The 144,179-nt window shown below is 40.1% G+C and overlaps 4 protein-coding genes and 1 long non-coding RNA gene across 8 annotated transcripts; 2 read left to right on the top strand and 3 right to left on the bottom strand.

The window, feature by feature from the left end:
- Window positions 1–5,314: 5,314 nt before the first annotated feature.
- On the top strand, window positions 5,315–6,949 carry LOC126381626 (uncharacterized). Of its 2 annotated transcripts, XR_007568907.1 has the most exons (3): window positions 5,315–5,462; window positions 5,607–5,750; window positions 6,408–6,949. It is a non-coding gene; the product is annotated as an uncharacterized LOC126381626 (long non-coding RNA). The 2 variants fall into 2 exon arrangements; XR_007568906.1 differs by lacking the exon at window positions 5,315–5,462 and having other exon boundaries at window positions 5,552–5,750.
- Window positions 6,950–46,746: 39,797 nt separating this feature from the next.
- LOC126381628 (uncharacterized) lies at window positions 46,747–47,988 on the bottom strand. Its single transcript, XM_050031081.1, has one exon. It carries the CDS (start codon window positions 47,986–47,988, stop codon window positions 46,747–46,749), a length of 1,242 nt encoding a protein of 413 aa, XP_049887038.1.
- Window positions 47,989–49,773: 1,785 nt separating this feature from the next.
- LOC126381625 (uncharacterized) lies at window positions 49,774–107,666 on the bottom strand. Of its 3 annotated transcripts, none has more exons than XM_050031079.1 (3): window positions 107,627–107,666; window positions 50,519–50,919; window positions 49,774–50,009 (listed from the first exon to the last, which is right to left on the bottom strand). In XM_050031079.1, the coding sequence occupies exons 2-3, from the start codon at window positions 50,841–50,843 to the stop codon at window positions 49,870–49,872; spliced, it is 465 nt and encodes a 154-aa protein (XP_049887036.1). In that variant the 5' UTR covers window positions 50,844–50,919; window positions 107,627–107,666; the 3' UTR covers window positions 49,774–49,869. The 3 variants fall into 3 exon arrangements, with proteins under 3 accessions (XP_049887036.1, XP_049887035.1, XP_049887034.1); XM_050031078.1 differs by lacking the exon at window positions 107,627–107,666 and adding an exon at window positions 59,931–60,127; XM_050031077.1 differs by lacking the exon at window positions 107,627–107,666 and having other exon boundaries at window positions 50,519–51,285.
- LOC126381627 (uncharacterized) lies at window positions 67,703–70,114 on the bottom strand. Its single transcript, XM_050031080.1, has 2 exons — window positions 68,603–70,114; window positions 67,703–67,798 (listed from the first exon to the last, which is right to left on the bottom strand). The coding sequence occupies exons 1-2, from the start codon at window positions 70,112–70,114 to the stop codon at window positions 67,703–67,705; spliced, it is 1,608 nt and encodes a 535-aa protein (XP_049887037.1).
- An 11,199-nt stretch (window positions 107,667–118,865) lies between the features above and the next one.
- Window positions 118,866–120,215, top strand: LOC126381624 (uncharacterized). Its single transcript, XM_050031076.1, has 2 exons — window positions 118,866–119,359; window positions 120,005–120,215. The coding sequence occupies exons 1-2, from the start codon at window positions 118,866–118,868 to the stop codon at window positions 120,213–120,215; spliced, it is 705 nt and encodes a 234-aa protein (XP_049887033.1).
- Window positions 120,216–144,179: the final 23,964 nt, after the last annotated feature.

Below are 144,179 nucleotides of genomic sequence, written 5' to 3'. Positions count from 1 at the left end.
AACTCGAGTGGGATTGCTCGAGGGTGTGTGAGAGTGAGTTTTGCCTCTTTGGTTGGGGTTAACAAAGAGGATGTGTGCTTATGGTGTGCCCTAAGCTGGTATCCCTTTGCCGATCTTATTGTGCAAGAGGGTTCCTATGCTCTAAGTGCGGAGGGTTTTTACACCCCGAAACACGAAGAGAAAAGAATAAGGGGTAGAGATTGGTCACTCTACCCCGGGTGACAGCTAGAGTCGACTAGGGTAGACCCCAAGGCCGGTGGTTCTAGCCCCGTCCGGGTAATATGCCTGCCTCAAAGTGAGGCAAGCGGACGCCCCAGGGCCACGTCCCACTCAGCTTAGTTAACACCGCAAGGTATCCACTGAGGACCACGAAACTGTGGTTTTAAATTAAGATCGATGCAACTGTAAAATAACAGTCGTTATTTTAACCTTGAAACTTAGATAAGCCAGCAAGTTCTGAGAAGAACTATTGTTGGCTCAATGTATGGCGGCAGGGTCACGCCAGCAGGTAGCCGGCAGACAATGGCGGCACGGGGCGCGGGGCGCGCGGCGGGGGGCTGCGGGGCGCAGCGCGGGGAGCTGCGGGGCGCAGCTCGGGACCTCTGAACAAACGACCGTTCGGGACGGCCGCTCGACGCAGAGTAGTAGACGGGAGCAACGACTTAACGTACCTTCCGAAGCACGGATCATTTTACTTTCGGACAATCAGGTGATCAGCCTGTAACGTCCCAACCAAAGGCCTTATAAACAGATTTTTGTGATATGTCCCCACCGGAATACGAACCCGGACCCTCCGCATCCCATCGCTCAACCACTGGACCACATAGGCCAAGAAGGTTCTAAGACATAATTAAAGGATCCTGGGACGCAAGACCTCCAAGTTAGGGCTTGTTTGATCTGTCTTGACTCGGACGTGAATAGCCTCACGGATCAAGGGCAACGCGCGCCAATAAAGTAGGCATTACGAACAGATACTAGGTATTTCTTTGAGTTGATAGGTATCAAGTGAAGTTTCCTGTCGCCAAATTCATAAAAATAATAGATTTTTTTCAGTCCCATATTGTGTTTTAAGCTGCATAGAACGCACATTTAAAATAAACAAATAAAAATTACTAATTATTAAATTTTATCAATGTCATCAATAATAATAATAACGTATCTACAACTTCAGCTATGCGCAGGTGAATAGCCGGCGCACGGGTCAAGGGCAACGCTCGCCAATAAAGTAGGCATACGAACAGATACTATTTCTTTCTCTGTCACTTGCACCATAAACATACTTCTCTCTCTCTCTCTAGTCGTCGGCTCGACGCGGCCGCGGCCGGTGCGTCGTCGGCGCCCTTAGTCGGCGCCTTTGATGCTTTGCGCTAACGCCGCCGCGCGCTTCCGCTCAGTCGAATACTAAGCTTGACCCGAATCGCGTGATGTTTTTCGAGGATATTTTTTTCGTGTTTGTGAGTGTTTGTTTCATTCTGTAAATGAGTAGTGTCGACTATGATGATAGATCATAGACCATTTACTGCGCAAAAGTATGGAAGATTGTTGATGTTTATTAAAGAGCAAGGTGTTGTGTTTGTGAGTGCGTGTGATACCTACCTACCGCGGAGGAAACGCGATGTTGCATACCTACGTGACGTGACATGTTCTAGGGTACCTACCTAGGTACTTCATCCGAAGGAATAACAATTAAGGTAAGGCAAGAGTAGGGTTTTTATTGTTAATAAGTTAGGAACGTTTTAATAACTGGTAGGTAGGTACCGTGCGTGAAAAATCGTGGCAGTAGGTGTTCTACTTCAACAAACAACATTTTTAAACGTTGAACCAATACTAAGCATCTAAATACAAGAGAATGAAAACTTCTACCTAGATATCAACATCGTATCTCACACGCGTAACGTAGCCGCGCGTAAGTTTAGCGTCTGTGTGGCGCGTTGTTCGACTTACATTGCGGCACAGTAAAAATTGAAAATCTTAATTAAACATTTGCGACAAGAAAAACACCCACCATCGTTTTTAGTACAATAAAATAGGCGTTCCATTTTTTTTTCGTTACGATGTCACTAACACCCTGTATACCCATAACCATAACCAAATTCAAAATATAGACAAACCTACATACACTCTTTGACAGTAATTTAAAAAAGTTTCTTGTAGACAACTGTTATTATAGCACTCAAACTTTATTTTTCAGATAAACTAAATACTTCAAAGCTTCGATATCTCTATATACTTACTTACTTGTTTGATATAATTTTGTAATTATAAATAGCTCTGTTATAATTAAGTAGATAACTTTATAATAATTTTGTTACCTAATTACTAATTTCTATAATTCTTAGTTACATAGTTAAAATATCTTATGATATTATTATAACATTGGTTATAGTTGTATTTAACCATCTGTAGTAACTTGTCACCTTGGATAAAATACACTACTTCTTCTACGCATAAAACAGACATACTTAGTTGGCTTTTTCACGATTTTAGAGAAAGGTTTAACTTCTCACACAGAATATTAAGATAGTGACTGCTATAGCACAGAATAAGTAATAATACTATGGTCATAGGTTAACTTGTGTGTGTATTATAATTTGTTACAGACCTACTTATTACAGGTCATCTAATGAGTGATGTTACTGTTGTGCTACAACATGGGTTGCTGTCAAACCAGAATTACACTCGGATTGTTAGGATTCAAAAAGGATTCAATTTTATTATTATTATCTATAGTGTTATGATCTCCATCTAAATTTATCATAGGTTAACTAACTTACTTCATACACCTACCAACCTACTTATTTAAATATTCAAAAAATTATTAATAGTAATTAACTACCTATCGCCTATTCTAGTCACACAGCATAAGTAGGGGCAATGATCTCTATCTAAATTTATCATAGGTTAACTAACTTACTTCATATACTTACCAACCTACTTAATTCTAAAAAAATATTAATAGTAATTAACTACCTATCGCCTATTCTAGTCAGCATAAGTAGGGGCAATGCAATTGATTTAAGTAGATAGGTACCTAATGCCTGATATTAAGTAGTTTTTTTCCATGGCTGATATCAAGCGGCTATTTTAGACATTATAATCATCATAAAATCAATCGATCGTTTCTTAAAATGGATGTAACATAAAAAAATGTGCATTAGGCATTAAGTTCCTTAAAATTTAAATAGGTACTTACCGGCACCGATGCAGGTAACAGCATTCGCCTGCTGCTCGTCGTCGACGCGACGGCGAAGCATTGTAGAGCACAATGGAATTTCAACGCTTGAACGCTTCATCTGTAAACAAACCACTTCTGTATTATATGTGTTTATCTAATAGATAGACAGTAAAATAAGAATTACTTATAGCAACCCGCAGTGGAGCAGCGTGGTGGAGTATGCTCCATACCCTCTCCGGTTGATTGAGAGGAGGCCTGTGCCCAGCAGTGGGACGTATATAGGCTATTTATGTTATGTTATGTATAGCTTTTAAGTAGGTAGGTACTTACCTTTTAATGTTTTCACTTTCATTATGTGAAAAAGAGAAAATCAGTACCTACAGAAAGTTAAATATCTTACAATTATAATTGTTTATTTGGCTTACTTTTTTACGATTTTAAAGATTATTACCTTATTATATACCTACATAATATATAAAAATAATTGTTAAATTATTAATAACAAAATCGACTTACCTTTGGAAATCTTGAAATACAAGTGAAAAAACGCTTGTCACTTTTTCGCGCCAACGGTTTTGGTACGAATTTACTTTTTTTTTCCATGAGACTAACAAAGAAATTCTGCCAAAACAGATTCAAACAGCCAATACCGAAAAATATTGAGGTACTTTTTTACGTCACTTGGACGCATAGATATCGATGGAATTAATAAATAAGCAATATAAAATCTAATTGTTTTTTTGTCACATCAGTACCATTTAACTTTTATAAATAAGCAACAATGATTGAGTATTTTCATTCATTTTTCCGTGGGTTTTTGGCGGGAAAGTTGCTTTCTTCATTGAATAATCTTTTTTCTTTCTTATTTTGTCACCACTTGCAAGTGGTCCGAGGACGATAAGCAGGTCTGGGGGGCTGCGGTTCCTTCATTTCATCAGTCGGGCGTTTTGAATAATCTAAATATTTAATATGATGAAGCTGTTGGTATGACATAAATAATACGTTTGCGTAACCTGTGGATAAGACATAACAACTGTAGAAACTATATGGCTGTGTACCATTGCCTTCCGATTTAAGAAAAGTAAAAAATACGTTTACCTATTTTTCACGAATTTAACGTAGTACATTTGGCTGTATGGGTTATGTTCCCTTTGCCTGTTCCATGGATAAAATAACTAAAAAAAGTTATCTTTGGTTTACATCTTTGGGTTTATATATTTTATTTTATTTTTTTAGACTTTTTGGCTGGAACGGGACAGTTGTTTTCTTCATTGAATAATCTTAAATATAAATAATTAATACGAAGTGGTGTTTTGTGGTTAATGACCGCATTAAGTTAGTCGGAAAACATTCGCGACAGTGTTATTATATCGGAATATTCAATAAACAAAGTGTATCTATCTATTTTCGCTTCGTGCCAACAAGCCGCTTCATAACTCCAAAGATTTGCGGACTTTTGAGTTAATTCGTTTAGGGTTCCTGAGTAGGAGTCTGCTCCAAGGGTGGGGGCTTAGGTTTCATCATTCATCGTCATCACCTTTTATAATTTCATTTATCATCAAGAAAAAAAATATGTAATACATGGCTGTATGGGCATGGTTTCCTTTGCCTTACCCTTCGGGGAAAACAAAAAATTATATTTTTTTCTGTCTCGTTGGTGAACCTTTGTTGGTGAACAATTGATGAAGTTCTGGCTTTTCGGCGGGAAACGGAAACGGGACAGTTGCTTTCTTCATTGAGTAATCTAAATAATTAATACGAAGTGGTGTTTTGTGGTTAATGATCGCATTAAGTTAGTCGGAAGACATTCGCGAGTGTTATTATATTGGAGTATTCAATGAACAAAGTGTATCTGCCTATTTTCGCTTCGTGCCGGGAAGCCGCTTCATAACTCAAAAGTTTATGCGGACTTTTGAGTTAATTCGTTTGGGGTTCGGAGTAGGAGTCTACTCCGAGTGTGGGGGCTTAGGTTTCATCATCATCACCTTTCATCATTTCATTAATCACCAAGAAAAAAAAATACGTCAGACATGGCTGTATGGGCATAGTTCCCTTTGCCTTACCCTTCGGGGAAAACAAAAACAAAAAAAAAAATGATGAAGTTCTATTGTATTGATATTTTCCTGTGCTAGGTAGGTACTTTTTTCCTACTTACTTTGTTAGAATTTGTAACTTACAAGTTCATCGAGTCGAGCCCTACTTCCCCGTTTTTGCGTGGATATTCAACTGGTAAAACTTCCAGAACCATTATGTGTTTTGGATAAAGCCGAAATGATAAAAAGTTTGTGTAAGTACTGTAGTGTAACCAAACGCAACGTATAGTGGATACAGTACAGTTTGTGGATAATGTTCGTTGATAAATTGCAATGTAAGTAATATACAATCATACTGAATGACACTGTTATTATAAAGTTACTGATGAATGTTCCAGTCCGAAAGTTGGAAGCAATGTGTCTGTATAAGTTGTGGAATATCTTTGGGAAGGCATACAAGAAGACAAAATCACAGGCCATAAGCTTAGGGAAAGAAATGAAGAGTGACATTATATAGAAAAACAAAAATATCTCCGAGACAGGTAATAGGGTGAATATCAAAATGTGCCAAGTTTGGTGGCGAACTTTCATATTATTTTTTCGTGATAAATTGTCCAAAAGGAGGAGGAGGATCCTTTTTCATCTTGGAACCCAATTATTCACGAAAAACAAAATATGAAAGTTTGCCACCAAACATGGCACATTTTGATATTCACCCAATAAAGTATTAAGGATTATAATTTACATTGTGTAAGAGCTATTTAAAAGGTTTTGTGTTTCAATCATAATGGGGGACTTTCCAATCGGTGTTCCCCAAAAACACAATAGGTAAATGGCATTGTTAAGTTTTTTCTTCGTTTAAACTTCTAACTTCATGGATAATAGACATATGCATCTTTTATCTTTGTTTTTGGGTATAAATGATGATGGTATATTATGATGATACAACTTCCACCTATTATTATTCTGAACAAAATAAAGAGAAGCAATATAGGTAGCAATGTCATTCTATACATAATGTGATCCTAATATCAAGAAACAATTAGTTTTATATTATATGATGATTCCATCATTACATTACATTTTTGAATAATTATGTACCCCAGCAATGAGAAAATAGGTAATTTATCAGGTTAAAAGTGAACAAGAGACATCAAAACTACAATTATTCTTTTAAGAACATTCATATTTGCTTTCAGATTCCTGATGGATGCTCATGTATGCGTTGTTTGCAGGATGAGCTCACCTCAAAAGTATTAATATCTAGTGAACATAAGAGCTGTGTTAAGTGTGCCGTTCCGTTGCATTGTATGTAGTTAGTAGCTATTTATGTTCATAAATGTTGTTAAACTACGAGCTTAAATCACTTTATAATTTATATTATCATATCATTAAATAGTTAAATAAGCTAGTTAGGCACATAACCCATATATTTTAATGTTATTGTCAAGTTTATTCTATACCTACTTACTAATATGTTACCATATTAAGTTCCTTGACATGATTTATGTAATGACTATGTACTAACATCATGAAGGCAAAAGGCGAAGAGGGAGGCCAATCAAAAGATGGGAGGATGACCTACCTAAGGGGTGGAAACGATACACACAAAGTAGAGCAGATTGGCGCTTGATGGAGGAGGCCTATGTCTCAGGACAGCCTGATTAGAATAAGTACTACATATAATAAACCTATGTAAAGTAGAACTGTACATCGGTGAATAAAGGCTATTTTTATTTTATTTATTTATTTATATGTACTAACATCAGTAAGTAGTAACTGGGACCAGCAGCTTAACATGCCATTCGAAGCATAGATTATCTTACTTCAGGCAATCGGTTGATCAGCCAGCCATCTCCTAACCAAACTGGGGATCACAAAGTAATTTTTGTGGATTAAAACCTAGGACCTCCAGATGTGTTGAACCAACAGTCAGCCACTGGACCATGGAGGCCGAGAGTACTTGGTTAAGTTGCTGTTTTATTTCAACTATTTAATTAAATGTAGAAATATTTTGTGTGGTTGCACCTACTTATGATATTTTAAATATATAATAAAACAACTTATTTCTAAAAATATATCTTTCATTGTCTTTTAATAAAATTGTTTCATTTTAAAATTATTTTGAAAAATATAAATAGTAATCACGTCGTTTATCACCACTTCAACTGATAAGATCTCACAATCAGTGTTTTTGTTGTATCAAAATTGTTAGTTGCACTTTAATGTAGGTACCTATTTACCTACCTACTGACAGTGAACTTATGACCTTTTGAGACCAGATTTCCACATCAAACATCCTTTGGTAGTCTTTATTGGCTTAAATACAAGACAAATATTATTACAAAATCTATAGGTACCTACCAATGAGGGACTTTCCAGACTACTTTTCCCAAACAAAGATAGATGGCTCTGTATAGATGTGCGTGCGATCGTTTAACCTTCTAATTTTACGGATAATTTATATACTGCCATTGCATTATAATATATTCGAATAATTATTTATTCGAGTAATGAGAAAATAAGTATTTACGTATTTATCACGTTAAATCTGGACAGCTCCATCTGTATTTCTTTTTTTGAGAATATAGCCTGGAAAGTCATCTATTAGTATTTTATAAAATATTTCTATTACCTACCTACCTACTTAGTTACTAAATATGCAAGAATAACATGTGGTGTTGGTGCTGATTCCAGTACACACTATCGAAATTTATTTGAAGTTATACCTGTCATTTTCTTATCAACCGAAAAGGAAATGGACGTATGATTGAAAACTGTAACTGGGTACCTTCACACGACTTATAACTATGATAATCGCTAATTACAGTAGGTACCCAATGCACCTAGAGCGAGGCGTCAAAGCACATCGAAATTGTGATAATCGACGCTATTACAGTAGCTCGTGATTGCTCGTGAAAACAAAAAAGTTCCAGGTGCGATAGGTTTGCGAGGCCGTAGGGTGTCTCCCTGATGCAGAGCAGTTTTCGAAGATCGAGCAGTCAATACTCAACATCACGTTCCGATCAAATCCCTCATACATACGTTTTACCCCTGAGGAATTTTCTGGAAAAACAACAATTTTCTGGAATTTTGTATGGCGACCGTTTTGTTTTTCCACCATTTTGTTTTTTTTACCGGCGATAGAATTTGACCAAGATTCAAATAAGTTTCGTGAAAAAAGAATCGTTCCAGGTGCGATAGTTTCACCAGACTGTAGGGTGTCTCCCTGATGCGGAGCAGTTTTTCAAGATCGAAAAAGATTTCCATACTCAACATGATGATCCGATCTAACCCCTCATACATCATATTCACCCCCGAGGCATTTTCGGGAAAAACGAAAATTTTATATGGCAACCATCTTGTTTTTCCGCCATTTTGTTTTATTTGTCCTCTAACATGATGGACTAATGAATTACGTAGGCTGCTGCCGGAGGATCGAAAAAAAACCGAAATGATTTATAAAACTATTTAATTTCAGTAATTGAAATTACAATATTTAAACTTATATTAATTAAAACTAAAAGAACCTAACTTGTTCGATACAAGAATAAGTAGTGACAATCTAAAATTATACATCAAAAAGTAAATGTCGAAATAGTGGGGAAATAATATTGAGTCTGCGGAACGTGTCGTCGCTTGTCCTCAATCTAGATGTTAACGCTAACGAAGGGTTTGCTGCGTCGGCAATAGTCTTATAGTAGGCATATGTAACACCTCCCCCCTAAGATGAGCAACTATTTTAGTACGTTCAGTGAAAATGTTGCGGGGACGTTCTCCAGGGTTTGAAGTTGTTTCTTATTTCCAGGTTTTTCATAAATATGTCGTCCAGGGGCTGGCGATGCTGGATCCTCAATCGTCTTATGATGCCATAGCCGGTAGCGACGTAACACGATGTAGAGGGTGAGTGCGCCTGCACTTAATATCACGATGTAGAAGGGTATGGTGGTGTGATACAGGGCGTTTGGTTGCGCTCGTTCCAGTTGAAGAGGAGCCTCCATCATGATCCTATCTTCTATCTCATGCAATCCCTTGAGATTAATAGAGTGGAGATTAATATGAGATGTAGTGGTAGGGCGTTTTTCTTCATCATATGGTATCTTCATAAGTTTCAGAGGCTGGCCTTTTATCTCATCGTTATCATTGGTAATAGTGAACTCCGGTGTTCGCAGGTAGCAGTTGACGGGGATAGTAGCGAGATAACTTCCCTGCAGTGAGTTGATGTCTTCTCTTCCGCAGGTTAGGCGTACTTTCGTGGGTTGTGGGAAGGACACGACGTAGTGCTGGTCATCGAGCTTCTCCATGGCTTCTCTGGATAGTGATACCTCTGTAAAGTGGCAGGAATTCTCCAGAGCTTGATTAGTAATGAGATGTTGTATACAGTCAGACTTGGTGCGAATCTGGTGGTTAATGTTCTCCTCGCAGAGATACCAGTTATTTAACTTCGGGCATTCTGCCTCTATGTACACGAACTTATTCTCAGTATTGATTGCTATGAAAGGATAAGAGGGGATGAGAGCTAAGTGCTTTTTATTAGGCACTATAGAGAGTCTATACAAGTCATAAGTACTTTTTGAAACTATAGGGAATCTAAAAATGATAACTATTTGCCTATCTATGTAATAAAACCCAGGTTTAATCATATCGTAATATTCTCTCAATTCTAAGTTTAAAATTTGATCTTTATTATAAATTAATTTTAATTTACGTATCATAGTTTCTAACACTTCTACATCTATCATAGAATGATGCGTGCTAGAGGCACGAATAAAAGCTAACGTATTTTCCAACCTAATTATTTCTGACATAAGGTCCTCTACATTTTCAGTGACTATTTCTAAAATTTGGGCAAATTTCGCATATTTAATTAAACTACTTTCTCTATAGGTTTCCTTGTCCAAGAGTAACTCTAAAGTGGCATTAATTTTATTTTGATTCTCAATCAGCTGGGCTAATGCACTGCTGTGTCGTGACATCCATTCTTTACTCAAACTAACGTGATTATTTAACTCGGATACAACTTTATCTTGATTTTTCTGTAAGTAATTGATAGCGTTATTATATTTCAAAGCGTCAGTGTAGTCTAAGTTACCAGATATACTTTTTATTACAGAGCCCAGGCTGTCTACAAGACCTCTTTTAGCGCGGTTTGGTTCTAATGATCTTAACTGACTTAATACTTTGCCAAGCTTACTCGTAAGATAAGTTATTTGTAACTCGTATAGAAGGTAAGTGTCGTTACTAAGTCGCGAATTGTAGGTAAGTAATTGAGCCTGTAACAGATTAATTTTGTTTTCAATCTCGTCCAGTTGTACGTATTGAAGGAAAGTATGGTAATGGGTTGTCAGTCTAGTAGCTCCAAGTTTGTAAGGTAAAAGTCCAGGTCCATCGTCAAGGCTTTCAAGTCTTATCTCTTGAGGTCGAGTCAGACGGATCACCAGTAACAGCGGAATTCTGTAACAATTTAGGAACACGTTTCAGGCGCGATTTAGCCACGGGGCCACGTTTCTTCGAGGTATAAATATGTATGGGTAAGTCGGCGAGAACAGTGTCCTGGGTATAACGCGGTGCGGTTTTTTGTCGGCTCGCGAAAGGATTTTTAATAAAAACTTGTTGTTGCGGTGAATATTCTACTTCGGGCTCGCGGTCTTTATTGCGGCTCTCTATTAACGCGGTACGATTAGCAAGTGAAGATTCGTTAACTATTTCATACACTTTTTCCATTTGCTCTTTATGATTTTGCGTGTACTGTTGCAATAAGTGTTGCGTAAGATCCATGTCGAGGGTATCACGTGCGTCAAAATGTCCAGTCAGCAAGTCAAACGGTCTGCATTTAGTAAAAGAGTGTATAGAGCTATTGTAAGCGATAATTGCATATGGCATAAGATTGACAATTGGCTCGTCCTTATGTTGCAATTTTAATATTCTGAGGTGTTCAAGTACAGTCAAGTGGAAACGCTCTATGTTACCATTGTCATTTGGGGAGTGGGCAAGAACTTTATGATGATTTATCTTATGAAGTCGGGTAAATTCAGAGAAAAGTTGGTTGGTGAATTCAGTTCCATTGTCAGTTATTATAGTCATAGGGAGACCGTGATGAGTACAGTATAACAGTAACGCTTGCAAGATACTAACAGCTGTGCCGTCACGTAAATGGTACGCTTGCCCGTACTTCGTGAAAACATCGATGAAAGTTACGTATTTTTCACTTTGCACAGTGAATAAATCCATGTGAATTATCTCAAACGGTTTTGTAGCTGGAGGTACCAGATTAAATTGTGGTCTAATGGGATTCCTATCGTATTTAGCTTGTCCACATATTGTACATTCGTTAATAAATTTAGTTATGTGCTCCTTCATTTTAGGCCAGAAATATCTTCGTGATAGAGCGAGATAACACTCGTGAATGCCACGGTGGTTAGTCTTACCGTCATGGTAATGGCGAATTATGTCTTGTTGGCGAAGATATTCCTTGACGTTCTCCAGTTCAACCTTGGATAAAACAAGGTTCATAGAAGAACTTTTGAACTTGTCCTGGATGATCGGGATGATAGAGTACATGGCTAAGGGTGGATTTATTAAGATTGCGGTTTTGACTTTAGGGTTGACATATTCTTTTATAGCGTTAACTACATCGTTCTCTAGATTTGATTCGGACAATTGAACAGCTACACTCGTGTGAGTGTCGAATGGCTTAGTCATTACCGGTTTACGTTTAACGTCACTAACTACAGTGAAACGGATTTGTCGGTGAAACTTATTAAGGGGTTCGTCTGTAATTGGGACTTCTAAGATGGGATGTTCGTTAGCAGTATGTACGGTGTTAGTCGATGAGTCAGCTAGAGTCGGTGGTTTTTCAGAAGGGTTGCCTAGGAGTGAACTGAGCTCCTCAATTTCCTTAATTAAGGACTCAACCTCCTCATTATGGATCTCAATACGAGAAAGGGCGTCGGCATTAGTATTGTGCTTGCCTTTCTTGTATACAACTGTGAAGTCGTACTCACTAAGTCTTAGTCGCCATCTAGTTAGACGTGAATTTGGTTCTTTTAAATTCATCATCCACTGGAGTGGTTTGTGGTCAGTCAGTATCCTAAACTTACGTCCAAAGAGATATGGTCGGAAGTACTTTGTAGCCCAAACTATGGCAAGAAGTTCTTTCTCGATGGTACTATAATTCATTTCGCTCTCGTTAAGAGTGCGAGAAGCGTAGCACACGGGCTTGTCCGATCCTATAGGCCCTTGGGATAATATAGCTCCAATAGCTACGTTTGAAGCATCTGTGGTCAGTATAAACTCCTTATTGAAGTCAGGGTACTGAAGTATGGGGTCATTAGTGAGAAGAGTTCTACATCTCTCGAAGCAGTTAACATAGTCGGAGTCTAACGTGATTTTTCTACCTTTTTTTAAACATTGGGTAAAAGGTTTTGTTATGCGAGCAAAGTCGGGGATGAATTTACGGTAATAACCGAGAAGACCTAGGAACTGCTTAATTTCCTTGGGGGTTTTTGGGATTGGATACCTCTGTATGGCTGAAATCTTGTCCGGGTTAGGTTTTATGCCATCACTACTGATGATATGACCTAAATAAGCCGTTTCAAGTTTAAGGAATTCCGATTTATCCATTTGGATCTTAAAATTGGATTCTCGAAGGCGTTGGAAAACCTTTTCCAGGTTAATCATGTGTTCCTGAAGGGATGTGCTGAACACAATGATGTCGTCAAGGTAGACAAGGCATATCTCGTTTTGAAGACCTCTAAGGACATTATCCATAACTCGTTGGAAGGTGGAAGGCGAGTTTTTAAGTCCCATAGGCATTCGAAGAAATTCGAAATGACCATGCTCGACGTTAAAGGCTGTCTTGGGGATGTCCTGCGGGTCCATTTCTACCTGATAGAAACCACTTGCCAAGTCTAAGGTAGTAAAGTACTGGCATTTCCCTAGCTTGTCAAGGACATCGGCAATGTTGGGTATCGGGTACTTATCATCTATAGTCTTTTCGTTAAGTTTACGAAAATCGACTACTAGACGCCATTTTTGCTTACCAGAAGCATCCGCTTTCTTGGGTACTACCCAGATGGGTGAGCTCCAGGCAGAGTCCGATGGTCGTATAATACCCTGGTCTAACATCTTAGCTATCTGATCTCTAACTTCCTGTCGGTGAACGAATGGGTAGCGATAGCTTTTCGTGTACACGGGGACCTCGTCAGTTGTTCTAATGCGATGTTTAATTTTATTGGTGAAAGTTAGGGCTTCACCATCGATATAAAAAACGTCTGCGTAACGGGAACAAAGAGTAGTGAGATTAGCTTTTTCCTCTTCGTTAAGATGGTCCGTACGCAATCGCGATACCACGTCCTGCTCGCGCAACATAGCTTGTGTGGTGCGCGTGCACTCTACGTTGAACAACTCGGCTCGGGCGGGGTGATCGAGTGAAAATATAATGTCGTTTGACGTTGTATTTTCGACTTCTAAATAGCCACGGTTATTAGATACAGTAGTTAGACACTCGTAAATCATACAGTTACAAATTACCTGCTGTGGGATGATGACGTCACCGTCGGGTGCATCAATGGGGATTCGAATCAATTTGGAAGTACCGGCGGGGATGATATCCTCATAAAGGTTAACATTATGTGAATTGTACATTCTTATTGGATTTATAGCAGATCGCGTAACTAAATTACCGTGCTTTAAGTCAATTTTTGCTTCCCAAGTCGTCAGTAAGTCCAATCCTATAAGTCCATCAAAGTAGTCATGAAAACGGTATACAAATAACTTGATACTATCGTTGTCATTGAATTCGGTGAAACAAGGTAACGTGATAGAATAGTCGTTCCTACTTGTGGCGTGAACATTCGTAACTTCAAAGGGATCGTAGTTGAGAGGAAACTGCGAAAAGTATTTTTCAACAGCTTCGGGACTAATAAAAGATTGATTTGCACCGGTATCTATTAAAAGTTTAAGTGGTGGATTTGAAATTTTTATGTACGGCAGTTGACGTTGAGTTTGCAAGTTTAATTCTATTTTGGCTTTTTTAATATCGAAGCCGTCTGAAAATCCTGCTCAACCTGGCTGGTGCCTGGCTGTGGTTGACCTTCATCGCTCAGCTGATTGTCTGTCGTATCGCAACGATATGCACTGGTGTCATATTCAACGGGATAAGTATTATCGTAATCCGCGTAGTAAACGTACTCAGGTTCGCAGTAGTACTCGGAATTGTAATATGAATCGTCGGGACTTGCACACTCATTCATGTTCATTTCGCGGGTTTTAAAATAACTTGTTGGTGGTGGATTGCCTGATTTACGCCAATCATGTCCTGTCATCATAGTATGGGGTAACTGTTTAGGGACGAAATGCTGTACACCACTCATGGGTTTAGGAAAGTTTTGCGGTGAATGATTTTTGGGTGGTAACCGGAACACGTTACTATTGGGGTTGTAATTAGGTGGTAGAGCGCGGAACATTTGTTGCGTACGAGTAGGCATACGAAGTTGCGGCTGATTTGGTGGAACGTGGAATTTAAACGGCTGAGGCGCGGGTAGCATAGCGCGTTGTGCCATAGGGGCTGGCCAGTTGAATGGTATTGGCGGCGCTTGGTAATTCTGATTAGACGGGGTGGACTGCTTGTATTGGGACCTTGGTACATCACTACGCTGTTGCAAATACATAGCGTTAAGTTCGTCCTGCACATACTCGAGAGCTTTCTCGATGGTCTCGGGACGCATACACCGTATTCGGGACCCTAAGGGTTCTTTCAACCCTCGAACAAATGCCTGCATAGCGACCTTCTTATATAAAGTTCGCTTTGCCTCAATAGTCGTCTGTATAGAGTCATGTAATGTCACGTAAGTCATTATCGTGCTGAATAAGGTTTGGCATTCCGCGTAAAATTCCTGCGGTGTTCTATTACCCTGCGTTGCTAATGAGAGGTCATTGTACAGTGCTGTCTCGTCACGTTGATCCGAAAAATTATTAACTAACGCCGTACGAATACCCAACCAATTATCAGGAATCCCATTGGAGTTGATAATGCTTGCTGCGGAACCGGTGATTTTATTAAGTATTCCGTTTAATACACACGAGTTAGTTAATTCACTACCTGGATCATTGCTCATATATTCGATTACTATCTGATCACAGATTCTAATGAATCTTGTGAGCACATTCGGGTTCCCATCAAACTCCGGGACCATGCGCAGTGCTTTGTAGACATTATCTCTATCGACTGCCATTTTTATATCTTTACCTAATGAATTTAGATTTATTATCCTATTACTATCTACTACGTGGCGGCGAGCCTGTCGAGATGCAGGTTCCCGCGGGAGGGAATTTTTCGATGGATGAAAAATTGTGTAAAACTAAAGAGAACTAGGGGGTAAAAATAGCAAGCAACACGAGAACAGTTCAAGTGTACTCACATATATCTCATCTCTGGTTCCTCTCTTGAATCGAAGTCTGGATTCTCCTCTTGGCGGCAGCTGGTTCGTAGATTCAGGATACTCAGGAACGGAGCTCAATAGCTACCCGAGAGATTTGCGGCGATCACTCTTGATGTGCGAAGAGTTATGGTGCCCACGGATCTACTCGTGAGTATCCTACCGACTGCGCCAATTACGTAGGCTGCTGCCGGAGGATCGAAAAAAAACCGAAATGATTTATAAAACTATTTAATTTCAGTAATTGAAATTACAATATTTAAACTTATATTAATTAAAACTAAAAGAACCTAACTTGTTCGATACAAGAATAAGTAGTGACAATCTAAAATTATACATCAAAAAGTAAATGTCGAAATAGTGGGGAAATAATATTGAGTCTGCGGAACGTGTCGTCGCTTGTCCTCAATCTAGATGTTAACGCTAACGAAGGGTTTGCTGCGTCGGCAATAGTCTTATAGTAGGCATATGTAACAAATGTTATGGGCGATAGGCTGATCCCTTATCACCATAAGGTTCATCATATCCATCTTAGGACTTCGTATCAACAGTGGCTGCAAGTTGTCTTTGATTACTTGTGGCTCTGCCCACCCCATTTGGGATTACGGGCGTGAGTTTATGTATGTATGTTGTTTTTTTTTTAACGGTGATTGGATTTGACCAAGATTTAAGTACGTATAGTGGAAAAATAAATGTCACAAGTGCGATAGTTATGCCAGGCCGTAGAGTGTTGCCCTGATGCGGAGCAGTTTTCAAAGATCGAGTAGCATTTCCATAAACATCTTGACGTCCCGATCACACACCTGTACATCATTTTTAACCCCGAGACATTTTCTGGTAAAACAATTTTTTGTATGGCGGCCATCTTGTGTTTCCGCCATTTTGTTTTTTTTTCACCCACGATTGATTTTGACTAAGACTTTAATAGGTTTGGTGGAAAAAAAATTGTTCCAGGTGCGATAGATTTGCCAGGCCGTAGGGTGTCTCCCTGATGCAGAGCAGTTTTCGAAAACCTTGAAGTATACCCGTACTCTACATGACGTTCCGATCAAAACCTTCATACATAATTTTTATCCCTGAGGCATTTTCAGGAAAAATGAAAAATTTGTATGGCGGCCATCTTGATTTTCGGCCATTTTGTTTTTTTTTGACCGGCGATAAAATTTTACCAAGATTTAAATAGGTATCGTGAAAACTAAAAAGTTCCACGTGCGATAGTTTTGCCAGGCCGTAGGGTGTCTCCCTGATGCGGAGCAGTTTTTCAAGATCGAACAGTTTTTCCATACTCAGCTTGACGTTTCGATCACACCTCCCATACATCATTTTTACCTCCGAGACATTTTCTGGAAAAACGAAATTTTGTATGGCGGCCATCTTGTTTTCCCGCCATTTTTTTACCGCGATAGAATTTGACCAAGACTTGAATAGGTCTCGTGAAATCAAAAAAGTTCTAGGTGCTATAGTTTTGCCAGGCCGTAGGGTGACCCCTGATGCGGAGCAGTCTTCCAAGATGACGTTCCGATCACACCCCAATACATCATTTTTACCTCTTGAGACATTTTCTGGAAAAACAAAAATTTTTATGGCGGCCATCTTGTTTTTCGGCCATTTTGTTTTTTTTTCACTGGCGATAAAATTTGACCAAGACTTTAATAGGCTTCGTGAAAACAAAAAAGTTCTAGGTGCGATAGTTTCGCCAGGCTGTAGGGTGTCTCCCTGATGCGGAGCAGCTTTTGAAGATCGAAAAGTATTTCCATACTCAACATGATGTGTCGATCACATTCCTCATACATCATTTTTACCCCCGAGGCATTTTCGGGAAAAACGAAAATTTTGTATGGCGGCCATCTTATTTTTCCGCCATTTTGGTTTTTTTTCAGCGGGGATTGGATTTGACCAAGATTTAAATATGTTTCGCGAAAGAAAAATTGCTCCAGGTTTTATAGTTTTGCCAGGCCGTAGGGTGTCTCCCTGATGCGGAGCAGTTTTTCAAGATCGAACAGTTTTTCCATACTCGGCTTGACGTTTCGATCACACCTCCCATACATCATTTTTACCTCCGAGACATTTTCTGGAAAAACAAAAATTTGTATGGCGGCCATCTTGTTTTTCGGCCATTTTGTTTTTTTTTTCACTGGCGATAAAATTTGACCAAGACTTTAATAGGCTTCGTGAAAACAAAAAAGTTCTAGGTGCGATAGTTTCGCCAGGCTGTAGGGTGTCTCCCTGATGCGGAGCAGCTTTTGAAGATCGAAAAGTATTTCCATACTCAACATGATGTGTCGATCACATTCCTCATACATCATTTTTACCCCCGAGGCATTTTCGGGAAAAACGAAAATTTTGTATGGCGGCCATCTTATTTTTCCGCCATTTTGGTTTTTTTTCAGCGGGGATTGGATTTGACCAAGATTTAAATATGTTTCGCGAAAGAAAAATTGCTCCAGGTTTTATAGTTTTGCCAGGCCGTAGGGTGTCTCCCTGATGCGGAGCAGTTTTTCAAGATCGAACAGTTTTTCCATACTCGGCTTGACGTTTCGATCACACCTCCCATACATCATTTTTACCTCCGAGACATTTTCTGGAAAAACAAAAATTTGTATGGCGGCCATCTTGTTTTTCGGCCATTTTGTTTTTTTTTTTCACTGGCGATAAAATTTGACCAAGACTTTAATAGGCTTCGTGAAAACAAAAAAGTTCTAGGTGCGATAGTTTCGCCAGGCTGTAGGGTGTCTCCCTGATGCGGAGCAGCTTTTGAAGATCGAAAAGTATTTCCATACTCAACATGATGTGTCGATCACATTCCTCATACATCATTTTTACCCCCGAGGCATTTTCGGGAAAAACGAAAATTTTGTATGGCGGCCATCTTATTTTTCCGCCATTTTGGTTTTTTTTCAGCGGGGATTGGATTTGACCAAGATTTAAATATGTTTCGCGAAAGAAAAATTGCTCCAGGTTTTATAGTTTTGCCAGGCCGTAGGGTGTCTCCCTGATGCGGAGCAGTTTTTCAAGATCGAACAGTTTTTCCATACTCGGCTTGACGTTTCGATCACACCTCCCATACATCATTTTTACCTCCGAGACATTTTCTGGAAAAACGAAATTTTGTATGGCGGCCATCTTGTTTTTCAGCCATTTTGTTTTTTTTTTACTGGCGATAAAATTTGACCAAGACTTTAATAGGCCTCGTGAAAACAAAAAAGTTCCAAGTGCGATAGTTTCGCCAGGCTGTAGGGTGTCTCCCTGATGCGGAGCAGCTTTCGAAGATCGAAAAGTATTTCCATACTCAACATGATGTTTCGATCACATTCCCCATACACAGTTTTTACCCCCGAGGCATTTTCGGGAAAAACGAAAATTTTGTATGGCGGCCATCTTGTTTTTCCGCCATTTTGGTTTTTTTTCAGCGGGGATTGGATTTGACCACGATTTAAATATGTTTCGCGAAAGAAAAATTGCTCCAAGTTTTATAGTTTTGCCAGGCCGTAGGGTGCCTCCCTGATGCGGAGCAGTTTCTGAAGATCAAGAAGTATTTACATACTCAACATGACCTTCCGATTACGCCCCCCTATTGTTTTTGCCCCCGAGTCATTTTCTGAAAAAACAAAATTTTGTATGGCGGCCATCTTGTTTTTCCGCCATTTTGATTTTTTTTCACCGACAATAGAATTTGACCAAGATTTAAATAGGTTCTGTGAAAAAAGAATCGATCGAGGTGCGATAGTTTTGCCAGGCCGTAGGGTGTCTCCCTGATGCGGAGCAGTTTTCCAGGATCTGGAAGTTTTCCCATACTCACCGGGAGGTCCCGATCACTTTTCTCATACATTATTTTTACCCCCCGACGCTCCTTCTGGGAGAACAATTATGTCAGTGAGTGAGTCAGTCAGTCAGTCAGTCAGTCAGTCAGTACATGGGTTTGTAGCTTTATATAATATAATATATATAAATAATAATAACTAGATGTCGCGTGGTTCGCTCGCAGCAAGCTGCTCGCGTGTCTTTTATTAGTTCGAAGCTTTGTATGGCGGCCATCTTGTTTTCCCACCATTTTTTTACCGCGATAGAATTTGACCAAGACTTGAATAGGTCTCGTGAAATCAAAAAAGTTCTAGGTGCTATAGTTTTGCGAGGCCGTGGGGTGTCTCCCTGATGCGGAGCAGTTTTCCAAGATGACGTTTCGATCACACCCCTATACATCATTTTTACACCCGAGACATTTTCTGGAAAAACAAAAATGTATATGGCGGCCATCTTGTTTTTCGGCCATTTTGTTTTTTTATCACCCGCGATTGGATTTGACCAAGATTTAAATATGTTTCGCGAAAGAAAAATTGCTCCAGGTTTTATAGTTTTGCCAGGCCGTAGGGTGTCTTCCTGATGCGGAGCAGTTTTTGAAGGTCGGGAAGTATTTCCATACTCAACATGACATTTTGATCACATCCCTCTTACATCATATTCACCCCCGAGGCATTTTCGAGAAAAACGAATATTTTGTATGGCGGCCATCTTGTTTTTCCGCCATTTTGATATTTTTTCAACTACGATAGAATTTGACTAAGAAATAAATAGGTTTTGTGAAAAAAGAATCGTTCCAGGTGCGACAGTTTTGCCAGGCCGTGGGATGTCTCCCTGATGCGGAGCAGTTTTTGAAGATTAAAAACATTTTCCGTTCTTGACAAGACACTCCGATTACATCCCCATACACAGTTTTTACCCCCGAGACATTTTCTAGAAAAACAAAATTTTGTATGGCGGCCATCTTGTTTTTCCGCCATTTTGATTTTTTTTCACCGGCAATAAAATTTGACCAAGATTTAAATAGGTTTTGCGAAAAAAAAATTGATACAGATAAAATAGTTGCGCCAGACTGTAGGGTGTCTCCCTGATGCGGAGCAGTTTTCCAAGATCTGGAAGTTTTCCCATACTCATCGGAAGATCGTGATCACATCTCCCATACATCATTTTTACCCCCCGGCGCTCCTTCTGGGAGAACAACCCTGTCAGTGAGTCAGTCAGTCAGTCAGTCAGTCAGTACATGGGTTTGTAGCTATATATATTATAACTAGATGTCGCGTGGTTCGCTCGCAGCAAGCTGCTCGCGTGTCTTGTTTTCCCGCCATTTTTTTACCGCGATAGTATTTGACCAAGACTTAAATAGGTCTCGTGAAATCAAAAAAGTTCTAGGTGCTATAGTTTTGGCAGGCCGTAGGGTGTCTCCCTGATGCGGAGCAGATTTCAAAGATCGAGAAGTACTTCCATACTCAACATGACATTCCGATTACACCCCCAAAAATTGTTTTTACCTCTAAGACATTTTTCTGAAAAACAAAATTTTGTATGGCGGCCATCTTGTTTTTCCGCCATTTTGGTTTTTTTTTCACCGGCGATTGGATTTGACCAAGATTTAAATACGTTTTGCGAAAAAATCATTGTTCCAGGTGCGATAGGTTAGCCAGGCCGTAGGGTGTCTCCCTGATGCGGAGCAGTTTTTCAAGATTGAGAAGTATTTTTATACTCAACAAGACGTTCCGATTACAACCCCATACACAGTTTTTACCCCCAAGACATTTTTCTGAAAAACAAAATTTTGTATGGCGGCCATCTTGTTTTTCCGCCATTTTGTTTTTTTTTCACCGACAATAGAATTTGACCAAGATTTAAATAGGTTTTGCGAAAAAAGATTCGTTCCAGGTATAATAGTTGCGCCAGACTGTAGGGTGTCTCCCTGATGCGGAGCAGTTTTCCAAGATCTGGAAGTTTTCCCATACTCATCGGAAGATCTTGATCACACCCCCCATACATCATTTTTACCCCCCGGCGCTCCTTCTGGGAGAACAACCCTGTCAGTGAGTCAGTGAGTCAGTCAGTCAGTCAGTCAGTCAGTCAGTGGGTTTGTAGCTTTATATAATATAATAATAATAATATAATAATAATAATAATAATAATAATAATAATAATAATAATAATAATAATAATAATAATAATAATAATAATTACCTTGTATAACGTTTACATAATATGATAGATTACATTAGAATAAGATCTTTTGTAATAATATTTCACTTATAATTTTTCAATAAAGACATTTTAAAATAAAATAAAAAAATTCTGCTTTGAATAAACGAGTTAGGGTGGCTGATTCCATTGACGGCTTAAAGGTACCATCTGACATAGCAAATCTATTTATAAACAACTTTAAATCGTACGGGGTGCCTGCACGCGCTGACACTACGCCTGCGCAGGCGACACCGAAATGTGAATTGTTTACTTCCGGGGAGCCGGATATTCATATTTCGGAACAGATGGTATTGGATGCGTTGCGTCAAATGAAAATGGGTAGGTCAGTCGGCCATGACTCTGTGAGTGTGGAACATCTGCGGTTTGGGGGACCCTGGGTGGTAGTTTTCCTTTCGGTTCTATTTAATGCATGTATTCGGCACGACTACTTGCCAAGACGGATGTTAAAAACGATTATACTTATGCTTCGTCCTCGAGATTAGCATAGAACACATGTAGTATCGCGCAGCGACCCGCCAATTTCGCATTTTATTTGAGGGTAATATGACAATAATAAAAATCTTCTCACCTGCGCCTGTCACATTCTCCGTCTTGTCATTCGTGTTTTAGTGCTTCGCCAAATCGTACGTGTCGTTTAGCAAAAACATTTTTTCTAGTAAAAATGCCGAAACGTAAACGTGAAAGTGAAGAAGATTATGAATATCTATCTAAAAAACTAAAGAAGTTGCAGAGGAAAATGCAACGAGCTAAACGCCGACGGAGACATTCGTCCAGTTCGATAACTTCACCGGATAATTCGCGTGGAATGTCAGAATCTGAAGGTCAGTTTTAACGTATACTTTTTAAGTATTTTGTTAGACTAATTATAGTACTATTAAAACATTTTGTATATTATTATATTGCAAATATGAAAAACAATAGTTACTATATTTCTTCCCAATTACCAATTAAGTAACGGTAATGTTTTTATTGGATTTGCGTGCTACTCTTTGGAGTTGTCACTACCCGAAAATCGATTTTGCGAACAGCAATAAGGACTGTTTCTTAATCGTTACCTACTATGTTAAGTTAATTATTTCCATGTTTATTATGTATAAACTAAATAAAAAATAGTGTGTACCTGGGATTGCGTGCTTCTCTTTGGAGTTGTCACTTCCCAAAAAATTGGTTCTGTGGACAGTATTTAAGGACTGTTTCGTAATCAATATTAAGGTACCTACTCATTGGCAAGTTTGTAAATCGAGTGTCGATTTCAGACAAAACCGGGCGCGATCCGATGACGTTAGAAGAAGAACAAAGCGTTGTTATAGAAGATGTTATGCTACCCACTTCGAACGAAGATAGAAATGACGTAATAGTGGAACCAATACTCGATGTTGTACAACCGACTGCTTTGCCAACAGAATCGGCTATACCGGAGTTAGATAAAGACCTCCTAGACATACTCGGTGATGATCCAACTAAAACAAACCCTTTCGGGAATGAAATTCAAAAAGACCTTGCTATTAGGTTAGAACACTGGGTTACTACTGGCTTAACAAAAGAGACCAGAAAAGAACTGAGGGAAAAATACCTCGTTCCAAGTAATTGTAAACTTACAAATGCACCTGCATTGAATGCAGAAATAAAAGCAGCTCTTTCGGACGCCGTAGCAAAACGTGATAAGGCTATGCAAATGAAGCAAGCACATTTGGCATCAGCCATCTCAAGCCTGGGTCAGGCGTTAACACGCCTTTTTGCAGCCAAAGATAATGACGCTAATTTAATCAAATACGTCACGGATGCCTACCGGATTTTATGCGATTATCAATATAACGATTCCATTATACGACGTAATTTTATCCTATCAACCTTAAAAAAGGAAATGAAGGACCAGCTTCAAATTACAAAAGTGGACAACTTTTTGTTTGGTCAAAATTTTGCTGAAACTTTGAAAGTAGCAAAAGCTATTACCAAGTCTGGTGCGGAATTAAAAGCCAGTTCGATGCCGAGGCCACAGCAAGTCAAGAAACCAACAGCTGGACCTTCCAAGCCTTTAAACTGGAAGGGTCCGAATCCGACTCGCAGGCAGCCGGAGCCTCAGAGGACGAAGGAGCCTGCATTACGCAAGAATCCGCAATCGAACTCATCGAGGCAGTTGCAGCAGCATCAGCAGCGCAACCGCCGTTAAGCTCGGTAAACTATGCAGGCAGATTGTGGCTTTTTTATCATCAGTGGTCGCTTATTACAAGCAACCCCGTAATCCTGTCTTATATTGAAGGCTATAAAATTCAATTTTCTAGTCGTGTTACTCAAGTAAATACACCAAAGTCTTGTAGCTATTCAGCTTCTGAGAATACTCATTTTGATGAATCCATTAACAAATTATTATCCATAGGTGCTATTTCGAAATGTGAACTATGTAAAGATCAATTTATTTCAAGTATATTCCTAATCCCGAAACCAAACGGTAAAATGAGGTTTATATTGAACCTAAAAAAATTAAATAAATTCATTGATACGAATCACTTTAAAATTGAGGACTTGCGTACAGCAATAAAACTAATGTCAAAAGATTGTTTCTTGGCAAAATTGGATCTTCAAGATGCCTATTTTTTAATAAAAATTCATCCTACATCTAGAAAATATCTTATACTCTAATATGAAGACGATTTATACCAGTTCAATGTTTTACCGTTTGGCCTCAACACAGCACCTTCTATATTTACGAAGGTTATGAAACCCGTAGTGAGCCTATTGCGTTCTGCGGGTTTGCTATCTACCGTTTATTTAGACGACTATTTGCTGTTAGGTCAGTCGTATGACGACTGTCTATAAGTATAATGTAAACATAACGAAAAAATTACTTACGGCTATTGGCTTTGTTATTAACGAAGAAAAGAGCAGTGTAGTACCTAAAACTACATGCACGTTTTTAGGATATATTCTTGAATACGCATTAAATCAGAAATACCAACTATTCTTGAATTAAAAAGATGCAAAATTAGACAATTTGCTCGGTTTGTGGGACTATTGGTATCGATCTGTCCAGCTATAGAGTATGGATGGCTGTATACAAAAAAATTTGAACGCGTTAAATATTTAAACCTTAAAAATGATGACAACTATGAAAACTATAATGGATATCCCAAATTCTTTAAAACCGGACTTAAATTGGTGGAATTTAGCAATAGATAATTCAGTATGTAAAATTAAAAATGATAGTTATGACCTGGAAATTTTCTCAGACGCCTCAACATCGGGGTGGGGAATAGCGTGTGGCGACCAGAGCGCCAGTGGTTTGTGTTCTGACACGGAGCGCGAACACCATATAAATTATTTAGAGATTCTGGCAGCATTTTTCGGCCTTAAGATCTTCTTTTGCTAGACATTTAGCTAACTGTCAAATACTGCTTCGTATTGGCAATACGACTGCCGTATCTTATGTACATCGGATGGGGGGCATCCAATTTCCACACCTTACAGAAGTTACAAGACAGTTGTGGACTTGGTGTGAACACCGAAATATTCATGTGTTTGCCTCTTATATACGGTCGGTAGCTAACACAAAAGCAGATGCAGAGTCAAGACGAGTACACCCTGATATAGAATGGGAGTTGTCCGATACAGCTTATAAACATATTACACAAATGTTTGGTACGCCGGATATAGACCTTTTCGCTAGCCGAATTAATCACAAATGTGATAGATATGTCGCTTGGCATCGTGATCCCGATGCATTTACGATCAATGCTTTCACCATCTGCTGGTCGGAATATTATTTCTATGCTTTCCCACCATTTTCTGTTATCTTAAAAACTAGTGTTTTTGAAAGATAGTTTTTGATAAAGCTGTCGGTATTGTAATTGTACCACTGTGGCCAACGCAACCGTGGTACCCAGTGTTCAAAAGCCTTTTGATACATGACCCCATCATTTTTAATCCCGATAAAAACTTAATTTTATCTCAACATTCCAGAAAAAAAAGAGATTGCCAGTTTTATGCCAAAGGGGCTGATTGTTATTAAATCCGATTTATTAATTTAAGTTTAAATTACACATTTTTACCCATTCCTGGCCATGCTAAATTGATGATAACAATAACATGAAACGACCACGTTCACACTCAGGTCTACAGTTAGCTGTAATAACTGAGGAGACAAATAATACGACGCAGTTCACTGTTCAATGGTTTAATCCGAACTGAGCTACCTACCACAATATTTGTTGTTCATACTTTTACTACCCTATATTATTATATATTACACCTCCACCCTTAATTCTAAACATGAATACAATTTTCTATAATAAAATCTTACGTACTACAATATCAATCAATCTCAAACCCATAATATCTAGGCGGTTTCCTAACCCTCACTGAACGGGTAGAAACAACCGCAGTGCTTGGGAGCGAGGGGCCTGCGCCCTCGAGCTGTGGCTCTTGTGGACTGCTCGGGCATACCAGCACCGACTTTGCTAACACCGATCTTCTGTGTGAATTGTGCTGCGACCACCCACCAGTCCCCGGTAGTAAGTCCTTGGATCGCCCTCTTATCTGATCGACATGCCTGTGCACCTCAGTGCCATCTGATGCAAGCAACCTATAATCAGTATTACTTAATGTTTTTAGAACTTTCCCCATTAACCATTTTACCCCCTTAGGACGATAGTTACGAAACCACACCATATCCCCCTCTGCAAAGCGGCGCTGCGTCCCGCCGGCGGCGTGCACCTGGCGGCGCTGTGCGGCCTGCACGCGCGACTCCCGGTCCGGCTTCAGACAGTCCAGCCTAGTCCGTAACGTTCGTCCTTGCAATAACTTTGCCGGGCTTTCTCCCGTCGTGCTATGTTCTGTATTTCTATATATTAGTAGGTACCTATGTAATGCTGTCTCGATATCCAACCCTTGTGTTACGGCTTTTTTTATTACTCTTTTACAGATTTTAACTGCATTTTCGGCTGCACCATTCGAGGCCGGGTGATACGGTGCGGAAAACATGTGATCAATTCCATTGTTTTCTAAAAATATTTCTAACTCTGTACTCGTAAATGGAGGCCCATTATCACTGACTAACTGTTTGGGTAGTCCAAAACGCGCAAACAAACTTCTTAATTCTTTTATTACTGTTTTTGCTGATGTATTATGAACTTTTGATATCTCTATCCATTTAGACCCCGCATCTACTACAACCAAATATAGAAACCCACCTATGGGTCCTAAAAAATCAACGTGCAGCCGGGACCAAGGCCTTGCCGGCCACGGCCAGGCGCGCGGCGCGTGCGCAGGCGGCGCGTCGGCCGCGCTCGCGCACACGGGGCACGCGCGGCACACCGCCTCCACCGCCTCGTCCATGCCTGGCCACCACACGTAGCTACGCCCTAGTTGTTTAGTTTTAGTAATACCCATATGCGCATCGTGCAACTCTCGTAATACCTTTTCCGTACATGTTTTTGGTATGACTACCCTGTACCCCCACATGATGCAGCCCATTTCCTCGTATAACTCATTTTTTCGGTTGTAAAATGGCTTTTGTTCCTCCATTTCCCACTTATCCGGCCAACCATCTCTTATGTAACTTAATATTCGGTTTAAAGTAAAGTCCCGGGCCGTTTCTTTCTTTATTTGCGTATAATCCAACAACAACGCATCTGATGCAAAATGCAAATAAGTTTGCTCAGGTAACTCTTCCGAGTCATCTACTTTCTTTTCTTGTTGTATCATTATCATACGTGACAATGCATCAGCTACGTTTCTGTCGGTGCTTACGTATTCTATATTAAAATCGTAGGACGACAAAATTAAAGCCCATCTTTGTAACCTACTAGTAGTCATGCTAGGAATGCCCTGATGAGGTCCGAATATAGTAACAAGCGGTTTGTGGTCGGTTCGTAATGTAAAATGACGTCCAAAAATATATTGATGAAATTTTTGTACCGCGTATATTATAGCCAAGGCTTCCTTTTGTATCTGGCTATAGTTGCGCTCGGTCGGCGTTAGCGCGCGGGACACACAAGCCACGGGCCGCTCCCCGCCCGATGCGTCACGCTGCGCCAGCACGGCTCCCAGCCCGCGCGCGCTCGCGTCACACGTCACTACCACCTCTTGCGACCCATCATAATGTGATAAGCTCATTGTTTTACTAAGCATTCGTTTTACTTCCGTAAACGCGTGTTGTTGCTGTTCGCCCCACATCCATTTACTTCCTTTTTTAAGGAGTATATACAATGGAGTTAAATGACTGCTTAAATTTTTGATAAACCTGCTATAAAAATTAATCATCCCTAAAAATGACCTAAGTTCGGAAACGTCTCTAGGTACAGCCATACCAATGATTGCTTTAATTTTATCCGAATCTGTACTTATTCCTTCTTTATCAATGACGTATCCCAAATATTTTACTTTGCTTACAAAAAAGGCACATTTTTCTTTTTTAATTTTCATACCATACTGTGTGAGCCTCGACAACACCTTATTTAACACTTGTACATGCTCCTCCTGTGTTTTTGTAGCTACTAAAACATCATCCAAAAAGACTACTACGTTCGGTATTCCCGCTAATAAATTCGTCATTAACCTTTGGAAAATGCCTGGACTAGACGCAAGGCCAAATACTAGTCTATTATACATAAACAAACCCCTGTGTGTATTAATTACCGTAAACTTCTTTGTTTCGTCTAACTCAACCTGATTATAAGCTTGCGATAAATCAATTTTGCTGTAATACTGGCATCCCCCAAGGTTTGTAAACAAATCGTCAATTTTTGGCACGGGGTATTTGTCGACAGATAAGAAGCGATTCAATGTTACCTTGTAATCCGCACATAACCGAATAGCACCGTTCGGTTTATTCACAATAACGAGCGGTGTGGCCCAGTCCGAGCAGTCCACGGGCTCGATGACGCCGGCGCTCAGCATGGAGTCGAGTTCCGCATCAACGCGCTCGCGCAGCGCATAGGGCAGCGGCCGCGCTCGGCAGTACACAGGCACAGCCCCCTCTCTCACCCGCAAAGTCGCGCGCCCACCGTTGAAACGCCCAAGCCCTCCATCAAACAATTTAGGATACCTAGACAACATTTCCTCCATTATTATTTTTTCTTTACTATTATCCTTTACGTTATTTATATGAAATTTTGGAATATCCATATTAAGCTCCGATAGCCACTGTCGACCTAATAATGATGTAGTTCCCTTACTTATGACATATAGATCTAATTTTTTTTACAGTTTTTATATATCACTTCTACCTCAATATAACCTACAGGTTGGACCTTAGTACCGTCATAAAAAGATAGTGTTAATTGACATTTCAAAAGTGGTAAATGGTAAAAACAATCGTCATACATATCTTTACTAATGCATGACAATGCTGAACCCGTGTCAATTTCCATGATTATTTCCCTATTTTCCACTGTAATGGGCAGACTAACCGGTTTATAGTTGCTCAGAGACAACTGCATAATTGGTTCTTCATGTTCGCCATCCCCGTCGCTATGGCAGCTCGATGAACCCGCTGCCGGCGCCGGCGATTCTTCACTATGTACATAATATGCTCGGCTTATATTTCCCCGGCCTGATCCTCGTTTTTGCGTGTAATAATTTTGCCCCGCCGTACGCCGATCCATAACGTTCCTGTTGCCCACAACACTCGTCAACCTCTCCACTGTACATACTCTTCGCAGATGCCCCATCATTCCACATTTGCTACACGTATAATTCTGGAATTTACAATTGCTAGCAAAGTGATCGCGCGCTCCGCACGCCGAACAATAGCAGTCGTTGCTATGAGAAGATCTGCCGCCTCCGCCGCCACCGGCGCGCCCCGCGCCGCCGCCTCGAGACCGGTTTACACTCTGTTCTTTCATCGCATGCAAACCGTTTGCGTTCGAATTCCACTGTGACGTCACCACAGTTCTGTTCGCTTCAACGATGGCCGAATCCCGCTCTGCCGCCTCTAATGTCACCGCAATATTAACCGCATTTTTGTAATTTAGGTCCTTTTCTGCCATCAGTCTTTGCCTCGTAACTTCGTTTCGGGTTCCGCAAATTAACTGATCGCACAAATTATCCTCCAAAGCCTCTCCAAAATCACATCTATTAGCCATTTTCCGTAATTCTGCTATATAATCACTTATAGATTCTCCACTAGCTTGTATTCTTTGCCTGTATACATACCGTTCGGCCCATTTCGATGGCTTCGGTTGAAGATGATTTTGCAACAATGAAACTGCCGCCTCGTATTTTAAACCTGAAGGTGACTTGGGACTTGCAAGCGCCGATAACAGTTCGTATGCACTTTCTCCCATGACCGCGATCAACACCGCCAACTTCTTCCTTTCTTCTGTAATCGAATTTGCTTCAAAGTACATCTCGACGCGCTCGATGTACGCAGTCCAGTTTCCGGACTTCACGTCAAAATCTCGTACCTGCCCGATCGACATTTTATAATTGTGATGTAAACTATCCCACACACTATTATAATTATAATGACTGTCCGCGATATCCCTATTTCAATCCTCGTTCGCCATTTGTAATAACTGAGGAGACAAATAATACGACGCAGTTCACTGTTCAATGGTTTAATCCGAACTGAGCTACCTACCACAGTATTTGTTGTTCATACTTTTACTACCCTATATTATTATATATTACATTAGCTTGACCGGGTAGTACCTGCTCTGGCCTTTTTTTATGATACCGACCGGTTTTCTATTGTCATATCTACAGCCGTTGCTATTGTGCTTATCTAACCTGGTTGCTATCTCGCTCTTACGATAGCAAAAGGATGCGTCTGTCTTTGTCACTTTCCTGCCCCTTCCTCTGCCTGCCAGCCGCCAGCCAGGGCAGCCAGTACGATCCTTAACGCTCTCCTGCGCACACGTCGTCGCTCTGTTACCGCTGTTGTTTTGCTATCGTACTACGTTTTTTGCTTGGAACTCGGACTCTGATTTGCCTAACGATTTGGACTTAGTTATCTGTGAACTTTGTGTTGTGAATTAAACTGTGACTGGCTGTGCTAGTTCGCTTGAACTTTAAATAATGGCGGCGGCGGCGTCCACGTACACGTCGCATGAGTATGCAGATATGCATCTTATTTATGGCGAAGTTCGCTGTAACGCCAGAGCTGCTGCGAGACTTTATGCTGAGCGATACCCTAACCGCCGGCATCCAGGTCATGAGGTTTTTACGCGAACCCATAGAGCCATTTCTGACGGGCGTGTACCTGGGCAGCGTACGAGCGAAGGACGACCACAAACGGCAGAGGAAGATATTGTATTGGACGAAGTTGAAGAAGACCCTTCAACTTCAGTGCGGATGATCGAATGACATACCGGGGTTCCAAAATCTACGGCTCACAGAATTTTGCAACGTCATTCGTATCACCCATACCACATTCAACGAGTCCAAAGTTTGCAGCCACGGGATTACCCGGCACGAGTTAACTTTTGCCGAGAAATGCTGAGACGACATCAATCGGATCCCAATTTTTTTAATAAAATCTTGTGGAGCGATGAGTCATCATGCAAGCGCGATGGCTATTTTAATTTACACAATCTGCATAGCTGGCAGATATCCAATCCACATGAGATGCGGGAAGATCGATCTCAATACCAATACAAAATAAATTTGTGGACCGGTATCTACAATGGCCAAATACTAGGACCGGTCGAACTGCCACCCACTCTCAATGCCAATAACTACTTGGAGTTTCTTCAAAATCAGTTGCCGATTTTACTTGAGGATATTCCACTGGCGGAGCGGCGTGCAATGTGGCTGCAACACGACGGGTGCCCCGCGCACTACGGCCGTCAAGTAAGGGACCATTTAAACTCTACATTCCCTCGTCGATGGATCGGACGAGGAGGCACAATCAATTGGCCTGCTCGATCCCCCGATCTAAATCCATTGGATTTCTTTTATTGGGGCTGCATGAAGGACAAGGTGTATAAAGAAGCTATTCAGAGTGAAGAACACCTGCGACAACAAATTAATACAGCAGCCCAAGAAATATCAGAATTAAGCTTAAGACGGTTAAAAAGGGCTTTCATTAAGAGGTGCCGCGCGTGTATCGCACAAGAAGGCCGGCAATTCGAGCACATACTAGATGTATTCATTGACTAAATATTAAAAAATGATTTTTTTACTCAAACATGTGTATTTTATTTATTATTCAAATTTAATATGAATTAGCCCCTTTTGCACAATACTGGCAATTTCTTTTCTTTTTCTACAAAAATATGGCCGATATTATACCTTTCTGAAATCCTTATTAAATAAGTAATTTATCTGTAAAATGTGCAGTGACAGTCCAGTACATTTTTTTTTCACCACCGAATGCCAAAGTTGAGGTAAATAATTTTTGTACAAAAAAATAATAAGAATAATGTTTTTTTTTTTCAAAGATACTTAATGATATTTAGCAAAACAGTATTTAAATATGGTAGATCTACTATTCTAGAATATTTCCAAAAATAAATTACAGAGTTATCTGCTTTCTTGTACACACAGCAACAAAAAAACTGACCAAAATCGGAATTTGTCGAAAAAAATAAAAAGTCGGGAATATCTCGAAAACGGTGACACTTTTACTGAGGTCATTTTTTTTTTATCGAGTAGGGCACACCTCAATCTTCCTTACATTTCAGTCTGTCGTGCTCTTTACGGGACACCCTGTATATGCAACGTGAATTCCACAAATCATTTATTTTTTGAATAAAATGTATAATGATGGGGCTCAGTACGGCACATTAAATACCTGCAGATCGGCCTTAAGCTTGATCCTGGGACAACAGATTGCATAAGATGATAGAGTTAAGCGGTTTTTCAAGGGTATATTTCGGTTGCGGCCTCCATTACCAAAATAAAATACGACGTGGGACACGTCTATTGTACTGAACAGCTTGGGAAATCATTATCCAAATGAACTACTTACACTTGAAAAACTTTCAAAAAAGTTAATTATTTTGATAGCACTCATTACAGCCCATAGGGTCCAGACATTTTCAAAAATAAAAATTGTTAACATTGAAACATTTTCAACAAAAGTCGTTATTAAAATTCCAGATTTTATAAAAACTTCGCGAATCGGAGCCACGCAACCTGAATTAAATCTCCCGTTTTTCGATCAAAAACCCGAAATATGCCCAGGAAAAACCTTGCTTGCCTATTTAGACAAAACAAAATCACTCCGTAAAGATGTTCAAACACTATTTATTGGCGTAAAAAAGCCTCACAACGCAGTCGGTTCGCAGACGTTGAGCCGCTGGATTAAGTTTACTTTAGGAGAGTGCGGCATCGACGTGAGCACGTTCACCGCACATAGCACGCGACATGCTGCCACGTCAGCCGCACATCGGCTCGGGGTAAATGTTGATTTGATCAGGAGAACCGCTGGTTGGAGCGGTTCCTCCGACACATTTTTTAGATTCTATAATAGAAACTTAAATAATGTTGAGATCAACGATGATTCATTTGCAAGAGCAATAATACTAAGTTCTTAACTACTTACTAATAAGTAAATAATTATAATAATATACCATTCATTGATAGTTCATATTACTGTTCTGTTATACGTATATAATTAAGAGAAGCTATATATTTTGGTTTATTCGTGATTAATAAAATATTTCACAACTAAACTCTAAAAGTCTACATGTGTTCTATGCTAATCTCGAGGACGAAGCATAAGTATAATTAGTGATTAAACGAACTTACCTGTATTATTTATTATTTGAAAGTTGTGAGGGCCGGACCGAATGCAGCCCGCGGGGTCACTGCGACCTTGACAGATCTATTGTGACCCTAAGTCCCTACATTTAAATATCCTCCTCTAGACCGATCCGTTCGAATAGATCCAACGTCTTTTTTGGAGAAAGCTCCATGACTTCCTGGGGGTCCATTATGTGGCCCCCAAGTGTACGGCTTCTACTATGTATGAGAGCCTCGCAGCTGCATAGCAGATGTAGTGGCGTCTCATCTTCCCCTAAGCAGAATCTGCATAGAGGAGACTCGGTCAGCTCCATTCTGTGTAGGTGCTTATTGAGTCTACAATGCCCCGTGAGGGCCCGTATCAACAACCTAACCTGCCCCCTAGTGAGAGTAAGGATTTTTGATGATAATTTCTTAGAAAAAGGTCTAATCAGCTGCTTTGAATGTTTTAGGCCAACTGAGTTGTACCAAAATTTCTTGGATTCATTTCCTAGTCGCACCCCCAGATGATATCTAGAGGTGCTTTTCGAGATCCCGCAGAAGGGTTCGGGTCCGGTTAAACTTGTGCCCGATCCCTCTCTTGCGAGTTCGTCAGCAATTTCATTGCCCTTAATGTTAGAGTGCCCTGGGACCCAGCCTAGTGTTACCGAGTTTGAGGCCCCCAACTTGTTCAGACTATCAATACACTCTAGAGTGAGTAATGAGTCTACTTCAGACGCCGCCACCGCCTTAAGGGCAGCCTGGCTGTCCGACAGTATGAGAATGTTACTGTTTGTGTTCCCCAAATTTTGGTGCACACAATCAATGATGGCATACATCTCGGCCTGAAAAACTGTGGCGTGCGCCCCCATGCTGGTCACCCTCCTTCGCTTGGGGCACCCTCCGTATACACCCGCCCCTGAGAGCCCGTCTCGCTTAGAGCCGTCGGTAAACCACACCCGATCAGCACTGGGAAAGGGCGAGGGTACAGTTCCAGACCACTCCTCTCTCTCTGGTATTACCACCTTGAAGTACCTCACAAAGTTATGAGTCCCGACCATGACGTCTGAGGGCATCGCCATGACCGGGTCAGTCATAAGGTCCTCTTTGAGCTTTCTCATGACAGTTGATCCCCATGTCGTCTTACCCCTTTCCTTAGCTCGGAGCATAGCTATTCTAGCTTCCCCGATTATGTAGAGATGGAGTGGAGGCAGGTTTAGTGCCGCCTCCATTGCTAAGGTTGGTGTGGACGACATTTACCTGTAAGTGAAGTTCTATCATAATTATACGAAGGCTTCGTCCGAAGAGATTAGCATCCCTCCCACCCTTTACTACCTAACCCATATGTCGTGAAATATTTTACGATTATGTTTATCCTAAACTAAATGACAAGACGGAGAATGTGACAGGCGCAGGTGAGAAGATTTTTATTATTGTCACATTACCCTCAAATAAAGTGCGAAATTGGCGGGTCGCTGCGCGATACTACATGTGTTCTATGCTAATCTCTTCGGACGAAGCCTTCGTATAATTATGATAGAACTTCACTTACAGGTAAGTTCGTTTAATCACTAATTATCAGTCCCATAGTTAAGAGTAGGACTGGTAGCTTGACTGATAGCTCTAATTATCCCCTATATCGCTGGCTACTTGCTGCGCAAAGCTGTATGACTCGATATTACTGGATATCCTGTCTGGGTATATTCATATACACCATACACAGTTCGGGTTTCAAAGGGGGTGCTCGACGGATAGCGCCATCTTTACGCTAAAACAAACTGTACAACATTATCTGAGTCGTAAAACCACAGTGTTTGCATGTTTTCTCGACCTCAGCCGCGCATTTGATTGCGTAAATTATGGCATTCTCTGGGAAAAGCTGCGAAAGTCTGGCGTGCCCTCGTCGTGTGTCCGTATACTTATGGCTTGGTATGGTGGTCAAACTAATGTTGTGAAGTGGCAAGACTCATTTTCATCCAAGTTTCAGCTGTCTTCTGGTGTAAGGCAGGGGGGCTTAACCTCTCCACTTCTTTTTAACCTTTACGTGAATCAGCTGATTGAGGAACTCAGCGGCGCGGCGCCCGTCTTGGTTGTCATATTGGTTCAGAATGTGCCAACAACCTAAGTTACGCTGACGACATGGTGCTGCTATGTCCCTCAATCTCTGCTCTTCGCGACCTTTTGCGTATTTGTGAAAGGTATGCTATCGCTCATGACCTTGCATATAACGTCAAAAAATCTGTCTGCATGGTATTTACCAACATGAAGAATGTCACGCCGAACCCGGTCTATCTGGGGGGCAGTCCATTAGAGTGGGTACAATCCTTCAAATATTTGGGTCATGTAGTGTGTCACGATTTACGGGACAGTAAGGATCTGGATCGGGAACGGCGAGCACTCTGTGTGCGAGCCAACATGATTGGTCGACGTTTTAATAAGTTGTTTTATTTGCCGCTTACTGCCAGCCTCTGTACACGCCACAACTGTGGAAAAAACACACTAAGGAGGATTATAGGAGACTGAAGGTGCAGTATAATGACGCTTTTAGGGTGCTCTTCTGCCTGCCTCGTTGGTGCAGCACGTCGTAGATGTTCGCGGAGGCGGGTGTCGCTGCGCTGGATGCACTGATACGGCATCGTATAGCTCGTTTTAGGAACGCGATGTTTATGTCATGTAACAAGTTGGTCGCGGCCGTTTGTACACACTGTGTGGGGTTGATTGCGTATTGGACAAAGCTACTTAGAGCTGTAGCCTAGTATTTAATATTTTAATTGCATTTGTACTCTGTATGGAACCATGATTTCTGCAATAAAGACAATTTATTTATTTATTTATTTATTTAAACTAATACGTGGATAATGTGGTTGATTGTACATGTATTTATGTGAAAAAATCCTACACCTATTGTTAATATTATCATGTATAATTGTTTATTATTCCATAAAAAAAAAAAATAACTTTCCCTTAACAGCACCGCTAGTTTGAATTTCAGGTGCACTAGGGCTTGCCGATCAATTAAATGACTATCGATAATCTATCCCGACCGAGAGTCGATCGATAGATAGCAAGACTATTGATAACTCGGAAAGTGGGAACATTTTCGATTTTATTACCTAAGTGCAATACAATCGATAGTATCGTTTCGGATTAATAACAAACTATCGGTAATTTTGCCCTCAGTCAATAGTATTGCTACACTCCGATAGTACTATGGTTATTTGAGTGGGCTGATTGTCTAAACTGAATTTCAATCACTCAAAAGTCCACGGATTTAGATTTTTTGAAAAGTATTTTTTTTTATTTCTACCAATCAAAATCGTAGTTGAAAATGATTGTGATCGATAATCGATACTTAACTATCGATAATTCGAAACACTAGCGTGCCTTTTTCTTCCCATTAACTGTCCCAATGTAATTTTCAATTCCGTGCTTCGGAGGTCACGGTTGGTCCCGGTGACTACTTACTCATGTAAAAAAAAAAAGTAAAAAATCATTTATTTATAAAAGAGATTTGCACAAAACTAAACAATTACAAACTTCAATTTTATAGTAATTTATACTCTAGATTAGTATTTGCACAAACTAATTTTTAGACTCCAATCTCCAAACTAGGCAAAGCCTGTATTTTGGAAATTGGCGTTCGACCGCAATTAGTGATTTGCTAATAAGAGTAAAATTGTCACGTTAGTAATTTACAAAATTATAGTAACATAGAAGGTTTAGTGCTGTGCAGTGAGAAAGGAAAAGGGAAGTTTCGTAGTGGGGTTGGGCTTGTTATTGAGCAAGTGTTGTGTGTGTGTGGTGTGTGTGTGTGTGTGTGTGTGTGTGTGTGTGTGTGTGTGTGTGTGCGTGTGTGTGTATGTGCGTGTGTGTGTGTGTGTGTGTGTGTGTGTGTGTGTGTGTGTGTGTGTGTGTGTGTGTGTGTGTGTGTGTGTGTATTAGCTATTCTATGGGAGAATGTTTTCAGTAACATCGTAAGAGAGGTTCAGATGGAACCTCGTTAAAGTGGTTTTGACCTGATGTTTATTGAGCTTGACAATGTTTAAGCGATGATTAATGGTGTTGTAAATTATCGCAGAGCCGATGTAATATTGTCTAGATGCGAATTTAGACCTATGTGGTGGAACAGGACATACACGTGATGTTTTCCTTTTGGACGGGTCAGGAAGTGGAACCGTGGGGTGTTTACTCAGAGTAGTGCGAAGCACAAAGAGCTATCTTACTATTAGCACTTAAGAAATCGAATATAGCTCCAAGGTTGGGAATCTAAAATGTTTAGAGTGAATGACTTTTAGTACAGCTCTCTGAGCTCTTTCAAGCTTGATGAAATGTGATTTACTGGCACCTCCCCAGGCCGGTATGCAGTACGCCAGAATTGATACACAGAGGGCATCGTAGACTGTGTTTAGTGTTTCTAAATCAGCAGATTGTCTAAGCAATTTAAAGATATGGATCAGACGTCTTACTCTAGCAGTTAGCATGTCGATTTGGTAAGTCCAGTTTATGTTTTTGTCAATAATGATGCCAAGGTATTTTATATGAGTCATTCGGGATAGGGGCGGACAGATACAGTTATGATTACAATTATACTTTAAATGGATACGCAGTTGGTAGTTTGTGGGCTGTTGAGTGTTGTTTTTCATGGAGAACGGGATGTACTGTGTTTTCGAGAGGTTCAATGTCAGGAGGTTTTGGGCTAACCAGTTATGAATGAAGGACAGGTTATTCTCAGCAATACGTTTAATCTCTACCCAATCCGAGCCATGTATTAGGAACGCGGTACCGTCTGCATAAGTAAAGATTTTGGTGTTAGGCAGATTTAGGTCGCAAAGTTGGTTGATGTAGATTAAAAATAAAGTCGGTCCAAGGTTTGACCCCTGAGGAACACCGTACTCTATATGCGCTTCATCATTCAAGAGGCCATTTATCATGATCCTCTGGCTTCGTCCGTCAAGATAGTCACTAAGAATATCGTGTGGAGAGCCCCTTACACCGATATTGTAGAGCTTAGAAAGGAGTGAAGGAATATGTACGGTGTCGAACGCCTTTTGCAGATCTAGGAAAACACCAACGCATTTTTGGCCCTTGTCCAACGTCTTTGTAACATGTGATATAAGATCCACAACAGCGTCCTCTGTAGAGATCCCCGTCCTAAAGCCATACTGATGTTTAGAGATAAGGTTATTTTTGGTAAGGAATTTGAGGAGGCGTTTATTCAGGAGCTTTTCCAAGATTTTAGAAAAGGTGGTCAATACAGATATGGGTCTATAATTTGAGACTGTTCTTTTATCACCCGATTTATGGATGGGATGGACGAGGGCCTTTTTCATGGAGAAGACGCCCGAGTGAAAAGCACTATTGCAGATATGTGTAATAATCGGAATCAGTGTGCTTCGATTTGACTTTAACAGAGAGGCTGAGATGTTGTCGTAGCCTGTTGCGGAGTCCGTTCTGAGAGACATAATAATCGACTCAACTTCTTCGTCATTAGTATCTAGAAGCACCATCGAATTTGCAGAGTCGGTTGAGTTATAGAAAGGCGAGACATCAACTGTTGAGGGGGGAAGTATTTTCGCTGCCAAATTTTTACCAATCGCCACAAAATAATTATTAACTGTATTTAGTGAGGTCTGCTTATCTTCGTTAATTTTAAGAAGATCTACAGGGGGGTTACAGGACTTTGCTGTGTTGGTAATTCTTTTGATTGTATTCCAGGTTGCTTTGGGATTATTTTTTGCTTTTTGTAGTTCACCTTTTTCATATGCGATTTTTAATTTACGTAAAAGACAGTTGCAAAAGTTGCGGTATCGTGTGTAGGTGGTCTTTATAATTTGGTTGTCTGGAGAATTTATGCATTTTTTGTGAAGACAGTCCCTGTGCCTTATGCATCGTATGAGTCCTGGGGTGATCCAGGGCTTCAGGATTTTGTTTTTTCTTGAAATTTGAATATATCTAGTGTGTTTGTTAATTATGGCAGAGAGAGTTGTAATAAGGGCATTTGTAGCAGAATTGGCATCATTATTTAGCAAGATGTGAGATAGGTCAGTATTGGTGATGTCGCATTGAACTTTATTGAGATCGATTATTGGTTTAAGACCCATATTGTTACGTGAAATATGGTTAAGTTTAAGGCAGAGCATGGTTGGTAGATGGTCAGTTATATGGGATTCCATGACGAGAGTTGTAGCCTGTAGATTGGATTTGAGAAGAACGTGATCAATACATTTATCAAGTCTGGTAGGGATCACATGGGTAGGAGACAGGGCATGGGTAGCGTTTAGGATTAAGTAATCATTGGAGAAACTATCGAGAAACTATCGACATTTAGCGGCTTGATGTCAATATTGATATCGCCCAGTAAAGACACGTTATTGTAGGATTTAAGACCCACTAAAACATTGTTAAGGGTATCAAGAAAGATTGAAATTGGTTTCGTTGGGAATAGGATGGCGATCTATAAATTGCTACTACTGCAGTACTATTGTCAACGATGCAGTTTGCGTAATTGAATTCCGGCTCGGAGATGGTGTGCGTTATGTTGGATTTAACATATACTAGCTTTTGCCCGCGACTTCGTCCGCGTGGCGTGTTATATAAGAGAGAGATCTTTGTGTGTGTGGGAGTGCATATCAAATTTCAAGCATCTAACTTATGCAGTTTAGATTTTTTCATACAATTTTTTTCCCAATAACTCCCATTTTTCAAAATACAGCCAAAAATAAACTTTATATTTACTAAGGTATGCATGCATGCTAGATTGAATCAATTGATTGAATTGATTTTTTTTTAATTGATTGTTCATTGAGTTTTAATTTTAATACACACTTCCTCTCTTCCCTTCAACGTTGCTGTGCCCTACAGGGTCCATGTTTTAGTTCCTATGCCTATGTAACACCCCATTGTACTACATGGAATGCAATAAATAATTTAATTGAATTGAATTGAAAACATCTATCTTACGCGGTTTCGATTTTTTCATACAAATGTTTTTTTCCCGCTAACTCCCGTTTCCGTGGGAATTTTGCAATATCCTGTTGCAACTAAGGTTTAAGTTAACTAAGGTACCTGCATGCCAAATTTCAAGCGTCTAATTTAAGCGATTTAGATTTTTCATACAAAAGGATTTTCCCGCTAATTTCCGTTCCCGTGGGAATTCCGGGAATTCCTTTCTTAGTGCACCTCTACGGTACCTAAGCTATGTCCCTTCCAAATTTCAAATGCCTACATTTAGCCGTTCAGGCTATGCGTTGATATGTCAGTCACTGAGTCAGTCAGTTTCTCCTTTTATTTAGATTTGATTTTTTCATACAAATGTTTTTTCCCGCTAACTACCGTTCCCGTGGGAATTTTGTAATATCCTGTTGCAACTAAGCTTTAAGTTTACTAAAGTACCTGCATGCCAAATTTCAAACGTCTAACTTGAGTGGTTTAGATTTTTCATACAAAAGGATTTTCCCGCTAATTCCCGTTCCCGTAGGAATTTCGGGAATTCCTTTCTTAGTACACCTCTACGGTGTCTAAGGTACCTGCGTGCCAAATTTTAAACATCTTACTTGAATGGTTTAAATTTTTCATACAAAAGGATTTTCCCGTTAATTCCCGTTCCCGTGGGAATTTCGGGAATTCCTTTCTTAGTGCACCTCCACGGTACCTAAGGTACCTGCATGACAAATTTCAAACGTCTAACTTGAGTGGTTTAGATTTTTCATACAAAAGGATTTTCCCGCTAATTCCCGTTCTCGTGAGAATTTCGGGAATTCCTTTCTTAGTGCACCTCCACGGTACCTAAGGTATCTGCATGCTAAATTTCAAATGTCTAACTTGAGTGGTTTAGATTTTTCATACAAAAGGTATTTCCCGCTAATTCCCGTTCCCGTGAGAATTTTGAGAATTCCTTTCTTAGTGCACCTCTACGGTACCTATGGTACCTGCATGCCAAATTTCAAACGTCTAACTTGAGTGGTTTAGATTTTTCATACAAAAGGATTTTCCCGCTAATTCCCGTTCCCGTGGGAATTTCGGGAATTCCTTTCTTAGTACACCTCTACGGTATCTAAGGTACCTGCATGACAAATTTCAAACATCTAACTTGAATGGTTTAGATTTTTCATACAAAAATATTTTTCCGCTAATTCCCGTTCCCGTGGGAATTTCGGGAATTCCTTTCTTAGTGCACCTCTAAGTTATCTAAGGTACCTGCATGCCAAATTTCAAAAGTCTAACTTGAGTGGTTTAGATTTTTCATACAAAAGGATTTTCCCGCTAATTCCCGTTCCCGTAGGAATTTCGGGAATTCCTTTCTTAGTGCACCTCTACGGTATCTAAGGTACCTGCATGCCAAATTTCAAACGTCTAACTTGAGTGGTTTAGATTTTTCATACAAAAGGATTTCCCTTCACTACTCTGCTCCTATTGATTGTAGCGTGATGAAAAGTATACTATGACCTGTCCAGGAGTGTGAAGAATAATTGTACCAAGTTTCATTAAAATCCGTCCAGTAGTTTTTGTTTCTATAAGGAACATACAGACAGACAGACAGACAGACAGACAGACAGACAGACAGACAGACAAAAATTTTACTGATTGCATTTTTGGCATCAGTATCGATCACTTATCACCCCCTGATAGTTATTTTGAAAAAATATTTAATGTACAGAATTGACCTCTCTACAGATTTATTATAAGTATAGATGATATGATTATTCCGGCATTTTGGTTCAGATGTTTTGTAGTGGCGTAAGATGTATACCCTTCCAATAGGGGGATGTTTGTGCATTTCTGTAGCCAGCATTCGGTAAGGATGATAATTTGGCATTCTATTTTTATTTGTGACAAGAGAACCTGCAATTGGTCAAAGTTTTTGTGTATTGAGCAGATATTTAGATAGGTAAATCCTAGGCGCGAGCTACATTCATATGGTCCACATTTATATGAGTCAGAAATATGAAGAGTTTCTATTTCTTGATTTATTTCAATTATCGAGGCCATTTATGAAAAAGATAAGACACCGAGAGTCACGATATTTTGTTTAAATCATTAGTAGAACGGATCAAAAACAATGGGGAATTGTCATTTCTTCTGGCGAAAATCTTTCCATCACGGACCCACACATAATTGAAATCGGTTGCTGCCTTTTTCTTCCTAGGAGCCTGTAGGTACAAGAGCTTGTTTGCCGGCGTCAGATGTTCGTTGACGTATATCTTTTTAGCCCCGCCCGGTGCGGTAATACCTATATCCAACGTTGTGATTTTTTTCTTCTAGCGCGCCGCAGAGATGATGGAGTCTCGGAGTAGACGAGTCTTCATCTTGACGATTATAGTTTTCGGATCACTTGAGTTTTTTTTATGCAGTTGAATGCGAGATATGTACTCAATATCCTGCGGTGTGATGGCAAGTCCCAAAAATGTAGAACTATTTATAATGTAGTTGGATAAGTTTTCATTTGTTTTGTCGGGAATGCCAGTGACCTCAAGGTTCTGAAGACGGTCACGCTGCATTAGGTTATTAAGGTCAATTTGTAAATTTACTATCTGTTCGTTCAAGCTCGATATGTTCGAGGAATTGGATTGACAGTTCTCTTCGATGACACCAGTGCGTAGAACAAGGGTTTCGTGATTAGCAGCTAGATTATTTTGCCTCTCAGTAACCAGCTTAAGCTCTGATAATCGAGATCTCCCTTTATATCTGCTTTAAGTGAGTCATGAAGATTTGATATTTTAGTCTCGACCGAAGATGTAAGCTCATCCTTGAACGTTTTGAGTTCAGCAGAAATCCCGCTGGTATACTTTGCTAGGAGACTATCCATGTCTTCCTCTTCACGGCCTCTTTTGAACATTCGACGCTGATTATTAACATAGTCCGTGTTTGGAGTAGTATTCAGATCCGGAGTCGAGCTAGACTTGCCTGGAGAACAAGTTACTTCCATAATTGCAGGTAGATATAATTTGTGGTATTGCAATTATAACGTCATCAGAACGGCTACCTTCACAAACAACAACACGACGCGTGACGACACGGGCGAGTTTGACAGCTCGCGGAAAGAATCAGCGACGCGAGACAAGGACGTTCTGTGCCCGTGAGCGAGAAGAAGTATTTATCACTGCTTGTATAGTACAAGGGAAATAGCACCGTATAACTTTGCACTATGGTTTAAAGTAGGTTGAAAATAAAGTTAAATATTTTTAAATATCTTGATACGAACTGCGACACGTCTGCTCTCAACGAGTGCCACGGCGGAAAAAAAAGTTCATAATAATAAGCTAAGCGGCCGGCGTACTTAACTGTATTTACTGGCGGCGGCGCTGTGCTGGTGCCTGCTGATGTGACGACGTCCTGTATGAGCGCGCGGGCGGCTGCGGTGGAGCAGTCGCCGGGGAGGCTGCCGGCTCGCGGCTCCTCTGCTGTTGCGGCCCCGGCTGCCGACGCGCCTGGGCAAGAGCCTTCCGGTTTAAAGGCTTCGATGTTGAAGGCCTTTGCTTTTTTGAAGCGTTCTTCATGTCAGCTTTCAGCTCCACACTGGATCTATTGACGGCCTTAGCCGATTTTAACGTGTCAGTCAAATTCTCGCTAAACAAGAATGAGTCTATCTTAGTGTTAACAAGATGCTCTTTTAGTTCTTTTTTCAAAGAAAACAATATGAAGTTCCGTCTTGTTATGGAATCACCGTGCTGTGCATCGCACAAAATGCGTACGGCGTCCATTAGCTTCTGCAACATCTCATTATTCTTTTCCTTAGAATTAAGGTGCATAGTGATCACTTCTCCGAGACATGCGATGGCACTAGCCATCTGTTTTTGTTTTACTTCAATGCCCTTGTCACGTTTAGCAAAACTTTCATGTATGGCGGCTTTTATTTCCGGATTGATTTTTGGGGCACCGATAAGAAGGCAGTTTGCAGGAATAGCGTATTTGGTAAGTAACTCCTTACGTGTTTCCTGACTAAGCCCCTCTGTAGCCACGTGTTGTAAACGGCAAGCTAGTTCACTTCTAATGTCTGGGCCATACGTCACAGAAGCGGTAGGATCTTCGCCGAGTATTTGTAGGACTTCTGTATCTAACCCGAACAGCGAGTTGCTTTCATCCGTCGTAGATGTACTTGGGCCCTCCTGAGACGGGGGCGCGGGCGCCGCGACCGCGGCAGGCAAGCTGGCAGAGTCGCCATCGGGAGGACCTGGGGGCTCCTCACTGGTAAGTACGATTTCAGGATCAGGATCCTCCGGTAACCAGTCTTCTGCTTCTAAAGCAGGATTTACTGTAATAAGCATTGCATACAGTTAGGCATAAGACATTTCTTTTTTGTGTATAATTAATATGTACCTACACTAGTGTGTAGAAAGTATGTGTTATACCAGCCCCATTTACTGGCCAGGTTACATACTTGATTATATTATAACGTCAATACGTTATTATGTTTGTACGTAACATGCAATTACCATAATGTATATTATATCGTAAACATGTACTTGTATATGTGGATAACGACAGTTATCAATCGTAGGTAAGGTAACAATCCCCAATGAATTGAACGCAAACCCGTATTTCGAATGTGTTGAAATAGCCCCAATGACTATTCAGGTACATCCTATACGTACAACATAGTAGACGGTAATAGTTACCTGATTCATGCGTGCCGACCGGCACGGTATCATCATTTCGTGAACTTTGCGATGAATCACTGTCACGGTTACGTATTTTTTGTTCCAACTTCCTCACTTTGTGCAATAAACGATGTAAATCTTCTTCACACGTCTTAGAACGTTTACGTTTCGGCATTTTTACGAACAAAAATTGTGTAGTGACTTGAGTGGTTGAGCACTAAAACGCGAATGACGTGTTCCAGCAAGATGGTAGCGAGGCGAGGCAAAGCAGAGAACTACCCACATTTAGAATAAAAATCAAAATATTATTTTCTCAACTATAGTGCGGAGTGGTGTCAACTATACGTTACTACATGTCTATATATCATCTTCGGTTACTAATCTAGAGGACGAGGCGCGAGTATAATTGTATCTTTTTTACTTATGACGGCTCATATGAGTGCGAAAGACAAAACCTATTTTTTCTTTCGTTTTAAATACGCTCCCTCTATTCTATACTTGGTCTTTGTTCGGCTCATAATAAGGGCGAGGGCACCAGGAAGCCATTATTTGAACTTCGGACGTCTATGGAAACAATAAAAATTTTATTGGAAGGTAAAATTTCAATATTATGTGTTCCGTTTGACGTCTGAAGTCCATTATGAGAGATGTGTTTGTTATCTCCTGGTGGCTTGTATAAAAATGCAACAATGTGATTTAATACAGATTTATTTCAATATGGTAGACAGTTTAATGTGCTACACGATACATGTAAATATTCAAGTCTAGAGAATAATTGGAACCATAGAATAATGTAGAATAATATTTGAACATTAATGTCGAATCATGGTGCGGCTTAAATTAATCAGTCACAGAAAAATATTGGGAGAGAGATTTCTCTTTAGCAATCTCGTTATTGGGCGCATTTATGGGCTTGTAATAGAATTTCTTAAATGTATTTTCATGTTGCCAGTTTGCTTTTGCAAGTATATCGTTAATAGGGTAATTTTCTATCCAGTTTAGGGATGAAACTGCCGATCTAAATGAGCCTAAATGAGATCTAAATGAGCAATGTGCCTGGATACCAGCATCTACTAGCAGACGTTTCACCCAGCCCCCTATGATGGTTGGGGATGCTGGTTTAAATGGGCTCTTAGTTGTGATAAACAAACTTGTTTCAGTGCCTCTAAGATCTTTAGAACTGTTGATTAATGCCCTAAGCCAGAAGACCGGGTTGATATTTTAAGTTGGTGAGGCTAATAATGTCCAACTTGTCTGTTGGTGTAAAAAGTTGTCTGTTTTGGAGCCAAACAGTGGGTGTAGGGTAATAGAGTCACCATTGTCTATGAATGATCAGAGTCGCAACATAATAGTGAAAGGTCATGGACTCGTCGACCTGATGTCAACAAAAGGATAGCTGCAGTACGTCTAGAAATATCGTATAAGCTGGACATATTTGGGGTCGTATCTTTGAGCTGCTTTATTACAATTCTAGCATCCCATACAGGAACTTTGTGACGTGGAGGATTTGCTAAAGACATGGCTTTTAAGATATGTTTAACTATATGGCTAGACGAGATGTTAACATTGGACATAGTTTCGCTTATGGATGCGATCACTGATTTATGCACAAGTATTGTACGGTAGGCTAATTTTTCTTTTAAATGTAGGTGAACTAGATATCTGGCTACATCAGAAGGAGCTGGTGACCGGCAATTTATATTGTTTTGTTGACACCAAGTTGACCATTTTGCCCAGATTGGAACATTATGTTTTAAGGGTTGATGCTCGCCAGCACGATGATAGGAGGTCTTGCTCTTCTGGAGTCCAGTTCGCCGTCAAGGAGTCCCACCCGATACGAACCAGGCTTCCAACTGTAGGTGCTGGGCTTGAGCTGGAGGAAGGCCTGTCACCGTGTCCACTAGGTTGGTTTGTAGATTCGGTATTTTTATTGGGCGAGAGAGTGCTCGGTTCTTCATGTCTGCTCGCCAGAAGGGTTTCTTCCATTTGCGAGCTACCACAATGAACTGTCCCGTCGCTGAGTTGAGGTGTTGTAAGACTTGTGGGAGCAGTCCTGGCGGAGGAAATATACATGCGATATTGTAACGCCAACATTTGCTGAACGCGTCGTGATAGTAGGCGTTCGAGTCTAACAAGTCGAGCGTAACGTAATTTGGGACGACGTGTGCCGTCTTTGACCCGAATAAGTCGACGTTTGGGGTTCCCCATTTGCTGAATATTAACGTCGTTGCCTCGCTTTTTAGATGCCATTCTGAGCCGGCGCGATTGCGTGAGAGGTGGTCGGCTTCGGTTTTGTACATCCCTGGGAGGTGGTGAGGGATTATTACAACACCGAGGCTGTCCGCCAGAGTCAGCAGTTGTTTCGTTAGTCGCAGTAATGGTTTTGATCTCGTTCCGCCCTCGTTTTTGATGTATGAGACCACGGTATTGCTGTCGCTTTGGAGAATCAGTTTCGAATTCTTGAGTACTGTCGCTTCCGATGTGAGGGCTGCTATTACTGCATACATTTCTTTTAGATTGCAGTGCCAAGACCTCTGGTTCTGAGACCACACTCTTTGTACCGGGTTGTTGTTGATCACTGCTCCCCATTTTATGTCCGAGGCGACCGTGATGCTCATGTAATTTGTTGGTAGTGGTTTCGGATGTATGGAGGTCTTTTGATCTATGTTTTTTAACCACCATTCTAGTTCGACTTGTACTTCGACTGGGTAAAGGACAAGCTTGTGAGGGTTCTTGCGTAATCTGTTGCTGTGCCGTTGCAGATCGCGGCAATGTAACCTCCCCCGGTGGGTAATGAAGGTTGCAAAGTTGAGAAACCCTAAGAGGCGTTGTGCCTGCTTGAGGGTCCCACTGCCGGCAGCCAGACGTGTGCTGAGACTCCGTCGGATTTTGTTTACTTTGTTGGGAGGTAAACACTTGTGGTTGTGGCGAGTGTTCCACTCTATTCCCAAGAACTCGATGGATTTTGTTGGAGTGATTACGGATTTTTCCAGGTTGACACACCAACCCAGGCTGGTTAGGAGTTTTATTGCCATGGAGACTTGGTTTTGGAGAACCATCTTTTGCTGATGAACGATTAAGTAATCGTCTAGGTATACAACAATGCGTAGACCCTCTGCTCGCAGTACTTCGGCAATCCAGTTGGTTACACTTACAAACATTCGTGGGGCAGCAGCCAGCACGAATGGTAAGCACGTCATCTGAAGCAACTGACCATCGTAACTGATTCTGAGATAGCGTCTGTGCTCCGGTTTTATTGGGACGTGATAGTAGGCTTGGCTGAGGTCCAGCTTTACCATCCAGTCAGATTTTTGCAGGAATTTTGGCATTTGTTGGTGGTGGAACAAGTGGAAGTGCTTCGGTTTCATGAACTGATTTAAGGCTTTGAGATTGAAAATCACACGATTCTTGCCATTGGGTTTTCTTTTTATGAATAGCGGGGAGATGAAACTTGGAGTCAGAGGGGCTGGCTCTAGTATAAAAAAAAAAAAAAAAAATAATTTTATTTCAGACAGATGCCCATATTTGTTAGTATTACAAAAACTTAAAAACTATGTTAGTAGTGATAAAACAAAATTTAATTTATTTTATTTTTATTTATTTATTTTTTATTTTTTTTTTATTTTTATTTTATTTTTTATTTTTTTTTATTTTTTATATTTTTATTTATTTTTTATTTTTATTTTTTTTATTTAATTTGTATATCTTCCTAAACCATTTTTTGTACCTCTGACGTCATCTGCGAGGTGACTGGGGTTTGAAATTTTGTCAAGGAGTCTAAAGTCGGTAGAATTAAGGGCGGTGACTGATTGAACGGGATTCGGGCAACCGGTTATCATTTTTAGTATTGATAATGGTGGATTTAGAGCCTTCCAGTTGCGTAGATAATGCTTCAGACGACCGCTCGTGAAACTCAGTGAGTCATTTGTCTGTATTTCCCGTTTTGCGTCCCTTGCCTTGCCCTCCCCCCTTTTTTCTTGAGGTGGAGTAATTGTTTTGTCGTCTGTTGTTCGTTTCATTTTTCTGACTTTGTTTTATGTGGTTGGGTTTAGCATAAAATGTCTTGTCTTGCGATGAGGTTGATGACCCAGTTGTTTTTTGGGGATATGATCGTTGGACTTTGGATTTTTCTAATTTATCAATACCTCCTATTTTATGCAAATATGCAGATAAAAGTTGTGGGTTAAACATATATTCGTTTGATGGGGGTATTTTATCCATGTCTTCACGCAGGTATTTTCCTTTTAAACCTTTTAACAAAGACCGGCGTCTATGTTCCAGTACTTCTGCTCGCTTTCCGCACATATTTGAAGTATGTCATGAGACACACTCTTGTAGGTTGATTCGTTACCAAATAGCTCTTTAAGTTTATCGTAAAGGGTAGACGGCGTGACTTGTGTGTCCGTTTTTGAGCTCCAATCGATAAGAATTTGTAAAGCGGAATTGACAGATTCGTTTTGGGCTAAAAAGGCGTTAGAAAGCGCGGCAAAACTACATTCCATTTGATATCAACGTAAAGGCGCGAAAGGTTCTTCTAAGCATCGTAGCTCTTCGTTAATTTTAAGCTTAAGGAAAGCGGGGGCGGCTACGTATTTCTTTTGCACGTCCGTGTAACGCACATATAGGATTATTTGAAAAAAATAGCGATCGGCACATTGTTAATACCCGGAATAAAAATAAACTTGTTTTAGCGATTTGGAAAATAATTATTTAAAAAAAAAACGGTCAAACGTAGGCAAAAATACTTATAATTTAAATAAATTTAAAGAATTACAAATGAACTAGAAAATAGGATTTAAAGCACAAGTTTAGTAAAAAGCAATATGAAAACAGTGAACGTCCGTTCGGTTCCGTAGCCGCGACAAAAGTGAGCCGCGCGCCATGCTCGCTTCTTTTATTGACAGCTGTCGGTGACGTGTGGCGCCTACTCCCTCCTAGACCTAGTCTTCATCTAACACGGCCTCTCCTGACGACGGCGCGTCCTCGCCCGTGAAGCTCTGAAAGTACTCGGCTGCTGAGGATGGCCCTGGCACCGCACCGTCAGAGTCATCGTGCAGGTCGTAGGAGCTTTCATCTGCACCTGTAATTCCGTCAGAAAAAACACATTGTTAAGTTTGGGCACTAGTATTATGTAGTGATCGTATGTATGCAAAATAGAGAGTTATCTATTGCACATACATTATGCGGAAACAACCAAAATATCTTAAACCACTCTATTATAGAATGCAGAGCCCAGCTCAATGCAAAACATAACAGTATAGTGGAGCTCAGCTCAACACATTAAATAAGCGTGGAGCCCAGCTCAACACATAAAACCAGGGTGGAGCCCAGCTCAACACATAACCAGAGTGGAGCCCAGCTCAACACATAAACAAGAGTGGAGCCCAGCTCAACACATAAACAAGAGTGGAGCCCAGCTCAACACATAAACAAGAGTGGAGCCCAGCTCAACACATAAACAAGAGTGGAGCCCAGCTCAACACATAAACAAGAGTGGAGCCCAGCTCAAAACATAAACAAGAGTGGAGCCCAGCTCAACACTAACCAGAGTGGAGCCCAGCTCAACACATAAACAAAAGTAATACTCACTCTCAAAGAATAAACTACAAGTCTCAGGAATCCATTCGCCACGCCACAGAGTCATAAATTCGGCGGCTGCTTGCGTGGTCTTGCCATAAGATCCAGCAAGCAGTTTCATATCGTACCGCCCATGTGGCAATACTTTTGTAATTATGTAAGGGCCGCGCATGCCTGAATCAAGCTTGCCAGTTGCTTGACTGCCCTTGTTCACAAAAACGACGTCATCAACAGCGAAGGTTCGAGGAGGTCGTCGCCTCTCATTCACGCGAGCGTCTTGCCGGGTGCGGTTCATGTCCAGCAACTCGGTGGCGCGCTGGCGAGCCATCTCCCGCATAGCCTCTCGGTTGGGGCTACTCCCTTCATGGGCTACGTCTCTCAGCAGGAGCCGAATAACGGGCGTCACTGCTTCACTGCCAATTAAAAGATTTAGTGGTGAACATTTTGTTGACTTATGAGTGGTGATGTTTAAGGTCAGTTGCAATTTCCATAGAACGTCAGACCATCGCTCTCGTCTAAAATTACTTTCTACGCGAATCATGTTTAGGACAGTCCTACAATAGCGCTCCACTTGCCCGTTGCTCTGGTGCATATCAGGAGTAATGAAATATATATCACTCCCCATACCTTTGACCCATTCTACAAACGCCGTACTTTCGTACATACGTCCGCGATCAACGACTAGTAATTTAGGTGCGCCAAATAATGAAATTGCTGCTTCAAACACTCTCCGTAACTCGTTCGAGTCCTGGCGGTAAATAGGGTACAAAAGACAGTATTTGGTGAATGAGTCAACTATTAATATCACATATTTATAACCGACTCGGGAAGAGGTCCAAGCACGTCACTATGCACAGTTTCAAAGGGTATACTCGGTTTATTCCACGATGTAATCGGTTGGGGCGGTTGACGCGGCACCTTTTTGTGCGACAAGCAAACAATGCAATGTTGGATATACTTCTTAGTAAACGAGCGTAACCCGGGAAACCAAAAGTGTTTCAGTATCAGCTCGACTGTCTTATCGATATCCATAGATATCCAATATGATGGTGTTCATCGTGGAATATCCGTAACAAACTTAAGCGATGCCCCTTTGGTACATAGCACAACAACCGCGAGTCCTCTCCCGTTACATGTAACTTGTAATACAAAATATGATTTTGTTGAACGTAGCAATTAGGATCAAGCTGCCCCTCGTTTAACTTTTGTAACAATTCCTTCGTTTCTGTATCCGCGGCCTGTGCCACTTGTGCCCAGTTGGTGGGTCTACGTACTTGGCAAACATTAACCGGGTTTCTGCTCAAATAGTCCGCGTGGGACAGAGCCGTGCCTTTTCTGTATTCAAGCTCAAAATCGTAGTCCTGTTGATAGACCCACCAACGAGCCACTCTAGGCAGCAAATCTTTCTTCCGTTGGGTTAACTTCAAGGCATTGCAGTCTGTTACAACTTTGAAATGGATACCGATAAGGTAATGGCGAAAATGCTGCAATGCCCTGACGACGGCCAGCGTCTCCAGCTCATAGGAGTGGTACCGCGGTTCGGCGCCATGTGTTGCCTTACTGAAATATACCACAGGTCGCTTGTGCCCATCCTCATGAGTCTGGAGAAGTACCGCGCCATAACCCAACGAAGAGGCGTCCGTGTGGACCTCTGTTGGCAAGGACGGGTCAAATATCGATAACGTAGGCTCCGTGGACAAACGTTCTACTATATCTCGACGCACGATTTCCTGTTCTTCACCCCAATTGAATTGTACGCCCTTACGAAGGAGATTACTGATGCTAGCCGTCTTGATCGAGTAGCCCGGAATGTATCGCCTAAAATACCCCGCTAGGCCCATGAACTGCCTTACTTGTTTAATATTGGATGGAATCGGAGCTTTAACTAAAGCCTCGACTTTATGCTTGCTCGGGCTAACCTGACCGTTACAGATGGTTCGGCCTAAATACTCAATCTCCTTTGCAAGGAAAGTGCACTTTTTTAAATTGATTGCGAAGCCTGCGTCCGTCAAAGTTTGTAACACGTCGCGTAAAGTTTCCAGTCCCTCCTCTATCGTCATACTAGGAATAAGTACGTCGTCAATATAAACATAAACTTTTCCTTTGGAAATAAAAGAACTTAAAGTGTTTGCGATTATCTTTTGATACACCACCGGCGCATTTGACAAGCCGTAGGGCATCTTGAGATATTCAAAATGCCCTTCAGGCGTCACGAAGGCCGTCATGTGTACAGATTCCGGGTCCATGGGGATCTGATGAAACCCCGTTGCCATATCAAGACTCGTGAAGTAGACGCTTTTTCCTAGACGATCTATATGATCATCGATCAATGGCAACGGGTAGCGATCTTTGTAAGTGTTCGCATTAAGGGCCCGGTAATCCACGCACATCCTTTTTTTTTTTTTTTTTGACGTGACTTATTGTAGATTTGCCGCAGATGGCATTAACTACTTGGCCGGACAAATGGGGAGCGCTGAAGGCTCTCACCCGGTACAACGTTTAAGACAACAGGCCTGAGGGTGCCCAGTTGGGCGCGAACCTCGGCTCAGGGCGTCGTCTGAGAGGAAAAATATTTGAAAGAATTAATCGACCCTAGTGGGTCGATAGCGATAAGCGCTGAATGAGGGAAATCGTCGACCACGCCGGCGGGGTCGGTATCGGGGTCCTGAAGTGTTTGGTGTCGCGAGCTGATTGGCTGCCTCTATGGCTAGAGTAATCGGGTCGTCGGGATCGTATATTACGTCATTCGGGCGCCGATACTTTTCAGTACCGTCCCTAAGCGGAATGTACTCGGAAGCCGCAATTACCAGGGGATTTGGGTGGTGCGGAGCAGAATCGAAAAAACGTTTGGAAGCTAATTTGAGCCATTGGGCAATGGTTGGCAGACCTAGGTCAATGTGCAGATTTTCATTGCGAAGGAACCACGGAGCTCCCGTGGCTTTCCGCATGAAACGATTTTGTATTACCTGTAGACGGTGGATTTGAGAGGGACTCGCATGAGCGAAAACTACCCCTGCATAGGTCATGATCGGACGGATGCAAGTCGTGTAGATTTTCACCTTATTCCTAAGGGACAATTTACTTCGCTTGTTAAGGAGACAATGAAGACGGCCCATTACAAACGCGGCGCGATCGCGCACTCGTTTGATATGGGCCTTGAAAGTAAGACGTCTATCTAAGACTACGCCGAGATATTTGACTTGCTCCTCCCAAGGGATCGGCTTGCCAAACATCGTAATGACTTTAAGTTGACGGCGTGACCGTGGCGTGTTATAGTAGCCCTTTGAAAAGTACACCTCTGCACTTTTCTCCGGGTTTACCTCGATCCTCCATTTGCGAAACCACTTGCCCAAGGCATTGGCCGCGCGTTGGAGGATTCCGGTCATCATAACTCGACCACGGCACGAAGAATAGAGGCTGTATCATCCGCAAATAAAGCTAATTCGGTATTAGGAGATTTGGGAATGTCACTAGTATATAATGAAAATAGTAAAGGGGAGAGGACGGAGCCTTGTGGGACTCCGGCATGTATCGGGTGCGGTGACGAGAGCGTCCCCTTCACGCGGTAGCGAAAGGTTCGATTTGAGAGGAAGTCTCGTATGATGTGCACGAGACGGTCTGGCACTCCCAGTGAATAAAGCTTGTAAATCAAGCCGTTGTGCCAGACTTTGTCGAACGCTTTCGCCACATCGAAAAAGTGCGCTCCCGTAGCGACAGGTTTTTTTAAGTTTAATCTACTAGAGATATGTTCAACAATACGGTGCACTTGTTGAACGCAGGAGTGTTTGGTTCTAAAACCAAACTGCTCTGGTGGAATAAGACTATTGGATTCGGCGTAGTCCCGTAATCTAGCAAATATGAGCCGCTCATAAACCTTCCCCATGGAATTGAGGAGACTTATGGGGCGGTAACTCGAAGGTTCGTTTTTAGGTTTCCCAGACTTTGGTATACCAATTACAATTGCTTCTTTCCACTGCTGTGGAAAGACGCAGTTGCTCAAGGCGACGTTGAATATTGCCGTTAGTAAGCAGATGAGGGGAGCACCGAAGTTTTTAAGGACACGATTCGTGATACCGTCTGAGCCAGGGGCTTTTCGGGTATGAAATCTTTTGATAATACCTAGTACCTCTTCCTCAGTTACCTGTGGAAGAGGAGGATCGGTGGGAGGTACTGAAGCCCTACGCTGAACTTCAGAGTTCACCGTCGAGAGGTGCCTACGATCGATAGGGAGAGTGCTGGGCGAGCATTGGGCTTCGAGACTGTCGGCAAGGCATTCGGCTTTTTCGTCATCGTCGAAAGCGGGGGGTTGGCTAGGCCTATTGAGAGGGGGAGTAGGAACAACCGTATCCTTTTGAAGAGACCTAGACAGCTGCCAGATGGCCTGGTGGTGGGGCTCAATGCCGCTCAAAAGATTGTCCCACCGATTCTGTCGCATGTCATTAATACGTTTTCTTACAGTATGCTGCAAGAGACGCAAATGACGGCGACATTCCTCGGTGCGATTGGAATCATATGCGCGGGTGGCTGCGTTTTTCTCCGTTAGCAGATCACGGATGTCGGTAGGCAGTTTCCAGCGATGGTCTTCCATCTCCGGAACCTGTTTTGAACTTTCGTTCAAAACCGACCTCACGTGATCCGTGAGGGAGTTAATAGCTGTGGAGGCCTCCTCTATGGAGGTTATTTCTACTGGGATACTATCTAAGTACACTGAACTGGAAGACTGGAGGCCTTCGGCCACCTTCTCCCAGTCCAGCACTGTCTTAGGGGGTGCTGGATTATCAGGGGCGTCTAAACGGGAGCCTAGTTTTAATATAACAGGTCGGTGGTCGGATCGTAACTCGTGTAGTACTTCTATAGAACATAAAAGTAAGTTTATGTTCTTTAGAAGCGCCATGTCGAGTATTTCTGGTCTGTGGTTCAAGTCAGGGGGATATCTAGTGGGCTGCAATGGTGTTATTATATCATAATAGAGGGGCTCGGCTAGAGTTTCTAATACCCTGCCTCTTGTGTTTGTTGTTAAGCAACTCCAAGAAAGATGTTTAGCGTTAAGATCACCTGCAATTATGACTGAATTACTGAGATTAAAGAGGGCTTCGAGGTCACTTCTAAGTAACCTCTTGGAGTTATTAGGAGATAGATAAGCCGACACTAATGTGATCGGCTGATGTCCTGTCATGCCTACTCGACAGATCGAAGCCTCAATGTCAGTGAGGTCAGGTGGGTCTATAGGGATACAGTGAAGTGACTTTCTATAATAAATGAGAGTGCCCCCTTTGGGCGCACAGATCCTGTCGTTTCGCACTAGATTATAATTTGCCATCTTGGGGTCGCGGTTAGAGGGTTTGAGGAAAGATTCCTGCACTAAAAAAATATCTACCTGATGATGTTTTACAAACTCGTGAATCTCTGCACGTTGACCTAAGATGCCATCAGCATTGAAAAAACCTATTGTAAGGGAACGCGGTTTGACTCTACTTTTATTCGTACAATCCATTATTAGGTTTAAATTGGGACAGGGAGTCCAATAAACTGTCAAGTTGACTAAGGGCCGACTTAAAGAGAATACTAAATTCCCTAAACTGATTGACAGGAAATGCAGAGGCCTGAGGGGCCATCGCAGGAACCGGACGAGGCGCGAGAGGGGCTGCAGGAATACCTAAATTGCTACTAGATTGGGCGCGGGGCGGATTTGTGGGTCAGACGATAGCCGGGGGACGAGTCCATGCGTATGGACGCTGCAGCGCGAGTTTGGTCTGCGTGAGTGGCAGAGCCGGGAAATCGCGAGTAGAGTGCGAGGAAGGGGCCATATGGGCTTTAGTGGGACCGGGTTGGGAAGCTGCAGCGCGGGCTGCCCTTCGTTGGGCTACCTTGTGGTGGGTGCGTGGAGCCTTGGTGCATCCGCGATAGTTCGCAGGATGACCTTGCTGACCACACAGCACACAGCTAGGGGGTTCTACCTCGTTTTTGCCTCTAAGGCAATCCGAGGTAGCGTGATCCCCTAGGCACTTTACGCACCTAGGCTTGGCATGGCAATGCCTACTAGAATGCCCGTAAAGTTGGCATCTATGACACTGCGTTGGGGGGCCTCCCTTATGGGGAGTTTCCACTTTAAGGCCAGATAGACCGCAACAAGTCTTCAGGTTGAAGATCTTCTTGCCCTCATCCGTCCTTTCTAATATGACTGTGACCATGTCATACGGGACCTGGCCACGACCGCGATGCATACGGTGCACCTCAAGCACGGGAAAACCGTTGTTAACAAGGTCCTCCTTAACTAGAGTGGTTTCCCACTCCTTAGGGATTCCCTTTATGATGATACGGAGGATACGTTCCTCCGGGAGGGCGTAGGTATGGAATTGTATTCCTCTACCTTTCAGAATTGTAGTGAGCTTTCTATGCTCAGAAGATGACGGGACTTGAATTTTGATCCCATCTTGGGTCGTGCGGGCGCTGGTGATTACGATGTTCTCCTCTTTCGCCCGAAGGGAGACTTCGTTCCACCTATTTTTGTCCCTCATATACAAGGGCGGAGGGGTGGGACCTTTTTGTACTTGAGTGCCGCTGATGGCACTTTTACAATTGAGAGCCTTAGAAGGGCTGGAAGGGGCCTTACGGGCCTCGGGGATGGAAGAGGGAATCGACGTTCCCGAGGACATCTTCTGGACCTTAGCAGGCTCAGATTCGCGGTGACGGCGGGCTCGTTTTCCCTTACGGCCCTCCACGAGCGTGAATATGTCCTCCGAAGAGGACGACTCCACACACTCCGACGACGAATCGGACTCGGCAACGTCCATAAGAACATCGCACGATTCCTCATCGTCACCGGCGAGGAGGGTAGCAGGGGAAGGGGAAGACGCGCGCGATTGGGACAATGCAAGAGACGCGGCGGGGTGGGTAGACGCAATAGGCCGGGCAGTGCCGGGAAGCGACGCGAGAGAGGCGGCGGGGCCGGGGGTTGCGGGGAGACAAGGTGACGACGCGCGGTCGGCACGAGCACTATCGACGCGGGGCGCGGAAGGCAAGGTTAACGCCGCAACTTGCGGTACTAAGCGGCATATCTCAGCGTAAAGCGCGCTGCTTTTATCCGCTAGGATATGCGTCAAAATGATTTTACCTATTTCGGCCCACAGCTCGGAGCTGTCGGCCATTTTTAAGGGACGGCCAATCTGCTATATAATAATTACTACCGCTTCGCAAAAGCGTTCCTCAGAGAATAAGCGGCGCAAGAAACTCTGAGGCGATCGCTCGCTAACTTTCGCAACTCGAGTGGGATTGCTCGAGGGTGTGTAAGAGTGAGTTTTGCCTCTTTGCTTGGGGTTAACAAAGAAGATGTGTGCTTATGGTGTGCCCTAAGCTGGTATCCCTTTGCCGATCTTATTGTGCAAGAGGGTTCCTATGCTCTAAGTGCGGAGGGTTTTTACACCCCGAAACACGAAGAGAAAAGAATAAGGGGTAGAGATTGGTCACTCTACCCCGGGTGACAGCTAGAGTCGACTAGGGTAGACCCCAAGGCCGGTGGTTCTAGCCCCGTCCGGGTAATATGCCTGCCTCAAAGTGAGGCAAGCGGACGCCCCAGGGCCACGTCCCACTCAGCTTAGTTAACACCGCAAGGTATCCACTGAGGACCACGAAACTGTGGTTTTAAAATTAAAATCGATGCAACTGTAAAATAACAGTCGTTATTTTATCCTTGAAACTTAGATAAGCCAGCAAGTTCTGAGAAGAACTATTGTTGACTCAATGAATGGCGGCAGGGTCACGCCAGCAGGTAGCCGGCAGACAATGGCGGCACGGGGCGCGGGGCGCGCGGCGGGGGGCTGCGGGGCGCAGCGTGGGGAGCTGCGGGGCGCAGCTCGGGACCTCTGAACAAACGACCGTTCGGGACGGCCGCTCGACGCAGAGTGACACGCACATCCGGTCGCTTCCGTCACGCTTCTTAACGAGGAGTATGGGACTCGAAAACTCAGATTGTGACTCGCGAATTATATTTTTTTCTTTCAAATCATTGACTATCTCACGTACGCGTAGTTTCTCGCTATGAGACATCTTATAAGGCCTATAGACGACAGGAGCATCGTTCTTCAATTGAATGCGCATTGTTCCGGTTTTCACGGTGGTATTAGCTGTGCCCGTAATGAGGTTTTCAGAAAACTGGTCTATAATGTCCAGTAGACGTTCCTTGTCGGCACCATCTAAACTAGTATTGATAGGAACGTGCGCGCTCGATTCAAGAACGAATACTCTATCAACGCGAGTTAACCGCTGTTCGCCCCTCGTACGTACGTAAGTAACGCCGTCCCTATTCAAAACGTCCGTACCTGCAATCACGGGTGTATTCATACAGCGGCTAGGTACCACATAGAAGTCAACTTCTAGAGTTATTTCGGGGAATTCAACTGTTAAAGTTGTATAGGATGTTGATTCCACATCTTCACTCCCGATACCACGAAGAGCACGATATGAGGGTATCTTATTACACTGGAAATGATCGACTACAGATTCCGAGATTAGAGAGATTGTAGAACCACTGTCGATTAATATATCAACCGGTATGCCCTGAATCACGCCTGTTGTGATATCGTTCTTCTTATAATCGCCTTCGATTTCGCGGCAGAAATTGACATTAGGAGTACCACGTGCACGGGAGGCCGCGCGCTGCTTGGCGAAACAGTCATCTACTTTATGACTTAACTTCTTGCAGTATGTACAGAGCACTTGTTTATCATTTGCATTATTTGACGTACTGGGGGTAGGGGAAGAAACATTCGGAACAGAAGTATCTGAACGCACTCGCTTCGAACACTGATAATGTTTGTGACCTATGTTACCGCAATTGAAACATTTTGTTTTGGTGTCGACACGTTCGCGTTTGCGTGACATGTTAGTACCACCACGTGTATCTAAATTGCGATTTCCACTAAACTGGGATTTGTTACTAAATTGTGCAGGCTTCACATAAATAGACAGGAAACTGACTAAATTCTCGGGCAACAAATTTGCATTTGTTGCAGCTGCTCGTATTTGAGGGTCAGTGATCCCGCGTATGACAATTGCAGAAATTAACTCCTCGCTCAACCCAGTAACAATTCGAAGTCGTAATAGCGATCGTCGCGCGTATTCTGCATAGGTGGGGTAGTTGTCCGAATTTGTTTTCATAACGTCGAATAATATGTTTGCGATATCTATTCGTTGCGGACACAATGCTCTAAACTGGGTTTTGAAATTATACCAACTCCTGTCATTTGTGACCCATTCGTTGAGCCACACTCGTGCGTCACCTTTGAGACAATTCCCGATACGCGCTAAGCACTCGCGGTCATCCCACCCGTTCAAAATACGCACGGTGATCCACTTCATCACACCACATATCAAAATTATGCAAAGATGGGTCAAAACTAGAAATGTAAAAGCTAGTCGACCTTACCTGAGTAATGGCGTTAATTGCGTTAGCAATTTTATCCGTTACCTCCAACACACAGTTACGTTCGGTCGGCGTAGCAGTCGCGACGGAATGCGGCAGACTAGGTGGCGATGACGGGCCTTGCACGTTAGAACCGTCCGGCATCATGATGGCTGGCACCTCGACGGCTCTGCCGTCGATCGCAGTAGACGGGTCAGCTTGCTGCAAGGAACGAGTGTCTTCCAACGCATTCAGACGGGATAAAATCGCCTGAAGTTGTTGTTGTAGCCCTGGTTCCGGCGAACGTTCACGCACTCGTCCTTTACGCTTTGGTTTTGGATCAGACATTGTACTTAACTACACTAAACAAATGACGTATTCACTATTAAACGAAAAAAGCTCTATATCAGGAAATCTATAAGCAGGATGCCAAAACAGATGCGGATATAGAATCCCACTTCTGATTTTAGCGATTTGGAAAATAATTATTTAAAAAAAAACGGTCAAACGTAGGCAAAAATACTTATAATTTAAATAAATTTAAAGAATTACAAATGAACTAGAAAACAGGATTTAAAGCACAAGTTTAGTAAAAAGCAATATGAAAACAGTGAACGTCCGTTCGGTTCCGTAGCCGCGACAAAAGTGAGCCGCGCGCCATGCTCGCTTCTTTTATTGACAGCTGTCGGTGACGTGTGGCGCGTACTCCCTCCTAGGCCTAGTCTTCATCTAACACTTGCTTTACAAGTCAGTCGATTACATAAGATTACTAAATCGTTTAAGGGGCAATGTATACGTTTTTACAATAAGATTTCCATTGACATTCAGAATTTGCCTTTCAACTGCTTTAAGACAGTAGTTAAACAAAAACTTTACAAAAAAGGTTATTATAAAGTTAGTGATTATTTAGAAGATATGAATGCATGAGATTAACTGTCTGAGAACTGATATTAGGCAGCTAAATTACTCAATTGTATATCAATATTTTATGTTTATTTTTATTTTTTTTAAAGAACGTCTAGGGCCCTGTGCCGAGGTTTTTCTTGCAGCTTCTTTTCCCCGGCTATACAGGTTGTGAGAAGCTGCAGTAGTTTTAGGCGGATGAGACGTTCGTTATGTAAAAATTGACGATTCAAAGTGTAACTGTGTTACCTACTGAATAAAGATATTTTTGAATTTGAATTTGCACGGCGTTCCAGTCGGGCGAGTCAAATCTTTGCATAGATGTAATTTTAGCAACACGGTCGAAGTTGGCTTTAGCTATCGTTGGTTCTTTAACTGAAACTACTAGGTCAGCGATGGTGTCTAATTTTTGGCGGTGGGCGCAAAAAGTTTTCCGCGGAGGTGGACGGTGATGTCTCAAGCATAGTCGGGGGTTCATTTGTATAAACACTACGTAATGCAGGGTAGAAAGACGAAATAGTAGCACTGAGAATATTGTTTACATGACTCACCAGTTGTTGAGACAATTGCTCAAACCTGCGATCCAGTTCCGATTCTCGTGAAGAGGAACGATTCGTCCGTGCCCTTTTCCTGGGCAACGTACCCTCCGATTCCGACGAAGAATCCTTGGTCGATGAACTTGATGATGACGAGCGTGATCGTTTACGCGGCGGCGGCGGCGAGTCCATTTCCGCGGTTTCACTCGCGGAATTCATCATACACAAACTCACGTGACGGAAATACTCTCACAAATTTTAGTTTAAACAGAACTTTTTACTTTAATCTCAAAAGTTCTATGAAAATATTAAATTTTAGCTGTGAAAACTTTTAAAACATTAACGGCCTTGCGCTCGATTCAAAACACGACGCAACAGTGAATATGGCGGCTTGTCAAAATTCCAAACTTAGTTCATAGAAAAGAGCACCGAGGGCGCTGCTGCAGCGCAGTCACGTGACGGATATTTAACGACATCTAACGGCTGAACGCAAGAAAGACACGATGTACTCTCTCGTAATGGATTTCGGACGTCAAACGGAACACATAATAAGGATTGAAAATCAAGTAAGTAGAACTAAATAATTATAATTTGTCATCAAAATAATCACTTAGAGAATAATACGTTTTTCATTCAATTCAGTTACTTATGCCTGTGGGGTGCAGAATCTGGCCTGGACAATGTTCTAACATTTGCATAAATTGTTTTTTGAATATATTAATATTATTGAAGTCACGTATAGGTTTTGGTATTTTGTTATAAATCTTTGTTGCTATACCAAATACACTTTTACCAAAAAGAGCTGTTTTAAAACTTTGCAGGCGGTTCAGTTGATCGCGACGCCGCGCGCCGTGCGCTGCTTACAAAGGTGAAAAGATGCAGATTACGCCGAACAAACACTGCTGTTTCGTAGATATACATCGACGGGAATGTCAATATGTTCAGCTCTTTAAAATATCTGTTTGTTTTAATCCGCAAATAGCTCGTATGCATCGTTTTTGTGCTTTAAATATACAGTCATTCCCAGAAGCATTCCCCCAAAATATGATTCCATACCTCAGGGTTGATGAGACGTAGCCATGGTATGCCGCTAGTGTTGCTTTACGATTTACAACCTTCGTCAGCATATTATAAAGCGCATAGGAGGACTTAAGTAGTTTCTTATGAACTCTTGCCAATTGTGTATTCCAACAAATATTACTATCGATATGTATGCCCAGAAATTTCGTCACCTTTGTTTCATTTATTTGTATACCGTCATATTGAATATTTATGTCCATTTGTTTTATTTGTCGTTGTCTAAATGACATTATTTTTGTTTTATTTAAATTAATTACTAAATTGTTAGACTTCAGCCAGTCAATTACATTTATTAAACTATTGTTTATGTTAATTTTCTCATTATCAATAATTGTGCTGTCATCCGCAAACAGTACTATTGGATGATTTGTCGAATTTGGCATGTCATTTATATATATATTAAAAATAGAAGCGGTCCGAGGACGCTACCTTGCGGGACCCCGTAAGATACTAACCTAGAGTCAGATGAATATATTACTTCTGTTTTTGTTTCGGGACATATTTTATTTATGTTTCTGATCTGAGTCCTGCCAGCCAGATATGTTCTTATTATGCACGTTTCCTCTTATACCATATAATGTATCATATGTGTATGTATGTACCATATGTGTGTGTGTGTATGTATTTATGTAGTAATATGTTGTGATCTACGTAGTCAAATGCCTTAGTCATATCCATCAACATTGCATAAACAGGTAATCTTTTGTCCATTCTTTTATAAATTATTTTAAGGAAGCTGTATATTGCTATGTCAATTGTAATGTTTTTCCTAAATCCCTTCTGTTCATGTGTCAGAATTTTGTTTGGCTATATATTATTTTTTCAAAGACTTTTGACATTATGGGAATGAGTGCAACTGGCCTATAGTTTCTAATGTCATATTTATCTTCTTTTTTAAAGACCGGCTTTATTATAGATTTTTTTAACTTGTCGGGAAATATTCCATATTCAATACTAAGGTTGATGATGTGAGATAACACAGGTGCTAGGATCGTTAAGACAAACTTGACCACTTTCGTGTTTACGTCGTCATAGCCGGTACTGTTGGTATTATTTAGGATAATTATAACCTGGTGTATTTCATCAGGGCTAGTAGGTTGCATGAACATAGATGTCAAAGTATTAAATGTGCACGTGTTGTTTCGTTTCCCATCATCATTATTAAGCGGTTAACCTGGTCGATAAAGAAGTCATTAAATTTTTGTGCAATATGTTTTGGATTCGTTATTATATTATTCTCGTCATCTTTTAATTGTATAATACCTTCTTTTGGATAATTGGCTCTAGAATTCTTGATGATTTGCCATGTCGATGTGGATTTATTATTAGAATTAGTAATGTAATGATTATTTTGACACATTTTTGTAAGATTAATGATTTTTTTTAGTCTCTTTGAATAAGCTTGGAATACCGATTTATCTTTAGTATCACCAGATGATCTGTACTTCCATAGCATTTCCCTTTTTCGTTTACTACACAGCTTAACCTCTCATATGCCGAGATACCAGACACAATAGATTTTACATTGTGTCTGGTCGAGATCCGCGTTCCGGCGTTCGAAAGATTAATGCCCCGCGTTAACCATTTAGGTTTTACCCTGGTTGAGCATTTTATCCTAATGATCGGAAAACATAAATCATAAAACAGCCTAAAGTTATCATAGAATGTGTTGAAGGTCTCATTGGGATCAGCAACTTCGTACACGTCATTAATACTAAGTTTATCGAGACATCCAGCGAATTTGTTCATGTTGGCCTGAGAGTAGATACGTTTTATTGTGTACCAGAAACTAAACCTGCATGTTTTTTTAACTGGACAATTTAAAAGTTGAGCGGTGTGATCCGATATATTATAGCAAATTCATGAACTTCACTTCTGCTGCCAAGTAAATTATGCGCTATGTTGTCGATACACGTGCCACTTTTAAGACGTGTAAGTTCATTTATAGATAATTTGAGATTATAACTTGTGAGTAAATTTAGAAATTCTATCAATCAATTTTTTTTTTTATTTGCCAGAATATAATTTACAAAAGATGGTATAGTATTACAGAATGTCAAAGTATTCAACCTTAACTAGGCATGCAAATATTTTAACAATTTGAACACAAAAACTTCTAATTATAATAAATTTAAAATTTTACGTTTTAAAAGACAAGTAATCATTTAAATCATAAAAACAATTCTCCAAAAACCAATTTGTCAATGTTTTCTTAAAACAGCTTCCTTTCAATGACTTCAGACAATCCGGTAGTTTATTATATATTAAAATACATAAGTTAAAAACATTTTTTTCATAAATGAAACACCTGGAAGGGGGCTGATATAGCATGTCTTTATACTGTGCTCTAACATGTCTGTTTGTACGTTCTCTACGGAGTTGGAATATATGTTGATTACATTACAAATAAGCATATATCCTTAATGAATATGCATGGCAAGGGCAAGATCCTAAACTTTTTGAAAAGAGGCCTGCAACTGTCCATAAATCGAGCATTTGCCAAAGCACGCACACATTTCTTTTGTAGGAAGAATACTCTATTAACCTCTACAGAATTGCCCCAAAGAATGAAACCATAACTTAGTATGGACTAAACATAGCCATAATACGCAGTTAGTGCCGCCTCGCATGACACTGTCTGTTTCAATTTACGCAGAGCAAAAACGAAACGGTCCAACCTTTTGCAAACAGAATCAACATGGGTTTTCCAATTAAGATGCTTGTCCAAATTTAATCCCAAAAATTTAATATTGTTAACTTCACTTAATCGGTTATTATTGTAACTTACATGTAAAGAGAGAGGTGATGTTCTGTAGGATAAAAAATGCATTATATTAGTCTTATCAATATTAACTTTAAGATTATTTAACTTGAGCCAATTAATTACATTTTCTATTGCAATGTTAATATCATCCTGAAATAAGTGCTATGCGATTTTACGAGTAGACTTGTGTCGTCAGCAAAAAGAAAGCATTTATGTGGCGTCTCATCTGGCAAGTCATTGATATATATTAAAAACAATAATGGGCCAAGAACACTACCCAGAGGAACTCCAGATCCATTGTGAAGTAACTGTGACAACACATTTTAGTAAATGGTGCTCGCGATCCAGGATTCGATCGATTCGTTAATCTTGATATTTCTACACATTGACTTCTATTTTTGATATAACTCTGAATCCATAAAAATGCCTTACCTCTAATACCATACCTTTCCAATTTAGCCAACAATCGATTGTTTGTCTATGGATCTATGGATTGTTTATCTTTTATTAATATGTTTTTATTGAAGTCCCCACAAACGATAGTCATTTTATTAGTTGAATAAGTGAGAATAGCAAGAATATCATGAAAATTATTAATAAAAATGTCAAAGAATTTAGCAGAAAATTTTTTGGGACTCTATACTTATAATAAATCTGTAGAGAGGTCAATTCAGTACATTAAATATATTTTCAAAATAACTATCACGGGGTGATTAGTGATCGATACTGATGCCAAAAATTAAATCAGTAAAATTTTTGTCTGTCTGTCTGTATGTTCCTTATAGAAACAAAAACTACTGGACGGATTTTAATGAAACTTGGTACAATTATTCTTCATACTCCTGGGCAGGTTATAGTATACTTTTCATCACGCTACAATCAATAGGAGCAGAGTAGTGAAGGGAAATTTTGGGAAAACGGGAGAAGTTACTCCATTTTTTAAGCTTCCGTCGCGTGAGCAGCCTTAATGGTTAAAGTTACATAGAAATCATGTATGACGGAAATATCTAAATATATAAAAGGAGAAACTGACTGACTGAATGACTGACATAACGCACAGCCTAAACGGCTAAACGTATACACTTGAAATTAGGAAGGGACGTAGCTTAGGTACCGTAGAGGTGCACTAAGAAAGGAATTCTCGAAATTCCCACGGGAACAGGAATTAGCGGGAAAACCCTTTTGTATAAAAATTCTAAACCGCTTAAGTTAGACGCTTGAAATTTGGCATGCAGGTACCATAGTTAACTTAAAGCTTAGTTGCAACTGGATATTGCAAAATTCCCACGGGAACGGGAGTTAGCGGGAAAAAACATTTGTATGATAAAATCTAAACCGCGTAAGATAGATGTTTTCAATCTAGCATGCATGCTACGAATAAAAGCATGCATGCATACCTTATTATTATTATTATTAATAGCCCTCAATGTCCCACTGCAGGGCAAAGGCCTCTCTTCCCTTCTTCCACTCCTCCCTGTCCCCAGCTTGCTCGCGCCACCGTTTCGAGAAGCGGTCTAACTCGTCGCGCCATCTTTTCCGTGGCCTTCCCCGACGTCTAACAGCACTTGCAGGAACCCACTCTGTAGCTTTTTTGGCCCAGAGGTCATCGGGCATTCGGGCAACATGTCCAGCCCAGTCCCATTTCAAGCAGGCAGCCTTTCTCGCTACGTCTGCTATTTTTGTTTTGGAACGCAGCGTGGTGTTTCGGATCCGATCGATCAATTTAACACCGAGGATGCTGCGTTCCATACCTCTCTGGCAAACCTTGAGTTTGGACTTTTGGATGTCAGTCAAAGACCAAGTCTGAGCGCTGTAGGTGAGAATGGGAAAAATGCACACGTCCATGAATCTGCGCTTTAAGGATAGCGGAAGATCACCCTTCATCATGTCTCTCATGGACCAGTAGCTCTTCCAGGCATTTTCAATTCGTCTTTCGACTTCTTTCTCCTGTCTGGTCTGGAAAGAGACTACTTGGCCCAGATAGACAAATTCCTGGACATATGCAATACTTTCACCATCTACTTCTATCCTGTGCTCTGTGGTATTGGTCATTAGCTTGGTCTTCGACATGTTCATCCTCAGTCCAACCCCAAGGCTTGCTGTACTAAGGTCTTGTAGCATCCGTTGCAATTCGAGAGCTGACGTGGAAAATAAAATGATATCGTCGGCGAAACGAAGATTGGTTAGCTTCAACTCGCCGACTGTAATACCGCAGTCCTCCCAGACAGGCACTAACTGCCGAAACATTTCTTCCAAAGTGCTATTAAACAACTTAGGAGAAAGAGGATCGCCCTGCTTCACGCCCCTGCTTATATTAAATACTGAACCTGATGTTTGGAGTTTTATGGCTGCTGTGCTACTATTGTAAATATTGTGAATAAGGTGTATGTAGGTTGGGTCGATACCTTGCCGTCGCAAGGCCTCAATCATGGACTGGTGATTCACACTGTCGAATTCCTTTGAATAATCCACGAAAGCAAGGTAGAGAGGAAGTTGAAATTCGTGGTGTTTTTCTAAAATTTGGTTAAGGGCGTGAAGGTGGTCCGTTGTTGAGAGACCCGGTCTGAAGCCTGCTTGTTCTGGGGGTTGAGCTCTGTCGAGGGTGCTGGCTATACGATTTTCGTCAATTTTAATGAAGGTCTTGTACAGATGTGAGACAAGACTGATTGGCCTGTAGTTATTAATGTCGGATTTGTCACCTTTTTTATGTAAAAGTATTATGTCCGAGTGACAAATTCCTGCAGGTAATTGACCAGCGTGTAGCATACCTTAGTAAATATAAATTTTAGTTATGGCTGTATTTTGAAAAATGGGAATTGGCGGGTAAAAATTGTATGAAAAAATCTAAACTGCATTAGTTAGATGCTTGAAATTTGACATGCATATATTATATACCTTAGTGAATGCAAAGTTAAAAATTTCCCTGGGAACGGGAAGCGCCGTGTGGTTTCTTCTTCTTCGCCCGCGACGGGGAGACATTCACGGGGCGTAGCCCCTCTAATGTGGCGGCAGTCGCCGCCCGCAGAAACGGGCGTGGCACGGGGTTGGGACACGGCGGGCGAGAACGCCCCTCCGTGAGCCCGATGGAGTGTCAGTCCGAGGTGCCGCTAGCGAGGTCGAGCCCACCGGGTGGTTCCCCGTTGGGGGAGGCCCAGTGAGCGCCCGTCAGCTAGCGGTGGTGTCTGGTCCGGTGAAGCTGCTCCGTCGCCGGGGCAGCTGGTGTCGAGTCGGCTGGAGGGGGGGAGAGGACTGCTTCCACTGCCACTGGAAGCGTCAACTCATCCCCCGGGGGGTGGCCACAATCCTAACTACTCGACGGGGAGTAGTGGATGTGGGCAGCCCCGGTCCAGTCCGGTGTTGGTGCTTCAGTGCCCACCGGTGAGTTGGCCTAGCAGCGATGCCAGGCCTCCCACGATGATGGGCACTGGGTCAGTCTGCGTGCGGATGGCGGCCAAGATATTATGCAGCAACTGCATGGTCTCCTCCAGGACTTCCAGCTTCTCACTGGAGGGAGCTGGGGGAGCCTCCGCTCGGGGCCTCGCCTTCTTCCCCTTGGGAGGGGCGGCGGCTGCTGTCTCTGATGTAGAGGGTTGCTGGGGGACTGGTTCCACGGCGATGGGCTCGGCAGTGGTGGTAGCGGTGGGAGCAGGGTTCGCTCTCCTGCGGTGTCGTGGGCGTTTCGGCTTGGGCCCATCTGGGCCATTTGCCGCGGCCATGAGTGAGCCCTGCGCAGACGGCTCACTACCGGGGTCCACGATGGAGACTGCTGGTGGCATCGGTCTTCTCACGGTCGTGGGAGCGGTGCCCGCCCTGGTGTTGCGCAGCTCACGCATCTTCACCGGGCAGGAGGGGCTGTTTGCTGGGTGTGGTCCCCCGCAGTTGCAGCATGTTGCCGGGTCGTCCCGGGGGCGCGGACACTCTTTCGCCGTGTGGCTCTCGCCACAGCGAACGCAGACAGCGGGACGGTGGCAATTGTGGCTGCTATGCCTGAATTGCTGGCAGCGGTGGCACTGAGCTGCACCTCTCCTTCCCCTCCACGCCTCGACTTTGACGCCGGGCATGCAGAGGAGCTCGGAGATTTCGTAGATTCGCTGGAATCCCAGCGTTCTACGGATCTCCGTGAAGAAGATGCAGCCCGGTCTCCCCTCTCGAGCCTGGATGGGCCGGATGAAGGTCGGCTCGTAGCCGCGGTTACGCAGCTCCTCTTCTAGGGCGGCTACGTCGGTGTCTACTGGCAGGCCCTTAATGGCCAGCTTCAAGGCGCGCTCCGCCGGGGGGGCGTAGGCGAACCAAGAGAGTCCCGACGCTCTCTCCAGGCTGGCAAGGTAGCGCTGGTAGAGCCGGTACTCCTCTTCGGTCTTCGCCAGGAAGCGAATACCCTTCCCGTACGGGCGCGCGTTGGGGACGTGGCCCAGCATTTCCCGCAGTTGGCGGAGATGGTGCGGCCAATTGGGTAGCTGGTCTACCACTATCGGCGGCAGCTTCTTGCTCGCAGGGGCGAGCGGCGGCTGGGGGCGTGCAGGCTTCGGTGGGGTCGGCGTCGTCGAAAAGATCGAGCGCGGGGGCGCGTGCGGCGGCGCGTGCGGCGGCGATGATGGATTGGTGTTTAACACCGCCGCGTATGAACGCGGAGGTGTTGTCTCCATGTCCAGTGAGGGCATGGAGAGTGCGACAGGCGGCGTGGTCCTCACCGCGGGCTGCGGTGGGTGTCGCTGATGTTCGGGCGGCGTTTGGGTCCTTGCAGCAACTCCTGCTCCCGGGAGTTGGGGCAGGGGCAGCGGGAAGGGGGACATCTTCGTGCCTAGGCCGGTAAGGCGCGGCGGGGGCGGCGGTATTTGGGCGGCGATGGGCGTCGTTACGGCGCGGGTGCGTACGAAGATACGCGCCCTGCGCTTCGTCACTCCGGCGGCGATTGGGGGAGCCATTCTTGCTCTGCTCACCCCGTTTAGATGTGGGCGCGATGTGACGTAACCGTCCAGTTGCGCGAAGCCAAGCGGTCCGCCAGGCAGCGCACACGCTATCACTCCCTCCCCGGTGAGACCCGCTGGTGGGAGGCCGGGGGTGGATGGGAGCGATAACGGTGTTACCTTTTGGAACCGTGGATATGGTGGGTACTTTTAAAATAAAAGTACCCCCCCAGCTTCTTATCGTCAGGCAGCAGATTGTAGTTGGACGAGTAAAGCGGTTTCCGTGCGCATGCGACTGGACAGAGCGATCCGGAACGGGAAGCGAGTTAGAGGCTTGAAATTTATAGCTCGCGGTAGTGGCAACCAAGAAACGTCGCGGCCGCGGCGGCGTTTGTGGGGCGGCGACAGCGGTGGCGAGGTGCGGAGGGGGGGCAGATACTCGAGTGAGCAACCGGAACGCGGCAGATGCGTGAGGGCAGACGTCGTTGATGGTCGTGTCAAATATTGAATTTTGCGGGCGAACTTTTCACTATTCTTGGATGGTTCAAATCTTTCGTAGGTAGTTTTCTGTTGAATTTTCCAGGCGGACGTTTCACGGCGTATTTCTGTTGTAATTTTTAAATTTTGTTTAAATTTTCGAAACTGATCGTATTTTCCTAAAATATCAAACCAAATCATAAACTAATAATCTAGAAATTAATAACAATTCATTATTTAACTGAGCTCTTTATACTGTAACTTCATTTAAAAATAATAAAATTAAGCATTTTTTAACCTTTCTCCCACACACACAAAGATCTTTCTTTTATAACACGCCACGCGGACGGAGTCGCGGGCAAAAGCTAGTAAATACATAAAATTTTAATATTAAGCTCAATTATTTCAACAGCGCAACATTCAATTACGTTTGGAATGCAATATTTTTTCACTGAGGCAATTACTCTGAATTCCAGGTTACTTCTGACCATAATGCAAGTCCCTCCTTTCCTCTTATTTCTTGCGTAATTATGTAGCCAAAGCGAAGTAAGGAATTTTGAATCAGATCAATATCTTCCGTGATCATATTGTGCTCCATGAAACATAGAACATCCATTGATTTTCCAGCGTCTTCTAGATCATTTAAACATACTGTAAGCATTTCAGAGTTGTTTATAAGTCCACTAATATTTTGATGCATTACGTTAATGTGGTTATATCATTTTTCGCCCGGACGCCTTCGAAGGCAGACGTGTACCAGCTTTTTCTAAATCTCTAAACAAACTCAGTAGATTTCTTATAAACCATTTACTGTCCTATTAAATAGTACAATAGTGTCTGGAATCGTTTGTAGCAGTGGTTATTATTTGTGGAAAAATACGCAGTGACGCAGTGCGCGCGAGTGCATTTCCCTCCCCTCACACCTCGAGGAAACGAGAACGTTGCATAATTTCCCTTTCGTCTACACGCACGGCATACGCTATGTCCTCCCCGCCACCACCAACACATGCGCACCCGCCGTCATCGACTGGTGATTCCGGCTCGGAGGCGGGGGAAGTCTCCCACAGACCTAAGAACGTTACATTCCGGCACGAGCGAAAAAGAAACCGAGACCACCTGAATGATGATACGTTGAAAGAATACATGGAGAACTTCAGAACGATTATATCTACTTCGTTAGAGGACCAAGAAAAGAGGTTCACTAGCCGATTTGAAAATGCTATCAGTGAAATTAAGACACAGAATACAAGTGTGAATACCGAACTGATCACTTTAAATGCTGGTTTAACGGATATTCGCTCTGAAATTAACTCACTGAAAAATCAGTATAATGGCGTGATGCAGTCTTTCACTACTATGAAATTGGAGCAATCACAAATTGTCACAAAACTCGACGAACTAGTCAAATCTCATGAGTTCAACTCCGATCATATTCGAGATGTCGACTCCCGTTTAAAAAAAGTCGAAACCGTAGCGAACCCTGAAAAGGTTGAGTCCGACATGCAACTGTTCCGTTTATCAATCTCTAAAATGCAAAGTGAACTGAACGAATACCAGCAGCGTGAACGGCAATTGAACTTGGAGCTCTTTGGTATTCCTGAATCTCGAAATGAGAATTTGATTGACATTACAATTTGCCTAGCGAACTTCGCAGGAGTGGATTTGCAATGTGATAACATCGTACACGTAACACGTATACAGCCTCTCGTGAAAGTCGCCGACCGACCTAAGTCTATTGTCGTCTAGCTACGCAATCGCATCGACAAGGATAATATATTGGCTGGATTGAGGAAAAAAACAATTGTCCACTCTAGACATTCAAATGCCCGGCGAGTCTAAGCGCATATACGTGAATGAGCACCTCACGGTATCGAACAAAAAGATGTACAAAGCTTGTCGCGTGGCCGTCGCAGAAAATGGATTCAAGTATTGCTGGGTAAAAAACTGTCGAATTCTACTGCGAAAGTCAGACACATCTCCCATCATTTACATAAAGGACGACGCCGATATGAAGAAGATTCGTTGATATTGTGTTTATTCGATATCTGCCTTAATAACTTATCGCAAATTATAACACTTTTTATGTTAGCTATGTTAGCACTGGTTACTAGGATGCGCGGATCTCATACGTTGCGTAATCATTCTTGCTTTAATGTACAAGTTATTGATATGTTTGCTTGGACGATGAACCTGCACAATGAATCTGACATTTACGAACTTACCTACTCAAACAGATACATAAACTCATGCGGACACACTTATTTAATTAAAATCATACTAATAATAACATGCTACTGTGTTACTATGCTACTTTTTCAATCTAAATATTTACTATTCTTTATAAGACAACAATTTAAATATAAAATCATGACTAACGATACATGAATACTAGGGGAAGGTTGCTATGATTGGACCACTTAACTTCCATGCCTAATATCATGGTTACGGTTCGTGATAAAATAAAACCAACTGATGATTTTTACTTAACATTTGTTTAATTACGTTGAACCTTTTGCATTATTAATTAAAGATAATAGTTTTTGAGATAAATCAACTTAACTATTTTTTTACTTGGCTCCTTGTTTGGACCACCGTTGCCTTGATTGGACTACTGGGTTGCCATGAATGGACTTAGGCGAATCTATACCAATGGTCCAATCAAGGTGACCTGTGAAAAATCAACATTTATAATGTTTTTTAAGGATAACATCTTAAAATAATAATACAGCCTTTTTTCTGAAATAAACAGTTTTCACACAGTGAGATCAACAGATCCTATGATTTGCACGCCTTCTTTAGCACTTTTATTGACTCCGTCTACCTATTCTTCTTTTTAGTGTTGCTTTCGGCACGCCATATATAATATGTATACGCACGCCCTTTTTTTCGGACAGAATCAATAGCCAGGTTCATGCTTGCCTCATTCCACGCGTAATATTCTTCGTTTGACATTCTGGAAAAAAAAAACGTTTTTTGTTATTTTTTTTAATATATAGTTTGTATAACAAATAGGCTATAATTTAACCGAAACGAAGCGAGAGTGGGCCTCTAGTACTTGAATTAAACAAATTTCATATAAAATAATGTAATTATAGATCAATCATAAACAGTTGCTATGATTGGACCGGTCCGATGATTGGAATACCAGTGTGGTCCATTGATAGCAACTAGGTATCCAGTCATTTACAAATATTTTAAAAAATAAGGTTAAGGCTACAAATAGTCCTAATTTGTTATCCTAGATTTGATCACAAATACATTATCTAATGTTTTAGACAAGAACACCCAAATAAATCTTAAAACAATGGTACTTACATGCGTTTTTCAGTCTCTTCAATTTTGTATTTCGGTAGTCGCGAACACTCTTACGCGCGTTATTCTCGTCCGCGGTTCGCGGCGGTTCTGAGATACGAGTGGGGGCCGGGAGGCGCGGTACCGCTAGTTTGCGACGTAACAGAGTGTTGCCAGCTTTCATAGTTTTTGAAATATTTAAGTGGTCCAATGAAAGCGCTGGTCCAATGATCGCAACCTTCCCCTATATATTTTCTTCATGTATAACAATGGTTGAACAAAAATTTAATATCAATTATCAAAACGTGCGCGGGCTACGAACAAAGACGCATAAATGTTATAGAAGTATATCGGCCAATAATTACGATGTTATTGTAATGACTGAGACGTGGCTGTGTGACGGAATATTTAGTGGTGAAATTTGTGACGAACGGTACGATGTTTTTAGAACTGACCGAGACTGTGTAGCTACCAATAAAAAAATCGGTGGGGGAGTTTTAATATGTGTACGTCGTGATTTACAAGCTTATTATCAGCCTATTCCACTATCATGTGCTCCTACAGAAATCCTATGGGTTACAATACCGGCTCGATCATTAAATTCTTATGGAGACCTTAATATTATCACTACATATATTCGCGGTGAGGACCCACACCAACAAATTGACATTTCTAACTTAAATACCCTCTTACAACTTATCTTTCCAAGCTGCGCTCAAACTGCAGATAATAACAACTATTTACTATTGGGTGATTTTAACCTTCCATACGTAGAATGGAATGCAGGGATCCCTACTATTTTTTCAAGAGATAGCTCTTGCGCCACTCGTCAATCGGTCAATATTTTGCTTGAACTATTATCCTTAAACGGACTTTCCCAATATAATCATTATAAAAATAATTGTGGAAACGTCTTAGATTGGTTTTTTCCAACTTTGAAATAGAACTGAACATTTTAAATTCTCCTTTACTAAAGATCGATTCATCTCACCCACCTTTATGCATCGACGCATCTGAAATAACCTTAAAATCTATCATTAATAAGAGTATAAGAAAATTTGCTTTTTACAAGGGTGATTATGAAAATATACGTAAACAATTAAATAATATTGACTGGGATTTAGAATTTATGAATAGAGATGTTAACGACGGGGTCGAATTCTTATACGAAAAATTATATTTCTACATTAACCTATACGTACCTATCATTACTAAAATAAATCAAAAAAGATGCTACCCGATCTGGTACACTAAAAGCCTCATTAAAATCATTAAAGAAAAAGATAAAATGCATAAAAAATGGAAAAAGTTTGGCAATAGTTTAGATTACGCTGAATTTTCTCTTCTAAGGAGTAGATATCACAGGGTGCACGCAGCGTGTTACAGCAAGTATCTCTTCAATTGTCAACAGGCACTAACTAATAACCCAAAATTATTCTGGTCCTATGCAAAATCTAGGAAACAAAACTCGAACTATCCAAACATTCTTACTTATAATAATGTAACACTCAGCGAAGGTAGTGATATAGTCGATGGGTATAATCAATTCTTTTATAATATGTTTTCTCTGCCGCTTCCACTGAACACACAATTAAATCTTGCTGATCTTCAGCAAGCAGTTGAAAACATTGGAACACTTACAATCACTGAGTCTACTGTTCTGTTATTACTAGAAAAAATAGATGTGACGAAGGGTGCAGGATGTGACAACATCCCACCATATTTCATCAAACAGTGCGCCAGCGCTCTCGCGGGTCCTTTAGCTAAGCTGTTCAATAAATCTATTCAAAATGGTGTCTTTCCTACCAAATGGAAGGAAGCGAAGATCGTACCGATCCATAAAAAAGGTCTAAAGATTAAAATAGAAAATTATAGACCCATATCAATCTTTAGCAAAATTTTTAGCAAAATTTTTGAAAAGTCCGTACTCAATTTAATCTATCCTTTCATCTCAAAATGTATACCATCTGAACAGCACGGCTTCTTAAGAAATCGTTCAACTTCCACCAACCTGACTCTGTTTGCCAAGTACATTCGTGAAAATATAGAACAAGGATACCAAATAGACGTAATATATACCGATTTCGAAAAAGCCTTTGATCGCGTTGATCACAACATCTTATTGTCGAAACTACACAAACTAGGTATTCATGGAGATTTACTACGGTGGATCGAATCGTACTTGACAAACAGATCTCAGGCTGTTGTACTCGGGGGATGCAGGTCAGATTTCATTAAAATTCCATCAAGGAGTGCCTCAGGGCTCGCATTTAGGGCCTATTTTTTATAATATATACTTATACGATATATACTCGGTATTATCATATTCGAAATTCCTGATGTATGCTGATGATACTAAGATTTTTCTTAGAATTTCATCAAGTGACGATTCTTTAAAGCTACAACATGACTTAAATCAATTATGCGCTTATTATACACAAAATAGAATATCGGTAAACGTAGATAAGTGCCAAGTTATCACTTTTACTAAAAAAATACAACCTCTATTCCATAATTACCACCTAAATAACGTTCCCTTACAACGCGTTGAACATATTAGAGACCTTGGACTTTACCTGGATAGTAAATTCACTTTTAATCGTCACATTGATGTAATTACAAACAAAGCATACAAATCTCTTGGCTTCATTATGCGAATCTGTGCCCCCTTTCGTAACAGTAACTGTATAAAAAGCATATATTTTGCTTACGTTCGAAGTGTACTTGAATATGGGTCAAAAATTTGGTCTCCTAATTATGCCGTGCATTTGAATCGCATTGAAAAGCTTCAAAAACGATTTATTAGATTTTTAAAGGAGACGTTTCAAGAATGTATGGCGCCCAGGCCTGGACTGTGTACACTTATAATTTAAATACGTCATTATTATCTATAAGTGTTTTAATTGTTATTTTGCCATATTCTGGCCTAGTTTTTTTGTACAAAATTATAAAATACAAGTAATGACAGTCATAACTAAAAAACAATAACCCTAGCGTCAGTCAGCTGTCATTTGTGACAGTGACATTTCATATGTTTTTGTTAGTACAAAAATAACAATAAATACAGCATTTTCTATTTCGATACAAAAAATTAACCAATAGAATAAACCAATGCTTGGAAGTTCGCGGAGTACCTAATTTTGCGCTAAAATTTAGAAAGGATGACAACGCGCAACTACGTCATCGGCGGCCTACACATCGCAGTTACCACGTAATGGATGCTGCGCTTCCTGGTCATCACCAGTCTCCACGACTCCCGACGCAACGTGGACTTGGCGACGTACTAACACGGCTGTCGGCCACACAGCATACCCGGCCTCATTGGACTGCTGGATGCCCCGTATTGGACGTGTGTACAACGGGGAATTTGTGATTAGTTAAATCAGTGACTAATTGGAAACAGATCAATTTCCAACTGCTTTTTAAACTGTAGCTAGACGCCGCTACAGTCCAAGATGTTGCAGTCAGGACAAACATCTGTGAAGATACCTAGCAGGTGCTCTCGTAGGTACATCTAACCAACATCTAAGATACAAGATGATTGTGATTGCTAGAACTACTTACACCTCTCGTTCAATATTAATGATAATATGGGATTCTGACTTGTAAAAATAAAACAATAACACTCTTTATTTAATTATTTATTAGTTTTCCACATCCTCTCTTATTAAAATACCATCCAACAAAGGTGCCGGTGCTTCTATACTTTCTTGGTGCCGAGCCCAACCTAAATACCATACAATGGCATCACATGAGCAACCAACAGCACGGAGACTACAAACACAATTACAGTAGTATCCTACTATAATTTCATTCCAGGTCACAACGGTCGGTTTTTCAGGTCAGGTTGTCTCATCAACAATATATTTCTAAATTAGTGAATGTTTTTGAAAATTAGTACTGGTCCAGAAATTCCCAATTATATACAGATTTATGCTCCGCACAAATTCTTGAATTTTCCATAACAAGTATTTTTTTGGCTTTTTAATATTCTTGCGTTTAAATAGTCAGGAACTAAAAACATTCTGGATTTTGACACCCCGGTACAAAACAACGGCCACTGGAATTTGTAGTATGCTGGAAGTTGTCCAGGTCATTGTTGCATAATATGATGTCACTTGACCTATGTTACTATGGCCTTGTTCTATTTGAAGATCTTCTCGTGCTTGAGCCAAACAGTTTGTGCAGACCAGGGCTCGCTGTGGCAACTGTAACAAATGTCAATTTTTTGTTAATTTTTTTATGTTACATCCATTATTATATAGCTACCTATGATATATTTGATTCTTTTTTAAAAGTATATTTGTATTGTATTATGAAAGAGAGATAAATTCAAAGTGAGTGCTCCCTAAATGTCTTTAATGACCTCTCTATGAAGGAGTAAGCAATGTACTGCGATCTCGAGGCGGACAATATCTTCCACTGGCTGACAGTGCCTATTGTGGCAATCTGTACCTAATAGAGGAACTGTCATACTAAAAAAAGTTAAAAAAGTTAATACATATATTATTTACCTTACTGGGATAAATCCTTGCAGCCACTTCATCCCTCTCTGGACCTGTTAGTAAGTGTGTGTGATGCACTTTCTTTGTTAATGAAAGACCGTTATCTTTGACCGGTTACAAATACAGCTGCAATTCTAAGTATTTGTATTGTTAGTTAAAAGTATTTATTATATTAGGTTTAAGTTCAAAACGGCGAAAACAAACTTAAAGCGCGGCGCGCGCTGTTGATTGACAATGTCATGAGTCATGACACAAAGTAGGTACGTTTAGAAACTATAACTCCACACCATTTTCCAAAGATGATTTTAACAGTTTTAGATAACGGAATAATAAAAGTTCAATAATAATAGTAAAAGCAGTTGGTAGAAGGGTTTAACACTTTTGATTTTATGGTTATTTGTTTATTTTGATATTACAATATATTTATTACAAAACTGAACTTGACGTTCAGCTACATACTTCTGAACGAACTTGTAGTGTTGGTTTGTGTTGCCGTGTTGCCAATTGTGACCTTTATTCAAATAAGATTTTGCTCATGTACAAAAAAAATACTATAATAATTCTTATTTTAGTATTTTTTATGTAATCCTTGGTTTTTTTTTCTATTTTTCATAAAGTGTACACAGTGCAGGCCGGATTTGAAACATCTCCTTTCAGAACATTCACAACTTCTACCTCATATGAAGATGATTGTAAAGTCCATGGCATGTTACCTTTATACAAAAGGAGAACCCTTTTGGATATGATGTTCTTGTACAATATAATAAACTCCAATATTGACTGTCCTGAGCTTGTTAGTCAATTAGGTATACGAACACCCCAGCGACGTACACGGCACACCAAACTTTTCCATACTTCTATTCATCGCACTAATTACGGTCGCAATGATACCCTCGTTCGTATAGCAAATGAATTTAACAAAAACTTTTGCAGTCTCGATCCGTTCATGTGCACAAAAAACACCTTTAGGAATCATGTAATACATGCACTAATACGAGCGGGATTCTACCTATTATGGTTTAAAGGCCATACCTATTTTAAACCTCTAATTATCCACGTCTGCCTACCAGTTCACTCGATCTGATCCCAAGACGCACTGGTGTCGTAGGGGTAGGCAGACAGACAAACATACGTACCACTAATTAATAATAATAATATTCGTACAACGTTAGCTTCACGAATAATCGTATCTACCTGAATCTCAACCTTATTCATTCATTAATAGCAACTTGTCCCTGCCTCACGTCACGCCATAGTAGAATATGCTCGCGCGTAAAAATATGTAAAATACCTACATACTTACTACCAACAACCAATCAGTTCTTGTCTATTGAAGAAAACCGCATTAACTTGTTTTGAGTAATTCATAGTTCAATATATCTTTTTTACAACTTTGTCCATATATACTTATGTAAATAACATATGTAGCGAATTATCGTATTATTTTCATAATTTACTGACACCCGCAAAGTCGTGTAGCACACCGTATGACATGAGTGTCGTAGATGCGTGGCATGTTATTGTTATTATAGGTATCTAACTCATCATCATCATCAATTTAAGAGCCACGCTCTTGTCGGTGTAGCATTTTCCATTCCAGTCTATCAAAGGCCAATTCCTTGACTTCCCTATAAGACACGACGTTAACCTTTTCTTTAATCTGTTCCATGTAAGCTCTTCTTGGTCTTCCCCTTCCTCTCTTTCCTTCTAGCTTTCCTTCTATGATGTTTTTAATGAATTCGTCGTGTCTTATTAGGTGTCCAATCATCTTGCCTCTTCTGTCCTCAATAATTCTCAGTATTTGTCTCTTTTCCCTTACTCTTACTAGCACTTCCTCATTTGTAACCCTTTCTGTCCAACTTATTCTTTCCATCCTCCTCCAACACCACATTTCAAAGGCCTCGAGTCTCTCTCTGTCCTTCTGTGTCAGTGTCCAAGTTTCACATCCATAGAGGGCTATACTCCATACGAAGGTTTTGACACATCTTTTTTTGATAGATTTGGCAATCCTAGCCTTGAATATGCACCCTTTGTTATGGAAAGCTTGTTTTGCCATTGCTATTCTGGTTTTAACGTCTAAAGTACATCTTGAGTCATTCGTTATTATGCTGCCTAGATACTTAAAGTTCTTTACATTTTCAATCGGGATATTATTTAACTTAATTATTTGGCTGTCTATTTTTGGAGTTTTGGAAATTGTTAGAATTTTGGTTTTACTTATATTAATTTTAAGGTCGTATTTTTCAAAAACTGTGTTCATTGTGTTAAGTAGGGTTTCTAGGTCTTCTTTATTACTGGCCAGTGCCGCAATATCGTCTGCAAATCTGATACTAATTATATTCTGTCCATTTATTGTTATTCCGTTATTGATTTTAGCTATTTCCTTCATGGCACCCTCTATGAAAATGTTAAATATTAGTGGAGATAAGGAACAGCCCTGTCTTACACCTTGCCGTACTCTAGCTTTTCTCTTCACTTCTCCTATTTCTACGACAGTTTCCTGGTGTTTATATAGTTCGTATATTATCCTTCGATCTCTATAATCCATTCCTACTTCCTTCAACCCCCTCATCATTTTCCTCCAGTTTACCTTGTCAAAAGCCTTTTCAAGGTCTATAAAAGCCACGCTGGTATCCATGCTTAAATCCAATCTCCTGTCAATTATCAGTCTTAAAGCTAATATTGCTTCTCTTGTACCTTTCTTTTCCCTGAACCCATACTGGTCATCTCCCAGACATCCCTCAGCTTTAGGTCTCAGTCGGTTTTGAATGATTTTAAGTAAAATTTTTGAAGCCTGTGATATTATGCTCAGTGTCCGGTGTTCTTCGCATTTCAAAGTATTTGGTTTTTTTGGTAATGCCAAAGTTTTACTAACTTGAAAGTCTGTTGGTATTTTGCCAGTTGTATACATTAGATTGATTAATTCGTAAATTTCGTTCAAAACTAAGGGGTTTGCAGATTTTAGCAATTCTATAAACAACTTGTCGTCTCCGGCCGCTTTTTTATTTTTTAAACTGTTTAAAGCTTTATCAAATTCCTCTCTCAAGATGTCCGGGCCACGATCATCCTCTTCCACCTCTTGTTCATCCTCTATATCGTCCTCGGTTAGTCCAGTCTCCCTGATATAATCCTTCTATGTATCTCTTCCATCTGTTCGCTATATCCTCATTATCAATCAAAATCTTTCCATCTTCATCTAGTATTGCTGTACTTCTTGTCTTTTTCTTCCTATTTAAACTTTTTATTATGTTATATGCTAGATCCATTTTACCTGCTTTCATATAATGCTCAACGAGATCACAATCCTTTTCTAAGTCTTTTTCTTTACGGTTCCTACATTGTGTTGTTATTCTGTTAGTAAGTTTTCTATATTCAACAATACTGGCGCCATCCGACTTATTTCTTAACGTTCTCCTTTTTATCATAATATCAATAATATCTTGGCTTAGCCATTTCTTCCTTGGGACTAACTTTTCGCTTTCTAAGCATTCTTCTGCGGTACTTTTAATTATATCTCTAACCTTATTATACTTCTCTTCTATACTATTTACCTCTAAATCACAATTTTTCTTATATTCTAAATATTTATCTTTCAATTTATTACTATATTGCACTTGATATTTGGTATACTTTAATTTATTGAGATCAAAATTCTTATATTTGTGTGTCCTTTTGGTCCTTTTTAATCCTAAATTAAACTTGCTCAGGAGAAGATTGTGATCCGTATTTAGATCAGCTCCTGGGTAGACTTTGCATGAAGTGACTAGGTTCCTATTTTCCATTCTAACTATTATGTAGTCTAATTGGTATCGTCCGATGTCTCCCGGCATTTTCCAGGTATAGAGCCTTCTTTTTGGCAGCTGAAATTGCGTATTGCAAATAGTCATGTTATTTTCTTTGCAGAACTGTACCAATCTATCTCCTCTGTCATTTCTTTTTCCTAGGCCAAACCTACCCACAATATTTTCATCCTTCCCTTCCCCCACTACAGCATTAAAATCGCCTATTATAATTAAATTATCATTTTTCTTTACAGCATCTATTATTGAGTCGAGCTGTTCATACATAATTTCAACTTCTTCGTCATATTTACGATCTCCTGTTGGCATGTACACTTGAATTATAACAAGATCTTTAGGTTCTGCTTTGATTTTAATCGCTGTAATTCTATCACTGTGATGAATAGTATTTTCCACTTTATTTCCCCATTTTTTGTTCAAGATTATTGCTGTTCCATTACTTCCCTGTTTTATTTAGGTATCTAACTAATGAAGTAAAAATAATTGTAGTGCGTTCACTCGTCTGAGCTAGCATGCTGGCCTTTTCATTATACCTACTAGATTTTGTATAAATATTCTATCCTAGTCTAACCGATGTTCTCTTTTTCCTTTTTTTTTATCATTCTTTGGTTACGGAAATCGATTGTTGAAACACTTTAAGTTAATTTGTCCATCCAGTTACTGATTGTTACACTCTGAACACATTAATACTGTGGTAGTCTGTTATTGGCTTAATGATATAAACTAAATACTGTTAATACCTCATTTATAATTGTAAGCTGTTGACTACCTGAATAAAAGAAATAAATAAATAAATAAAAATAAATAACCGAAAAAAGTCACTGTTATTTTTGTCATTAATTATCGGGTCACTGTGAGATGGTATGTCATTATCTGGAATCTGTTGTATGTCTGTATGTGTACCCTGGCTTACAAACGTCAGTGGGTCGTTACAAATACTATTGTTTTTTATAATTATAGGTTTTTTTACAATAGATTTTAAATACTGCTTATACCCCATTTTGTACGAAATATGTAATTTTAAATATGCAAGTTAGCGGTATTTTTTTTTCGCTCTGGTTTATATCTGTCGTAGTCTGGGTCTACAAATACGGCATTATTAAATTTACGACATATCAATTTCATTTCGTAATTCAGCTTAACTTCATTTAAGTATTTAATGTAAGGAGTAGCATATACGATAACATTTGCTTTATCAATAGAATTTAACCATATTAAAAAATTTACATGAAAAGCATAGGGATCAGTATCATTCATGCCCCTTAAAAATACAATACAATCACTCTCTGTTAATTTTGAAATTTCTGTTTTAAAAGAGTTTAACAATTTATCAATCTTAGCGCCCGATTTCCAAAAACAAACCACTTCATAGTCCAAACCGACTAATTCTTGCAGCATTTCTTGTACTCCTTTTCCCTGCTGATCCGCAATAACTAAAATTTTCTTTTTCATCTTAGGTTTAGTATCCTGACGTCGAGCCCTGCTTATTTCTGATTGTTTTACTGTTTCCTTTATACATTTATTAGTCGATATGTCATCTTCCTTTCTGTTTGTTGCGTCCAACTTCCTCTCTACGTTGATATGTGTTGTTTCATATAAGGTCAATGATATGTTCCTATCTGGTGTCTTATTGGCTATACTGTCCGTTTGTAAATTTACTTTTGTCATCAACGGTAGTATTTTATTTGGTGATTTAGTAGCTAAAGGTTCTGGTTCCAAAATCATGTCCTCTGTCAAAATTGTACCTTGTCTCTCGTCAAACGTTGAGTTTACTAGTTTGTTTTCTTCTAGAAGGAAAGGAAATTTCTCTATTTCCTGTGTTTAGGTGTTGTACTCAATTTCCAGTTTTCCAATTCGATATATTAACTTTCTTATTCTTTGGCGTTGTTTCTTAATTTTTGTTAACCCTTAACCACCTACCAGCGGTCTCTGTGACCGCAACGTTTTTTTAATTTAAAATATTTCGATCTGTTTGTGACGTACGACAGCGCGCGTTTATATACCTTTTCTACGCATCCATTAGAACCCCGCTTGCGCTCGGCGAGTGTAGAGGTACGTGCGTTCGAGCAAGGTAAGTAAAAATATTTCGTCAGCGGTCTGTGTGACCGCTTGTAGGTGGTTCCGTGACTTTTTTTCACACGTACGCTTTTGTTTGTTTTAGTGAAAAATGGATGAAAATGACGAAATTATACAAAGATGGTTGCAGCAGGAGATGTCAGATGACGAGGTTATGCCAGACGAAGATCATAGCGACGTGGAACCCGATTCGGTTGAGTATGCTGTTCAGGTTGAAGACTGTGAATCCGAATCTGAGATCGAGTGTGATGATGATGAAATTTCAGTGCAAGACAGTTTATCTCAGCCTCAACCAACAGATACAATTACTTCAAGACCAAGATCTTCCTCTAGGGGCTCTAGGGGGACTTATGTATTATGTGCAAGGTGCCAGTTTGTTTGGAGTGTGCGAAAAAAATATGCCGCAAATGCCGCGAAAAATTGTGAATCTTTGGGGGTTGCAATTTTGTTAAATTTTATAATTAATGTTTAGTTTTTTTATTTTATTTTGTAGTTAATATCCTAACCTTAAAGAAATAAAATCGAAGAAGTTCATTCTTTAAGTTCCTTATCTACCAGGTCTCATTACTTAAGAAGATTATATTTTTGTGTTATAACTACCTAGTCTTGAAAGATTGTAATTAATCTCAAGATTTTATTATAGTTTATGAGATTTGAAAGTCTAATATAAAAGTTTAAAGTATAAATAAGTATTTCACTCATTTAAATCCTTTGTTAATGCTATATACCCCGAATTCAGGGAGGTTATTCATGAGCGGTCTCCAGGACCGCACGCAGGTGGTTAAGTTACAGAAATAGGTGGTAGGTGGTCAAGGGTTAAGAATAAATCCTGGTTTTACGTATTGTGTTTGTTTATGATTATCTGTTAATACGTCTGTGTTGATTTATCTGTTTTTTTTTTTTTAATTTATTTATATCATGTATTACATAATTAGGTAAACCACTGATACCGTTAAACCACAATACGGTTTGTCTCGGTACCAGTCTCCTCAGTTCGTTCGTCTCACAAACATCAGTAAGTTTTATTATCTAAAGATGATAATAAAACCTATATCAAACTAACCTCACATAAAGAATAACAAGTTGCTATGTTCATCGTAATGATCGTTCGACAAAAGAATGCTAGGATAGGTATCATTCAATGTTACGATAGTGTGCGTAATGGGTGAAACCCGTTTGGTGACTACAAGGATGCTACTTTTAACTTTGAATTATTTTTATTTATTTTTTACTTTCAAAAGTAGTATATACTATTTAATATGATATTATTTTATTTGTTCCAAATAATAGGTTTTTACTATAGCTTGTATATTATTACCATTTATTTTATTTTTAGTTTCTATGGGTATTTTGTTGATAATATCTGGTATTATGTACTTCGACGTCCGTTTTCCATAATAGTTATTAAAACGCGGTTTTGATAACATTTTATTCGACACCTGCCTTGTGACCTTTGTATGTGCAATGGGAATTTGTATGTCTTTTCTAAAAAAATGTTCAATTAATGTATTACATTTAAATTTAAGATGTACTGGCAATATTCTGCAATAATAGAATATTTCTTCATCAGTTTTTATTTTGTGTTTTATATTTATAGGTAATATTAGTTTTAGTAATCGTAATTGTATTCTATATATTTTATTAAGATATGTTTTAAATGTGCGCCCATATGTGGTTATGCCATACGATATAATACTCTCCACCAGAGCTTTGTACATAGTTAGCAGTATTGTATGGGGTACTCTGTTTTTAATTATGTAAAATTTTGCCATCACCGCTCGTAATTTGTCACATATTTTACTAATATGTACACTCCAATTAAACCTATCATCAATTGTAAGGCCCAAATACGTGTGCTCACGTACTTGCTGCAGCGATTCACATTTGCAGATGCCCTTATTATAATCGCTTCTGTGAAAGCAATTATGTGTGTGCGCGACTATCTGCGCCCTACATACAGATCTATTGTGGCTGGAGTGGACATGTAGCACTTTAGTTTTTTCTGCGTTAAGAACAAGCCCAGCATCATGAGACCACTGGCATACTCTATCAAAATCACCTTGCAGTCTTTTTCCTGCTATTTGTAGATTTCTATCGGCTGATATTAGGCAAGTATCGTCCGCATATTGATATATTTCGCAGTGTTGTACTACATTGGTAATATCATTTACATACGCCAGATAGTGTAAGGGCCCTAAAACAGACCCTTGAGCCGTACCTTTAGTAATATTTGTCTGCTCGCTATATGCCGTGCCTATCTTTACTTTAAAAGACCTATTATTCAAATAACTTTTGCACCATTCTTGCAATTGGCCTCGTATACCACTGTCATCTAATTTTTGAATAAGAGTATCATGTCGCAGGGTGTCAAAAGCTTTGCTGTAGTCGATGAATACCATCAGTATATGCTTTTTTTCGTCGAGAAATGTATTGATATCATCGGCAAACCGTGAAAGAAGCATGGAAGTACTTTTTTTTGGCTGAAAACCGTATTGGGCAGGTGACAAGATTTGATGGTCACAATAAAATTCATGTATTAGGTTGCTGACGTATTTTTCCGCTATCTTATCTATCACAGGGAGCATAGTAATGGGGCGGTATTTACTACAATCTTTTTGATTGCCTCCTTTGAATATTGGCCGTACTAAGCCAACCTTAAGTTCATCAGGATAAATGCCTGTCTTTAAACTTGTATTGATAAGATCGGTTATTGCTGTAGTTATATTTTGTGCTATTACTTTATGTTTGTAAATAAAACAAAGTAACTTGGAAATATGGATTTCACTATTGAAAAAATATTAATTTAAGATCGGACATCGTCCGGCCGCTCGCAAGACATTGTCAAGAAGAGGGAAAAGACAAATGGCAATGTTGCCACATTACAAAAATACTAAAGTTACCATTTTAAAACTATAAAAATAAAAAGTTGTTATACACTTTCAATATTTATGTTCATGTATTGAACATAGTTGGGCAGGCAAGTTAACAGAGAAGTAAATTAATCTTTAAACACAGAAGCCCAGATTATGAAGCTAAATTACAGATAACAGTAAAGTTTTAATAAAAGGTGCAAAGTAAATTTACTAATCAGTAGTTAAAAAACAAACAAAGTTGCTATCTTTACTGACTCTACTTATCCATCTTTGTGAATAGTTATCATTGTTAATAATGATAAAATTAATGCCGACATTCGCCTGTGGCCAGCCCTACGACAATGTCTTGGGATCAGCTGCCAGTCAATAAACTGAGCAGCCACTGTCCACAGGTGAATATTGGTTTCTTAGAGTACAATCATCACTCTATAGGAAGAGGACATAACTTAGCTATAGACCTTAAATATATTTTATTATTAAATTTGACCTCAGCCACTCTTACATTATCATCTTTCCCTGGGAAAACCTTAACAATTCTGGCCATAGGCCATTCTAAAGGTGGGGTGTTTAAGTTTTTAACAAGTACAAGGTCACCTATTTTCAAATTAGGAGAGCTATGTTTCCATTTGGGACGGCTCTGTAGTTGAGTAAGATAATTAGATGACCAAGCACGCCAAAAATCTTGTTTAATTTTAGAAACAACTTTCCAAAATTTTAAACGGTTTATTGGAATTTCCAATAAGTCCACGTCGGGGTAACTAGACAAAGCCGTACCAATTAAAAAATGCCCTGGGGTCAAATAACCACCTTCACTGGGGTTGGAAAGCAGAGGTCGAGAATTCAGAACACCCTCAATCTATACTATTACAGTGTTAAACTCCTCATATGTTAAACATAGGTTTCCAATAACACGCTTGAGGTGGTATTTTATGCTCTTGACCCCGGCTTCCCAAAGGCCCCCAAACTCAGGGGAGTAGCTGGGTATAAACATAAATTTTATGCAGTTACTTTTACAAAGGTTATAAACCGAGTCTCTATGAGATCTTGATGACTGCAAGTCATACAATTCTTTTAATTGGTTTTGAGCACCCTTAAAGGTTTTTGCGTTATCGCAGAAAATCTTAGAAGGTAAGCCTCGCCTAGCAATGAAGCGTTTGAGGCATGCCAAGAAAGTAGGCGTGGTGAGATCCGATACAAGTTCGGCATGAATAGCCTTAGTCGAAAAGCATACAAACACTGCCACATAACCCTTAGTGACAAGTGGTTTCCGAATCCGAGAAACTTTTATATTAAAAGGTCCACAGAAATCAATCCCGACATGCTGAAATGGCCTTGTAGGCGTAACCCTTTCTGCTGGCAGAGAGCCCATAAGCTGTCGTGCAGTATCAGCCTTCAGGCGAACGCATTTCAAACACTTGTGCAATACCTTTTTGACCTCTCGGATGCCACTAACAATCCAGAATTTCTGAGATAGTGAGCTAAGTATTAGCCTGGGACCGGCGTGCAACAAACGAAGATGTTCTCTTTCAATTATTAAAGAGGTTATGTGACAATTCTTTGGTAATATAATAGGGTGCATTCTATCTTGCGGGATACCAGCATTTTGTAGTCGCCCGCCCACGCGGAGCAAGCCACGAGCGTCAATATAAGGATGCAGATTATTAATACCTGACTTTAATTTTTTGTTGTTCAAAATGGAAGAAATCTCTTCTGAAAAATATTTACGTTGTACAGAACGAATAATAACTGACAAGGCAAGATCTAACTCTTTAGGAGTCAATGCCAAATCCTTAACGACATCTTTTTTGAGTGTGTTATTGTAAAATCTATAAATGTATGCAATAACACATTGCAGTTTGTTCACACTTGAGAATTTCTCTAGTAAATCAAAAGGTAGAGACTGCTCTACACTTTGTAGAAGACAAGGAATTTCATCATCCACTACATCAGGTTCATTAGAATTGACTGGAATTTCTTGAAGTATGTCCGAACATAATAAAAATTGAGGGCCATGCCACCACAGAGTATTACCCTGAAGATGTTGCGGGTCTACGCCACGCGAGAGAAGATCTGCCGGATTATCAGAGGAGCGGACATAGGACCAACACGATTTGTCGGTAAGGTCAACAATTTGCTGAACTCTATTATTCACGTACGTATTAGCCTTTATTCTACCCGACTGAATCCAAGCAAGTACGATTTGTGAGTCGCTGAACAAATGAATGGAGTGTGGAAACCTGGATGTAAGAATTTTACTAACCCTCTGTGTTAGCTGGGCAAGGAGAAGAGCACTATTCAACTCTAATTTGGGAATGGTAAGTATCTTGGACAACGGCGCCACACGGGACTTAGAGCAAAGGAGGTTCACTTGAACACTGCCGTCAGATTTTAAAATTCTTAAATAAAGGCAACAGCCATAAGCTTTCAAAGAAGCATCAGCAAAACCCACCAAGTCAATATAAGTAAAACTATCACACAGCATGAACCTTGGAACTGAAATCTTGTCCATCAATTTTAAACAAGCAAGAAATTTGTCCCATTGTTGGACATATTTCGTAGGAAGGACATCGTCCCAACCAATTTTAATAGACCACAATTCCTGCATTATCAATTTTGCAACAACAATAATAGGCCCTATAATGCCCAATGGGTCAAACATTTTGCCTATGTAACTAAGTACATTTCTTTTTGTACTCATATCCTCACCACATTGTGGTGGAGTCTGAAAATAAAAGTTATCTAAAACAACATCATGCCTCAGACCTAAGGCTTTAATTATGTTGTCTTTATTGAGGTCAATATCCTCAAAATATCTCAATTTGCATGGAATGTCCTGCAAGACCGAAGGGTGATTAGAACACCACTTGTGAAGGTTAAAATTACCCAATTTGAGTAACTCTATAAGTTGAGTTTTTAAACTTTCAAGTTGCTCCACATTGTCACAACCGGCAAGTACGTCATCGACGTACGTATTAGATAACACAGCTTGTGCAGCAAGAGGGAACTTGTCTTTATGCCTATTAGCAAGCTCTACCAGACACCGAGTGGCCAAAAAGGTAGAGGCCTTCAAACCGTAGGTAACAGTCTGCAACTGCAAGCAACGTATGGGCTCACTGGGATGATCTCTCCAAAGTATGTTCTGAAGACTTGTATGGTGACTGTTGATGCGAACACATCGAAACATTTTTTCAACATCACATATCAAAATGAATAAATATGTGCGGAATAATAGAAGAATGTCAAATAACTCGGCCTGCACAACCGGGCCATTCAGCATGACATCATTTAATGATATTTTACTTTTAGACTTCATGCTTCCATCAAAGACCACCCTTAATTTTGTGGTCTTGCTATCCTCATTGAAGACAGCATGATGAGCCAAGAAATAAACCATACTATCATACACATCATAAGAGCCAATATCAACTTCCCTGGCATGCCCCAGTTCTACATACTGCTCTACAAACTTTCTATATTCGTCCAATAATATCGGATTTTGTTGCAATTTGCGTTCTAATGAAAGGAACCTTTGCAGGGCAACCGAGAACGAGTCTCCAAGTTGTAACTGATCTTTATCACAAATTAAGGGCATATCTACATAAAATGTATTATCCACCGTTTGCATAGAGTGAGTAAATATTGTCTCTGCCTTTTGAAAGTCATCTAAAATTTTTGTCTCAGCTGGATCAGACACTTTCTCGGTTGTCCAAAAATTCTCCATAATATCTTCTAATTTTCTTTCGTCACAAATAACAAAATTTGAAACTAAGTTTGAGCACAAATTAATATTATTTAAGCCTGTCTTACCAGCAACTATATAGCCAAAAACTGTATTTTGTAAAACAGGCCCATCCAACAATTTTACACAGCCACTCAACAATGAGTCGAAATAAATGTCAGCTCCCAACAGAATTGAAATTTCAGAAGGAATATTAAAATCACTATCTGACAGTTGAATGTTTGATGGAATATTTAACTTGGAAATACTTATGATTTGTTGGGGCTGTGGTGTTGTGATGGTATCAACAACAAAACAATCAAGATCATACTTTATGTTTTTATGCACACAAGAATGTATTGGCAGATTGACAACCTTGTCAATTTTTGTGACTTTATTTCCAATACCAATAATATTGGTAGATTGAGCAGAAGGTGCCAAGGACAACCTTTCAACCAGAGAAGCAGTGATAAAAGAAGCCTGGCTGCCACTATCAAGCAAAGCTCGAACAATAATGTTACGACCATGTTTGTCTGTGACTTGAACCTTGACAGTGGGTAACAAAATATTACAATTTGAAATATTATTGTTTGAACACAATGATACAGGTTTTTCATCAAAATGCAAAAGTGTATTATGAGACAGTTTGCAAATCTTACATTTGAATTTATATTTACAGACATTGTCTGCATGACCTTTTAAGCATGTGGAACACAATTTGTGATCTTTAACAAAAGTCAGACGGGTCTCTATAGGGACCATCTTAAACAGGGGGCAATTAAAAATTGCATGATCATTTTTATGACAATATGCACAAGTCATTGGTGACTGTGCGGAAAAATTGGCAACCCGCATGGCAGGCCTTGACTTATTTTCCAAAATATGCCCTTTTAGGGGGATAGTATCCTCCAGCGCCATAGCACGCTTTTCTAAAAAGGATAAAAATTCTGCCATTGTTGGCAACATTTCAGGGTTACGATCCAAATGAAAGGCCCTGTTCGTATACAAGTCAAGTTTTTTAGAAAGAACACAAAACAACAAGCGATCCCAATTATCAACTGGTTCGTCAAGATTTTTTAAAGCGTAAAACTGCTGTTTAACTAGGGAAACAAAAGTCCTTATAGAGGCCGCCGTACCCTTTTGCATTGTCGGCATGTCCAAAATTAAATTTATGTGATTACAAATCAAACGTGTTTTATTGTCGTAACGTTTTTTCAACAATTCCAGAGCCTCCTTATAGGATTTGCCAACAAGCGGTAAGTTGACTATAATAGATAACGCGTCATCTCTTAGATACTTCCGTAAATAAAATAGTTTTTGGACATCCGTCAATGCTCGGTTATTATCAATAACAGCGACAAATAATTCATAAAATGGTTTATATTTTGTGAAGTCCTGTCCATCAAATATTGGGATTTCAACATTTGGAAGTTTGGAAGTGTCCATGGTACATTGAGAAGGCTCAGATTTCGTTCTAATAGCTTCATTGAGCTTAGCTAGTGTGGAATAATATGCATCTTCAAAGATACCAACATCCTCAGAGTCCTTTTCGTCCAAAGTTAAAATATCCACCTGAATGGATTCATATTGCTGCAACAATGTTACAAGCTTATCTTTCCGCGCTTGTAAAACATCCAAGGTGGTTGAGGAAAGCTTCACCTGGTCATCAACAAAGTTTTGAATTCGCGTCAAAGCTCCTTTATACGAGCCGCGATAAAGTTTAAGTTTTTTAAGTTCTTCCATTGTGTTTTATTATAGAACCGTATGAAGAAGTAAGAACGCACAACGCACAACACTTGTTATCACTTTTTATTCAAAACGCACTAATATTAGCCGCACAAAACATTTGTAATCGTAAGTTCCAGATGTATAGAAAATTGAAGTTGAAGCCGAACAACACGACGACTGACAGCAGTTGTCAATATTAAATGACAGATACACAGTGACAGTTCATGTAAGATGGCCTCGCGCCAGTATCCGTCAGTAGTGCCAACATTGTAGACACGAAGAAATACACTTCTCATCAAAAAAATCGAAACACTTCCGTTTTCATTGTTTCTGTCCGAATTTAACACAAAAAAGAATTCATACGATGAAAAAAAATACATAAATGTATAGCTGGCAGTTTGGCCATTACAGTAATAAGCGAAAATTCTAAATTCAAAATTAGAATTTCATTTGTTTATCTTATAAACGAAATGAATCACTGTTTTGAGACAAATGTGTGTTTAGGGTTGGAGTACATTTAGCGTTTAAAAACTAAAAATTGGCGCCTATCCTTAAACTTTTTGTTTTTTATTTCAATACTGTGACTTTGGGACGTCTGAAAAAAGGTTTTTTTTCTAAAACGTATGGATACTTCGCCCACAGAAGCCGCCCAAGTTGTGGCATTGCTGGATTCTGGCCTTAGCCAGCGTGTTGTGGCTGCAAGACTGCATCTAAGCCTGTCATCTGTTCATAGAGTCTATAAACGTTATCGGGAGACTGGTTTGTTCACGCGCCGTTCAGGATCTGGCAGGAATCGGGTCACTTCTGAGCGAGATGATCGATTTATTGTAACAACTTCTTTAAGAAATCGACGCCTTAACGCTTTTCAACTGCAGCAGCGGCTTCGTGTTGTACGAAGGGTGGCTGTAAGTGACTCTACAATTAGAAGAAGGTTGAAGGATCGTGGACTGGTACCGCACAAGCCAGCAAATGGGCCGAAATTAACTGCAGACCATCGAAGAGCGCGCCTTAACTTTGCACGTGAGCACCTAAATTGGTCATACCTACAGTGGAGCAAAGTTCTCTTTTCTGATGAGTGTAAAATTATGCTGTATGGTAACGACGGAAGGAACAAGGTCTACAGAAGAGACGGAGAACGCTATGCACAATGCTGCATTGAAGAAAAGGTCAGCTATGGTGGCGGTTCGTGGACGGTTTGGGGAGGAATCAGCGCCGACGGTAAGACAGAGCTTGCTTTCGTGTCTGGGCCACGTCTGCCTGCACTAAACTGTCATCGGTACGTCGAAGAGTGTCTCGAGCCTCATGTGATGCCCTATTCACATTTTATTGGCAACGGCTTCATATTCATGCACGACAATGCTAGGGCTCACACCGCGGGCGTCGTACGAGATTATCTTAACGAAGTCGATATCTCTATTATGGAATGGCCAGCAAGAAGCTCGGACATGAATCCCATTGAACATCTGTGGGATGAATTAAAGAGACGAATTCGAGCAAGAGATCCTGCCCCAGAAACACTTAGCCAGCTGCAAGATGCAATCCAAGAGGAATGGGACAATATACCACAGCATGTGATCGTGACTCTCATCCGATCGATGAAGAACCGTATGGAAGCAGTAATTAGAGCTCGGGGAGGGAATACAAGTTATTAAATAAACGTTTTTTAGCTTTTTTTTCATTTACGTGTGTTGTTTTATCCATTTCCTTTATACTCCATACGGAATAAAAATGACTCATTTAACAAAATACGAAACCTATGAAAAATTCATTTAAATTTAGAACATTAACATTAAGATTTGAGAAGCTCATATTACTCACTATTAAACGACATTTAACATTTATTCCTAAATGTACACATTTTTCTGATAATCCTGACAAAACGTAAACTTGCAAGGTGTTTCGATTTTTTTGATGAGAAGTGTATATTTGGAAAGGAAAAATAATGGTTTCACATACCGGTTCGTGGGTAGCTAAGTTTACCCACAATCCATATTGTTGAACTGCAATCCAAGTCGCACATACTTTGCGACTTTAACCACAACCATCGTTGTAGCAACTTCGATGAAATGATTCTGTAATCGCCCAGAACAATGTACTGAGCGAGGATTTCGCCGGGGCAATAGAACATTGTTCAACCACGGCGTAACACGACGAAAACACATCACAGGTCACTGATTGTTATTTTAATTTTCGAAGGACCACTTTTGTTTGTAAATAAAACAAAGTAACTTGGAAATATGGATTTCACTATTGAAAAAATATTAATTTAAGATCGGACATCGTCCGGCCGCTCGCAAGACATTGTCAAGAAGAGGGAAAAGACAAATGGCAATGTTGCCACATTACAAAAATACTAAAGTTACCATTTTAAAACTATAAAAATAAAAAGTTGTTATACACTTTCAATATTTATGTTCATGTATTGAACACTTTAAGATCTAGTGCTCTTATGCCATCTATACCCGGTGCTTTATTAGTTTTTAACTCATTTATTATTTTACATACATACATAAACATACATACATAAACTCACGCCCGTAATCCCAAATGGGGTGGGCAGAGCCACAAGTAATCAAAGACAACTTGCAGCCACTGTTGATACGAAGTCCTAAGATGGATATGATGAACCTTATGGTGATAAGGGATCAGCCTGTCGCCCATAACATTAGTCCATCATTAGTCATCATTATTTTACATACTTGTTTATTATGGGCTTTTTCGCAAAATATAGATTTATCGGTGGGTTTTCTGTAACTATATTCATCAATAAGTTTTGAACTGCAGTTTGGCACTATATTTTTGACATTTTCTTGAAATTCCTTAGCAAACTTGTCTGCTATATTTTTCTCGCAGAAAGTACTAGTTTAGTTTGAAAGGCTTTCAATACGATTTTGTCTATGGAGTTTATAATTTTACCTGATATTTTATTAAGAATTTGCCAAAGCTTTTTGGGATCATTTTTGTATTTATTAATTTCTTTTTTATAGTATGTATTCCGCTGTTGTTCTAATATTTTGTGTTTTTGGTTTCTCTGTTTTTTATATTCTACTCTTAATAATCATGTTATTAGTGTCTTTTTTCCATTTTAGGTATAGTTCATCCGTATACTCGCATGCGGTTATAGCTTTTTTATTTATCCATGGGTATTGATTTCTGTTTGAGTTGCTTACTTTATGTACATATTCAGATTTATTATAACACATTAACAGGTTATTTTTAATGAATTTATATATTTCATTTGGGCATTTCATTTCTTTGGTCTGTGTCCAGTTGATATTACTAAGTTCTTGTTTTAGTTTATCGGAGTTTATTCGTCGTTCATATTTTGGAACATCCTGTTTTTGGGGCATCCCACTCAAAGCAACTGCAGTCATTCTATGGTCCGCCAGTACTGTACATAAAGCGGCTGTGCGAACATCATGTAACCTGGATCTCACAAAAATATGATCGATGCGAAAAATATGTTAATACGTCCATAGCGTTGGTAGTAACGATATTGGGCGATAATTATTCACAGTCTCTTTTCCCTCCCTTATGTATCGGAATAACAATAGATTTTTTAAGAGCGTCCGGAAAAATGCCCTGTCTGAAACACTCGTTAATAATGTTTGTTAAAAGAGGTACAATTGTATCCTTTAAAGACTTAAGTACTACTGTTGTGATACCGTCCCATCCTGGAGAGCAATTGGTTTTTAGGTTTGTGATAGTATTTTCTACCTCTGCACACGTGGTGTCCAATAGCACAAAAGATCCCACCTGTGATGTTGTGGATTGTGTCGATTCCGGACAAGGAAGAACATTCACGGGGATTCGACTAGCCAATTCAGGTCCTACATTTATAAAAAAGCTGTTTATCAGATTAACTGATTGAGTTTTCGTTTGTGCTATCTCAAGAAGTTCCTTTGGTTTAGTTTTTGGCGTGTCAAGATTAGTTATACTTTTAATATTGTCCCAGATTTTTTTACAATCTTTCCCAGCCTCATATAGTTTAGATTTGTGATATTGACGCTTGCATTTTTTTAGGATATTATTACAGTAGTTCCTGTATCTTTTATAAGTTGTTTTTAATATTTCATTATCCGGTTCTTTTCTGAGTTTAAAGTGCATTCGGTCTCTATGGACTCTGAGGTTGAGCCGCTTCAGACCCCTGACCTCCCTGAGCTTCGACCAGCCAGTGACGACAATACTAAAAGGCCAAAGTCATCAAACAAATGCATTGAATGTAGTGACCCTATTCCTAGGAGTAAACAATCCCAATATCAGCCACGCTCAACAAAGTCATTCCAGGACACTCCTGCCAAGCACAACGTGCTGCTGCTGGCCGACGAGTCCGGCCGTAACATGCGTCGGCTCTTGCAAAGATTTCTCGGTGAGGAATATCGAGTAAAGTCGGTTATTAAACCCTTTGCGAATTTAAGTCAAATTGTCTCGGAGGGCGTTACATGGTGTGATAAGTTTACAAAAAATGACTATATTATTTTATTGGCTGGCTCACACGACAGTAATATATATAAGTTCCAGTCAGCTCTTTACCATGTTTTAAACGTGTTGTGTAATACTAATGTGTTGTTCGGTCCGTGTGAAAATAATGTATTGTACAATCTAAAGATGAGTGAACTAATAGAGACAATAAGTGCAAATATCGAGAATTTACATTTTTCTAAACTAAGATATCTCAAGAATTGTAATCTTGATCGGGTTAATTCTTGTCGTTCGCTAGTATTAGACGTTTTCTTATTAAGTCACAAAAATAAGTTAAGTGTTCAAAGTTCGAATGATGCAAAAAAGTTTAATGTTACTACACAGACAGAGCTTAAGTTTTTTCGTGTCTAACAGTGATAATATACACAAAACCGGTTTAACCATGTACTATCAGAACGTTAGGGGACTTAGAACTAAACTTAATACATTTTATGTAAATCTATGTGCATCTTCAGCGGACTTATGGGCGCTTACGGAGTCTTCACTTAATGACTCCATTTATGATGGAGAGTTAGTACCGCGTGGATATAGCGTAGTGAGATGTGACCGGACGGACGGCCGCAAACTGGGTGGTGCGCTACTAATCGGGGCCCCGTCACTCCGGTTGCAGCCACTGCCTCTACCAGGCTCCCCTAATTTAGATGACGTAGTTTTTGAATTGTTATGTGCTGATGTATACAGGCGTAGTAAAAAGCTATTTACTTGCTGTGTTTTTTATATTCCCCCTAGTAGTAAAGATAGCGACTACATGTACTTATTTCATTTATTAGAGCGAGTTTATACGAAATACGTAGATTTAATAATAGTTGGCGACTGTTGAAGGGATTCCAAGTGTAGTCGAAATAAAATACGAAGTTGTCACGAACTTGCAGTTTATATCGTTGGTAGAACAAAAACAGAATGAGCGCGAATAACCAAATGTCATGCCTTTTATAAACTTGATATAACCCAATTTAAGTGTTACCAGAGCAAAAGAAATAAATTACCCATCAATACAATTCGCATATTAGAAAATCAAATAAACAACTGAAATATAAAATAACTAAGTAACTAAATAGTATTCGTACATTAATTTATACTTAATTAGATTGAATTTAAATGTAATAACTATGGAAAATCAAAGATAAGTGGCGGTAGATGACGATGCCGCTAACACTCGGCCATCCTGCAACGGGCGCGGCCCACCGCGGCGCTCAGGGACTGTCGAGTAGCTCGCGTTGTTGGTGGACATTTTGGCAGCCGTCGTGTTCTGAAATAAGAAAAGACAGCACAGTATTTGTTTCATTTGTACCCACCCTGCCTGCCCTATATTCTTATGTGATTCCTTGTGGGTGACTTTGTGCGCTCCAATACTACGACGTGACATTGTGTATTATGTATTAAGTTCACACAGGAAATGTTAAACTCATCACACAGTGACTTTCTTTATGTTTATCACACAGTTCAGCTACCAATTTTGGCATTCCATCACACAGTTCACACAGTCAAGTATTAATTTATCACACAGCAGATATGTCACACAGTATTTGCATCACACAGTATTTGCATCACACAGTATTAAAAATATCTAGCCTGTAACTCACGTAGTTAGATTGTTGTCACACAGTTATTGTTTGTAACACCTACAAGTTTGCAACTCAATAATAATAATTATGACACATAGTGTAGCTCACACAGTATGCACCAATTCAATAGGTATCTATTTTGTAGGCAGTGTAAAATCATATCACACCGTTACAATGTTCACACAGCTAATATTTTGTCAATTCGTTTTTATAATTATTATTATTATATAAATAAATATATATAGTGTAGTACTTCTGAGTGTTCGTTTGTAGGAAACATTTTCTTTATTTCCTCATTGTTATTATACACGTATTTACACGTAGATAGTTATAGAAAACACAGATCCAATTATTTGTTTAGCTATGTACGTTTTTTAGTTTAGACAAAATAATTAAGACGCAATTTGATATATACACAATTTGATTATAATAAGTGTTAATAATTTTACCTTGGACATTAATATTATCTAAGACATAATCCATAACAATACTTTATATAAATAGAACTTGTTTATAAACTTAACGAAATGAAATATTTAAGTATCCTCATGTCAAATGAAATAGTTAACTACTTTACTATAATCGCATAATCGGAAATCGAAACCTAATACTAGATAGTTTGAAGACGATTGATTATTTACATATATTAGATACCTACATCCACGAATGTGTTGTACGAGTTTGTTTTTTTCCTTTTTGAAGAGAACACAAAGTTTAAAACTGGTGTACTTAAACCTACAATTTTAACTTTCTAAAAGGTCTATAAGGTCATCCCTGTCTACTTCGCGGTCACTGCCGGAGCTACTATCATCAGTCAAAGTAGTTTTATATGGTCGAAGCACTTCGCTTCTAACTATCGCATGGAATCGTTTGTATCCTTTCATGCCCTTTATGCTAGATATTGTATATCGGTCTAAACAGTGTTCAGCTTTGACCACTCGGTATGGTCCTGTGTATATACCATCAAGTTTCCGTGTAACTTTAGCCCGAGGGTCTCTCGCAGAACCACCCTTCCAGAGAACAAGCTGACCAACAGAGTATTTCTTACAACGTTTATGTATCCGATCAAACCTGCTTTTCATCTCAGTCATATTTCGGTCTATTCGTATTTTTGCAGTTGTCCTACGCGAATCTAATTGTTGTCGCTGAGAAGGGGCATCCATAGCTGCCGGAGATGGATAGCCCGGAAGCCGTGAGTTATCGTGACCAAACATAAGACTGAATGGTGTATAACCTGTCGTGGAATTAGTCGTATTATTAATGCCCCATACAACGTCTGGTACTTTGAGGTCCCACGTACACTCACTTTCAGACGTTGTATTAAGCCCATTAATTAGAGTGCGGTTGACTCGTTCTACCTGGCCGTTAGACCGTGGGCTAGCTATGGCATTTAATACGTGTTCAAATTGTCTTTCTTGAGCAAATTGTTTAAAATATCGGCTTGTGAAAGCCTTGCCACGATCGGTTATCACCTTTTGAGGATTTCCAAATTGATCAACAACTTCTTTGAAAAGCCTGATAGTCTCAATTGAGCTTGCGTTCTTTGCAGGCTTCGCGAAAACGAATTTCGTAAATGAATCTATAATTACAAGCAGGTAAGAATTACCACGCCGTGTCTTAACAAATGGGCCTAAATGGTCGGTGTGCAGCGTGTGCATAGGTACAGCTGGTTTTTCGATTGGGTGTAGTTCGCCTTCAACCCTGCCAAAATTACCTTTACCGTACGCGCACTGCAAACACGAACTCGTATATTTTCTAATAAATCGTGTCATGCCCTTGAACCAGAACTGAGCCTTGATGGCTTTCTCACACTTATCGAAACCGGGATGACCTATTTGGTCATGATACCTTTGCATTAATCCATACTTAGCAAGTTTAGGAATAACGAATCGATCTCCTAAGAGTGTTTTTCTGTACAAACTACCTTCTTTTATTACATAGTTTGACGTAATATCAGGGTTGTCGGTTCCACCACGCAACTGTGTTATAATATTTTGAAGGGTTTCGTCTTGCATTTGCAGGGTCAACAACCAGTCTGACCCCTCTATTATTTGCACTTCAGCCACGATGGGGTTCCTACTGAGTGCATCTACGTGCTTCATGTGATCTCCCGGACGATATTCTATAAAAATATCGAAGTCTTGAATAGTCAACCACCATCTGGCAATACGAGGAATCAGATCTTTTTTTTCAAGGGTAGTGCGCAACACATTACAATCGGTGACAACTTTAACTGGTAACCCGGTCAAGTAAACCCGAAACCGCTTCAAGGATTCTACCACCGCTAGCGTTTCGAGTTCATAACTGTGATAAAACCGTTCCTCTTTGCTAGTGACTCTGCTAAAATATGCAATAGGTTTAAGAGTACCGTCATGTTGATGTTGAAGTAGTATTCCGCCTAACCCTTTACTACTTGCGTCGGTATGAAGTTCTGTGTTAGCGTTCCTATCATAGATACCTAATACCGGTCGTTCGGTTAGTTTTCGCTTCAATGTTTGGAATGCTTCTTCCTGCTCTGATCCCCAATACCATTCGACACCCTTTTTAGTCAGTTCTGTTAAGGGTCTAGCAATTTCAGCAAAGCTGTGGATAAATTTTCTAAAATACGACGTTAGGCCGATAAATTGTCGTATTTCGTGCACGTTACTTGGTCTTTTGTATTCGCTTATACAAGCCACTTTAGCCTGTCCCGGTTGTATGGTGCCTTCAGTAATTTCGTGACCTAAATAACTAACGCTGGATTTTAGAAATGAGCATTTTTGTAGGTTAAGTTTTAGGTTCGCATTCTTTAATGATTGTAAAACGCGTTCCAATAGATTTAGACCCTCTTCTACTTCACGGTCGGCAGCATGACGTCATCCAAATACAAAGCAATTTCGTTACCAATACCATGTAGTGCCATTTTAATCAATCGAGAAAACACTGCGGGTGCATTTGCCAAGCCAAACGGCATTTTCAGGAATTCGTACTGGCCGCATGGAGTAACGAAAGCAGTCTTATGAACTGACTCTTTATCTATGGGAACTTACATGTAACCCTGTGCCAGATCTAAAGCAGTAAAATATGCTTTACCAGACAAACGAGTAAGTTGGTCTTCAATATTTGGCAAGGGAAATCTGTCTTTAACTGTGCGTGAGTTTAAAGCACGATAGTCCACGCATAACCTATAGTCTCCGTTCTTCTTTTTTACTAGGACCACAGGACTCGAATAGTCTGACACAGACTCCCTGACGATTCCGGCGTCTATCAACTCCTGAACCTTTGCGTTTACAATCTCATTCTCTTTGTGAGATAATCTATACGGTTTACGAAACACCGGCTCATCGTTATTAGTTTTGATTTGCATACTTATCAAATCAGTACAGCCTAAATCGTTAGTACATCTCGAAAAACAAGACCTAAAACGGTTTAACAACCCTAGTAATTTATCTAAGTGTTCCTCATCGAGATCGCCGACATTTAAATCGCTTTGCTTTATATCGCATTCAGTTTGTTCGTCAATTTGTAAAATTGTAGAATTTTCACATTCATACACATTTATTAATTCTGCACGGGCCACTAGTTTATTTGCATGCCACAGAAGATCCTCGCCGACATTTATTACTTTTATGAAACAATTATATGAAGATAACACTGATTGCGGTATAAAATAACACAAACCTCCTAATTCAAAGTACACGGGGCGCATCAGAAATGTGTGTTCTATTTCGTTCGCATTACAGTCGATATATACTTTAACGAAACTGCAGCTTTGTTTCGGAACAACGGTATCATAGCTCAAAATATAGGGTACTTCGAAATAAAATCAGCTGGATGCAACTGTACGTCACTGAGAGTGTTACATAAGTCAGACGTAGGGTAGAATGTCACAGAGTTTGTTGTTGTTACCAAACTAACGTTTTCTTGATTAATCATCTTCTGTCCGATAATTAAGTCTATTGTAGACAAGTTGTAGTCGGTTAATTCCACACAGCCGTATAATATTACATTATCTACGTAAACTTTAACTTCTGCAGTGCCTAGTGAATGTGAATGTGCACCACCAAACCCTTTCATTACAATAGAAGAAGGTAAGACTGTCAATTCTAGATTTTTAGCTTGTTCGATTGTGAGGATATTTAGTTTACTACCGGTGTCAATGTAGGCTTTCATCGTATGCCCATTCACATGCACTTGTTTTACGTATAAATCTAAATAAATGTCATATGTGATATGTAGAACGCCACTGACCTGTGATGTTTGTTGTGGTTGTTGTCGTGAGCTCCCGGCCGCATACCAGCATGTGGCTGCTTGGTGACCGCTGCGCTGGCAGACATCGCAGTGCAGTGATGCTCGGCAATCCCGCGCTTCGTGACCAGGTCTTCGGCACGAGTAACAGATCTTCGGCAGCTGCTGAGTAGATGTTCCACGCCGCCACGTTGTCGTCATGGTCTTCTTCGCGGTGGCTACTGCTTCTACCCGTCGATAATTCTCCAGTGAAGATAAATACCCGTAGTATAGTTGTTCGGGTGTGTCGCATTGATAGGCTTTAGCATTTGCCCGTATCTCTAAAGGTAGTCCTTTGATTATGCATGAAATAGCATCTCCGTCGTAGATTTTGCACTTTTTCAATAAAGACAATTTTTCGTGGAAATATTTCGTCATCGTTTCAGCATCAGTTTTCGTTCTGGAAAGCATTTCTTCAAATTTGTCGACGAAATCCGTTGAACGAGGAAAAGCGCTCTGCAAAGCTTCCTTCCACTGGCTCCATGTAAGTTTATAATCGTCTAAATCGTCGTACCAATCACGTGCTGAGCCTCGAAGACGGATTTGCATGATAAATTGACGATCATGATTATTCCAGCCGTACACGTCCCCTAGCTGATCTATTTTGTGCAGCCAGCCTTTCACATTGCTATTTCTGTCTTCTGGTTGAAATTTTGGTATTACTTCTGCTTCTGTAGACGTAATACGACGTTGTTTTTCCGTTGAAGGTGCATCACAATCTTGATCCGAAGAAAAAAAATCCACGTTTTCATCGTCGTCAGAACAGCGTGCCTCTCTAGTTTTCTTCCGTTTTCGACCTAATCCGTCGATGTAGGGGCCGGACATTTTGGATAATCCCACTTCTGAAGTGTTGAAGGGATTCCAAGTGTAGTCGAAATAAAATACGAAGTTGTCACGAACTTGCAGTTTATATCGTTGGTAGAACAAAAACAGAATGAGCGCGAATAACCAAATGTCATGCCTTTTATAAACTTGATATAACCCAATTTAAGTGTTACCAGAGCAAAAGAAATAAATTACCCATCAATACAATTCGCATATTAGAAAATCAAATAAACAACTGAAATATAAAATAACTAAGTAACTAAATAGTATTCGTACATTAATTTATACTTAATTAGATTGAATTTAAATGTAATAACTATGGAAAATCAAAGATAAGTGGCGGTAGATGACGATGCCGCTAACACGACTTAAATATGTACTCAGCACCTATTGAAAGCCAATGCTACTTTGAGTATTTGTGTCATTCTGCGGATTTCGTCAATACAATGAAATTAATAACAACATGGGCCGTACTTTAGATGTAGTGCTGTCTAATTTAACAACTTATGAAATATCTGTCAATGGAGAGCTCGAACATTTGGTTCCTCAAGACCCATTGCACCCGCCTTTATGTATTTATTATAGATCTGTTTCTCGGTGTCTGAGGGAGTCAACTAGTTGTAAGCCGTCCCCACAAGTGGTTGAGAAAAATAAGCCATCAATCACTCAAAGAAAAGCGTGGAACTTTTACAAATGTGATTTTCATAGTTTGTACGCTTCTCTGGGTGAAGTTGACTGGAGTTCTCTATACAGCACATGCAATGTTCGGGATGCGATCGGTTTGTTCTATGATGTCATAAATAATATCTTTGACAAGTGCGCGCCTTTAAAGAGACCTAAAGGATCGGATACTCGAGTTTATCCCGAGTGGTACACGGCTGAACTTATTCGTATGATTCAGGAGAAGGCAAAGTGGCACAAAGCTTATAAAGCTAGTCGATCCGCCGCCGATTACGATGTTTTTTCTCACTATCGCGCCATGGTAAAGTGTGAAATCCATACAGCGTATATAAAATATAGAACCCGTGTTGAGGAAGAGCTTGTCGAAGACCCTAGATCCTTTTGGGCTTTTATTAAGAGCAAACGATCAAGGCGCAGTGAATCGCGTATAAAGCAGAATGGTGTATTAATTCCTGAGCATATGTGTGCGAGTGCTTTCGCGGAATATTTCTCTTCGGTGTACGACTCCGAGGCTCCGCGCCTTGATGCAGATGCAGCGGCGGCGGCGGCGGCCGCGGGCGTGGCAGCTACGGCTGAGCGTGTCCATGTTGGACGCCTTACTCTAAGCGACGTACGCCTTGCTCTGGCGCGCCTAAAGCCTAAGAAATCGACCGGGCCAGATGGAATACCGCCTTATATAGTGAAGGATTGCTCATGTGTATTGGCGCCCCCTCTTCTATACCTGTATAACCTTTGTATGGCTACTTCTACATACCCGGAACCATGGAAAACTACACGAGTTATCCCTGTTCCGAAAACCGGCTCTAGTGGCGAGTTATCGGATCATAGGCCTGTGGCTGTTTTGTCAACCTTCGCCAAGGTATTTGAGTCGATACTGTACAACCAAATATACACTCAAGTAAGTGAGATTATATCGGTTTCTCAACATGGTTTCCGGCCGGGTCATGGGACGCATTCAAACCTGATGTGTTTCATGCAGGGTGCGACAAATGCTCTTGATATTCGTGTTGGAGGTCAAATGGATGTCGCATACTTTGATTTTAGAAAGGCGTTCGACACAGTCAATAACGACGTCCTTTTGACAAAGTTAGCGGCATCAGGTTTTACAGCGGGACTTCTGGGGTTTTTCGTGAGCTACCTAGCGAATCGTAGGCAGTATGTTGATTACGCGGGTTATATTTCCGAACCGTTTCTAACATTTTCTGGGGTTAGTCAGGGGAGCAACTTGGGGCCATTAGAATTTCTTTTAATGATCAACGACTTGCCTGATGTAGTTGAGCATGCGACATGTTTGCTGTTTGCGGACGATCTAAAGTTGTGCCTTGCTATCAGGGATATTGCGGATTGTGAGCGTTTGCAGGGTGATATAGATAGGGTTGTCCAATGGAGTCACGAAAACAAACTCCTTTTTAACACCTCGAAGTGCAGTATGATGTCATGTACTCGTGCGCGAGCGCATGACATTAGATATGAATATAAAATCGGTGGGGTGGTAATGGAGAGGGTTGACTCTATTCGTGACTTAGGGGTTAGATTTTCACATGACCTAACGTTCAGTGAGCATATTACTAGTGTCTGCAAAAAAGCCTTTCGCAGTTTGGGATTTATACTCCGTAATACGAGAGATTTAAAAAACGTAAATGCTCTAAAATCACTGTATAACGCATTAGTTAGAAGCTACTTGGAGACGTGTTCTATGGTATGGAACCCCCATGAAACCAAATATGGGCTAATGATAGAAAAAATACAGAATAAATATTTAAGGCACATGTATCACAAATTGTATGGAGTGTACCCTTTCTTCCCGCTGATGTATCCAACTCTATTTGTTATCGGAATGGTCGGCTACAACAGGCTTGAGGCTAGAAGAAGGGTAGCACTAGTAACGTACATTTTCAAAGTGTTCCGTGGCTGGGTAAGTAACCCATTGATCTTGGAGTCAATTGGTCTTCTGGTTCCAAATACGCGGTTGCGACGCGAACCGCGAAACCAAACTTTCGTGGTCCCGACATGTCGAACAAACGTACTTCGGTATGCTCCGATACCAACTGCATTGCGTTTGCTTAACGAGATCTCAAAAATAATTGACGTCTTTAATTGTTCTTTGGCCAAATTCTCAGAAACCGCACTAGAATTTGTTACGTCTGATAATGATGTTTGTAATTGACATGCTTAATTTATTAATTATTTGTATTTTTTATTAATGGTTAGTTTTGTTTCTGGGGACATGTGTAATTTATTTATGTTTTTTTGATTTTTATTTTAATCCTTTGATTTTGATTTGATGGACATGCTAGCTCAGTATTAAATTTTATATTAGATTGACTTTTCCTTTAAATTTTAAGTTAATGACTATGAATGTTATATTTATTGTTAAGTTGACATAAGCTAGTTTTATTTTTGTTTTTTTTTTTATTGACATTTGAATATTATTGTATTGGGAGATGCCTGTTATGATAATATGTTGGTCTGTGTAAGATGAAATAAATAAATAAATAAATTTCTGATACACCTGAGTAGTCCTACTGTAATCCACGGTTTAATTGTTATTTTATTTCTAGGTATTTTAGTTTTTATCGTATTCATTATCATTAGTTTTTGAATTTGTTCAATGATATAGTGTGTTGCCAAATTTACGTCTAATTGCTCTTGAAATTGATTGAGGTTTATGCTACTACTCTGTGCTATTATATTTTTTAGGTCTATTTTTGTGGTAAACTTATTTGTGTTTTGAGTATTTATACACGCAGTTTTTAAACAGAACAAAATGGACTGATGATCCGTGATTGTCGTTTGTAGTACACATGTGATAGAACTCAGTTTTGTTTTAATAATGACGTGGTCTAGACAATTTTTTCCTCTAGTTGGTGAATCATAGGCTGGAATTAAACCATGAAAACTTAGTAGATCCAAGTAGTTAAGTGTATCTGTATTTAAAATATTAATTTTTATGTTTTTATCACCCATCAGAAAAATATTTTTTACGGAGGCAAGGCCATCCAAAAGTATATGAAGTGATTCTAGGAAAGTGTCAATAGACTTGAAGCAACAGGGGCGATACATTGTTATTATAGCAATTTCATTTCCAAATCTTATTACCAAACAGTTTGCTTGATTAAATGATGGCTCTTCTACTTAACAATTTAAATTATTTTTGATATAGATTACGACTCCATCATTTTGATTATAGTTTAAACTAGTTTTATAACTCTTATAACCTTCTAAATATGGTAAGTTACTCACATACGATAACCAGCACTCGGTTAAAATAATTACATCACAGTCCATTTGCAGTTGCTGTGAAATAATAAGTTACAGCAAATATGTCACTCCTTCCCGACTGTCGCGGAGTAACTGAGCGACGCGGTAACTAGCGGTCATATACGCGCGAGCGCGTATTATAATGGTGGTAAATGAGCATGACCAGTAAATAACAATGTTTTTAAATTGGCGTAAGTTGTCATTGTCTGTAATATCATATTTGTTTAAAATGTAGTAAATAACGCCGATCAACAGATTATTGTCTAGTAAATGTAGTAAACACAGTACGTTACTTAAATGTGTTATGCAATTATGCAGTAACCCGCACTGTTCACCATTAAATAGTGCTGTAACTACAAAGATCAAATTATTTGCAAAATCAAAATTGGTGTAAAAGACATATTACAGAAAAATTATGTTTTTAATGCTATTTACAGCAAATATTCAGTTGTCTTTTTGGGAAAATAAGCAAAATCCCAACGCTGTACAGAAATTTCTAGAGGTCGTAGAGCCATGGGAATAGGACCATTCAACGCAGAATTTTTTTCTGATTCCGAATCAAAAATAAAAAAATTTTAGCCAGGGTGTGGTTTACAGCAGGATTGCTTTTTACCGTCGATATTGCGATCTTCGCACCAACACCAGATTTGTCTACTTATGTCATTGAGGTGAGTGAATTGAATTCCTCCCATTCTATTGATGTAACTAATAGCTGTCGTGTTATCTACGCGTAATAAAATTGAGCAATTAGTCTCAGTAGATGCTATGCTTTTTAGTCCAAGAAAAATAGCTAAGAGCTCTACATAATTTATATGGTACCTACTTTCAGCATTAGTCCACCCACCATGAGCACGTTTATGACCACAGACAGCACCTCAGCCCGTATTCGAAGCGTCTGTGTAAATTTCTAGGTTATATCCAACATTACGCATTGAATTACATGTATAGGGCACGTTAGTTATCCACCAATTTAAATCCTCCAAAATAATCGTAGAAAGATTGATTTTGCACTCATAATTGTCACTTTGTAAAAGAGCTAGGTATTTCTGTCTTTCTAAAATTTTTGTGTAGGTCCAACCGTATTTCATTGCAGGGCAAGCCGCTACCAAAACACCAATTAACTGTGAGAGTTCTCGTATCGTACATGTACGTAGGTGAATAAATTTTGTAGCCAGCTGTAATATGTTTTGACGTTTGTCATCTGGGAGAGAAATTGTTAAATTTTGCGTGTCAAACATAAAACCTAAGAATTTACACATTTGCTTCGGTTGTAAACAACTTTTTTCTTCATTGATAACGAAACCTAAACATCGTAATACCCTCAATGTTTCGTTGACATTAGATATACACTCGTCATAAATATTACCGATGCACAAAATATCGTCCAAGTAAATAACAGAGCTAAAACCCCGACTTCTAAGATGGGAGACTACTTCACGCATAATTTTATGTAAACACTCTTGGGGCTACGGAAAGTCCGTAAGGCATTGACGTAAATTCATAATTTATACTTTTATTCTCAATTGTTTCAAAATTGAATCTTAAGTATTTTCTGTGTTGTTTATGAATTGGTATAAGTAAGTAAGCTTCTTTTAAATCTATTGTTGCTAAGTAACCATTTTTAGGTATTAATTTTGATGCAGTGCGATAGTCTTCCATTTTGAAGTGGGTATTTTTAACGAATTTGTTAAAAAGTTTTAAATTTAGTATAAAACGTTTTTGACCATTGCGCTTAGGGGCGAGGAATATTCTTGATATATATTGGTCACTAGTTGGCAAACATTCTACTATAGCACCCAAGGCAATAAGTTTATTAATTTCTTTTGTCATGTCTAACTGCTCAGAGGAAGAAAATTTATTTTTAGAAACTACATGTTGGGAAACTTGTTTAGACAATGGTATATCAAGCCCATGTTTAATCCAATCCAAAACAACAGAATTAGACGTAATTAGACTAGCAATAATAAAAGTGGCTAATTCTGCCAGCATGTACCTGTGTTACTGTGTCGATGTTGGGGCACGAGGCTTGTTGGCAGGCGGCGGCTTGTTGGCTGCGGCTGGGGCCGGCACTGGGCTCTGGTGGCTCTGGAACTGGCGATAATTCGACGGCGCACCTCTCCTCGATCCGCCTCTGCCTCCTCGGTTCGGGTAGTAACGAGGAGGCCCCGACCAGTTTCCCGGGCGATTGGCTGTTGTCGTCTTAGCGGCGCCTTTGGTGTTAGCTGCTTTTTTTATTTGCAGGCCTTGTTTTTCTATGGCTTTTGCCGCTTTTATTTTTGTGGGTAACTTGTTGCCAAATAAGGTTTCATCCCTCTCTGCGTCATGAATTACGTGAACAAAACCTTTGTCAAGCCTTGTTGTCAAAAGTTTTATCCGATTTTGAGTGAAATGGGCATGTAAGTCCGTCAAAATTCGGCATCCATTGCTCAAGTACTGTATGGCTTGTTTCTTATCGTCCCCTTTTAAGAGAACGTCGAGACCTCAATTAATTGCCGTAATGCCCGAACCAAGCTGCTGCTGTTGTATCATCAGAGCTTTATCTCTGTTTCTAACAACGTCAGGGACAGCGGCTGAGATTTCAGCATTAAGTTTCGGTGACTGTAGTAGTCGGCAATTGTCCGGTATTAAGTTTTCTTTTTCTAATTTTTCTTTAGTTTCCTTACTTAGCCAGTCCTTTTTTCAGGATTGGATGCCACAGTTTTGATAAATTATCAAGAATCTTTGGCCCATACTCAGGAATATCATCAGTAGATTGTCCGAGTGCATCTAGCAACTCAGGATCTATTGCGACTTCTGTAGAAGTGGCTTCGAGCAACTGCTCTTCAACCGGCGGCGTGTCATTATGATCTACCGCTGACAGATCTATCACGGGATTATCGGCCTCGTGAGAAGTCGTATTTTGGTTTGACTGGCTAAGAGCGAGCTCTGTAGCAGTAGTTGGCAAAGTTGTCGCCGCCTCTGGGGCATCCGCAGCATTATGGATCTGAGCAATGGTCATCGAGTTATCAGATAGATTTCCTAAAAAATATTGTTGTAATTAGTATTGTACGTTATTCACAAAATAGAATAATAAGCCATAAAAACTTCGAGAATTTAGGAAAAATTATAAACCAACCTTCATCTGACGAGTCCTCCGAAGTTTCCTCCGAATCACTATAAATTATTCGGCGTCGTTTTACAGGCTGGTCTGCGTAGTCCCTTTTACGCTTAGACATTTTGTTTTAAAAACACTTTATATTATTTTTTATTTTTTTTGTTAGCTGTGAGACGTGCTATCGTCACCATGCACAAATACAGAATGAGCGCGAAGCCGGACTGAGTGCTGCCACCTCGTGGTAAGACTGGGGGGTGAAAGGAAACGTCAACGTAAAAATCAATTGAGTATCTCTTAAAATGTGCAAAGTCACCTATAGACTTACGTGGTAAAAGATTATATCTGAAAAATGAAGCAATGAAATATAATTGTAACATTTGATATTGGTATTTTCTCTCGATGCGTTTGGTCCTCGAGGCTGTTGTCTTTGGTCACTATTACGAAACCGTTGGGAAGAGTCCGGACGATCTCTATCTCTATTTGGTGCCACTTTTACGGTTCTGAAATATTTCAATACTTGTTCGGGTTCTGTGAATTGGGCTGCTTGAGCACCTACCTTTACTGCACGATCCTCTACGCCGTGGAGAATGCAATCAACAGCTTGTCTGCCGTGTATTTTGCACCTGTTCAACAAATTGATCTTCGCATAGTAATAGTATTCCAACGACTCCCCGTATCGAACTTTTTTCGATAACATTTCTGTGAGTAGCTCTGCATAGTCCTCCCGACAGGGAAATGATTCAATTAGTTTCTTCTTCCATTCAGTCCACGAATGTAAAGTATCCAAGCCCTGATACCAGGATTTGGCAACGCCTACCAATTTAGGAAGAGCATAATAAATCGTTTCCCTGTCGTCCCCTTGATAGATAGTAGCACATTCTTCAACCTTAGTAAGCCAAGTTAATACAGTTTGTTCCCTAGACATCGGATCAAATTCAGGAATGTCATTTGAATTGAAAGTAAGTCTTGGTTTATCCGAAGCTTTTACATGTTTTAAAATATCTATAAACTTATCAAGAATCATGGAATCGTGATCCTTACTTCTCAACCTAGACAATCTAGAACGTTTAGGAAAATCATGGTAACGCTCACCAGAATCCTCAGATGTTGAGCTACGTCGTTGTCGTCGTCGTCGTCCACTGCTGCGATGCTCTGGCCGTGAGCGTCTTGTAATAAATTCATCATAGCTCCGCCGAGAAAAATCAATTACATCGTGGCCCTGGTCCTGGCTGGCTGCATCTGGGCTGTGATTAGGACCCCGACCCTGTAACCTGGGTGCTCCTGAGTCGTCCTGACAACTACCCTGGCCCTGTGACCTGGGCGCTCCTGGGTTACGTAGGTAAGAACCCTGACCCTGTGACCTGGGTTCTCCTGGGTCGTCTTGATAACTACCCTGGCCCTGTGACCTGGGCGCTCCTGGGTTACGTAGGTAAGAACCCTGACCCTGTGACCTGGGTTCTCCTGGGTAGTCTTGATAACTACCCTGGCCCTGTGACCTGGGCGCTCCTGGGTTACGTAGGTAAGAGCCCTGACCCTGTGACCTGGGTTCTCCTGGGTCGTCTTGATAACTACCCTGGCCCTGTGACCTAGGCGCTCCTGGGTTACGTAGGTAGTTCGAACCGTCACCCCTTGGTATAAGGTCTCTTTGGTCGTCCATTCTGAAACTATTATTTTTTTAAGCTTAGAACCTCATCAATACAGCGTAATTTATTAGTTTGTTACCTTCCCTTAACATCGGCTAATAGTCATCTCCAGGGAGTGCCCGGGCAAGAAAACTATTATTATCCGTTAGACAATATGACACCTATGGAGAGTAGCCCCATATAGGTAAAATATAGTCAGATTTTTTAAAATAGGCATCTTGTCACAAAGTAATAGTCATTTTGACAAACCAATAATATAGTCATATACTTCATAATTACAACTGAACGATAATAATTTAAGAATATCAAACACGTGTATCCCCAGTATAAATCTCCGGGATACAACCCGTTACGATAAATACAGCTTAATTTCTAACAAGAAGCAATTCATGAGCACATACGAGGGGAGGTCAAAAAGTTCGCGGAATGAGGGGGAAGGGGGTCGAAATTAAACACGAAACTATTTTTCCTTTTCAATATATTCTCCCTTAACCTTAACACATTTTCCGGATCTATCAAATAATTTGTTTATTCCATCATAAAAAAAAGATTTCTCTTTGCTGTCAAAATAGGCCGAAATTGCAGACTTGACTTCTTCATCATCGCCAAATTTTCGTCCACGCAGTTCCTTTTTCATTTTTGGGAACAAATAATAATCGCTGGGGGCCAAGTCTGGACTGTAAGGCGGGTGGTTTAATTTTTCGAACCCGCTTCGGTGAATGGCAGCCGTCGCAACATGGCACGTGTGGACGGGTGCGTTGTCGTGCAAAAGGAGCACACCTCTTGACAGCTTTCCTCTTCTTTTTTCCTTGATAGCCTCTTTCAATCTATCCAGTAAAGAAGCGTAGTAATGTCCCGTTATAGTCACACCACGATCTTTATAATCAATCAGCAAAATACCTTCTGTATCCCAAAAAATAGTGGCCATGATCTTTCCGGCCGATTGTGACACCTTAAACTTCTTTGGAGGAGGTGTGCCTTTTTTATGCCACTGCATCGACTCTTGCTTCGACTCAGGTTCATAGTGGTGAACCCAGGTTTCATCTCCAGTAACAATCCGGGCCATAACTTCTTCCTTATTCTCTCCACAGAGCTCTAAAAACTGGCGAGAACACTCGACACGCTCGCTTTTTTGAAGTGGCGTGAGCATTCTTGGAACCCATCTTGCGCTGACCTTAGTCATCCCAAGATGTTGATGTAGGATATTTAAAATACTTGTTTCGGATACACCGACCATTGCTGCAAGCTGCTTCTTCTTCAAGCGGGTATCTTCTAATAAAAGTTTCTCTACTTTTTCGATGATTTCCGGTGTGGTGGCCTCAATGGGCCGTCCGGAGCGGGGGTCATCTTCAATCGACTCTCTTCCTTGCTTGAAAAGACTATGCCACTTGTAAACCATGGTTTTACCAGGGGCAGAGTCCGCGTAAACTGATAACAGCTCTTGAAAAATCGTCTGAGCGGATTTTCCTTGCTTGGTGAGGAACTTAATGACGGCGCGGTGTTCAATTTTCTCCATATTCGCTGAGTTCTTCCCGATTCACTTGTTTGCTGGTCGATAGTTCAAACGTTAATGACCCGATTTGCTTCAAACTTGGTACATATATCGTGGCCATATCATAGAATTGATCATTTCATGAAATGATCGACCATTTCATGAAATGGTCGTATTTCATGAAATAGAACAACATTCGTTGGCCACATCATGATGTAGTTTGGCCAGATCAATGAACACAAAACGTTTAACGATATGACCAACTAAATGCATGATTACTTCATGATATGGCCAAACGTTAGCGATCATATCGTAAAATAGTAACATTATCCACCGGTAGTGGCGCTGGTGTCGCTTTGTTTTTGTTTTGCATAATGGCGGCGGACAATAATTATTCTTTTGTGAACGCGAATAATACGAATAATAATGAGCAAATACAAAATAAAAGTGCAGTGAAGCAATGTTTTGACACTAAGGTGAAAAGAAAAACTCGTATTAACAGTAGACAGCAACTTTATTTTTATTTTTAGGTTATATGGCAAATAATGAAGGTCGAGTGACCACGCTACGTAAATCAATGGACTATTATTGGATTTCAAAATATGATATAATTAAAACTGCGAATGAAGCGATATTAATTTTAAAAAAGAAAAATATAGACGATCCTACTGTCCGTAAAGTTTCTTTTTTTTTGACGTGACTTATTGTAGATTTGCCGCAGATGACATTAACTACTTGGAACGAGATTCTATTAAAACGCATAAATGTTTTTGTCATAATTTAAATTATCATAATCCTTTTTTTATAATTTTTACAAGGCATAACAGTAGGTTAGGGTGCGGCGGGGGTGGCCCTTGGGCCACCCCTACGCCGCCAGTATGTTTATCGTACACACAAAAAGTATACTGAATGATGACCAATGGCATGAAATAGTGTCAAAAAATATGACGACGACTTCAAAAGCGAGATGCAGTTACGGCGTATATGTCAACTACATCAACACTCCGTTAATCGAAAATGACTTTTTAATTTTTATTTGAATTTTAAACATTTTTGTACTTTGTACTAGAGTAATACATTATTTCCTACCTTATTTCGCGTTTTTATTACACCACTTATCATGGACACCCTACATTAATGATATGGCCAAACGTGGATGGAAATATCATTAAACGCTGACGTTTAAACGATATGGTCAGTTGAAGTTGGCCATTTCATGAAATACGACCATTTCATGAAATGGTCGATCATTTCATGAAATGGTCAATTCTATGATCTGGCCACGACACATATACTGTTAATGAGGTGTGCAACTAGCGGCTACCTGTACGAGCAAACCAACCCCCTCCAACCCCTCCATTCCGAGAACTTTTTGACCTCCCCTCGTATGGGTCTATCAAAATAACGTCTCGATAAATGCAGGGAAAGCAAAAAAATAATAATAGAAATAACGAAAGAAAATAATACTTACGTTAGCGTGGCGTAGCAAAAATCCTATTGATTCTTGTGTATCCCACTTCTGAAACTATGGGATCAGTTTCAGAAGTTAAACAACGTACTTGGTTTTTATCACACCGATTTATTCACTTCCACTATGACAATTTGCTTTAATATTATTTTAGGTCTACACCGCTAGGCTACTCGTTTCATAATGCCGTCCTGGCCGTGTCGGTTGTCCCACCACCTCTCGGAAACCGCCCCCCCCCCACTGCCGTAATATGTCATTACAATACATCAACTATACTCATGACTTTCCGGTTTCCGAGAGGTAGTTAAGCAACCATACTTTTACATGTGCTGTAAAAAAAAATACTTCGCGACAAATAACTAAATAGAACAAATAACCATACAATTATAATAATAAGCTGACAATTGATAACATATATAATTCATAGTAGATATTTTAAAAAGATGGATAATTTAAAATTTTAACACATTGACTGAATTCATATTCAAAATATTTTTTTTATTTTAAGTATACCTTGTTCTTACATACTTATAAAAACAACAATAAGTAAGTACATTATTTAGTAAAGAGCTCTCTACTAAATAAGGCTCCAGCTCCCTCAAAACACGGTTATTTTTGATGTGTTTGCGAAACTAAGAGTTATTATAAAACAATGTCAAACATTGTTAAGTGCAATAACTGCAATATAGTGTTGAACGAAGTACTAGCGTTCATACAAAACAAAATTGACGTGATGGACGAGGACAATCTTGTGCGTATCTGTGTGACAGCGTTCTCCGCACAGGACATCCATAACGCAAAGGAGCTTCTATTTCAGTCAATGCCTACCGATATGCCCAAAATCAATAGGCGAAGAGATGGGAAGTCGCAGAGAGAATTGGATGATATTATAGTTTTATTGAAAAGGACTGATCCTGAATTGATTCCTATTTTTGCTGCAAGAGACCTACACTTATTGCCGCCAGTTACATTTAATCACATTGATGTAACTAGCTTGTTGAAGGAATTGAATCTGTTACGAAACAATATTAGCGAAATAAAAGAAGATTATGTCAAAGTCAATCAACTGGAAGAGGTAAAAAATGAGATTATAGCACTAAAATCAAATTTACGGGATGTTCATTTCAATAATTTACCAGAGATCTTGCCGGAGTACCCTCCTCTTGACTACGGCAATGTAAACACTAAGCGGGGAACAAATATTTGCGTGCAAAACTCCGACGTAAACTTATCTTCCTCACTTAACACTACATATATGACTGTGTGTCCACAGTTAGAGGACAAGCACACAAACAGTACTTGTGAATCTGAAATTCAAATTAAAAATACATCTACACAAAATAAACATCACTTAATATCAAATAGTTCGATTTGCACGAGTACACCGAATCAAAACAACAGATCAGCTAGTACGGCGAACGTGGTGTCGACTGCGGCTACGACGAGTCAACCGGTTTTATGTTCGAGAGCAGCTGATAAGGAACGCAACATTGTTCCGCAAAACGGCGAACGTTTAGTTAGCGCATGCAAAAAGACGAATGTTTCTTGTGACCACAAAAACGTGAATGTTCTTATTGGAATTCAAAATGACGAATGTAGGTCGGAATTGATTACCGCAAATGAATCGAATAAGCGTCCAAATAGAAAGACGGCCGCCGATGTGCTTCGTGACAGCGTGAAAGCAACACAGAAGCCTACTGAGGAATGGGTACTTGTGCAGAGAAAGCGTCTTCGGAATCGTATAGAGACGACCGGTAAAGCTCAACCCGTTGGAAATTTCAAAGCTGCTGAAATTAAGATTCCGTTGTTTATATCAAATGTACACAAGGATACCTCGGCGAATGACATTGCTGAGTACGTTTTAGCTAGGACAAACGAAAGTGTGACTCTCTCCAAGATTAATATGAAAACGAAGAAACCCTACAATGCTTTTAAGTTAAATGTGGCAAAACACAAACTTGAGTTATTTCTAGATGATAAGCTCTGGCCTGATGGTATTTCTTTTAGAAGGTATTTACCATACAAAGCTAGATCGCAGAAAACAGAAATAAATTCCGAACAAAATGCATAATTTGAATACCACTACTTTAGTCAGTTTCAACTGTAAGAACGTTAAGACATCTGTCAACTGCGTTAGAAGACTATGCAAAGATGCTGATTTGCTGGCGCTCCAAGAAACGTGGTTATTACCACATGACATACCGTTTCTTGCAAGTATACATGATGATTTCGAGTACACGGGAAAGTCTTCGGTCGACACGTCTGCGGGTCTTCTTCCAGGCAGACCTTATGGAGGAATCGCTATCCTTTGGCGGAAAGGAATTTTCCAGGACGTTTCTGTGGTACCTATGGATAATATTCGGATAACGGGCATCAGAGGTGTAATGAGGAATCGTACCATCCTATTTTTATGCGTATATATGCCTACGAACTGCTCGACAAACCTTTTAGAATTCACCGAATGTCTCAGTGAAATATCGTCTGTGGTCGCAAGCAGTGACGCTGAGGCTGTGTACGTTGTTGGTGATTTTAACGCTCACCCAAATACTGACTTCAGTAATGAAATGAGAAGCTTCTGCTCCGAACAGGACTGGTTCTGTGCTGATGAGGATATCTTGGGTGTAGATTCAAGTGCTTTTACTTTTAAATGCCCTTATCGTGGATCACTTCGTTGGCTTGATCATTGCTTAGTAACACAATCCGCCAGGCTTACTATTGAAAATGTTAAGATTTTAAATAAAGATGTTTTTATGTCGGATCATTACCCATTAGTGATTCATTGTAATTTAGAAAAGGTTGCGCCTAAGGTATCTTTAACTGCGGATGAATCTAACTTTAAATATAAAGTTAAGTGGGGAGTTAGAAATGACGAACAAATAAGATTGTATCATGATTTGTGTAACACGGAGCTTAGAATGCTTGACTTTCCTACAGAATGTAGAACTTGTTGTAGGGGGTTATGTGCATCTGAAGAACACAAGCTTTTGTTGGATAACATGTATGCAAAAATAGTGTCCGTGCTTAGTAAAGCTGCTGTACAGAGCCGAGAGGACATTCCACGTACTGGAAATGGAAAAAAATCCTTAGTAGGTTGGAACAAGCACGTAAATGGTGCTTATAGACTGGCTAGGCTCAAGACGCATATATGGCACTTACAGGGGAAGCCACTTAATGGATTAGCTTTTAACGAGATGTGTGAGTCTCAGAAAATATTTAAATCGAGACTCAGGTGGTGTCAGAAAAATCAGGAGAGTATTAGAATGGATATAATAGCATCTCATCACGCCAAAAAAGACTTTAGTAGTTTTTGGAAAGCCACTAATAAGCTAAATGTTAGACCTGGCATACCTGTCCATGTAGGCGGAGTGAGTGACTCAGTCGAAATAGCTAATTTATTTAAACATCATTTCAGGGTGGAGTCTCCTCTTGGTCCATCACAGCGGCAGATGTTTTCTGCTGGGCCCTTCGATGGCCGGGAGCTTATCTGTTTTTCTGGCCGTGAGGTCGCTGCTATAATAAAAAATATGAAGAGAGGGAAGTCACCCGGCCACGACGGCCTGAGCGTAGAGCATCTGCTGCATGCCGGGCTTCACTTGCCTAGAGTTTTAGCCATGTTTCTGTCACTCTGTGTTGTCCATTCTTATTTACCGCCTGATTTGATGAAGACACTAGTAGTGCCAATAACAAAGAAAAAGACTGGTGATATATCGGATAAGAACAATTATAGGCCAATTTCTTTAGCCACCGTTATAGCAAAAGTATTTGACAGTTTGCTTGACGCTCATTTGAGTAAGTGCTTTCAGCCGCACGATGCACAGTTTGGATTCCGCGCCGGTCTATCTACTGAAAGTGCTATTCTGAGTGTCAAGCATACTGTCAGATATTACACTGAGCGGAGTACTCCGGTATACGCCGTTTTTCTCGATCTCTCGAAGGCGTTCGATTTAGTGTCGTACGACCTGCTGTGGGAAAAACTCGAGAAAGTTAGTTTTCGACCTGAGTTGTTGGCAGTTTTCAGGTACTGGTACTCCAACCAAACAAATTTTGTGAAATGGGCAGACGGAGTGTCAGATGCATACCGTTTAGAGTGTGGTGTGAGACAGGGAGGGCTTAGTTCTCCCCGTCTCTTTAATATATATATTAATGAGCTTATTGGTGGTCTCAGCAGCGCCCGAGTCGGTTGCCATATACAGGAACTCTGCGTAAATAACATCAGTTACGCCGATGATATGGTGTTGCTGGGACCGACAATAGGTTCGTTAAGAAAGCTCTTGTCGATCTGTGAGGGCTTCGCTCAATCGCATGGCCTGATTTACAACTCTGGAAAATGTGAGTTTATGGTGTTTAAATCGGGGAATAAATATCCAAATGTGATTCCGTCTTTGACCATAAACGGCACTCAGCTTGCCAGAGTTGAAAAGTTTATATATTTGGGCCATGTGTTGAGGGAGGACCTCGGGGACGACGAGGACATAGAGCGGGAACGCAGGGCATTGGCGGTGAGGGCAAATATGATTATCCGGAGGTTTGCTCATTGTACAAAGCAAGTGAAAATCACGCTCTTTAGAGCTTATTGTCAATCTTTTTATACAAGCAGCCTCTGGTGCAAGTATACCCAAAAATCGTTTAATGCCCTGCGGGTCCAATATAATAACGCCTTTAGGATGCTGCTGGGGCTGCCGCGCTACTGCAGTGCCTCAGGCATGTTCGCGGATGAGCGTGTGGACGGTTTCCCGGCGATCCTGCGCAAGCGATGTGCGTCCTTGTTGAGGCGCGTGCGCGCCAGTGGCAGCAGCATCCTGCAGGTGGTCGCCCACAGTACAGACTGTCCGCTTATGTGGCATCTCGTGCGCGTGGCAATAGGCGCATTATGAATCTTATTTGTTTTGTGTTTAGTTTAATTTTACTAACCTACTTTAAGTGCTACTAACACCAATGGAACTTTTTGTTTTCCGAAGTAATTAAATAAATAAATAATAATAATAATAATAAAAATCAACAAATATAATAAGTATTAATTTTTAAACATAATTCCATAAGTACATCATTATTTATAATTTAATAAAATCTTACATTTTTCTTAAATAACAAATAGTGTATTATTACATATAACAATTTTGGTTTCACTATTCGGTGAAACAAAAAGAAATTTTTGATAATTATTTTTTGAAATAGCATAAGTATGCCTGGACATTTAAAAACGTAATTATGTCCATGTCATTTATTTTCTTCAGATGTTCTTTAATCTTCTGCTCTCTTATTTCCTTATTTTTCGCTCTTTTAGTTTGTTGGCTCTGCGAACGAAGCTTTTCCACAATGAATTCTGTATTTTTCTGCTCTTTTGAAAATTCTTCGATGGTTTTAAACAAATTCCATTTCTTTCTGCCTAGCAAACCGTTCCACCGATGGTGCCATGACTCTATTTCATTTTGCGTAATAGGGACACAAGACCCAATAGAGTCATGGACAGACCAAATTTCCGGCGGAAACAGCGGTGGAATTTTTTGGAATTTGGTTTTCAGCGTGTTTTGAACCACCATTTTTTTGTAAGTTCCGTTGACATAGTATTTGGAAAACCAGTCTGTAACTGCTGCTGCTTCCTCTGGCAAAACCTTCTTCTGGAGTACTTCAAATGCCTTGGGAATATGTTCTGGCTTTAAAAAGGCTAACGCCGCCAGATGTCGCATTTTGTGAGAAAAGTCTGTTGATTCTCCGTATGTTTTGGATAGCCCAGCCGACTGAATGTGTTTCCAAATGCATTGGGTTAAATGGAAATAGCAGCACCTATGTTCACAATGCGGGAAAACTTGTTTCACAGCGTTTATACTGGCCCTTTCAAAATCGGTGATTACAATTTTTGGTTGTAAATCTATGCCAAAGGTATTTGCTCGAGATTTCAAAAGTTCAAAATACAAGCAGTAAGTTCTCTCGCTCTTGTCGCGTACAAGGCCAAACACTAAGGGTACAACCTTTTGTGTTATTCCTTCCCCTATCATTCCGTGTACTGTGTAAATTTGATAAAATTCACTTGGACAGGTAAGAAATGTTCCATCAGTAATCCAAAAGGGTGACTGGTGGAGAAGCTTAAGATTTTCTGATGAACCAAACAGTAATATACAATCTTTTTCACAGGTGTAGTGAGCTAACAAAAAGTCATCATATTTCTCCGGAATGACCAGATTTTCTAGCTTTTTAGGGCTTTTTGGAAGTGCTCGTATACGTGCCCAATGAACCACCATTCTCATTGCGTTTGTGCTGGGTATGTATGGTGCACTTCCTGTAGGTATATCTTGAATGGACGCTTGTATTACCTGAGATGGGGCGTCAAGACTATTGATGGCTTTTTTAATCTAATGTCGGATTCTTTAATCTATCCCTTAACTCCAAGTCGTCTTTAATTTCTGGCTCAGGGCTGTGACTGTGTTCATTATTAATTTTAATAAGTTATTCAACTCCGTTACAAATTTCCTGCAAACATTTATTTTGTTCAATACGACCTGATACTTGATGCGCTCATATTAACCGTAACTGTATATAAATCGTAGCATTGAAAATAAAATAATTGTAATAAGATAACATAAGCTCATGACTATAACCCAATTGGGGTAGTCAGAGGTACATCCACTGCAAGATGAACTAAGTACCTACACCTCACCGAGCTTTAGACCAACGTGATAGGTGGTGAGCCGTATCGCTATCTATAAAGGTCGAGCCAACTGTGTTAGTGAAAACTGCACTAAGTTAGAGATAATAACCCATTGGTGCAAGTACGTAAGTTGTAAGTAATTATAATACTAAGTGCAAAAACTATATGTTCATTACGACAAAACTTGAACTTGAGAGTCGTGAACACTGGTGTCTTTCTTATGCGAATTAGTAAGAAACATCATTCATCTATAAATTGTTACTAACCTTAGTAATTACGCGCGCACCACACTTATATTTTGTTTCTTTTCTACACATTGCCAGTATCGTTTGTCACCTAAAGGTTTATCCAGGGTATACAAATATCCTTGAATCAACAGTTGTTGCTTATTCTTTTTTGAAATCAGTAATTTTAGTTCAGACATCTTCACAAATCGCAAAAAGCTGAGACAAATTTGTGTGCAAAAAATGTTTTGTGTGCAATTACCCTCTAATTGGATTAAGGAATTTGACGTAAACGCCTACTAAAACGATTACTGCCAAAACGACAATTCACTCATCTAAAATTGACATTGTTGTTTAAAATAATCAGGCAAAAACTACAAAAGTGTTTCATAGCAAAATTATTATTAGTCTTTGAGACGTTAATTAGTTGTTAAGTACACTATAATGAAATTTAATACATTGTACATATGAGGTCCAGACCAGTATTTTTTTAATAATAAAGAAAAGTTGTTAGGCAATTTGTAACTAACACAAAAATATGGTCCTTAGACTGAAATAAATTGTTATTATTATTCGTGGCCGCGTTGGTTAGGTGTGAGGATTTTCGGTATGCCGTGCATTCGTTGATACATGATTCGTAATCGCAAACATTCGTTGTAGAATTATTCGTAGCTTTGACATTTCCTTGTAACGTTTTTAGCTGTTGTAAACTTTCGGTGACATATTATTCGAATTTTTAAATTTCGGACCCAAGTCGCAAACTCGATCAAAACGTCATGTTGAGTATGGAAATACTTCCCGACCTTCGAAAACTGCTCCGCATCAGGGCGGCACCCTACGGCCTGGGAAAATTATCGCACCTGGAACTTTTTGATTTTCACGGGAATTATCTGAGTCTTGGTCAAATTTTATCGCCGGTGAAAAAAAAAAAAACAAAATGGCCGAAAAACAAGATGGCCGCCATACAAAATTTTGTTTTTCCAGAAAATGTCTCAGAGGTAAAAATTATGCATAGGGGTGTGATCGGAACGTCATCTTGGAAAACTGCTCCGCATCAGGGAGACACCCTATGGCCTGGCAAAACTATAGCACGTAGAACTTTTTTGATTTCACGAGACCTATTTAAGTCTTGGTCAAATTCTATCGCGGTAAAAAAATGGCGGAAAAACAAGAAACCGCCATACAAAGCTTCGAACTAATACAGGACACGCGAGCAGCTTGCTGCGAGCGAACCACGCGACATCTAGTAGCTACATATAGCTGCAAACCCACACTGACTGACTGACTCACTGACTGACTGACTCACTGACAGGGTTGTTCTCCCAGAAGGAGCGTCGGGGGGTGAAAATGATGTATGGGGGGTAAGATCTGGACCACCCGATGAGTATGGGAAAACTTCCAGATCTTGGAAAACTGCTCCGCATCAGGGAGACACCCTACGGTCTGGCGCAACTATTATACCTGGATCAATTTTTTTTTCGCAAAACCTATTTAAATCTTGGTCAAATTCTATTGTGGGTGAAAAAAAATCAAAATGGCGGAAAAACAAGATGGCCGCCACACAAAGTTTAGTTTTTCCAAAAAATGTCTCGGGAATAAAAACTATGTATGAAGGTGTAATTGAAACTTCTTGTTGAGTATGGAGATACTTCTTTTTCTTCAAATCTGCTCCGCATCAGGGAGACACCCTACGGCCTGGCAAAAACTGTAGCACCTAGAACGATACTTTTTTAAAAAACCTATTTAAATCTTAGTCAAATTCTATCGTGGGTGAAAAAAAAACAAAATGGCGGAAAAACAAGAAGGCCGCCATACAAAAATTATGATTTGGCAGAAAATGCCTCGGGGGTGAAAATGATGTATTGGGGTGTGATCGGAACGTCATGTCGAGTATGAAAATACTGCTCGATCTTCGAAAACTGCTCCGCATCAGGGCGGCACCCTACGGCCTGGCTACACTGTCGCACCTGGAACTTTTTTGTTTTTACGAAACATATTTAAATCTTGGTCAAATTCTATCGCCGATATAAAAAAATCAAAATGGCTGAAAAACAAGATGGCCGCCATACAAAATTTTGTTTTTTTAGAAAAATGTCTTAGAGGTAAAAACAATGTATAGAAGTGTAATCGGAATATCATGCTGAGTATGAAAGTACTTCTCGATTTTTGAAATCTGCTCCGCATCAGGGAGACACCCTAAGGCCTGGCGAAATTATCGCACCTGGAACTTTTTTGTTTTCACGAAACCTATTTAAATCTTAGTCAAATTTTATCGCCGGTAAAAAAATCAAAATGGCGGAAAAGCAAGATGGCCGCCATACAAAATTTTGTTTTTTCCATTAAAAGCCTCGGGGATAAAAAATATGTATGAGGGTTTTGATTGGAACGACATGTAGAGTACGGGTATACTTCTAGGTTTTCGAAAACTACTCCGCATCAGGGAGACACCCTAAGGCCTGGCGAAACTATGGCACCTGGAACATTTTTTTTCCACCAAACCTATTAAAATCTTGGTAAAATTTTATCGCCGGTGAAAAAAAAACAAAATGGCGGAAAACAAGATGGCCGCCTTACAAATTTTTCGTTTTTCCTGACAATGCCTCGGGGTAAAAATTATGTATAGGGATGTGATCGGATCGTCATGTTGAGTATTTCAATAATGCTCAATCTTGAAAACTGCTCCGCATCAGGAAGACACCCTACCCAACGGCCTGGCAAAACTATCGCACCTGGAACTTTTTTATTTTCACGAAACCTATTTAAATTTTGGTCAAATTTTATCGCCGGTAAAAAAAAAACAAAATGGCAGAAAAACAAGATGGCCGCCATATAAATTTTTGTTTTTCCAGAAAATGTCTCGGGTGTAAAAATGATGTATAGGGGTGTGATCGGAACGTCATCTTGGAAAACTGCTCCGCATCAGGGAGACACCCCAGGGCCTCGCAAAACTATAGCACCTAGATTTTTTTGATTTCACGAGACCTATTTAAATCTTGGTCAAATTTTATCGCCGGTGAAAAAAAAACAAAATGGCCGCCATACAAATTTTTGTTTTTCCAGAAAATGTCTCAGAGGTAAAAATTATGCATAGGGGTGTGATCGGAACGTCATCTTGGAAAACTGCTCCGCATCAGGGAGACACCCTACGGCCTGGCAAAACTATAGCACCTAGAACTTTTATGATTTCACGAGACCTATTTAAGTTTTGGTCAAATTCTATCGCCCAAAAAAAAAGACAAGATGGCCGCCATACAAAGCTTCGAATTAATACAGGACACGCGAGCAGCTTGCTGCGAGCGAACCACGCGACATCTAGTTTATTTACAGTTTTTACCCCCGAGACATTTTCTAGAAAAACAAAAATTTGTATGGCGGCCATCTTGAATTTCCGCCATTTTAATTTTTTTTCACCCACGATAGAATTTGACCAAGATTTAAATAGATTTAGTGAAAACAAAAAAGTTCCATGTGCGATAGGTTAGCCAGGCCGTAGGGTGTCTCCCTGATGCGGAGCAGTTTTCCAAAATCTGGAAGTTTTCCCATACTCTCCGAGAGGTCCAGATCACACCCCCATTTAGACTTTTTACCCCCGAGACATTTTTTGAAAAAACAAAATTTTGTATGGCGGCCATCTTGTTTTTCCGCCATTTTGTTTTTTTTTTCACACACGATAGAATTTGACAAAGATTTAAGAAGGTTTGGTGAAAAAAGAATCGTTCCAGGAGCGATAGTTTTCCCAGGCCGTAGGGTGCCGCCCTGATGCGGAGCAGTTTTTGAAGGTCGGAAAGTATTTCCGTACTCAATATGACATTTTGATCTCATCCCTCTTACATCATATTCACCCCGAGGCATTTTCGGGAAAAACGAAAATTTTGTATGGCGGCCATCTTGTTTTTTCGCCATTTTGATTTTTTTTCACCAGCAATAAAATTTGACCAAAATTTAAATAGGTTTCAAGAAAATAGAAAAGTTCCATGTGCTGTAGTTTCGCCAGGCCGTAGGGTGTCTTCCTGATGCGGAGCAGCTATCGAAAACCCAGACATACTTTTATACTCGACATGACGTTACGATCACACCCCCATACATAATTTTTACCACCGAGACATTTTCTGAAAAAACAAAATTTTGTATGGCGGCCATCTTGTTTTTCCGCCATTTTGGATTTTTTTCACCCACAATAGAATTTGACCAAGATTTAAATAGATTTTGTGAAAGAAAAATTGGTTTAGGTACGATAGTTTTGCCAGGCCATAGGGTGCCGCCCTGATGCGGAGCAGTTTTCCAAGATGACGTTCTGATCACACCCCTATACATAATTTTTACACGCGAGACATTTTCTGGAAAAACAAAAATTTGTATGGCGGCCATTTTGTTTTTTTTTTTACCGGCGATAAAATTTGACCAAGATTTTATTAGGTTTGGTGAAAAAAGAATCGTTCCAGGTGCGATAGTTTTCCCAGGCCGTAGGGTGCCGCCCTGATGCGGAGCAGTTTTTGAAGGTCAGGAAGTATTTCCATACTCAATATGACATTTTGATCTCATCCTTCTTACATCACATTCACCCCGAGGCATTTTCGAGAAAAACGAAAATTTTGTATGGCGGCCATCTTGTTTTTCCGCCATTTTGATTTTTTTCACTGCCAATTGAATTTGACCAAGGTTTAAATATGTCTTGTGAAAACCAAAAAGTTCTAGGTGCTATAGTTTTGCCAGGCCGTAGGTTGTCTCCCTGATGCGGAGCCGGTTTCGAAGATTGAGATCATTTTCCGTACTCGACAAGACGTTCCGATTACACTCCCATACATCATTTTGACCTCCGAGACATTTTCTAGAAAAACATTTTTTTATCTTAGTCAAATTCTATCGTGAGTGAAAAAAAATCAAAATGGCGGAAAAACAAGATGGTCGCCATACAAAATTTTCTTTTTTTCATAAAATGTCTCGGTGGTAAAAATTATGTATGGGGATATAATCGGAACGTCTTGATGAGTATGTATATACTTCTCGATCTTGGACAGCTGCTCCGCATCAGGGCGGCACCCTATGGCCTGGCATAGCTATCGTACCTAAACCAATTTTTCTTTCACAAAATCTATTTAAATCTTGGTCAAATTCCATCAACGGTGAAAAAATATCAAAATGGCGGAAAAACAAGATGGCCGCCATACAAAAAAATGTTTTTCTAGAAAATGTCTCGCGGAAAATAACTGTGTATAGGGTTGTAATCGGAACGTCTTGTGGAGTATGGAAATACTTCTCGATCTTTAAAAGCTGCTCCGCATCATGGCGGCACCCTACGGCCTGGCGAAACTATCGCATCTGGACCTTTTTTGTTTTCACAAAAACTATTTAAATCTTCGTCAAATTTTATCGCCGGTGAAAAAAAAAAACAAAATGGCGGAAAAACAAGATGGCCGCCATTCAAAATTCTGTTTTTGTAGAAAATTCCTCAAGGTCAAAAAATATGTATAGGGGTGTGATCGGAACGTCATCTTGGAAAACTGCTCCGCATCAGCGCGGCACCCTACGGCCTGGGAAAACTATAGCACCTAGAACTTTTTTGATTTCACGAGACCTATTTTAGTCTTGGTCAAATTCTATCGCGGTAAAAAAATGGCGGGAAAACAAGAACCACGCGAAATCTAGTTATTATTATATTATATATATCGTGGCCATATCATAGAATTGATCATTTCATGAAATGGTCAATTCTATGATCTGGCCACGACATATATAGCTACAAACCCATGTACCTATTGACTGACTGACTGACTCACTGACAGGGTTGTTCTCCCAGAAGGAGCTTCGGGGGGTAAAAATGATGTATGGGGGGTGTGATCGGGACCTCCCGGTGAGTATGGGAAAACTTCCAGATCTTGGAAAACTGCTCCGCATCAGGGAGACACCCAACAGTCTGGCGAAACTATCGCACCTGGAACGATTCTTTTTTCACAAAACCTTATTAAATGTTGGTCAAATTCTATTGTGGGTGAAAAAAAATCAAAATGGCGGAAAAACAAGATGGCCGCCATACAAAATATTGTTTTCCCAGAAAATGTCTCGTGGGTAAAAACTTAAAAAAAAAAATTAAATTTTAAATATTTATTTCAAAAAATGTAGGTGTGTACATCGGTACCGTCCGCCAAACTGCACAGCAGTTTGTTGGCAGATAGGTCACTCCATTTTTCTTTTTTCCACATTTTATTTTAATAGTTATATTACTTTAACATTAGGTAGGTTCAGAAGTAGATGCTAAGTTTACGATTACGTTAACAATTCGGGTTCAATATTTTAATCCAAAATTGCTGATACCAATTCATTCAAGTAAAAAGCTTTACATTTTTGTCTAAAAACAACTTTAGAAAAGTTTCCAGTTACTACGGTCGAAGGTAATCCGTTATATACAGATGGTACTAAATATTTACTGGTTCTCTGTCCGTAATAATTATTCGTCTTAGGAACAAACATCCGCACATCGCGCCTGTTCGACTGCGATTGGGGCCTAGGATTTTTAAAATTATTGCTATCATATAGTTCCATAGCAATCGACAGCAATACTTTCTCACGGACCGGGAGCAGTTTACATTCTAAAAAAAGTTTATCATAGTTCGATCGACAGGCATTCTTAGTACTTTTATCTACTAAAATTTTCATAAATCTAATTTGTAATAGTTTAATTTTATCTAAATAAGTCTTAAAAGTGCGTCCATAACAGTTCAGACCGTAAGAAATAATTGAGTCTACTAATGCATAATAAACAGTATACAACACGGCTCGGCTTGTGAAGAATTTGAGGTGCCGAAATTTTACAAGTACTGATCTCAGTTTATCACATACAATGTCTACATGTTTTTTCCATGTGAAAAAAGTGTTAATAGTTAGTCCTAGGTATTTGTATTCAGCCACCACCTCAATTCCCCCACAAGTACACGAGGTATAGTTGTTATGCATACAATTATAATCGTGCCCCACTATGTAAGGCATGTTACTTATTGATTTATTATATGGTGAGTATATATGCATACATTTAGTCTTTTTTATATTAATAATAATACCATTATCATGGGCCCATTTTATGATATTGTTTAGGTCCTCTTGTACATGTTTTTCTATAACTTTCAGGTCCTTGTCAGAATATAGTAAGCATGTATCATCCGCGTACATATATATTTGACAGTTTTTGACAACATTACACATGCTATTTACATGCATAATATAGCCAACTGGTCCAAAGACGGAGCCGGTCGGGACGCCGCATGTGATGTCGGCACTATCACCTATCACACCATCGACGGCAGTCTGCATGGTACGCTCTGTCATGTAGGCACTGAGCCACCTGTTCACAGGGCCCCGAATACCACACTCACCCATAGCTTGAAGCAGTTGGTGGTGGCCCAAAGTGTCAAAAGCTTTTTTGAAGTCTATGTAGACCACCACCACCTGCTCCCTTTCACCCAGACTACCGTTAACGGCGTCCGCAAACTGTGCCAGCGCCGTCGCCGTACTGCGGCCCCGCCTGAAGCCGTGTTGGGCATTATTCAATACATTGTATTTTTCTAGAAAGTTGCTTATCTGCCCGATGACGTATTTTTCAACTATTTTATTAATAACTGATAATATGGCAATCGGCCTATAGTTAGTATAATCACTATGTGAACCCTGCTTGTATATAGGCCTAATTAGTGCTGTTTTTAGATGCTGGGGATATACTCCTTTTATTACACATAGGTTTACAAACAAAGCAATAACAGGACTTATTTTATTTATTATTGACTTAATATCGCGTACGCGAATTTTGTCAAATCCAGGAGATTTATCGCAACTTAATTTATTTATAATCTTTTCAATACATAGAGGACTTGCCTTTTTATATCTCATAGACAAGTCACACTCCTTCACATACTCAGATCTATGTAAAAACTTTGTACTGCAGTCATGTTTAATATCTATAACTTCTTTCGTAAAAATAGTAGAAAAATTATTACAAACATTTATCAATGAATCTGTTTTTCCTAAGTATTTTTTTATTGTGTCGTCTACACTTAGTTTTCTTTTTCCCGTCCATTCATTTAATTTTGCCCATATCCTCTTAATATTTTTACTACACTTCAATATTTCTGATCGCCTATAATTATTTTTGGCAATATTTATGCATTTGTTCGTTTTGTTTCTATGTTTTGTATATTCTAATCGTCTATTCATATCCTTTGGCTTATTTTTCCACTTCCGAAATAATCTATCCCGACATGAGATCATAGCTTTCAATTCATTATTTATCCAAGGTTTGGTTACTCTTTTTTTACGATAATTGTAATATGTTATTATAGAATTTTCATAAATATTGCCAAAAACTTCACACAATTTATTGTACAATTCAATAGGACACTTACATTTCAATAACTCCTGCCAGGGGTAATCCATCAATTTTTGTTGTACCAACCTGTCATTGATTACTATACGATTATTACTATTACTACTCCGCGAAGCACTAATAGTCTCATACGTGAGTTGCAAGCCTATGAGACAATGATCCGATATATTACACGCCAACACATACGACGAGGCGCCTGCCCGAGTTCGAACCCACACATGATCGAGGCACGACCGCACAACATTACCACGAAACACAACTTCGCGCGTAATATCTGTTATCGCACACTGTAGACCCATTTCACACATATTATTCTTGTAGCTGGTTGCTGCACTTCCTAGTGTATCGCCGTGTATGTGAATGTTCACGTCGCCTATAACTATAATATCACACTCCGCAGGTATGTTCCTGAGCAGCTGCCGCAAGTCCTCGACGAAACTATGTTTATTCGTCCTAGGCGGTCTATATATAGCCATTATATGTATGGTGTGCCATCCATCCCTCATTAGCAGGCCATGTATAGCTTCAAATGTGTTCGCGTTCGAATTTTTCGCTTCAAAGTTATATTTTTTTTTGTACATAAATAAGTATTCCTCCTCCTCTCCGTGTTTCTCTCGTATTAATATATGTGTCATATCCCTCTAGTTTAAATAAGGGTAACTCACTCTCTTGAATATTTATCTCAGTTAAGATAATAATATCAATACTCTGTTGGCAGTCGTGCATTAGTACTAAGAGTTCATTAAAGTGTTTACGTAAAGAACTGATGTTTAAGTGGATAATATTCAGCTTGTGTTGTGCATTTTGAATATCACTAGACCATGTCTCTAGATTTGTGTACCTTTTATATTGTATATCAGGTTGTATCGTTGATAGTTGGTCATCGAATGTTGCTGTTAGAAACATTATGTAAGTACTTATAAATAGTAGTTTAGGTAGATAATGTTAGCCCTCACGGAACTAGGTGGTCCCTGCTGGTTGGCGGGGGAATCTTAGACCCACGTTGGGAAGACTCGCCCTTGTATCGTGTTATGTCTTCAGCAGTTCGAATGGCGTGTATTTTTTTATCGTTCGGGTCCTCGCGGCGAATTAATATTTTTCCATCCTGCACCCAAATATATTTATAGTGCTGTTTTAATTCATTTTTCGCAGCCCACAGAAGTTGTTTCATTTGTTTCGGTATGTCTTCATTTATATAAATGTAGTTCTTATCTCCATTGCAATAGATGTCATTATTGGTGAGCCGGACTTTTTTCTTCGACAGCCATTTGTCGCGGGCATCGCGGGTAGCCAGCGTGACAATAACAGAGCGCGGGCGGGCCGCGCGCTTGTCGTTGACGCTGGATTTTTCTCCGCCTACCCGTTTTATTTCGGTGATGGTAGATGACTCCAGCTCCAGCTCAAATTTTATCAGCAATTTGTTTAACCGTGCTCAAGACATCTTCTCCTTCTTTCCAACCCAAACCACCTAGCTCAATATTCTTTTCCTTCTCTTTTTGTTCTTGGATCGCTACTCTTTCTTCTAACGCTTTACAGCACTTTTCGAGATAGACGTTTTTCTGTTCCAAGGCTATAATTTTTCGTTCTGCGTTCAGTTTAAACTCGTGCATTTGTTGATACTGCTCGGAATAAAAATCTACCGTTTCTGTCAAGTCTTCGATCTTCTTTTTCATAACGTACAGTATTTCTAATTTCGAGTTTACTTCGGCAAGGACGCTCTCGGCAGTAGATTTATTGATGTCGAGTTTTAGCTTTGGTTCCTCAACTTTCGGACTCGATTCCTGCCTATGGCAGTCCTCACACATTTCTCTCTGCATCCAGGCTTTCCCGGTACACTTCTTGTGAAACATAGCTTCACAAAACCCTTTGCACTTCACCACATCGCCTTGTTTACTGGCAGAAAGAAATTGTTTGCATTTTTTACACTGCACCATACTTCCGTTACCCAATCACTCGCGTTAATTGCTTCTATAATTCACACGTCCGATCGCGGGGAGCGCACGCGCAGACTGTGTATGGGTGTGTAATCGGAAGGTCACGTGAAGTACGAAAATGCTTCTTCATCTTCAAAAACTGCTCCGCATCAGGGAGACACCCTACGGCCTGGTGAAACTATCGCACGTGGTACTTTTTAGTTTTCACCATACCTATTTAAATCTTGATCAAATTTAATTGCCGGTGAAAAAAAATCAAAATGGCGGAAAAACAAGATGGCCGCCATACAAATTTTTCGTTTTTCCTGAAAATGCCTTGGGGGGTAAAAATGATGTACAGGGGTGTGATCGGAACGACATGTAGAGTACGGATATACTTCTAGGTTTTCGAAAACTGCTCCGCATCAGGAAGACACCCTACGGCGGCCTGGCAAACCTATCGCACTTGGAACTTTTTTGTTTTCACGAAATCTACTTAAATCTTAGTCAAAATCAAAATGGCGGAAAAACAAGATGGCCGCCATTCAAAAATTTTCGTTTTTCCCGAAAATGCATCGGGGGTAAATATGATGTATAGGAAGTGTGATCAAAACGTTAAGTTGAATATGGAAATACTTCCAGGTTTTCGAAAACTACTCCGCATTAGGGAGACACCCTACGGCCTGGCGAAACAATCGCACCTGGAATTTTTTGTTTTCACGAAACCTATTTAAATCTTGGTCAAATTTTATCGCCAGTGAAAAAAAAAAAAAACAAATTGGCCGAAAAACAAGATGGCCGCCATATAAATTTTTATTTTTTCAGAAAATGTCTCGGGTGTAAAAATAATGTATAGGGGTGTGATCGGAACGTCATCTTGGAAAACTGCTCCGCATCAGGGAGACACCCTACGGCCTGGCAAAACTATAGCGACTAGAACTTTTTTGATTTCACGAGACCTATTTAAGTCTTGGTCAAATTTTATCGCGGTAAAAAAATGGCGGGAAAAAGCTTCAAACTAATACAGGACACGCGAGCAGCTTGCTGCGAGCGAACCACGCGACATCTAGTTATTATTATTATTATTATATTATTATACTAGCTTTTGCCCGCGACTTCGTCCGCGTGGCGTGTTATATAAGAGAGAGATCTTTGTGTGTGTGGGAGTGCATATCAAATTTCAAGCATCTAACTTATGCAGTTTAGATTTTTTCATACAATTTTTTTCCCAATAACTCCCATTTTTCAAAATACAGCCAAAAATAAACTTTATATTTACTAAGGTATGCATGCATGCTAGATTGAATCAATTGATTGAATTGATTTTTTTTTTAATTGATTGTTCATTGAGTTTTAATTTTAATACACACTTCCTCTCTTCCCTTCAACGTTGCTGTGCCCTACAGGGTCCATGTTTTAGTTCCTATGCCTATGTAACACCCCATTGTACTACATGGAATGCAATAAATAATTTAATTGAATTGAATTGAAAACATCTATCTTACGCGGTTTCGATTTTTTCATACAAATGTTTTTTTCCCGCTAACTCCCGTTTCCGTGGGAATTTTGCAATATCCTGTTGCAACTAAGGTTTAAGTTAACTAAGGTACCTGCATGCCAAATTTCAAGCGTCTAACTTAAGCGGTTTAGATTTTTCATACAAAAGGATTTTCCCGCTAATTTCCGTTCCCGTGGGAATTCCGGGAATTCCTTTCTTAGTGCACCTCTACGGTACCTAAGCTATGTCCCTTCCAAATTTCAAATGCCTACATTTAGCCGTTCAGGCTATGCGTTGATATGTCAGTCACTGAGTCAGTCAGTTTCTCCTTTTATTTAGATTTGATTTTTTCATACAAATGTTTTTTCCCGCTAACTACCGTTCCCGTGGGAATTTTGTAATATCCTGTTGCAACTAAGCTTTAAGTTTACTAAAGTACCTGCATGCCAAATTTCAAACGTCTAACTTGAGTGGTTTAGATTTTTCATACAAAAGGATTTTCCCGTTAATTCCCGTTCCCGTGGGAATTTCGGGAATTCCTTTCTTAGTGCACCTCCACGGTACCTAAGGTACCTGCGTGCCAAATTTTAAACATCTTACTTGAATGGTTTAGATTTTTCATACAAAAGGATTTTCCCGTTAATTCCCGTTCCCGTGGGAATTTCGGGAATTCCTTTCTTAGTGCACCTCCACGGTACCTAAGGTACCTGCATGACAAATTTCAAACGTCTAACTTGAATGGTTTAGATTTTTCATACAAAAGGATTTTCCCGCTAATTCCCGTTCTCGTGAGAATTTCGGGAATTCCTTTCTTAGTGCACCTCCACGGTACCTAAGGTATCTGCATGCTAAATTTCAAATGTCTAACTTGAGTGGTTTAGATTTTTCATACAAAAGGTATTTCCCGCTAATTCCCGTTCCCGTGAGAATTTTGGGAATTCCTTTCTTAGTGCACCTCTACGGTACCTATGGTACCTGCATGCCAAATTTCAAACGTCTAACTTGAGTGGTTTAGATTTTTCATACAAAAGGATTTTCCCGTTCCCGTGGGAATTTCGGGAATTCCTTTCTTAGTGCACCTCTACGTTATCTAAGGTACCTGCATGCCAAATTTCAAACATCTAACTTGAATGGTTTAGATTTTTCATACAAAAATATTTTTCCGCTAATTCCCGTTCCCGTGGGAATTTCGGGAATTCCTTTCTTAGTGCACCTCTACGTTATCTAAGGTACCTGCATGCCAAATTTCAAAAGTCTAACTTGAGTGGTTTAGATTTTTCATACAAAAGGATTTTCCCGCTAATTCCCGTTCCCGTAGGAATTTCGGGAATTCCTTTCTTAGTGCACCTCTACGGTATCTAAGGTACCTGCATGCCAAATTTCAAACGTCTAACTTGAGTGGTTTAGATTTTTCATACAAAAGGATTTCCCTTCACTACTCTGCTCCTATTGATTGTAGCGTGATGAAAAGTATACTATGACCTGTCCAGGAGTGTGAAGAATAATTGTACCAAGTTTCATTAAAATCCGTCCAGTAGTTTTTGTTTCTATAAGGAACATACAGACAGACAGACAGACAGACAGACAGACAGACAGACAGACAGACAGACAGACAGACAGACAAAAATTTTACTGATTGCATTTTTGGCATCAGTATCGATCACTTATCACCCCCTGATAGTTATTTTGAAAAAATATTTAATGTACAGAATTGACCTCTCTACAGATTTATTATAAGTATAGATTATACCGGGTGTTAGTGACATCGTAACGAATACTGAGAGGGATGATTCAGACCATGATTCTGAGTTAATATCTAGTGGAATTTTCCGTCGCAAAATTCATGAAATTTTGAGTTTTGTTTTTAATTATTTTCAATTCCATATTGTGTTTTTAGCTGCATAGAACCCAAATTTCAATAAAAAAAACAATAATGACAAATTATCGAAAATTTTCGATGTAATGGAGACAACAGCTGCTCGAACGGGTCAACGGCCACACGCACCGAGCCGCGCGCCCCGCTCCGCACGCCCCGCTCCGCGCGCCCCGCGCCGCACGCCGGCGGCGGCGCGGCGGCGCGCGGCGGCGCGGCCTACAAAGTAGGCACTACGAACCGATCCTATTTCTTTCTCTGTCTATCGTAAATTTATAAATTTATTTTATTCTTATTCTTAAATGGACGGATAATCAACAGGCATAAAATTTATGGAATACACGTCAATTTTAAGCAGAAATCTAAAACAACCGACAGAATTAAGTTGACAGCACACGTCAAACGGTTTGCATACCAGCGAGATACCTTTTTGATTCGACCGGGTTATTCATTCATTTACTCATAGGAATCGGGGCCATTATCTACCTAAAACAGTTGAAACAGTAAATAATTGTATTCTTTGTTGTCATTAGAATAACTAACAACCAACTAACACAACCACCACAGATTAGGTAATTAGTTACCTACTATGTCAACCATCCACCAACTTAGTATGTAAGTACCTACGCAAAACCTCGCTACACAAAAATCGAGCGAGATCGCGTCTAGAATTGGGCGGACACTCCGCCAGAGTGTTGCCTATCGATATTCTATCGATACCTAGTTAAAAAAAACCAATAGTAGGTACCTATCGATAGATCTTTTAGATCAATACCCATTATTATTACAAAGCAAGACCTATCGGTACTATCGCTAGTATCGATCTAAATGTACTATCACTACTTTCGATAGTTTAGACAATTTTCAAGTTCAACAATTGATAATCTACCTATCGATAGTTCGGCAACTCCGCCGCGTAGGCAATGTCGGCATGTTCAAAGAAAAAAATTGTCCGAGAGGAGTGATCTTATTTTTCTTGTTACATGTTGGTACCGAGGTACTAAGTACTAAGTTATTCGTGGTTTTAAATCTCGTTGTTAAATCATCAGTAAAGAACTAATTAAACCTATCCTGTTCTGTGTACAATATTCATGTAACGGCTACGTGCTTACATAAGTACCTAGTAGACGGGAGCAACGACTTAACGTACCTTCCGAAGCACGGATCATTTTACTTTCGGACAATCAGGTGATCAGCCTGTAACGTCCCAACCAAAGGCCTTATAAACAGATTTTTGTGATATGTCCCCACCGGAATACGAACCCGGACCCTCCGCATCCCATCGCTCAACCACTGGACCACATAGGCCAAGAAGGTTCTAAGACATAATTAAAGGATCCTGGGACGCAAGACCTCCGAGTTAGGGCTTGTTTGATCTGTCTTGATGGATACTCGGACGTGAATAGCCTCACGGATCAAGGGCAACGCGCGCCAATAAAGTAGGCATTACGAACAGATACTAGGTATTTCTTTGAGTTGATAGGTATCAAGTGAAGTTTCCTGTCGCCAAATTCATAAAAAAAATAGATTTTTTTCAGTCCCATATTGTGTTTTAAGCTGCATAGAACGCACATTTAAAATAAACAAATAAAAATTACTAATTATTAAATTTTATCAATGTCATCAATAATAATAATAACGTATCTACAACTTCAGCTATGCGCAGGTGAATAGCCGGCGCACGGGTCAAGGGCAACGCTCGCCAATAAAGTAGGCATACGAACAGATACTATTTCTTTCTCTGTCACTTGCACCATAAACATACTTCTCTCTCTCTCTCTAGTCGTCGGCTCGACTCGGCCGCGGCCGGTGCGTCGTCGGCGCCCTTAGTCGGCGCCTTTGATGCTTTGCGCTAACGCCGCCGCGCGCTTCCGCTCAGTCGAATACTAAGCTTGACCCGAATCGCGTGATGTTTTTCGAGGATATTTTTTTCGTGTTTGTGAGTGTTTGTTTCATTCTGTAAATGAGTAGTGTCGACTATGATGATAGATCATAGACCATTTACTGCGCAAAAGTATGGAAGATTGTTGATGTTTATTAAAGAGCAAGGTGTTGTGTTTGTGAGTGCGTGTGATACCTACCTACCGCGGAGGAAACGCGATGTTGCATACCTACGTGACGTGACATGTTCTAGGGTACCTACCTAGGTACTTCATCCGAAGGAATAACAATTAAGGTAAGGCAAGAGTAGGGTTTTTATTGTTAACTAGCTTTTGCCCGCGACTTCGTCCGCGTGGCGTGTTATATAAGAGAGAGATCTTTGTGTGTGTGGGAGTGCATATCAAATTTCAAGCATCTAACTTATGCAGTTTAGATTTTTTCATACAATTTTTTTCCCAATAACTCCCATTTTTCAAAATACAGCCAAAAATAAACTTTATATTTACTAAGGTATGCATGCATGCTAGATTGAATCAATTGATTGAATTGATTTTTTTTTTAATTGATTGTTCATTGAGTTTTAATTTTAATACACACTTCCTCTCTTCCCTTCAACGTTGCTGTGCCCTACAGGGTCCATGTTTTAGTTCCTATGCCTATGTAACACCCCATTGTACTACATGGAATGCAATAAATAATTTAATTGAATTGAATTGAAAACATCTATCTTACGCGGTTTCGATTTTTTCATACAAATGTTTTTTTCCCGCTAACTCCCGTTTCCGTGGGAATTTTGCAATATCCTGTTGCAACTAAGGTTTAAGTTAACTAAGGTACCTGCATGCCAAATTTCAAGCGTCTAACTTAAGCGGTTTAGATTTTTCATACAAAAGGATTTTCCCGCTAATTTCCGTTCCCGTGGGAATTCCGGGAATTCCTTTCTTAGTGCACCTCTACGGTACCTAAGCTATGTCCCTTCCAAATTTCAAATGCCTACATTTAGCCGTTCAGGCTATGCGTTGATATGTCAGTCACTGAGTCAGTCAGTTTCTCCTTTTATTTAGATTTGATTTTTTCATACAAATGTTTTTTCCCGCTAACTACCGTTCCCGTGGGAATTTTGTAATATCCTGTTGCAACTAAGCTTTAAGTTTACTAAAGTACCTGCATGCCAAATTTCAAACGTCTAACTTGAGTGGTTTAGATTTTTCATACAAAAGGATTTTCCCGTTAATTCCCGTTCCCGTGGGAATTTCGGGAATTCCTTTCTTAGTGCACCTCCACGGTACCTAAGGTACCTGCGTGCCAAATTTTAAACATCTTACTTGAATGGTTTAGATTTTTCATACAAAAGGATTTTCCCGTTAATTCCCGTTCCCGTGGGAATTTCGGGAATTCCTTTCTTAGTGCACCTCCACGGTACCTAAGGTACCTGCATGACAAATTTCAAACGTCTAACTTGAATGGTTTAGATTTTTCATACAAAAGGATTTTCCCGCTAATTCCCGTTCTCGTGAGAATTTCGGGAATTCCTTTCTTAGTGCACCTCCACGGTACCTAAGGTATCTGCATGCTAAATTTCAAATGTCTAACTTGAGTGGTTTAGATTTTTCATACAAAAGGTATTTCCCGCTAATTCCCGTTCCCGTGAGAATTTTGGGAATTCCTTTCTTAGTGCACCTCTACGGTACCTATGGTACCTGCATGCCAAATTTCAAACGTCTAACTTGAGTGGTTTAGATTTTTCATACAAAAGGATTTTCCCGTTCCCGTGGGAATTTCGGGAATTCCTTTCTTAGTACACCTCTACGGTATCTAAGGTACCTGCATGACAAATTTCAAACATCTAACTTGAATGGTTTAGATTTTTCATACAAAAATATTTTTCCGCTAATTCCCGTTCCCGTGGGAATTTCGGGAATTCCTTTCTTAGTGCACCTCTACGTTATCTAAGGTACCTGCATGCCAAATTTCAAAAGTCTAACTTGAGTGGTTTAGATTTTTCATACAAAAGGATTTTCCCGCTAATTCCCGTTCCCGTAGGAATTTCGGGAATTCCTTTCTTAGTGCACCTCTACGGTATCTAAGGTACCTGCATGCCAAATTTCAAACGTCTAACTTGAGTGGTTTAGATTTTTCATACAAAAGGATTTCCCTTCACTACTCTGCTCCTATTGATTGTAGCGTGATGAAAAGTATACTATGACCTGTCCAGGAGTGTGAAGAATAATTGTACCAAGTTTCATTAAAATCCGTCCAGTAGTTTTTGTTTCTATAAGGAACATACAGACAGACAGACAGACAGACAGACAGACAGACAGACAGACAGACAGACAGACAGACAGACAGACAGACAGACAAAAATTTTACTGATTGCATTTTTGGCATCAGTATCGATCACTTATCACCCCCTGATAGTTATTTTGAAAAAATATTTAATGTACAGAATTGACCTCTCTACAGATTTATTATAAGTATAGATAAGTTAGGAACGTTTTAATAACTGGTAGGTAGGTACCGTGCGTGAAAAATCGTGGCAGTAGGTGTTCTACTTCAACAAACAACATTTTTAAACGTTGAACCACTAAGCATCTAAATACAAGAGAATGAAAACTCCTACCTAGATATCAACATCGTATCACGCACGCGTAACGTAGCCGCGCGTAAGTTTAGCGTCTGTGTGGCGCGTTGTTCGACTTACATTGCGGCACAGTAAAAATTCAAAATCTTAATTAAACATTTGCGACAAGAAAAACACCCACCATCATTTTTAGTACAATAAAATAGGCGTTCCATTTTTTTTTTCGTTACGATGTCACTAACACCCTGTATATAGCTACAAACCCATGTACTGACTGACTGACTGACTCACTGACAGGGTTGTTCTCCCAGAAGGAGCGTCGGGGGGTAAAAATAATGTATGAGAAAAGTGATCTGGGTCTCCCGGTGAGTATGGGAAAACTTCCAGATCTTGGAAAACTGCTCCGCATCAGGGAGACACCCTACGGCCTGGCAAAACTATAATACCTGGATCAAGTTTTTTTTCGCAAAACCTATTTAATTCTTGGTCAAATTCAATCACCGGTGAAAAAAAATCAAAATGGCGGAAAAACAAGATGGCCGCCATACAAAATTTTGTTTTTCCAGAAAATGTCTCGGAGGTAAAAATGATGTATGGGGGGTGTGATCGGGACTTCCCGGTGAGTATGGGAAAACTTCCAGATCTTGGAAAACTGCTCCGCATCAGGGAGACACCCTACAGTCTGGCGCAACTATTTTACCTGGATCAATTTTTTTTTCGCAAAACCTACTTAAATCTTGGTCAAATTTTATCGCCGTTGAAAAAAAATCAAAATGGCGGAAAAACAAGATGGCCGCCATACAAATTTTTCGTTTTTCCTGAAAATGCCTCGGGGATAAAAATGATGTATAGGAATGTAATCGGAACGTCATGTCGAGCATGAAAATACGTCTGGGTTTCCGATAGCTGCTCCGCATCAGGGAGACACCCTACGGCCTGGCGAAACTATCGCATCCTGACCTATTTTGTTTTCACGAAACCTATTTAATTCTTGGTCAAATTCAATCACCGGTGAAAAAAAATCAAAATGGCGGAAAAACAAGATGGCCGCCATACAAAATTTTCGTTTTTCTCGAAAATGCCTCGGGGTGAATATGATGTAAGAGGGATGAGATCAAAATGTCATATTGAGTATGGAAATACTTCCCGACCTTCAAAAACTGCTCCGCATCAGGGCGGCACCCTACGGCTTGGGAAAACTATCGCTCCTGGAACGATTCTTTTTTCACCAAACCTAATAAAATCTTGGTCAAATTTTATCGCCGGTGAAAAAAAAAACAAAATGGCCGAAAAACAAGATGGCCGCCATACAAATTTTTGTTTGTCCAGAAAATGTCTCGGGTGTAAAAACGATGTATAGGGGTGTTATCGGAACGTCATCTTGGAAAACTGCTCCGCATCAGGGAGACACCCTACGGCCTGGCAAAACTATAGCACCTAGAACTTTTTTGATTTCACGAGACCTATTCAAGTCTTGGTCAAATTCTATCGCGGTAAAAAAATGGCGGGAAAACAAGACACGCGAGCAGCTTGCTGCGAGCGAACCACGCGACATCTAGTTATTATATTATATAAAGCTACAAACCCACTGACTGACTGACTGACTGACTGACTGACTGACTGACTCACTGACTCACTGACAGGGTTGTTCTCCCAGAAGGAGCGCCGGAAGGTAAAAATGATGTATGGGAGATGTGATCACGATCTTCCGATGAGTAGGGGAAAACTTCCAGATCTTGGAAAACTGCTCCGCATCAGGGAGACACCCTACAGTCTGGCGCAACTATTATATCTGTATCAATTTTTTTTTCGCAAAACCTATTTAAATCTTGGTCAAATTTTATTGCCGGTGAAAAAAAATCAAAATGGCGGAAAAACAAGATGGCCGCCATACAAAATTTTGTTTTTCTAGAAAATGTCTCGGGGGTAAAAACTGTGTATGGGGATGTAATCGGAGTGTCTTGTCAAGAACGGAAAATGTTCTCAATCTTCAAAAACTACTCCGCATCAGGGAGACACCCCACGGCCTGGCAAAACTGTCGCACCTGGAACGATTCTTTTTTCACAAAACCTATTTATTTCTTGGTCAAATTCTATCGTAGTTGAAAAAATATCAAAATGGCGGAAAAACAAGATGGCCGCCATACAAAATATTCGTTTTTCTCGAAAATGCCTCGGGGGTGAATATGATGTAAGAGGGATGTGATCAAAATGTCATGTTGAGTATGGAAATACTTCCCGACCTTCAAAAACTGCTCCGCATCAGGAAGACACCCTACGGCCTGGCAAAACTATCGCACCTGGAACTTTTTTATTTTCACGAAACCTATTTAAATCTTGGTCAAATTTTATCGCCGGTGAAAAAAAAACAAAATGGCCGAAAAACAAGATGGCCGCCATATACATTTTTGTTTTTCCAGAAAATGTCTCGGGGTGTAAAAATGATGTATAGGGGTGTGATCGAAACGTCATCTTGGAAAACTGCTCCGCATCAGGGAGACACCCCACGGCCTCGCAAAACTATAGCACCTAGAACTTTTTTGATTTCACGAGACCTATTCAAGTCTTGGTCAAATTCTATCGCGGTAAAAAAATGGCGGGAAAACAAGACACGCGAGCAGCTTGCTGCGAGCGAACCACGCGACATCTAGTTATTATAATATATATAGCTGGAGACCCACTGACTGACTGACTGACTGACTCACTGACATAATTGTTCTCCCAGAAGGAGCGTCGGGGGGTCAAAATGATGTATAGGGGGTGTGATCGGGACCTCCCGGTGAGTATGGGAAAAATCCCAAATCTTGGAAAACTGCTCCGCATCAGGGAGACGCCCTACGGCCTGGCGCAACTGTCGCACCTGGAATGATTCTTTTTTCGCAAAACCTATTTAAATCTTGGTCAAATTCTATTGTGGGTGAAAAAAAATCAAAATGGCGGAAAAACAAGATGGCCGCCATACAAAATTTTGTTTTTCCAGAAAATGTCTCGGGGGTAAAAATTGTTTATGGGGATGTGATCTGGACCTCCCGGAGAGTATGAGAAAACTTCTAGATTTTGGAAAACTGCTCCGCATCAGGGAGACACCCTACGGCCTGGCAAAACTATAAAACCTGGAGCAATTTTTCTTTCGCGAAACATATTTAAATCTTGGTCAAATCCAATCCGTGCTGAAAAAAAAACAAAATGGCGGAAAAACAAGATGGCCGCCATACAAAATTTTCGTTTTTCCCGAAAATGCCTCGGGGGTAAAAATGATGTATGAGGAATGTGATCGAAACATCATGTTGAGTATGGAAATACTTTTCGATTTTCGAAAGCTGCTCCGCATCAGGGAGACACCCTACAGCCTGGCGAAACTATCGCACCTGGAACTTTTTTGTTTTCACGAAGCCTATTAAAGTCTTGGTCAAATTTTATCGCCAGTGAAAAAAAAACAAAATGGCCGTAAAACAAGATGGCCGCCATACAAATTTTTGTTTTTCCCGAAAATGTCTCAGAGGTAAAAATGATGTATTTGGGGTGTGATCGGAAAGTCATCTTGGAAAACTGCTCCGCATCAGGGAGACACCCTACGGCCTGGCAAAACTATAAAACCTAGAGCAATATTTTTTTCACGAAACCTATTTAAATCTTGGTCAAATTCAATCCCCGGTGAAAAAAAACCAAAATGGCGGAAAAACAAGATGGCCGCCATACAAAATTTTGTTTTTCCAGAAAATGTCTCGGAGGTAAAAATGATGTATGGGAGGTGTGATCGAAACGTCAAGCTGAGTATGGAAATACTGCTTGATCTTCAAAAACTGCTCCGCATTAGGGAGACACCCTACGGCCTGGCAAAACTATAAAAC

This window comes from Pectinophora gossypiella, unplaced genomic scaffold, assembly GCF_024362695.1.
Source record: "Pectinophora gossypiella unplaced genomic scaffold, ilPecGoss1.1 Pgos_69, whole genome shotgun sequence".
Classification (NCBI taxonomy): Eukaryota; Metazoa; Arthropoda; class Insecta; order Lepidoptera; family Gelechiidae; genus Pectinophora; species Pectinophora gossypiella.
The sequence above is the reverse complement of the archived record's forward strand: the minus strand, read 5'-3'. Positions and strand labels throughout refer to the sequence as shown.

Coding starts and splice junctions, on each gene's coding strand:
- LOC126381628 (XM_050031081.1), bottom strand. CDS start 47,988: ATGGTTCTCCAAAACCAAGTCTCCATGGCAATAAAACTCCTAACCAGC.
- LOC126381625 (XM_050031077.1), bottom strand. CDS start 51,170: ATGTACGAAAGTACGGCGTTTGTAGAATGGGTCAAAGGTATGGGGAGT. Junction 50,010..50,518: donor TTGTAGTTTATTCTTTGAGA/GTGAGTATTACT, acceptor ACGGAATTACAG/GTGCAGATGAAAGCTCCTAC.
- LOC126381627 (XM_050031080.1), bottom strand. CDS start 70,114: ATGGCTCCCCCAATCGCCGCCGGAGTGACGAAGCGCAGGGCGCGTATC. Junction 67,799..68,602: donor CTGACCCAGTGCCCATCATC/GTGGGAGGCCTG, acceptor AAAATCGTATAG/CCAGCACCCTCGACAGAGCT.
- LOC126381624 (XM_050031076.1), top strand. CDS start 118,866: ATGAAGAGAGGGAAGTCACCCGGCCACGACGGCCTGAGCGTAGAGCAT. Junction 119,360..120,004: donor GAGTTGTTGGCAGTTTTCAG/GTACTGGTACTC, acceptor TAACGCCTTTAG/GATGCTGCTGGGGCTGCCGC.